General features: G+C 41.5%; 4 protein-coding genes across 12 annotated transcripts in view; 2 read left to right on the top strand and 2 right to left on the bottom strand.

The window, feature by feature from the left end:
* Positions 1 to 12,202, bottom strand: part of LOC147633382 (F-box/LRR-repeat protein 15-like) — a 12,596-nt gene extending 394 nt beyond the window's left edge. Inside the window, exons 1-19 of one of the 3 annotated variants that reach the window (XM_086806451.1) lie at positions 11,806 to 12,114; positions 10,549 to 10,707; positions 10,332 to 10,440; positions 9,896 to 10,130; positions 9,591 to 9,720; positions 9,356 to 9,455; positions 8,791 to 8,994; positions 8,431 to 8,701; positions 8,246 to 8,344; positions 8,025 to 8,113; positions 7,750 to 7,849; positions 7,425 to 7,595; positions 2,464 to 2,616; positions 2,037 to 2,197; positions 1,682 to 1,880; positions 1,008 to 1,573; positions 843 to 906; positions 143 to 229; positions 1 to 44 (exon numbers count right to left, since the gene is read on the bottom strand). The exon at positions 1 to 44 is cut by the window's left edge and continues 394 nt beyond it. In XM_086806451.1, coding sequence (XP_086662577.1) covers positions 1 to 44; positions 143 to 229; positions 843 to 906; positions 1,008 to 1,573; positions 1,682 to 1,880; positions 2,037 to 2,197; positions 2,464 to 2,616; positions 7,425 to 7,595; positions 7,750 to 7,849; positions 8,025 to 8,113; positions 8,246 to 8,344; positions 8,431 to 8,701; positions 8,791 to 8,994; positions 9,356 to 9,455; positions 9,591 to 9,720; positions 9,896 to 10,130; positions 10,332 to 10,440; positions 10,549 to 10,707; positions 11,806 to 11,953 — 3,089 coding nt within the window. In that variant the 5' untranslated portion in view covers positions 11,954 to 12,114. Of the gene's footprint in view, positions 45 to 142; positions 230 to 842; positions 907 to 1,007; positions 1,574 to 1,681; positions 1,881 to 2,036; positions 2,198 to 2,463; positions 2,617 to 7,424; positions 7,596 to 7,749; positions 7,850 to 8,024; positions 8,114 to 8,245; positions 8,345 to 8,430; positions 8,702 to 8,790; positions 8,995 to 9,355; positions 9,456 to 9,590; positions 9,721 to 9,895; positions 10,131 to 10,331; positions 10,708 to 11,805 lie in introns of all 3 variants that reach the window. The other 2 variants (XM_086806449.1, XM_086806450.1) reach the window with 2 other exon arrangements.
* LOC147633384 (uncharacterized) lies at positions 3,544 to 4,870 on the top strand. Its single transcript, XM_086806455.1, has one exon. The coding sequence runs from the start codon at positions 3,805 to 3,807 to the stop codon at positions 4,723 to 4,725; it is 921 nt and encodes a 306-aa protein (XP_086662581.1). The 5' UTR covers positions 3,544 to 3,804; the 3' UTR covers positions 4,726 to 4,870.
* On the top strand, positions 4,734 to 6,056 carry LOC147633383 (uncharacterized). The gene has a single exon (XM_086806452.1). The coding sequence runs from the start codon at positions 4,883 to 4,885 to the stop codon at positions 5,921 to 5,923; it is 1,041 nt and encodes a 346-aa protein (XP_086662578.1). The 5' UTR covers positions 4,734 to 4,882; the 3' UTR covers positions 5,924 to 6,056.
* A 70,742-nt stretch (positions 12,203 to 82,944) lies between the features above and the next one.
* On the bottom strand, positions 82,945 to 133,430 carry LOC147633381 (uncharacterized). 7 transcript variants are annotated; one of them, XR_015267103.1, is made up of 24 exons: positions 133,197 to 133,430; positions 131,931 to 133,007; positions 131,358 to 131,760; positions 130,866 to 130,977; positions 116,759 to 116,952; positions 113,264 to 113,364; positions 112,920 to 113,153; positions 112,640 to 112,803; positions 112,348 to 112,539; positions 95,020 to 95,079; positions 94,742 to 94,878; positions 94,540 to 94,622; positions 94,136 to 94,395; positions 93,875 to 94,014; positions 93,633 to 93,762; positions 93,370 to 93,534; positions 92,760 to 93,173; positions 92,534 to 92,655; positions 85,027 to 85,110; positions 84,683 to 84,917; positions 84,458 to 84,554; positions 83,863 to 83,960; positions 83,614 to 83,712; positions 82,945 to 83,426 (listed from the first exon to the last, which is right to left on the bottom strand). XR_015267103.1 is itself a non-coding variant. In XM_086806443.1 (23 exons), exons 2-23 carry the CDS (start codon positions 132,457 to 132,459, stop codon positions 83,331 to 83,333), a joined length of 3,996 nt encoding a protein of 1,331 aa, XP_086662569.1. In that variant the 5' UTR covers positions 132,460 to 133,007; positions 133,197 to 133,430; the 3' UTR covers positions 82,945 to 83,330. The 7 variants fall into 7 exon arrangements, 4 of the variants coding, with proteins under 4 accessions (XP_086662569.1, XP_086662570.1, XP_086662573.1 ...); XR_015267102.1 differs by having other exon boundaries at positions 85,058 to 85,110; XR_015267101.1 differs by lacking the exon at positions 92,534 to 92,655.
* Positions 133,431 to 144,179: the final 10,749 nt, after the last annotated feature.

Here is a 144,179-nt window from a genome sequence, read left to right as displayed (position 1 = left end):
CTCGGACACGCTGCCCGCACACACACCAGATCTTCTGCCAAAATCTGCAAAGAGTGTGAGGTTTAGTAACAAATCTGGGATTTGTACACAACAGTTCTCCAAACCTACACTTAGACCACATGTTGATCTTTTGTAGACATACCTTTGCACAATTTCGAATATCCAATGTTTCCAGACCACTGCATCCTTGCACAACAGCCTCCAAAGCACTTGCTTCAATGTTAGAGGCCTGCAAGCTGCTACATTTAGTACTATGACCGGGCATCCCTTATCCAATGGACAAACAGCTTAAACCATTCTCACATTGCAAATGCTAGGGTAGTTGTATAGAATCTCTCTCTCTCTCTCTCTCTCTCTCTCTCTCTCTCTCTTACATATGGATTTGTACCTACACATGGACATGCAATCTCCCGTGTACTTACATATGGCTATGTACTCACATAATGATTAGGGGGTAGACATATAGCTAGTCTATTCCTTATAATGAGTTCTTTTTCTCTTACATATGGATTTGTACTCATATGTACCTACACATGAACATGCACTCTCCCGTGTACTTACATATATGGCTATGTACTCACATGATGATTAGGGGGTAGACATAGCTGGTCTATTCCTTGTAATGAGTTCTTTTTCTATGGCTCAGTACCACATGAACATTGGTACCACTTTGTCTCAGACACATTGGGTCTTTTGAAGACGTGTAATAAAACTCTCTCTCTCTCTCTCTCTCTCTCTCTCTCTCTCTCACACACACACACATGAATAGCAATGCACACACAAACAGAGTAAGACATGCCATTGGCACCCCCTTCCTCAAAGCATTGCTTCAAGCATCCAACCTGAAGTGAGAGACTGACAAGTCGGGGACACTTCATTCTTAGCTCCTCCAAGGCAGTGCAGTGGCTGCAGCAAAAACGAAGCTCTCTTAAAGTCCAAACATAAAGCTATAAAAACAGGACTTCGGCCTTCTATAGCGCAGTAAAGCTGAGTGTGTAAGAAGTAACCTGAGATTTAATGTTATCAAATAGGGGCACTCAAGCTGAGCCTCCTTAATATTACTTGACAGCGAAAAATTCAAGGAAGTGAGGTCATGGAAACCAGCAGCATCAAGAATCGCTACTCTCTTTATGTTGGGACAACCCACACAGTTCAACTGTTGAAGAGCACGGGGGGAGGTCATCTTCTGTTCTTCCACTCTAACTTCTATTTCTACAAAGCCTGCTTCCGTTAATTCAGAGGAATGTTCAGCACCATCAAGCTTAGAACCTGATGACATTCTCCTTGACACATCATCATGAGTTTGAGATTCTTGTTGCCAACGCTTTGTAGTTTGCAGTGAGCAAGCCCTTTCTGTGCTGAGGATTTCCCACTCGAGGTCACTAAGTTTGGCACATCCATTAAGACTGACATGTGTCAGGTGAGAGCATTGGCTTAGAAGTCTTCCTAGTGCAGTATGACCAAGGCCTCCATAAGACAAGTCCAACTCCCGGAGCTCAGGAAGCGTCTCCTTCCAATGCAATGCATCCAGTGCGGAGTCCTCAAGGTACTTGCATGCTAACAATCTCAAAACCTGGCAAGATCCACAATAATTGGCAATAACACATCATCACAAATCGGTTAACAACAAAGACTGCCTAAAAAATCATGCAGACCCATTTATTTCATGGTAAAGACAAACCTTCAACCTCACACAGCTTTTAAATATCGGTGTCAGATCTGTCAGAAAAGTGTAGGACAAGTCAAGAGTAGTCAAATTGCAAAGCTTTTTCAGAGTCAATAGGCCAGCTGGTCCGATCAAAGGACAGCAGGCCAGAATTAGGGACTGTATCAAAGGGCAAGCTGTTGTTGCCGCCTCGAGGCATCCATCATCCAGTTCACTGCCAGAGAGATGACCCCCACCCACCCCCACACCAGGAAAACAAAATGAGCCAACAAAATGAGCCAAAAAACTCAATTTATGTGTCAAGACACTGGTGTGTCAAAACTCCCAAAACATGATATGTAAATGTAGAAGCACACACACTTCATATTACCTGCAGTAGGAAGCATCAAGTGACAAGAGTTGCGGACAGTTGATACTGGCTTTGAATAAGGCTCCACATCCTTTCAAATCTACAGAAACCATGGAAAAAGCCTCGATTTTAAGCTCTGTCACATGAGGGCAGATTCCGAGGTTTAAGGACTGAAGCCCGACCTGCATGCACATTACTAAACCTTAGAATTGAAAGCAGTACCTAAACAAGCAAGCAACTGTGATTCATATTCACGCTTCCAGTTATCAAAATTTCTATAGAGTGAGGAATAAGACAGGATGCCAAAGGCATCATGGGCTTTGCCAGCCTGTCACCTTCCTATTGTGCACCATGACAGCTCAAGGTTCAACTCAAATTGTAATAAAAAACAAGGGTTTTGGAGGTACTATTATTCGAAAGAAAGGATGGAAGGGCACTCAATGCTTACTGGAGCCAAACTGACAATACTTAGTTGGTGACATCCGTCCAAAAACAGCTGCTGTAGATTTGCACATGCAAGGTCAATTTGAAGAAGATTGTGGCATCCAGTTAGTGATAATGCGCTCAAGGTTGTGCTTGAAAAATTCAACATGGTAAGGCTCTGCACAGAAATCCAAATGCTGTCAGCACATCTGTAATGTACTATGCTTACAGCCCTATTCAGTATTTTATATACCTAGATGAATCCAAGAACATGCCCAAATTCACCTTTTAGGAACAAGCATTTTATATACTCATGGTAGTCAACCCACAAGACTATACGACTATCAGCTCCATTATGCATAATATGGACTAGATACTACAACATCCCCACTAACGTCATCAGTACCCAATAGTGGGTGTAGAACTCTGTATCAAGATATGCTTTCACACACACACACACACACACACACATAAGAGCATATATTCACACAAAGGCCTTCGTACTGAGTTTCTGTCAAACCTCCGGAGATGCAGTTAACGGAAACTAGAATGGTACAATGGAAACAGCCGAAGCTGTCCAAATGGGGGATCGGGAACAAGGAACAAAAAAGGGAGATGGTTCACAACCATCCATATGGGAATAGATTTTTAGCTGATTTTGATGCTTTCTATGGCAATTTGTGTATTAATTTTTGTGCAGACTTAGGGATTTTTCTTTGGTAGATGATTTGGGCCCAGGGTTGTTTCTCGTACGCGTACGACTCGATTCGTACGTACGATTCGTACGGTACGATACCGTACGATATCGTGCGGTACGATATGCCAGATTTGCCCGTTTCTGTCCGTTGCGCCGCCGCCGACTGCGCATTTTCGTGGCCGTTTCTGTCCGTTGCGCCGCCGCCGACTGCGCGTTTTCGTGGCTGTTTTGTAGCCGTTTGCTGGCCGTTTTGGGCATGGCACATGCTTTGTGGCCCATGTGCCCATTGGCCATGGCCCATGCTACATGGCCTTGGCCCTTATAAAATGCCCACCCCCTAAGCCTCTCTCAAAGCTCTAGCCTCTCAATGCTCATTACTCAAGCCATCAAGCCCCCCCCTCTCTTGAGTCTTGCTCAAGTGACCATCAAGCCCCCCCCTCTCTCTCTCTCTCTCTCTCAACTCTCAACTTTCAAGCCACTCTCTCCCCCATAGGCCCTCTCTCAAGCCTCTCTCTCTCTCTCAAGCCTTTAGGCTTTCTCTCTCTCAAGAGTCAAGACTCAAGCCTCACTCTCATTTTCTCAAGCCTCTCTCTCTCTCTCTCTCTCTCTCTCTCTCTCTCTCAAGCCTATCCATCTCTTGAATCTTCTAACTTCTCTCTCTCTATTACAATGACAAGGGAGAAGAATGAAGCCTTCAATGTGCATGCTATCCATGTAGAGAAAGCCGATGGAAAGTCCAAGTCATATAGGTGGACTTGTAAGTATTGTGGCAAACAATACACAAGTGGAGTTACTAGGCTTCTCCAACATGTTGGAAAGGTGGGGGGGCAAGTTGCGCCATGCAAGGAAGTCCCCCTTGCTATATCCGATGAGATCTTCAACAAGATCAAGGGTGGATTGGGTGCTCACTATGATAGTGGTAGAAGCTCAAGGGCGGATGATGAGGTCATTTCCCCGCCTTGTGATACATCCTCCCCCGCCGCCTCCATCGGTGCCACCTCCATCGGTGCCACCTCCGCCTCCGCCTCCTCAAAGAGACAAAGGCTTGAGTCTCCCATGAGGCAAGCCACTCTAGCCCAAGCCACCGGGGGGTTCTCTTCTTCTCTATCACATCTCCGAGAACGGCAACGGCTAGCGGATATAGAGATTGCACGCACCATTATTGAGTGCAATCTCTCATTCCATGTGCTCAAGGTAGATCAATGGAAGTCAATGGTGAAAGCCATTGCAAATGTGGGCCCATGTGAAGGATGGACCGGCGTCTCCTATCATGACATGCGCACGAAGAGGCTTGTGGACGAGAGGGAAAGAATCGATAGATCTCTCAATCCGGTGCGGGCGGCATGGTCCAAGTATGGGTGTAGCATCCTCTCCGACGGATGGAGTGACCGGAAGAAGAGAGGCATCATCAATATACTTGTCTCTTGCCCTCTTGGCACATACTTTGTGCGGGGCGTGGATTCCGGAAAGGCGGGGAGGAAAACATCGGGTGCATTCATATATCGCCATATCAAGCAAGCCATCATGGAGGTAAGTTCCAACTTTCAAATTGCACTAAAGTCTTTAAAGTTTAGGCTTTGGTATATGTGATATGAATCATATGATCATATGTGGCTATATCATGAGTCATGACTCAAGTCTCATACGGCATACGCTCATTGCATCCATTCATGTGCATTGTGACATGTAGGTTGGATCGAAGAACGTGGTGCAAGTCATCACCGACAACGCTTCAAATTGCCGTCGGATGGGGAAGTTGCTCGAGAAGGACTATCCCTCCATAGTATGGACGCCTTGTGCCTCCCATTGCATTGACTTGCTCATGGAGGATATGGGCAAGTTAGTGTGGATGAAGGAAGTAATGACCGAAGCTATCTCTATTGTTACCTTCTTCACCACAAAGGTGAAGGTGCTTGCCATGTTCCGCGAACATAGCAAGTTGGAATTGAAGAAGCCTTCATCTACACGCTTCGCCTACATGTGGCTCGTCTTGGAGCGCCTCCACGATGTGAAATCCTCCCTTCGCCAAACAGTGGTCTCCACAATGTGGAATGAGTGGGATGAGCGAGAATCGGCGGAGGCCAAAGCCATGCAACGGCTTTGCCTAAAGGAGGAGTTTTGGCAGTCGGTCCGCACTATTGTCATTGCGGTCACGCCCTTCTATAGGGTATTGCGGATGACCGACATGGAGGGAGCCACCATGGGCCTTCTTGTTCACTTCATGGGAGAGGCCATAGCAGAGTTACGCGTTTCTCCTTCCATCGACGAGGAGAAGCGCGATGGTATGTTGGCCATTGTGGAGAAGAGATGGAAGTGGATGCGAAGACCTATCCATGGTCTTGCCGCTTTATTGCATCCGGCTTACAAATCACCCGCCCTCTTCACCAACGTGGAGCTACTTGAAGCCCGAGATGCTTACTTGCCCAAAGCATTGCCGGAGGATCGCCATGGGAAGTTCCTTGAGGAGCTCATAAGCTACAATGACCAAAGGGGAGGAGCCGCGTTTGCATCTACTACCTGTTGGAAGAGGGAATCCCTTGTGAAGCCCCTCTTTTGGTGGGAGACATTTGGGTATGCGCTCTCAAGCCTCCAAAAGGTGGCTTTGAGAATCCTAGCTCAGGATTGCTCTTCGGGTGCATGTGAGAGGAACTGGAGTTCCTACTCACTTGTACACACGAAGTTACGTAATCGCTTGAGCACGCAACAGTTAGAGCGGCTAGTGTATTGCCGCGCTAACTTGCGCATGCTGCGCGCAATGCAAAAGATGGAATCAGCGAGACAGGTATAAGTTACAACTTATAAGTTATAAGTTATAAGCATTCAAATTTCAAACTTCAATGTTTATTGAAATTTGGAACCAAATTCTAATACATTGCTTGTCACTTGATCATTGTACAATGTAGGTGAATGTGGATGCATTCAAGCTCACAGGGGACACTCTTCAGAGTGTAAACAAAGTGCAGGATGAGGAGGAGGAGAGGATCTATGCAGAGATCTATCGAGAGCTCGAGTCATTTGATCGACGACCTACTCGCACTCGTCGTGGGCGTGGAGGTAGTGGCAGAGGAGTGCAAGTAGGAAGCCGTGGATGCACGGTTCGTGGTGCTCCCAGGGACATAGTGCATACCTATGTGCGGCGTGGATCGGGTAGCTCCACACTCGCTCTTGCAGATGAGGATGCTCCCTTTGGCTTCTCACATGAGCTTAGAGAGCCCGAGTTCGATGATGAGGGCAACCTTCTTAGCGATGGCGAATTCGGCGAGGCCACTGATGTGTCCTCTTCTCATGAGGATGATTTCAGCGAGAGCTCTGATAGTGATGCCTTTGTCTAGTGACTAGTCTCTCCTTGGGCCTTGGCTCTAGCCTCTCTTTTTGTACTCGCGCCTAGCGCGCATGATCGCATCGCACCTCTATACTTATGTACTTTTGTTTGTCACTTCAAACTTGTTTAGTTGTTTTTAATGATATTTTGGTTTGAAACAACTTCTCTAGACTCTACCCTTCCAAATTGAAAATGTCTACGTTTGTAGGTGTTCTTTAATTTAAAAAACCGTATTTTATCGTACCGTATCCCAAAATTTCATATCGTACCGAATATTCCCGTACGGTATCGTACCGTACGGTATCGTATTTTCGTACCGTGACAACTATGTTTGGGCCTCCTTTAGCAGCTTTTGGGCATGCCCAATTTCTCCATAGGTGATTCAAATTTTTATTACACTGCTTTGGGGAAACCACTCTGCAACATCCTTCTCACTGGTTCCCATCTTGGACGAATGCATGAGTCTCCCAATAGGCTCCATGAGTCCATAGCTAACTTTGGTTGTCTAAGGCCTACTTGCATTTGCGGAACGTTAAGAAAAGGAGAACCAAGCATGCGATCCTTGAGCAGGCATTGAAAATTTTGACATTGACATAAGGCAGATGAATATTCAGCGAGCCTTGGTAGCCTAACCCTATGACATTAAGCTCCATGAATGCTCAGTCAGAGCTCAAACAAAAGCTAATCGCCATGGAGAACCTTTACAGCATATCATACCATCAACCGACGACTCACAATGCCACAACCAGTGTCCATAGAGATCATCATGTAAAAGAGACCAAAACTGCTCATGAATTAAGTACATGATCAGAAGATATGCATGTCCACCAACCACAGATAGCCCAAGTCTCAAAATTTCCCACCTCTACACAACTCACACAAACACATTGGGCCACTATGAAAACATCCAAACATGAGACAAACAAATATTAAGCTAATTAGAACCTCTTTGGATTCAAACCCTTACCTCACAGCTTTCTAGAGTCAACGAGTTCAGCCTCGGGCAACCACCTCCATTACTGAAAACTTCACAAATCGAATTAGCCAAGGAATCGCACTCCACAAGATTCACGACATGCAGATGAGGACATTCCAAGGTCACTGTGGTAAGACTCGGTTGCTTCTGAAGGAAAAATTTCTGTAAATATCGACGTCAATAAAAGAGTGTCAATAAGAGAGCTTCAAAACACAACGGTGGGCTCTGGCCCCAATAACTGGCTCACTTCACACCCTGTCCAAGAGGACATGAGCTCAAACCCCTACACTACTGGAAGTTAAAAACCAACAAATACCTTAAGTGCAAGTGAAGAAATCTCAATACGATTCAGCATGAAGCATGACGTAACATTAATGTTGACCAGGGCAGGGCAACGCAAAGTCAGATCCACAAGCCTGCAAGAAAGGAATGAGCGTTCCATAAGTGTTGGGACAACAAATAATTGACATGTGTAATTTTCTTGTAATAAATAAAAATAAAAACTACACAATAAGTACATAAAGTTGTGGAAAAAAAATGTATGATGGGGTTTTAAGAATTTTGGGAAAAAATGTGTTTTATTCCTCGTACTTGCAGCAGTGAGCCAGGCTTATTCTGTGCAGCCGTTGCAAGTTCAACGTAACAGCCGTCAACAGGACACATGAATCCAATGTGATTGTCTGCATCAGAGAATCATGTAAAGGTTGAGTTTCATGGCCCATCTCTGCCCTACTACACTTGGTAAGATGAGAGAATGAATTGTTTCAAAATTGGATAAATGCATGTGCGCGTCATCACACTAGCACATTTACCTCTAGTATAAAGCACTGTGAAAGTGCCGCTATCGACGAAGAATTGATGCCTTCACAATTATTCAATTTCAACTCCCTCATCATCGGCATGCGAACACCCTTCAGAAAGCCAACTAAAAATTGTGACATACAACAACAGTTTGTGCACATAATCACTGTATGAGTCGTGTCCATGATCTACTCACCTGTAAGGATATGTTTGGACAACAAGAAGCATCCAACACCTGAAGGTTGAAACACGCAATGCAGATTTCACGAAGGGTTTCATCACTAACATACGAGCACTGCGAGATATTCAGTTCTTCAAGCGAACGGCAAGAAGTAGCAGCTGCACGGACACCTGCATCTGAAAGCTTAAGGCATGACGACACATCAAGGCTGAGGAGTCGGGGGCAGTTCAATATGGCAGAAGACATGTTTGTTTGCCTCAGACACAACTTCTCCAAACGTGGGCACCTGTACAGTGTAAACAAACCATCACCATTGCCTCCGTGTTAAGGATTCTGCTTATTGCAGTATCAAACCTACAAATGAGAATAACAAACCTGATCGCTATGCGCATCACCCGACATTCAGTGACCTTGAGTAGAGACAGAGTTTTGTGACGAACTTGGACTTCGTGAGAGCCAGAGCTCCCCAAAACAGCATCAACAATAACAAGGTGCTGAAGGGCCGGGCAGCCACTCGCCAGTGAATTGAAGAAAGTATCACTCAAAATCCCTTTGGTCACGCTCAGTTTCTCTAAAAACCTGTTCATCAGCCATGGGTCATGTTAAAAAAAAGGGTTCGTTTCTTTTAAACTAGCCTATGTCGAGCTAGCCTTACACCAAGATCACAGGCTCTAGCCTTCTGGAACACTACAGTTCTGCTGAGAGCTCGGCATCGGTGTTGACCTAACCTGGGCCATGAGTCATACTTGGCATGGCCGTTGACCTAATCTTAGGCTTGAGGGTGACCAGAAGGAGCAGCTGAGCTAGCCAGCTCAATCCTACTGGTCTTCACTGCTGATCTTGCTTTATGTGCATGATTAATGGAACAGAGATTGCCCATGTATGCATGTGTGGACCAGAATGACAGAAGTTGGTGTGAGGAGACTGCTGGATTACTCACCGAAGAGAATGCATAGCTTCCCTTGCAATCTCATCGACCAAATTAACATATGTGAAACTCAAGTCCACTGCTTTTGGGAACCTGCGACACAGACTCCCAACTGCAGAACCCAAGCCCGAACCATCCATGGGTGTAAGGAAACACAATTCAGAAATACATATTTTTCAGGAAAAAAAAAAGTTTTATGTCTATACTATAAAAACGACAGAAAGCTTTGCCAGATGAAAATGCATGCCTTGCTCTTGTGTAATTTTGCTCCCAAAATGCAAAGACTTCCAGAAATCCTCATGTTCACTTGCCATGCGCCACTGCCGGCAGACCATGGCTGCTTCACACAAACTCCTCTGATCAAGGAAAGAAAGCACCTACAGCATTTGGTCAAGCAAAACTTGCATTAGAATATAAGGGTGACACCAGACTATGCGCTTCTCCAGGAGAGAGGAGGTGCCTTGAGGCTGCCCACATTGATGGTGAGCCTGGATGGACTCACCCTTTCTAAATCCACCCTTCATCATATCAAAGCCCTTTTCTTCTTCTTACCATGTGAAGGAGGTCGTCTGTTAGGTACATTGATGGTGCATCATTCTCCATTCCACCTCCTGAGTTATTGTCCTCCCCCCCACTCCCATTTGGAAAACTCCCTTCCTCCGTATCACCACTGTCTCGATCCATGGGTGGAAGGGATGGTGAAAAGTCCCTCTGCTGACCCCTGCCCTGAAACTGTCCCGAGTTTGAAGACAACTGAGATGTCCCGGGACATGATTTCTGGCCATGCCTGAAATTATAAACCACCAAGAATTTAAAAAGTAGAAAATCTCAAAGGCACCAGTACAGTGTACTGATTTTTACTCAACTGAGCAGAAACTTAGGCCCATTACACATAAAGCTCGACCTTCCATGCCCTGTCATCAGATTTTTTGACAGAAGAGACGGTAGAGCTGTACGTGTAAGCAGTCTTTCAAGTTAAGAGATTTACGTGGAAAAACCCAAGACTTTGTGTCGCTTGTAGTTTGATGATGTGTCAGATCCTTGCCCAGAAGATGGCTGGCCTTCTGCAATTGTATCCAAGCTTGCTCTGCCTCCACCTGCAAGAGGAGACGGTTGGATTGCTCTGAGTAGATCTTCAACTGAAGAGTCTAACCAAGATGGCATCTCACTCCAGTGGGGATCCTGGGCAGCATCAAATTCTACACTTCGAGAAGAACTTGGAATGTCGAACAGCAGATCAACAGGATCTCCTCCCACATTGACCTGTGCAATTGGGTTCATTGCCATTTCGTCTACTGCTGCAGAATCTTCTAATTGCACACGTGATTGTTGTTGCAGCACATTTAACTCCTCAATGTTGACACCTGCAGTAGAAAACAAACCCTGTTACATGTGTGAGCTTCATCTTTAACTCCTATCTGTTGGTGCTTGCCACATGCATCCTTTCCCCCAAAAAAAAAAGAATGTTATGTGCGTATCGTGATTACCATCAACCATAGATTTTTTAACAAACCTGTATCTCACCTTTATGGGATTCTACGCATGTATGTAAAACCTCTATCTCACCTTTCCAGAATAAATGCTATGGCACTTGCCAGCAGAACCCTAGATCTGGCTTCCTGTACTGCAACTATCAAAACGCTGATTTTGAGAAACCCTAAATCGTATCTATCAAACCATAATTTTGAGGAACCCTAGTAACTGGAAACCCTACATTTTAAGCTTCGCTGAACTGGCTTGTCTCTCGGTGGTGAACCCCGTAAACCCTGATTTAAGCAAACTAAAATTTCGACTTATATAAAATGTTCAGCTTCTTATTGGAACACTAAATTTCCTGATTTTCTGTGAGACCATACATGCTTCGCTTCTCTGCAGTAACATAAATTTCCCAACACTTAACGTCAAGCACCTCTGTGAGCCTTCCGGTTTCTACTTCATTGTGAAACCTTACATTTCTATTTTTTCTGAGAAACCCTGCATCCCCATAATCTTCTGTGAAACCCTCAAATTCCCAACAATCTGTAAAGCCCTGGAATGTTTAGCTTCTCTGTGAAACTCTAAATAGAACAAGTCCTCAAACGTCAAAACCCTAAATTTCTGACTTCTTGGTCCCTTGGTTTCCAGACTAATCCTAAATTTCTGACTTTTTGGTAAAACGGTGAATATTGGATACCCTCGGAAATCAGTGAAGTCCTCAATGGTGACCTTCTCTGTGGAACCCTATATTTCTGACTTATCTAAGCCCTGAAAGTTCAGATGATCTGTGAATCCGAAAACCGGCTGTTCTCTATGTTTCTTGACGGGACGCTAAACGTTCAGATTCTTTGTGAAACCCCAGATTTATGACAGTACTCTGGAAACCCCTACATTAGCAAGGTTCTACCCTAGAATTTTGCAGCAAAAATAGGCAAATACTTAGCTCAATGAAGACAAGGGTAGAAGAAGAGAAGAAGAGTGTTTACGACGAAGCTCACCGACAGCTCTGCGTTGGACTGAAGGGTAAAGGCCCAAACGATCATCTTCTCTCAGAAGCTCCCTTGCGGTCCCAGCGCCTGCTGCTGCTTCAGAAGAAGAAGAAGCTGATGATGATGCGGATGCAACGTCTTCCATCCCGCCTGCATTGATGGCACAGATTTATCTGCACACACATCGCGAAGAAGTATGGATAATCAAACGCCCCTGAAGAACGCCCCTAATAGAAACGTCCCCCATTTTTTATCAGTGTAGATCTCTGAAAACCCTTGCAGTTGAAGATTAGGTGACATCGCCCCTTTGTAAAGCTTGAACGTGTGGGTGAAGCTTTAATGTGTGCGCGTGTGTGTGTGAGAGGGAAAGAGAGAGAAAGAGAGAGAGAGAGAGAGAGAGAGATGGTGCGTTTGGAAAGCTTAAATGTGTGTGAAGCTTTAATTTATACGTGTGTGTGAGAAAGTTGAGTTGTGCTAAAGCATGAGTACATGTGTGAATGTGAATGTGAATGTGTATGTGTATGTGTTGTCCTTGAAGAACAAGTAAAATTGGCTTATTTTATAAATTCATATCGCTCTTGTTCTCACAACAATTTGAAGTGTGTGTGTGTGTGTGTGTGTGTGTGTTGCGTTAGGGGTGTGTGTTCTATCTTACAATATATATTGAAGTGTGTGTGTGTGTGTGTGTGTGTGTGTGTGTGTGTTGCGTTAGGGGTGTGTGTTCTATCCTACAATATATTATGATCTCCCGCTTAATCCGTAGGACAACACATGACTAGCCTCATTATCAAATCAACCAATAAATCACTCATATCTTATTAGAATAAGTCAATATAACATACAAACCATGACCATTGTGGGAAATTGTCGAGTAAAGAACATTCCTCAATCTCAACACTTCGTATTCAATCAGTAAGAAAAACTATCAATTATCAGCCACATGGTAATTTCCATGAACCTTACATGGGCAAGATTACCACCAACCACCATGCACTCCATAAAGCCGAGAGGGAAAAGCTCTTACATGCCACCATCCCACAAACAATACAAGTTAAAACATTGAAGTTATTTGAGGGGAAGGCACATAGGTGTCAACACCCCACCCCCCTTGTTATTAGTGCCATGTCTTCATAGACTATCTCACAGTGATGGTTAGCATAACATTAACTAAGGCATCATAACCATCATAGGGTAAAAATAGCACCTGGGCCATGTAGAGATTCAAGCTCGATGTCAGCTTGTGCCAGCTTTGCTATGTGCTGGCATGTTAGGTAGCAGCATGTGTGAGACATAAATGACCACGTCCAACTAGTCATAGTGTGTGGACATTAGCTAGGGTTAGCTGAGTGTGGACACAACACATAGTGTGTGTTGTGTATTATGGATTATGGCTTTATGCATTGTGTGAGAAGGGAGATGGCTTCCCTCTATGGTTAGGGTTTGAAATATACATTAGGGTTTGCTCCTGTGTGTGTGTCTCTCCTCTCCCTCTACCTGTTTTTCATCATGGTATCAGAGCCTGGTGCTCTCTATTAGGGTTTACGAGTGAGTGAGAGAAGAGGGAGAAGAAGTTGTGAAGAAAAGCTGTGAAGCTTGCCATTGATGCTGTGAAGCTTGGAGCACACCGATTTCTATCAGATCTGAGAGCTTGGCCTACCGGGTAAGGTCTACTAAACACCCTTGAGCGGATTGCAGGTGATTCAAGCATAAACAAGGCAAATTAGGGTTGCCCAAAGCAAAAGAAAATTCTGGTTTTTTGCAAGCTTTCCATTGGAGCTTGGAAGCGGTGATGTATGGTGAAAATAGATGCAATCTGGCAAAGAAACATGTATGTGACAAGGATGAATGTATTGGCAACTCCTGTGCAAGCCCTACACTGAATTTGGAGCAAATATGATGCATTTGAGTGATTGAAAATTACTGTTTTTGAAGCTCTCACAAAACAGAGAAAAAGAGTCACTTGGTGGATGAAATTAAACCTAGTTTTTTGCAAAAATCAAACAATTGATGGGTTACACACATGCCTTGGAGTGTTAGGCAACTACACATGCTATCAATTATCAATACAATCAGCACAAATCCCCTCAGGAGCAGGCGGCACATCTCATACAGAGAAAACAAAGTATTTTACTCATATTTTTGATAAGTGGAGGCCAAATTCCACTTGTGTGGTTGATTAATTCCAAATTTTGCTTAGCAATTGGGTAATACACAAACCCAAGGAGGTTGCTACATGATTGGTTTGAGCAATTATGATCTATGGAGCTGGAAATGAGCTGATTAAACAAGCTATCTACTGTGATTAGTGAAACAGAGTGTGATTAATCGACTAATTACTCTCTCATCTTAAACAATTGGTCTAATTCCTTTTACATGGAGTTAGTGGACATCATTGCTAAGCTAATGAATGCCTGGTCTCTCAATTTGGACAAGCATTGAAGAAATTAGAGCAATTCTACTACTGGTTTTTCTCAAAACAGAGAAGAGGGTTTGACAAAATTGGTATGTACGCACCTTGGTTGGTGTTGATATGCAACATTGAGCTTGTTTAGGTGTCAATACAAGTTATCCACACTTGATTGAACCACTACATTGTAATTTGGAGCCTTGGAAAGCGCGCCAAAACAGGGTACCTTGGACTGCGCATGTCAGCTCAACTTGGATGCAATCAGTTTGATTTTCTACATCAAAAGTGAAGTTCATTGTGTACTTTGGAGTATCTGGAACACTTATAAGAGTGTGGTTGAGCTGAGAAAGGCTCGTTTACATATTTGGACGTGTGTGGAAGGTGCATTTGCATTGAGCAAATATGTCAGACAACCCAGTACAAATTGTGGGTGAAAAGTTGGATAGGAAGAACTTCCAGGCATGGAAGTACAGGATTAAAAGTTTTCTGAAGGGAAAAGGTTTTTGGAATCTTATTACAGGTGCGGAGCCAGAGCCGGAACTACCCCGACAACCTACACAGCAACAAGTTATAGCTCATAATAAGCAATGGTCAGAAAGAGCATACAAAGTTTTGCATTACCTATCTATATGTATCTCGGATGCTATACTCATACATATACATGATGCTGAGAATCCCAAAGATGCATGGGATACATTGGTAAAGCTGTTTGATACAGACACTAGTGCTTTGCAAGTCTTAGTTGCGACAACAGATTCATAATGTGAAACGGAAAGGAAGGAGCATCCATGATTATGTACAAGAGATAAAGAAGTATGTAGATGCATTGGCAACAATCAATGCCCCCATGCCTGATGATGATTTGGTTCCTTGCATGGTCTTGGCAAGGAGTATAAGTCTTTTGATACATCCATCTCGGTTCGGAGTACAGGTTTACCAGACTTTGATGAGTTGGTTTCACTCTTGCTTGTTAAGGAAATCAAACTCAGTGACTCCTTTCATGATGCATCTACTAGCCATGATGATAATGGCAAAAATCAGGCTTTCTATTCACAAAGAGGATTTAGAGGCAGGGGGAGATTTGCATCACATGGCCGTGGTAATGGTCGTGGATGGAAGGACAAGTCACCACAACAGAATTTTCAGCCTACATATGGTGCTAGAGGTGGTCGTGGATATACACCTCAAAGAGGCAGAGGTACTCCTCGTGGTAGAGGACGTTTGCAAGGCCAACAAACATCTATGCAAAATATGGAATGCCATTACTGTGGGAAATTTGGTCATATGGCACCTGATTGTTTCCGCAAACAAAATGATTTGAGAGGGGATAGAGCACAACATGGTGGACATTATGCACAACATGGTGGAAATTATGCATCAAGCAGTAATGATGGCAGTGCAAATCACTTGTTTGCCATGAAACATGTTGTGGGATCTATGATGACAAATGCTGAAAGTGATGACACTTGGTATATGGACTCTGGAGCATCGAACCATATGACTTGTCATGGTGAATGGTTTGAGCATATGAAGCCTATGGATGTGAAAGGCTATGTGGAGACAGGAGATGATACCCAACATGCTATCACACATGTTGGAAGTGTACCATTGGTTATGCACAATGGTGAAACAAAGTCTATGGGCAGATGTCTTGTATGTGCCTTCTATTACAAAAAGTTTGTTGGCCTCAGTTGGTCAAATGGTGGAGCAGGGATTACAGGTTCATTTCAACGAGCATGGTTGCTTCGTTGAGGATTTCAAAAATGGATGTAGAGTCATTGCCAAAGGCAAGAAAGAAGGCAGGTTATTTAAGCTGGATGTTGGGATTCCTGAGTTTAAATCAGCCATGTTCTCTAAAAGCTGAAATGTGGTACAAGACATTGACATGTGGCATAAAAGGATTGGACATGTGAACATACAAAGGTTAAAGAACATGCAGGCAAGAGGAATTGTTAGTGGGCTGCCTAGATTCAAGTATGATGGGAATATGCATGTTTGTGATGCCTGTCAGTTTGGAAAGCAGGCGAGGTTGCCGTTTCCTAGAGAAGGCAACATGAGTAGCAGGCCACTTGAGATAGTTCATAGCGATGTATGGGGTCCTGCACAAAACCCATTCATTGATGATTTCAGCAGAATGACTTGGATTTACTTTCTCAGAGAGAAAAGTGAAGTGTGTTGGGAAAGTTTATGGACTTCAAAGCTTTTGCAGAGAAGCAATATGGCTCTTGGATAAAATGTTTGAGGACAGATGGAGGTGGTGAATACACCTCACATGCCTTTGAGCATTTCTTGAGAAAGCATGGCATAAGAAGACAGTTAACTTGCAGGTATAAGAAGGTAGTTAACTTGCAGGTATACATCTCAGCAAAATGGTGTTGCTGAGAGAAAGAATAGAGTCATTTGTGAAGTGGCCAGGGCGATGCTCAATGAAAAGAGCATGCCAGACTATTATTGGGCAGAAGCGTGTGCCACTGTAGTGTATATACTTAATAAGACACCCACAGCAGCCATACATCGAAGTACGCCAGAGATGCGGCTTACAGGTTTTAGACCAGACATTGGACACCTCAAAGTGTTTGGTTGCATAGCTTATGTACATGTGCCTGACGAGAGAAGGAGGAAGTTGGATCCTAAGGCACAAAAGTGTGTGTTTGTTGGATATGCACAGGATCGCAAGGCATATAAATGCTACAATCTACAAACTAGGCAAGTGGTTATCTCACGAGATGTGGTGTTTGATGAACTTGCTAGTTGGTACAAAGCAAAGGATGAGGGTGTCATTGATTCCCTTGATGCTGATGTGCATGTGAACTTGCCACTAGTAAGTTCTATTTCTATGTCTGGGCCAGCAGAGTCTGAGAGTAGCACTATACGCCCATGGTCAGGACGCTTGAGGCATGAGAGTGTGAGCACTGGGAGTAGTGCTGTGGATAAAGGGAAAAAGAAGGTTGAAGGAAATGGCATTACAGGTTATGAGTCGTCAAGTTCAGAGAGTTTGGATGAGGAACTTGGCATACCAGTTTTACGCACACCTGGTGCAAGGCAGGATAGATATGTACCTCCACATGCTAGAGTGATAGGTGTTCAGAGTGATCCGCATGCATTGCGAAGATCCCAAAGGGTCAGATATCCAGTTGACAGGTTGACATATCTGATTTTGCTATGCATTACGCATATATGACCTCTTTGGTGAAGCATGTGGAACCTACATGCTATACAGAAGCTATTGGGAAGCATGTCTTGGAGAAGGCAATGGATGTTGAGATGGACGCATTGGTTCATAATGAAACATAGGATTTGGTTGCCTTACCACAAGATAAAAATATTAGTAGTTGCAAATGGGTTTACAAGGTGAAATGTAAGTAGATGGTTCCATTGAACACCATAAAGCAAGATTGGTAGCTAAGGGTTATGCACAAACCCAAGGCTTGGACTATGATGAAACATTTAGTCCAGTTGCAAAGATGGGAACAGTGAGAGCAGTCATTGCTATAGCTACAGCAAATGGTTGGGAAATGCATCAAATGGATGTAAAAAATGCATTTCTAAATGGTGATCTACAAGAAGAAGTTTATATGGCACAACCAGAAGGATATGTACACCCGAGGTATCCCACTCATGTGTATGCAGATTAAAGAAAGCATTATATGGTCTGAAGCAAGCACCTTGTGCTTGGAGTGATAAGATGAGCCGATATCTTATCTTCCTTGGATTTCAGGTTTCTACAGCAGATTCTTCACTCTATGTGAAGAAAACAGATCATGGGATTGTCTTACTTGTCATCTATGTGGATGACTTGATTGTCACAGGAGATCATGCTACAGATGTTATGCATGTCAAGAAGGCATTGAGTGGGCAGTTTGACATGAAAGACTTGGGTGAATTAAGATATTTTCTTGGAATTGAAGTGATCAAAGACCATGCACGTACATTGTTAAAACCCTAAGATCTCTCTAGATAACTGCTATGCATAAACATGCATAAATCAGGCATAAACTCAACCACCCAACCACCCCCGAGCCCAAGGGATGCACACATGAATCATATATGAAATAAATCATACCTCTACCTTGATGTCCCATACCATCAAGAGGTATAACACAATCCAATAGCATGTAGCTATAGTGTGAAATGGTAGGTGAGTAGATATGGACCTCTACACAAGAGACCATAGCATAAGCCTCCAAGCCCCCTTGAGTGTGCCCCATGCCCCTATTATATAAGAGGGCCCTCAAGTGACTCTTGACTTTCCATTCCCCATGTGTGACCCTTGGATGCCTGACCCTAACCTTAATCCTTAAGATTAGTCCTAACCCATGCTCCACTAGAGCTTGTTCCCATGCTCCCATGCTCACAAGCCTAATGTGGGTTAGCCTCCTAGTATGTGCACACATATTGTGTATATAACATAGCACACATAATGTACATATAACATACTTCCCCTCTCTCAAAACATTGCACTCTTGCAATGAAAAGAAGGAGAACTGCGCTAAACAATCTCAACCCGACTCCCAAGTCGAATCCTCAATTTCCCTATCTTTCCATCTAATTTTAACCTCAGGGATTAGTCAACTAGAAAGTTTCCTTTCCCTGAATTCAAGAACCTTATCAAGTTCATGTGGAACATAGGATAAATCTTCGACTTCAACGAGTTCTTGAGGAGTAACTGTGTTATCCTCACCTCCTAGTTTTCCTTTCAATCTATCGATATGAAAGACTGGATGAACTCTAACGATTGGAGGTAGTTTTAGTTCATACGCAAAGCAAGACCAACTTGAAGTATCCCAAACATCCATAGCGTTCTGAACATTATCTCTTTGAGCCTTAAGGAACATGAAAGAATCATCTGCCAATGCTTGGCTGACCATCTGCTCTCAGCTTGGAAGTGTAAGCCCTACAACTTCAACATCCTCCACTAGTTTATTTAGTCGAGATAAGATTGGATGTGTAAAAATTATAAACAAGAGAGGCTAAGTGGGCATCCATTCCTAATCGATTTGGTCAAATGAGTGGGGTCAGTAAAATTGACCACATCAGCCGCACACTTCATGGGCCAGCCATCGGGTTTTAGCTCTTCGTGCGTCAGGGTTCTCTTGATAATAGCACCTGCACCATCATGCTCTCCTTTTCCATGCCCTGAAGCAAAGAAGTTATGCATCATAAGCAATCCTGTCAACTGATAATACCTGGCTACGAAATAGTGTGGTCTTCGTGCCTTGAACTGTGAAGTGGCACCATCTGACCATACCCAATGATAACGCAAACGGTGTTCTTGCTATTTCATCCAGTTGTCATGCAGCATAAAACAATGCTGAACAAAGAGCGTGTCATGGAGCTTATCATCTGATATGTAAAAATGACGTGGACACCGATGCTGCCCCAGACCAGATAAGGTACATGCCTACCACTCCTTTTCTTGATAATACCGACACCGTACCTTTTCCCTAGACCTGTGCAGGCCACTGATCCATAGCCTTTGATGGTACACTGTCCTTTCGTCCTTGCTTTACGCAACGCCGTACCCATACCCCACAGCTATATAAACCCCCGGTGTGCTCCACAGGCAACACACATTTTTGTGCAGTAGCGTATGCCCTGTTGTGCCGCCGTCCATCCTTGTGCACTGTACTTGCTGTAGTACAGGCGCCCCTTGCAGCCACCCCTCTCACACCCCCTCATTTGCCTTTTCCTCCATCCCCCTCTTGCTAGGAGGCAGTGTCCTTAACTCTTCTCCCCCCCCATTTGCGTAGACTTTAATAAGAGGTTTTTGCCTTAAGAAAGGGTTTATGTGCTATAATCTTTTGCTCATACGGTGAGCAAACGATCTCAGAACTGAGATCCGACTACTAAAGCGTTTCGATCGCGGCAGCGAGCCCTACAAGTCAACGTCCAAGATGGCCCCATCCCGAAAACGTCAGAATATTGCCTCGAGAGGAGCACGCAACAATGAGATTAGGGAAGATGCTCCCGATGCGGCTCTCCAACAAGGAAATGGTGGCTAGGCTAGCTTGGTTATATTTTAAGAAGAGTTTTTTTTTATCAGTGCTAATAAATGTGTATCTTTTCCTTTTAAAAATAATGACATAAAATTGTATGAAGTTACGAATTGTGTGATGCTGTATTCAATAAATTGCATTGAAATTGTTATCTTTAAAGAGTGCAAGTTTTTCCTGGCTTCAACGCTAACTCCATTCCGTGCTTGTGTAGCCGGGCGGCGTCGTTAGCAAAGCCCGGGAATGGCCCAAGGTATCCCTCATACCTTTGGGAGAATAAGGTTCACCGATTGAGGCGAGAGGTTATGATGCTGCCTAGTTCTGAGGGCCCAGGCTAGTGCGGTAAATAAGCCCACCCTAGTGTGCAGACATCCCTCTGAGGGGCGGGAGGATCGAGCGATGGAGCCTGAGAGGGTGACCGGCTTAAGTCCTTGCCAGCGGTCGACGATGAGGTGTATGGTCCCGTAGGGTTTTGCCCAGCATGTAGAGACTGGAAGGCCGAATTCTAGATCATTGGCAGAATAAAGGAAGACAAAGGAATAAAGGAAGCCAAAGGATCAAAGCTGAAAGGGTCAACATGCCTGGAAAACTTCAACCCTTGGATATTCCCCAAATGAAGTGGGAGTGCATTAGTATGGATTTTGTCACAAGTCTCCCCACTGTTCAAGGAGGATATGACTCCATTCTGGTAGTAGTGGACTTACTTACCAAAGTAGCTCACCTTGTACCAGCGAAGTAGACCTTTAAAGCTGCTGATGTTGCTCGAATATTCATCAAGGAAGTCCTCAAACCTCATGGTCTCCCAAAAAGGATAGTAAGTGATCAAGATTCTGACTTCACTTCAAAGTTTTGGCAGTCCTTATTTCAAGCCCTGGGAACTCAACTTTGCTTTAGCACAGCTTATCATCTAGAGACCGATGGCCAGACTGAGAGAGTCAATCAAGTAATTGAAGACATTCTCAGAGCATATTGTGGACGGGAACCAAGAAGGTGGATTCAATACCTTTCTCTGGTAGAATTTGCCTACAATGCATCTCATCAGAGCATAGGAATGTCACCATTCAAAGCACTCTATGGGCAAGAATGCTTGTCTCCTCTAAATTTCTCTGATCCAACCATAAGAGTTGAGGCATCCAGGAAAATGCTCAAAGAGATGGAGGAACAAACCAAGGCAATCCAAAAGGATATTAAAGCTGCCCAAGATCAACAAACCAAAAGGATATTAAAGCTGCCCAAGATCGACAAAAGCATTATGCTGACACCAAGGAGACAGAGTTCTTCTACGAGTGCGACCCAAACGAAGTTCTCTATCACTTGGGAAATTTAAGAAACTCAGCCCTAGGTATTGTGGTCCCTATACAGTTATCAAGTGTCTAGGTAAAAGTGCCTATAAACTCCAACTCCCAGCCCATATCAAAGTCCACAATGTATTTCATGTAAGTTTGTTAAAACCATATATACCCAGTCTCGATCATATTCTTGATGATGAACAAGTTGTAATCCCTACTCAAGGAGTCCTTGAATTACAGCCCAGTAGCATCATAGATTCTAGGGAAAGGCAACTCCGAAATAGAACTGTTGTAGAACATCTAGTACAGTGGAAAGATTACCCTAAAGAGGATGCAACTTGGAAAGATAAAGCTACACTCTTAAAGGATTATCCCCAATTCATGAACGAGATGAGGACATCTCGATTTCTTTAAGGGGGGAAGGATGTAACATACCCATCTTCACTAATAATAAAGAAATGTTCATATAATAGATAAATTTATGAGTTTTGATGGTATAAAAATCAATGATTTTATTATTTGAGTCATTTCTACTTAAAATCTTTAAATTTTGAGCCCAAATTTGGAATCTGCGTGCAATTTTACCCTAATATAGGGTTTTATAGCATCCAAAACGGACACCGGATCAAGCTTATACGCAAATTTCAGTCATTTTAGTTAAAAAGCGACGACCTTTAAACCTTAATAAATGCACGACCGGGCGTCCGATTGACGAACTGTCTAAACCTCAATGACCAAGAGAACCTCCCGGACAAAAAAAAAAAATCACCCCCCGAGGTGGTCCGGCACACACAAATCGAGGCGGGTGCCCCAAATTTGGGAACCTCACCCCAAAATTTAGACTGTACACACTTACCAGGGTGCCCGTACGATGGCTGCACAAGAACCAAAGGACGGCCGCCCACTATGTGGTCCACACGTACAGCTAGTGGACACCGATGCTGCCCCAGACCAGATAAGGTACATGCGTACCACTCCTTTCCCTGATAACCGACACCGTACCTTTCCCCTAGACCCATGCAGGCCACTGATCCATAGCCTTTGATGGTACACCGTCCTTTCGTCCTTGCTTTGCGGAGTGCCCGTACCCATACCCCACAGTTATATAAACCCCCGAGGTGCTCCACAGGCAACACGCATTTCTGTGCAGCGTATGCCCTGTTGTTGAGATCCGATTGAAGCGTTTTGACCGCGGCAGCGAGTCCTACAAGTCGACATCCAAGATGGCCCCATCTCGAAAACGTCAGAATATTGCCTCGAGAGGAGCGCGCAACAACGAGATTAGGGAAGATGCTCCCGATGCGGCTCCACCAACCCTCCCTTTTCAAGCTTCTCAAGGAAATGGTGGCTAGGTTAGCTTGTTTATATTTTTAAGAAAAGTTTTTTTTATTAGTGCTAATAAATGTGTATCTTTTCCTTTTAAAAATAATGACATAAAATTGTATGAAGTTACGAATTGTGTGATGCTGTATTTAATAAATTGCATTGAAATTGTTATCTTTAAAGAGTATAAGTTTTTCCTGGCTTCAACGCTAACTCCGTTCTGTGCTTGTGTAGCCAGGCGGCGTCGTTAGCAAAGCCCGGGAATGGCCCAAGGTATCCCTCATACCTTTGGGAGAATAAGGTTCGCCGATTGAGGCGAGAGGTTATGATGCTGCCTAGTTCTGAGGGCCCAGCTAGTGCAGTAAATAAGCCCACCCTAGTGTGCATACATCCCTCTGAGGGGCGGGAGGATTGAGCGATGGAGCCTGAGAGGGCGACAGGCTGCCGGCTTGAGTCCTCGCCAGCGGCCGACGATGAGGTGTATGGTCCCGTAGGGTTTTGCCCAGCATGTAGAGGCTGGAAGGCCGAATTCTAGATCATCGACAGAATAAAGGAAAAGAATAAGAGAGCCAGTTTGGCTTGTATGGAATTGATTCATGTATAAACTTTATATATATATATATCTTGACTTTGGCATGATTGTATTGTGTAAAAAGGCTGTTTTAACAAACCTTGTGAAAAGGGCCTTAATTAAGGAACATGTTTATTTATGTCAAAACAGTGTGGTAAGAGTAATTAGAAAACAAATTGACGCGTGAGTAGGGTGAAAAGTGGGAGGATGGAATGCCTCGATGGCACCATCCTACGGGTGGACCCGATTAGTCGGGTAGCTTTCCAATAGATTAAGTGAAAGCCCTACGATAGATAATTAGGTTCTTGGGCAACTCTATTCTAGAAGACTAGGTCAGCGGCTGTGCCTTGCATGGATGAGGAAAAAAGCGTTGCCTCTAGAAATCAAGTCTAGTAGTTGCCCAATTTATGATAAATTACCCTATGGGTGATTTGACTTTTAGAAGATCACGCTTCCCCTGCGGGATAGGACTAGGTCTCACCTATGAATCGTATCCTTGAATCTCTACATGGTCAAGGTGTCGATAAATAGGAAATTTTCCCCAAGCTAAGATTAGTGGACTATCTTAAGTGTTTCTCATATTTTAGAAGGGGAGAACCTTACATGTTTCATGAGATCTAGGGCATTCATTGTCTTCATTAAGCCTTCCTCTATCCTCCTGTATCATTTTTGCATCAAAATCAATCGATGATTAGGGTTTATTAAAGAATTAGGGTTTTACAGAAAGGGCCCTAGAATTAGGGTTTGCTTGGGTTTTTCTTCAATATGCATGCATGGACACATGCATGCCCATAGAGCTCATTGATCATGTGATGCATTGATTTCATCAAGGGAATTGCATATACCCACAAAGGGATCATTGAATTCAAATTACCATTCTCTTTTGGGATTTCTTTGTGCAATTGGCATTGTTTTGTTTCCACATGAAGCTATGAGGGATTGAAGACATCAAGAAGCTCAAGTGTATTCCCAAATAACCTCTTCTAATGACATTAGCTTCGTATGTTGGATAATCATGGCATAGAACTATAAGTGCTGATTGTAAGTGGATTCACATATACCTTCAAGTTCATGTTTCACAACTCACACACACTTGTACTGACATCTTAATTCTTAGTAATCAAGTGATGTGTGAGGGTGCCTCTACATTTGGAGGAGAAGTTGGGGGGAGCATGTCTTGAATCCACCTTGCCGTGAGTGCCTTGGAAAAGTGGTAAGGTGGAGGATTAGGTACCGGTGGTGAGGAAATGGCCCCAACTTGTGCCTAGTTTCGACCTAGGTATGAGGGTGGAAAGAGCTTGGCCAGGAGATCGGCAAGCTTTAACGCTCTTCATCGACTTTCAAGTGCCTATTGTGGATGCATCTTATTGGGCAAGGATTTGGCAAGCATGGAATTTAGTATTGCAAGTGATTTTGTTTGATTTGATATTGAGATTTTATTGCTAATACATAGGAGGTGCTGCCAAAGTTTTTGCATTAACACTTGTGCAAGGCACTTGAGATTACATGTGGATGCCAAGTTGCAAATTGATGGGATTCATGCCATCAAATAAGCTCTAAGACATTGCCAATGCAAAAGGGAAGTAAGGATTGATTTGGAGAGAAGTTTGACAGTTTTCTGTTGTGGCACTAAACCCTAATTCAGTCCGAGGGGGGTAGGGCTACTTCCAAGGTGTTTGCATATCCTCATTTTACTCTCCAAGGGCTACGTTTGCCCTCAAGTGTTCGATTCGGACTCCGTTTACTTCTCCAATTGGTTTACCCGTAGGACAAGAAGGTTGCCCAATAAAAAACAACACATCATTTTGGCAAAGTGATCATAGGGCTGGGTTCCCCATACCCTAAGCTTCCTATCTAGCCTTAGATCTTACCATTCGGACACTGGAGCCATCCCTATATCCATTTTTCCATTGGATACCTTGTTTCTACAGAAATTAGGGTTTGTGGACTGAACCTATTTTGGCACCATAGCTGGATAGTACACTCTTCCCTCCTTCCAACAAGCTAAAAACTTCAAGATTTGGACCCCGTTTGATTGGTCAAAGTGGTAATCTACTCACCGGTTGACTTTTTAGAGAAGTCAAAATAGAGAGTACTTATGCATTGACTGTGAGTGATCATGCACGGGTGTTCTACACATCATTGCCTCTCCATAGAGCTAAAGAGCTTGTAAATCGGAGTTAGGGAACGTATCCAACTTGAAATTGGTCATTTTCCAATGGCATCCAAGTCAAAGGTCAAGGCTACTTTCAAGGATGTAGTGGAGCATGAGGGTGGTGTTCCGAAAACAAAGCAAGATGTTCAAGAGCATGTGCAAGGCAATGTTGATTTTTGCATCAAGGGTCAAACTTACCTCAAGGGTCCATGGAGAATCTAGGGATTATGCAATTGATGGAGAAGATGTATCTTGACCAACACAACACTATGAGTCAAATGCTAAAGCTTATGGAGAGTCTTGGTCAGAAATCTCAAGTTGTTGCAAGTGAGGAGAAATTCTTTAACCGATTGGATCAAAGATTTGAAGCCATGGATCAAAATTTCAGAAAGGTTAGTGATACCTTCCATGATGGATTTGTTGAGATGAAAGAAGGATTCAATAGCTTAAGGCAGGAATTGGGCAAGGGAAAGGAAGTTCTGAATGAGCCAATGGGATCTCGAGCATTGGGACCCCAACCTCTTGGATCTACCATGGAAAATTCGAATGCAAATGCTTCACAACTACCTCAAGCTAATCTTCATCAACTTGAATCGAGCCACGGGCTTCCTCAGATGTACCAAGGTGGAGCAAGCACATTTGGAATGCCAATGCAATAAGGTGGTTATGGGATGCAACAAAGTGGTTATGGGATGCCTATGTAATCAAGTGGAAATAATGCTCCAAATATGCCTATGCATTAAGGTAATGCTAATATGGCAAGTACATCGGGGCATGGGTTATCTCCAATGCAAGGGAGAAGTTTGGAAAGAGGAAAGGGTATTCCATTAGGTGAACCACCTCCATTTAGCAATTGGAATGCTTCTCTAAGTTTGTAAGATCATCATTCCAATGACTTGGGTGGCCGTTTCATCAATGATTTGGGGGCAAGCCATCATTTCAATGGTTCAGGACCCCATCACATTAGGCCACTTCAATTCAATGACATGGGTGCTTTTCATCCAAGAGCACGTGATCGTTCATAGAGATGATGATGAGGAGTTTAAAGGTGTTAAAGATAAGATTAATTTCACTAAGTTCAAAGGAGAGGGTTCATCGAATGATGAATTTGAAGAATGGATTCACAAGATGGAGCTTTACTTTGAACTTAGCCCTCGTGTGATAGGGCCAAGGTTTTGTTTGCTACTTTGCATCTAGAAGGTTATGCCTATGCATGGTGGCAGCACTTGAATGCTCATGGTTATTTGATCACTACTGTAAGATCCCTGATCCCATTGCGCAAAAAATTTGGGTTGCTAGTAGCGGAAGTAGCACTTCTTGCGCGGGGCAGGGTCCCACACTCGGGGCCTCGCCCACGAATATCCGAACAAGAGACTAATCCATCGGTTTTTCCAAAACCGAACCTGAAAAAAACTTCCTTTGCCCGGAAAGCACGGGCGATTCTACCAGGATAACTTTTCCCTAACGTAGTCAAAAGCCTTAACTAACTGAGCTGATCTGACCGAACTTGTAAGTTCCATAGTCAGATCAAGGGACAGATTGCACTTGGATCATAGAGACCAATGCTTTTTTCCTCATCGAGAGGCACAACCGTTGATTCTTTTTCCATAGAACAATTTTTGTCCGAGATTTACTTCATTTATCGAATTAAACAGAAATTGAGTCTCGATTTACGGATCCATCAGTCCAACCTAACCCCATCCAGTCCCATGGGTTAGCCAACCGCCCAACCATTGTAGTGATGGGATCCAATTAGGAATTTGGTTAGGTTTTGTCCCGGGTACCAGGGAAAAGGGTTCCCAGGCCCCCGAGCCGGATTTTTAAGCAAATTTAACTCTAGTTACATTACTTACACACCCAATATGAAATTACCTTTTTCCTAGATTCAAATGTATTTAATTCAGTCATTTAATGAAAACATAGTGTTACTGATCATAAACTTCCAAGTATCCGGTTGAATCTTAATTTCCAATCATTCCTTCATCGGAGTATCTATGACATCATTGGAACACTCACCACTTGTTTCACTTAGGGGCCTTTTCGATAGTTCCTAGCTCATAGTACCCGGCAGATAATCACTTATAAAAATCAAGATGGAATCCTCATTGAAGATCAGCAAGATCAACCAACAGATCCATATAAGAGAGCTATGGACTCATCAGTTGAGGACCAGCAAGGGGGTCAATCAACCAGATCCATACTTGGTTTCAGAAAACAACTCTTACTCCTTATTCCAATATCTTCCATGATGCACGTGTGGGTATCTTCGGCAACCTAGAGCCCAAGCACCGTATGGTCAGCACCCTCTAGGATCCTTCGCAACAGACAGCAGGTCACCTAGCGCTTCACTCATAGGTCGCTTTCTTGGTCCCTCATCTACCGTACCGGAAGCTCACCATTTAAATCGATGGTCAAGACCTCGGCCCGACCATGCTACGCGAGACGTCCTCCGTTGACTCTCCATCAGCTGTTGCAACTTTATCAGTTAGGTCTCCACCACAACCTTAATCACAAGACGGTCAAAATGCTTCCCCAGCATTCTTGACATAAAACAGTTATTTACAAATAGGTCACAAATACAATTTCTATAATGAACTCTAGTCTTTCCACATTATCCCTCATTAGTCCACATTACTTATTCCACATTCCATTCATATGTGTACTCATTCTCATCCAATCACATCATTTTTCCATCTCATCACTTCAGATTCATTCACATCACATATCACATCACATATCATTTGTTCACATCAGATTCATTCACATCACATATCATTTATTCACATCCCAATTCACATGTCATCACATCTCATCCATTCACTCATATCGACGTCACATCATTTCACATACACATTCGCATTCATTATTCTACATATACATCCACATTCGTACATCCACATCCATACATCCACTTCCACATCCGCATTCATACATCCACATCCATACATCCACATCCACATTCGTGCATCCACATCCATATCTACATCCATACATTCACATCCACATTCATACATCCATATCCACATCCACATCCATACATCCATTTCCACATCCACATTCATACATCCACATCTATATCTAAATTCATACATCCATTTCCACATCCACATTCATACATCCACATCCATATCTACATCCATACATCCATTTCCACATCCACATTCATACATCCACATCCACATCCATACATCTATTTTCACATCCACATTCATGCATCCACATCTATATCTACATCCATACATCCATTTCCACATCCACATCCATACATCCATTTCCACATCCACATTCATACATCCATATCCACATCCACATTCATACATCCACATCCACATCCACATCCACATCCACATTCATACATCCACACCCACATCATCCATTCATCCATCTACATTAACCCACATCATTCACACATCAAACCACATCATCCATTCACATCCGATTCACATGCCGTCATTCATTCACATCTCTTATCATTCATTCATATCACGATTCACATTCCTTCACCTATACCATTCATTCACATCCTAATTCACAGGACATCATATCCATTCATCCATTTTCAGTTATCTGATTCATATCACTTCCATCCATTTACATTTATCTGATTCATATCACTTCCATCCATCCATTTACATTTATCTGATTCCTATCACATCTAATCACATCTATTTATAGAATGTAAGAGAATTCTAATTTTTTGATATAAAGATTCTTTACGCATCTAATTAGGCATAAAGACAACTTTAGTAGGAATAACACTTTTATAAAAATCCTTTTATGCATCAAATTAGGCATAAATTCAATTTTAAGGAAAATAACACTTTCGAATTAAAAATAAACCTTTTATGCATTTTACTATACATAAATTCCATTTTAATGAGAATAACACTTTCAATATAAAAATAAATATTTTATGCATCTATCTATGCATAAATTAAATTTCAATGAAAATAATACTTTCAAAATAAAAATAAATCTTTTATGCATCTTTCTATGCATAAAATCAAAATTGATGAAAATAACTCTTTTGAATTAAAAATAAAATTCTTTATGCATCTATTTATGCATAAAGTCAAAATTGATGAAAATAACTCTTTTGAATTAAAAATAAAATTCTTTATGCATCTATTTATGCATAAAATCAAAATTGATGAAAATAACTCTTTTGAATTAAAAATAAAATTCTTTATGCATATATTTATGCATAAAATTGAAATTGATGAGAATAACACTTTTGGATTAAAATAAATTCTTTATGCATCTTTCCATGCATAAATCCAATTTAGTAGGAATTACACTTTTAGAATAAAAGAATTTCTCTTATGCATCTAATTTATGCATAAAATCCATTTATGATGAAAATCACACTTTTAATATAAAAAAATATCCTTTATGCATATGTTTATGCATACAAATTATTTATGATGAAAATCACTCTTTCAATATAAAAGAATTTCTTTTATGTATCTATTTATGCATAAAAATCATTTATGATGAAAATCACACTTTTAATATAAAAATTATCTTTTATGCATATGTTTTATGCATACAAATCATTTATGATAAAAATTACTCTTTTAATATAAAAATTATCTTTTATGCATATCTTTTATGCATACAAATCATTTATGATGAAAATCACTCTTTTAATATAAAAGAATTTCTTTTATGCATCCATTTATGCATAAAAATCATTTATGATGAAAATCACACTTTTAATATAAAATTATCTTTTATGCATATGTTTATGTATACAAATCATTTATGATGAAAATCACTCTTTTAATATAAAAGAATTTCTTTTATGCATCCATTTATGCATAAAAATCATTTATGATGAAAATCACACTTTTAATATAAAATTATCTTTTATGCATATGTTTATGCATACAAATCATTTATGATGAAAATCACTCTTTTAATATAAAAGAATTTCTTTTATGCATCCATTTATGCATACAAATCATTTATGATGAAAATCACACTTTTAATATAAAAATTATCTTTTATGCATACAAATCATTTATGATGAAAATCACTCTTTTAATATAAAAGAATTTCTTTTATGCATCCATTTATGCATAAAAATCATTTATGATGAAAATAACACTTTTATAATCAAAATAACAATTTCAATATGCTTCCTTCTATGCATAGAATTTAATTCTAAAGAAAGTAACACTTTTTTAATAAAATATTTTTAGTATGCATTTTTCTATACCTAGGAGGAAAAATGACACTTTAAGAATACATATACGATGGGAATTACTCTTTTTGAATTAAAAAAAGTAAAACTTATTTTACACAATTTTAGAAAATTTTGCCATAACCTCCTTTGTATGGCTGACCATTTTTCAATTTTTAACTCTCTAAAATTAATTAGAATTTCACCAAGAGTATTTAAATCATTCTAATGTAAACATTTTCTACTTATCAAAGAGAAACATTATGAAAAACTTGATTTTATCCATTAATCATTCATCTAGGATAAAGAATGGTTGGATTTACTAAAGAAGAGAGGGGAATGCCTTTTTTCAATGAGGCATAACATCATATTCAATTTAGAGAAGACAAAAATCATAAAAAACCATAAAATGAATAGAAAAGAGAAGAATCTCCAACTTACGAAGGAATTTGAGAGCTTTCCTTTGGCTTGATGGTTTGAGGGTTCTACTCTTGTTTGAAACAAGAGTGGCCGCCAATCTTTAGAAGAGGGAAAGGTCAAAAACTAATGAATTATGAGTAAATTCACAGTTTTTGGCTCTTGGGAGAAGCAGGGTAATAGTGCAAAAACACTATTAAGCTTCAACAAAGCGGAAGGCTTCTATTTATAGGGAAAAGTGAGCCTCTAACCAAGCAAACTGATTCTAGAATTTTCCAGATCAGTTTGGTCAATTTTTGACCATTTTTAGGTCAGTTTAGCTCACTTTTTGGATCTAGTTGAAACAGGAGAGAGGAGAGATAAAAATATCTCATTATTTGGGAGTTTAAAACTCTCCCACACATGTGAAATAGGCACCTCCTTCATGAGGGAAATTCCCCCATACTGAGGTGTCAAAAATATATCATTTCATCTAAATATCTCTCTTTTTTAACTATTAACCTTGTCCTTCGTCAACTCTTCATCTTATGTGAGTATTTACTCATTTTTGGGAGATTTTCCTTTTATTCTTATATTTATCTCCTCCCTACATTTGGATGTTGAAATAGGAGAGAGGAGAGATAAAAATATCTCATTATTTGGGAGTTTAAAACTCTCCCACACATGTGAAATAGGCACCTCCTTCATGAGGGGAATTCCCCCATACTGAGGTGTCAAAAATACATCATTTCATCTAAATATCTCTCTTTTTTAACTATTCACCTTGTCCTTAGTCAACTCTTCATCTTATGTGAGTATTTACTCATTTTTGGGGGATTTTCCTTTTATTCTTATATTTATCTCCTCCCTACATTTGGATGAATCTTATTGGTCCATAGGAACCTTAATTTAAAATTTCAAAAAAATCTTGACCCTCAGGATAAGGCCTCTTAAACAGATTATACTTGATTTCTAATGCATCTTCTGAAAATCTTTTTGAACTTCTGTTTTGGGGGACCTTATTTTAATAAGAAGAGATATTTTTCCATCCAAAAATATTTAAAAACTGAATTACCATTCTCTAGAAGATTTTCTCTCTCTAGGCGAAAACTGGTAGAAACAAGATCTTTTATATTTCTGAAGAGGGATTTGACTACAGGGGAAGATACTGGATATCTTGAGAGGCTGGGGAGGAATCGTACAACTACTTGGCATGATTTCAAGCTTAAAATGAGGAGAACCTTTGTTTCAACCCTCAATAGATCAAGGATGATGGAGAAATGGGATGATCTCACTCAAACAGGCAATGTCAAGGACTATGTACACAAGTTTATAAAGTTTTCACTTCATGTGGAAGGTTTGAGTGAGGAGTACAAATTGAGGAAGTTTATCAAAGGGCTGCAAAATAACATCAAGGTTAATGTGGATACTCAAAGGCCCGACACCATCAAGGAAGCCATGTTTCTTGCAGAGATCTATGAGGTAAAATATACACATGTTAGTGGATCAAGACATGGATTTAGGACTGATATATTGGCACTTCAACTTTTGGCAAATCTTCAAGTGGAGTTGCTTTTCACACGGGAGTTAGGGCTCATATTGGCACTTCAACTTTGGGCAAATCTTCAAGCGGATTTGTTCATCACACGGGTCCTCCTAGATTTTCAATCGTCTATGGAAGTGGTGGAAGAGGAAATTTCAAATTTGGTAACACTCTTCCTCGACCTCCACATGGTGATGGGAAGCAAGTTGATACAAAGACATCTAACAAGAGAGCAAGGTTTTGGGGGAGAAGATCATATTAATGATCTTTATGAAAAGGGTTTATGCTACAAATGTGGTGACAAGTGGAACAAGGATCATTGGAAGGTTTGTAAGGCCAAGAAGATGGCCCTAAGCATGGTCTCACTGAACCTTGCCCATGAGGACCTTAAGGAGGATGTGGATGAGTATGAGGAGTACTATGAAGATGCCACAATGAAGTTGAGGATGTAGAGAAGAATGGTGAATTTCCCTTTGATCCATTAAAGAAGAGAAATGTTGACTATGATGATGGGTTACCAATGCCTATGTGTACGTATCATGACAAAGACAATGAAGTTGAGGATGTAGAGAAGGATGGTGAATTTCCCTTTGATCCATTAAAGAAGAGAAATATTGACTATGATGATGGGTTACCAATGCCTATGTGTATGTATCATGACAAAGACAATATGGCTACTCTATGCAATATCTTAAGTGATGCCTATGCTAAGGAGCCAATACATTAAGGTTGAAGGCATGCATTAATGGAAGGGTAGCACATGTTTTGATTGATAGTGGAAGTACACATAGTTTTATCAACAAATCCTTGTGCAGTCTCAAATTACAACTCGTAGCTTTATCTTTGTGGCATGAGGTTCAAGTGGCTAATGGGGCAAAGATGGATTGCACAATGGTATGCAAGAATGGGAGGTTGATTCTCACCAATAATTATACTTGTAAGGCTGATTTACTTGTATTAAATATGGGTCCCATTGACATTGTTTTGGGATGTGATTGGTTTTTGGCAACTCGGGTTGTTTCAAATGAACTTACAGCAAGGGTATATGAGTTTAATGCATGCAAACCATGAGGTTACATTGACCGGGACTCATGTGCCTAGTATCGAGATGATCAATGCCACATAACTCAAGAGGAAGCTAAAGAAGATGGGATGCATATATGTTTTATAGCTTTGCAAAGGGGAAGGAAATGAACAAAAAGGTGAAGTTATGCATAAAGGTATGAAGGAATTGTTGAAGGAGTATGAGGATTTGTTCCAAATGCCAAAATGTTTGCCATCAAAAGGGAGGTGGATCATGGGATAGAGCTTGAACCGCATCCCAAACCTGTCAAGGGATCATGGGATAGAGCTTGAACCGCGTCCCAAACCTGTCAACAAGCCACCTTATAGATTGTCAAAATTGGAGAAGGATGAAGTGGCAAAGCAAGTGCAAGAGCTTATGGATATAGGATGGGTTACTCCTAGCCAATCACTTTTTACATCACCTATACTTTTGGTCAAGAAGAAGGATGGCACTTTTCGCATGTGCGTGGATTATAGGGATTTGAACAAATCTACAATCAAGAATAGATTTCCCATTCCACGAATTGATGACTTGCTTGATGAGTTCAAAGGTGCATGTTTCTTCTCCAAGATTGATTTGAGATCGGGCTATCACCAATTGAGAATCAAGGAAGGTGATGAGTTCAAAGGTGCATGTTTCTTCTCCAAGATTGATTTGAGATCGGGCTATCACCAATTGAGAATCAAGGAAGGTGATGAGTACAAAACGGCATTTCGGACCGAGAGGGGTCTCTACCATTATTTCAGACCGAGAGGGGTCTCTACCATTATTTGGTTATGCCGTTTGGGTTGTGCAATGCACCAACAATATTTCAAGCTCTAATGAACAAGGTGCTTGGACCTTTCCTCTGCAAATGGGTACTTGTATTATTTGATGATATTTTGATATATAGTAAAGGGGAAAAGGAGCACTTAATGCATGTTAAGGGCTATTTTTTGGATGCTTTAAGAGCTAACAATTTATATGCAAAGGAGAGTAAATGTACATTTATGGCATAAAGGTTTGAGTATCTTGGTCACATAGTGAGCAAGAAAGAAGGCATTATGGTGGGCCCTAAGAAGGTTGAGTGTGTTAAGAATTGGCCCACACCAACAAATACCACTTAGTTAAGGGGATTCTCGGGCTTGTCATCATTCTATAGGAGGTTCATTAAGAGGTATGCTCATATTTCCGCACCTCTCACCGACAAGCTTAAGAAAGAGGCTTTCTTTTGGGATGCTATAGCCGATAAGAGCTTTCAAGAGCTCAAGGAGATGATCACATTAGCCCCTATACTTGTATGTCTGGACTTCTCGAAGTTATTTGTGGTTCAAGCTGATGTATGTGGAAGAGGCATTGGGGCTATTTTGTTCCAAGAACATGGAGTGATTGCTTTTGAGAGTCGAAAGCTTGATGAGAAGGAAATGGTTATGCATGTCTATGATCAAGAGATGCTGGCAATACTTCATGCAATAAAGAAGTGGCATCATTACTTGTATGGGAGTCATCTCATTTTAAAGAGTGATCATAGAGTGCGTCAATACTTTTTGTCTCAACCTACACTCTCTCCCAAGCAAAGAATGTGGGTGGCTACATTGCAAATTATGACTTTGAGATCTTTTACATGAAGGGAAAAGAGAATGTTGTGGCGGATGCATTGTCACGCATATGGGCATGTAGATGTATGGCAATTTCAGAGGTACATAAAGATTGGATTTTGGGTATCCAAGATGAGTACCTATTGGATGAGGAAGTGGCACCATTGTGGCAGAAATTACAACAAGGATCCCATGATAATTTGCTACATTTTGAACTTCGTAATGGACCCATCTACTACAAAGGCAAAGTCCACCTTGTGCCGACTTCAAGCTACAAGAAGAGGGTGTTAGAAGAAATGGATTCTTCTCCATTGTCGTGGCACATGGGGTTGTTTAAGACCTTTGAAAAGGTGTGGAAGAGTTTTTATTGGAAGGGAATGTGGAAAGATGTGTATACTTTTGTGACAAGTTGCTTGCCTTGTTAACAAAACAAAGATCCCACACATAAGCCCGGAGGTTTGCTTCAACCTTTGCCTATTCCCGATGGCAAATGGACACACATTTCCATGGATTTCATCACGAGGCGTCCTCATACAAGGAGGGGATGGGATAGCATATGTGTGGTGGTAGACTGCTTGACAAAAGTGGCGTATCTTATTCCTTGTGGTAGACTGCTTGACAAAAGTGGCGTATCTTATTCCTTGTGGTAGACCGCTTGACAAAAATGGCGCATTTTATTCCTTCCAAGGTCAAATTTTCAGCATCTATGGTTGCAAAATAGTTTGTGGATCATGTGTTTAAGTTGTATGGAGTGCTACAACAAATTGTTAGTGATCGAGATGTGAAGTTTATGAGTTCATTTTGGAAGACATTGTTTGAGATCATGGGGACTGTTTTGACACCTAGCACCGCCTATCATCCCGAAACCGACGGGAAATTGAGAGGGTGAACAAGTGGGTGGAAACATACTTAAGGCACTATTGTCATGATACACAAGGTGTTTCGGATGAGTGGTTGTCGCTTGCCGAGTTTGCTCATAATAGCACGCATCATGAGAGCATTGGCATGTCACCTTTTGAGGCAATTTATGGGTACAAAGTGAATATGCCAATGATGATTCAAAAGCAAGAAGGGGTGAATCCTAATGCAAAAGAAGAGATGGAAAAGTTGGATGCACTCTTGCAATAGTGCAAAGCTAATATGAAGCAAGCTCAAGAAAGGATGAGGCATTATGCTAATGCTCATCGGAGGCCATTGGAATTCATGGAGGGTGATTGGGTATTCTTAAGGATTCCCAAGATAAGATATGGTTCTCTAAAGGGCACGACAAATACTAAGCTAGCTCATCGCTACTATGGGCCATACAAGGTGGTGAGGCATGTTGTGGGGTTGAAGTTGCTTATCAGTTGGCACTTCCATCAACCTCAAAGATTCATGATCACACCTCAAATCTTACCTTGGGCTGGAGGTATTTGTGCAAGATGAATTGCCTCTAGTGGATGAGGAGGGAATGATTGAGTATGTGTCGGAGCAATTTTGGGTACAAGAGAAAGAGTCCTTCGCAATCGTACATTAGTGGAGTACTTGATCAATTTGTGAGGGCTACCTAAGGAAGAAGATTCTTGGCAACCCGCCTCTACATTGGAACGATTTGAAGGGTGGTTGGATGCATTTTAGAAGTCCAACAAGGGTCATGAACAATGAATTAACTTACTAGAAAATACTGTAAATTCATGTGGACAGCCCTGTATCTTTGGGAATTGGATGCATGATGATTGGAAGCTACCATTATGGGGAAGAAGTTATGGCTTATTTTGAAGGCTTATTGAGTAGTTTATTGATATCCCATACATGGTGAAAGCATAAGCCTCAAGATTTACGTGAGTCCATTGACATATACCCCATCCATGGGAATTGTAATTGTAAATATCAATGGTTTCGAGGACGAAACCCTTTGGGTGGGGATGGTTTGTAACAAAGTGGAATGGTCTCATATGAATAATGGGCCCAAGGCCAATTGACCATGCCCATGGACAACACTTATGATAGTGTGAAATGGGGTCATGTATATAGGTCTCATACACCATACTTTTGATACCTTTTTGATAATCAAGTTACACAAGCCTTTTATTTCTCTTCATGTTCTAATCTTAGATTAATCTCATGTTTATCTTAATCTTAGGCTAATGAGGATCAATCTAGATTGCCACTTTCTTTCACACTCAAGGTTAGGCTTTGGGCCAAATGGTAGCTCTGTGCTAGGTCTTTACACTGGTGTTGTACTTTCCTTGGCTAGCCATGATACTATTGGGTACCCATTCCTTCTTGGTGACCTCTTAGAAAGGTTGCTAAGGTTAAGGTTCGGGGGTGGCCTTTGTCTCTATCAATGAGGTTTTGGTTCCCCCATAGGGTGACCAACACGGCGAGGCAAGAGTGAAGTGTAGCATTAGGGGCTACCTATAAGTGGAGGATGAGGCTTGAGAGGTTGTTATGTTTGAGGGTGACCTCGTTCACGAAGGGTATGATAAAGGGGAGCTCAAGCATTAATGACCTTCTTTGCCGAGGGTATGATAAAGGGGAGCTCCATGGGCGACAATCCATCCCCTCTCTTGATGATGATGCTATCACTCATGGCTCCTATGTGGGTCACATAAAACTTGCATGATGCAGGTTTAGATCCAACAAGAAACTCTACTTCAAAACAACTGACAGTCATGGATTGGGAATTGTTTACCATGGTAATGGTCACTTTGCATGGAAGGTGTGAGGGGGTGTCGCCTAAACGAGGTCCATGTCTCCCAAGACAAAACATTGTGGCTAGAATTGGTGGTGGGAAGCATTGTAGTTAGCATGGAAAGTGATAGGTGATGTAAAGGTTCTTCATACCATGCCTCTGTTGGAGTTATGGAAGTGGTGTGGACCCTTCAATATGAGGTGGTTGGTAGAAGTGGCCCATAGCCTGGGATTGGCGGAATGAGCACTAGGAGCCCATGGGATGATTGCAGTCCTAAACGTCCTAGTGTGCGATAGGGTATTATGCTTAGATCTCATAGCATAATGCTTAGATATTGGGCTTCTTCATGGCAAATACGTCAGCTAGGGAGAGGTTTTGTTGGCCTTAAATTGGAGTCGAAATAAAGGTTGTATACATTGAAGTATGTTGGAGGTACCTGCAAGGTCGAGCTCCAAGTGATGGGTCCTACCATGGGCTAGGCTTACACTCACCATGGTCCCCCTATCTAGAGATGTACTTGAAGGGTTGGCGTTGACGAGATTCATTGCATGCGCATGTATTTGTGGCTTGCACCCACCATGGTCCCCCTATCTAGAGATGTACCTAGAGGGTTGACATTGACGTGGCTAGTTGCATGTGCATGTGTTTGTTGAGATAAGGTTCGTTGCATGCGCATGTGTTTGTGGATGTTGTGATCTGTGAGAGAAATGAAAAAAAAACTAGGATGAACTCCTTGGTTGTTGGCCCTCTGAAGACTTACTTGAACACAAGAAATCTTATGCTTCCACCTGATCCAATGGGGGTAGCACTTCTCCAACGCAAAAACTTCTCTAACTCAACTGCTTTCTTCGAGTCTCTTTGCTACTTTCTTAGGGAGTCAAGATTATTAGATTGTTGGAGGCATGGCAATGGCTATGCCCACATTTACATCGACCATGACAGCATAGGAAAGGGAGATAACCCATTACCCTAACCTTTCATGTAAGCATTATTATTCTCCTCTCCTTCTTCTTCTAGCATTGCCCCACTCGAGCCAATGATAACACCTCTACTAGCTCTCAGATTGACACAAGTCTTATGCCTTCTTTCACTCAAGCTTGCTCTCCACTCTTCTTTTCAAAATTCTCTTACTCACACACACACACACACTTTTGTCTCTTTCTCTTAAGACCTCTCTCAAACACATATGTGCAAACCTCTGTCCTTGACGAGATGAGAAGTAATAGCTCGCTCTATTAAGTTTCTACTAAGCCTCTATTGTCCTTGCTCATCATGACTCTTGTCCTTCAAGTGATTTTAAAGCCTCTTCTCTTGAGCTAATGGTAGCCCCTCTACTAGCCCTTAGATTAATGTAGACCTCCTGCACCTTCTTGCCCTCAAGCTTGCTCTCTAGTCTTCTTTTCAAGCTTCTCTCACAGTCACACACACTTAACCTCTCCACTTGTACTGTCAACTTAGTAATGCCTCTCTCATACACAAATGCATTCAACCCTTTTTCCTTGACGATGTGAGAAGAAATAGCTCACTCTATTAAGTTTCTATTGAGCCTATGTTGTCCTTGCTCATCAATACTCTCATCCTTTAAGTCAGTTAAAGCCTCATAATGACTCTCATCCTTCAACCTCTTCATGACTCTCATCCTTCAACCTCTTCATGACTCTCATCCTTCATGTCAGTTAAAGCCTCATCATGACTCTCATCCTTCAAGTTAGTTAAAGCCTCTTCTTCTTTGTAGTACTTGGGATGGTTGCTTCTAAGAAATCCCCAAAGTTGAGATATGTCCAGTACATCCAGCCAGGCTGAGATCCTCAGGCTGAGATCCTACCTCCAAGTGTTTTGAAATGTCTGCATTTATATCCTATTTGTGGAGGTCGGAGTAGGGTATGGACACAACATTGGCCGTGATGGGGTGAGGGTTAGAAGCTATGGGGTTAATGTAATGAGGCACAACGAGCTCCCATGGTGATGATGATGCTATTGATATATTGAGACAATCACCTGACTTATTGAATAAGGGATATCACAAGCACACAAGGTCATCCTTGGCTTGGAAGAAAGCAATAATCATCATGATATTAAGAAAGTAATGGGTCTTCAAAGGTTGATCCAAGCTCCCCCCCTGTGGATCATTCTCAAGGAGATCTAGCTTTTCAAGTTGCTTGAGCACATGATGAGCTATAGAGCCATTGGTTTTCTGAAATGGGAAGGCCGGCGAGAACAAGTCCTTAGAGCAAGAGGCTGAAAAAGAGAATCTATAAATGAGAGAGAAGCTGTGAAAAGGTGAGAAGTATCTCCCGTTACTCTTTTGGCCACCATAGAGCTTCCACAATAGATATCTGAATACCCTTTCCTCTAAGGAGAGTTACCCATGGCTTGCTTCCTTGGCCAATTGTGAAAACCTTACTTAAACGGGTAGCAAATTCTTGTCCAATTTCAAAGCTATGCTTTATCCCATGGGGTTACCAAACAATCTCTTGGGTCTCGTGTTGTGGACCGAGGTGGTAGCCTGACCGACGTGGCAAGAGCAACGAGGGCAGAGGCGTAGGTGGCAAAGGCATAGGTGGCAAAGGGCGGTGGACGCCAGCAACGAGGGCAGAGGCGTAGGTGGCAAAGGGCGGTGTTAAGCAGGGGCGTAGGCGGGAGAAGAGGACGACGACGACGGCCATGAACGGGTGCAAGGCGGGGGCGAGATTCGATTGTTGCAACACTAGGGCAGCGGGTGGACGCAGGCGGAGGAGCGAGGAACAGGGTGCGTGTTCATACAAGGTGTTTCTTTTCTTAAAAAAGGCACCATAAATAAAGAAATGTTTTCTAGAGAAAAATTCCCTGCTGTATAAGTGATTGTTTATGGACCTTGTGTTTGTTTTTTTTAATGATATTCTGATTTACTCAAAGAATGCAGCTGACCATGAAGCTCACGTCGGAAAAGTTCTTGAGATTCTAAGGAAGCACCAACTCTTTGCAAAAAAAAGCAAATGCACTTTCTCTGCCGACCATGTTGAATACTTGGGCTTCCTAGTATCCAAAGACGGGATTTCTCCAGATTTCGCTAAAGTCCAAGCAGTCATAGATTGGCCTAAACCAAAGACAGTGAAAGAAGTCAAAGGATTCTTGGGACTAACTGGTTGGTATAGAATTTTTATACCTAAGTATTCTCTCATAGCTTCCCCCCTGACTTATCTAAGGAAGCTCACGTCGGAAAAGTTCTTGAGATTCTAAGGAAGCACCAACTCTTTGCAAAAAAAAGCAAATGCACTTTCTCTGCCGACCATGTTGAATACTTGGGCTTCCTAGTATCCAAAGACGGGATTTCTCCAGATTCCGCTAAAGTCCAAGCAGTCATAGATTGGCCTAAACCAAAGACAGTGAAAGAAGTCAGAGGATTCTTGGGACTAACTGGTTGGTATAGAATTTTTATACCTAAGTATTCTCTCATAGCTTCCCCCCTGACTAATCTTCTTATATATATATATATATATATATATATATATATATATATATATATAATATAATATAAAAAAATGGGGGGAGATTTTTTATTAATATAAAAATCAAAAAGCAAAATGCAGGGGTTCTTTTTTAATTAATTAATTTTTTAAATTAATTTTTTTTAGTAAAAAGATAAAGATAAAAAAGGGGCCCTTTTTAAAAATTTGACAAAAGAAAGGGTTGGGGTCTTTTTTTAATTAAATAAATTGAAAAAAAAAGCAAAAAGGTGAGGGGGCACTCTGTACGCATGGATGCAAGTGTGCGAAAGTGTGTGTGCATGCTCGTACACAAAATATGCAAGTGTGTGAGCATATGCAGGTGCAAGATGTGTGCATACACGTGTAAGGGTGGTTGCGCACACAACGTGCAAGTGGAGGGCATGTGCACAAAGACGTGTGCAGGTGAGCATATAATATTTGCACATGTACGTGTATGCGTGGTGCAAGAAGTGCAAATGTGAGTGTAGTGCACATGGTGTGTATGTGAATGTGCACACTCAAGAAACTGTGCAAATGCGGGTGAATGCATGTGAATATGGAAATGGGAATAGGGCATGTGTGCGAGTGTGTGCATATGCAAATGTGTGCGTATGTGCGAATGTGTGTATGCAAGTGGGAATGTGGTGTACGTGGTGTGAATGGGAATGTGGTGTATGTATGTGGTACAAATGGGAATGTGTGGGGTGCACAAGCATATGCACAAGCACAAGCACATGACTGCACACGTGCATGTGCAGACATGCAAGCACAAAGGTGTGAAGGTGGGTGCAAGTGCGATTGGGGTGTGCACAAGTGGTTTGCAATAATGCTAAATCACTCGAGCCATAGAGGCTACCCACTAACTATATTATAGTTAGTGGGTAAAGTCCACTACCATGCCTTAATAATCTAATAATCTTGACTCCCCAAGAAAAGGGATATCAACTAAATGTCAAAGAAGGCAACAAAGAGAGTTGAAGAAAGTAGAAAATCTTCTTGGAGGAGTATACACATAGGGGCACACCTTGTGCCCATTGCATGTGCACACTTGTGCCATTACCCATGCACATCATGTACACAGGCCCAAAGTCGACATAAAACCCTTGTCTCAGGGTGCCACACAAGCTCCATGAATAGAGACTTGAAGAAAGAGAATTAAGATTCAAAGAAAGCAGTATATTGGAGTTCTCATTGAAAGGAGCTTCTACATGGGCACAACTTTAGCCCTATACCCATGCATGGATGAAACCTACAATATACAAATGGGCTCTGCATTCAATAAACACATAGGCATTGCCCTTTCAATAAACACATAGGCACTGCCCTGTCAAGAACTTGTGTTAAGCTTCATTATTGATAGCCATCTAGGTACATTCCTGGATGGGGGGACATGGCAGGAACACCTGGCCATGGTAGGACCCATCATCTAGATCCTCCTTAAATCATAAGAATCTCCCATGGCCTTGCCTTCAACCACACCTACTCGTGTACGGCCTTGCCTCTATTCCTAGTTCTTGCACATGCCAAACCCTTTGAGCCATAGAGGCCACACAGCTTCATTACAACTATGGGTAAAGCCCACTGCCATGTATCAACAATCTAACGATCTTGAGTCTCCTTTAAAAGGGATGTCGAGTAAATGTCAAAGAAAGCAATAAATAGAACTAAAGAAAGCAGTTAAGGTGGTGAAACCTTCGAGTTGGAGTCATCCACAGACAAGCACACATCTTTTGGCCATTGCTCATGCACATCATCTCCATATTTCACTATGGGCATCATATTTTTTTTTTCACATCTCGCATCCACGGCACACACAAACACATACACCTACAACTAACCTCATCTCACAATGCCAACCCTCCAAGTACATCTCTGGGATGGGGGGAGCATGGAGCACAAGCCTAGCCTATGGTACAACCCATCGCCTAGAAACCCTTGACTTTATAAGCCCCTCCAAAGAGCTTCCATGCATACAACCCTCTTCATGCCACCTCAACAACCTGCTTACCATGCCCTTCATCCGGCTATGGATCTATCCCAAACCATACCACTTAACCTCAACCTCCAACTGCATGGTGTCTCATGGTCTATCCACACCTTTTCACCTCGACAGTAGCTTTACCAAAATTGACTTGGGTACACTCAGTTGGGTGATGCAAGGATGTAGTTACCATTAGGAAGAGGGGTATGTTAGCTACTTACTCCATAGGTTTAACATGGTTTCAAAACTGCCCAACCTACCATGAGATGCTTTTCCATCTTACTCACTTATCCTTTGTAAGACAATGTTGGAACATATAAAGTGCCTTACCTTGAGGTTAATGTTAAAGAGGGAAAGTCTAAGGACTTCATGTACATACATGTTTAAGACTAGTAATAGAGGCCATACCATTTTTAAGTTTGGTTAGCCTAGAAAACTAGGAATTTGTATATAAGTCATTTTTGAGACTAAGCATGACACAATCACGCTAGATAGGTTTGGTTGTAGGTTTTCTTATTACGTTAATAACTTCTTCTCCCCCCCACCTTTTATGGAAGAGAACCACCACAAAGAAGTAAGGACAATGGGGTGTAAGGGGAAATATACATAGAGTGACCCTCATTGAGTTCAAACCTTAGCCTAGAGGTGTTCTTATTAGATTACATGATTTTGACGAATGAAATGATAGCCTTGCAATACTATAAGTTGCATCAACATGAAACCTTTGACTAAAGTAACAAAACTTTATATTTACATTAGATTTACATAACCATCTTGCACATAAAGATATTCACTCTAGATTTCTTACCACTTAATAGTTGTAAACTTTTAAAATCTATTGAAAGAAAAATAATAATCGAAATGTTTTTATTTCTCTAGTGAGCATAATTTTCCCCCCACGAAAATGACTTCTATCAAGTATTATAAAAGAAATACAAGAGTAAAGGCTCAAGGAATTAATACACCATGCATATAGAATGAATAAACCACATAGGTGGCCAAAAACACCAAGATAAGTGAGAGGAGGACTCATAAAAGAAGTGAGAGGAAGACTCATAAAAGAAAGGACAATATTTCCATTCATTAAAGATGCTCTTTCGTTTGGCAATCACAGGTGTAGAGTAACCTTGTATCCTTGAACAATTGTTCATAAGTGTATACACATATCAATCTAGACGGAAGAAATGTGTAATCCATTATCTCTATTTTCACAGCAATTTAGCTAGCCACCCATATATTAAAAAAAGGCTATACCATTAGGAACTCAATGGAGTCTTTTTGGGCCCTTTAATTTGCCATGAGGTTATGGAAACGTTTAACTTTTTGACAAATAGGAGCCCGCCATGTAAGCAAAAACCAATGGTTTGTAAGAGAGGTGTAAGAGTGGTCAAAGGGTGCACTTTTTCCCCCAAAAAGGGGAGGGGGCAATTTTACAATTTTCGGACCTCCATAACTTCTACATACAAGCTCCGATTTGAGCGGAGATTATAGATCCGTGATCTACGCATCAAGAACTTTCCATAGATATGTTACATGATATGGTTTTATCCGCTAGATTTTAAATTCCATTTTCCCCCCAAAATTCAAATTCGAATAAAGTAGCCGTTTTGAAGCTTCTAATTAGAAAACGTTTCTTCTTAAGAGAAAAGGTTTGACTCCCTTAAACTGCCGAATAAAAGGGCCCAAGAAGACTCCATTGAGTTCCTAATGAAAACTTTATCTAATAAATACAAACAACTTAATCACATTATCATGCCTTGCAATATCTTGTAGAGATCTTATCATGCTCTTACTAGCCCCTATTAGTTCAATGGTGGTTTGTAGGAATCTTTTATTGCTTGTACATTATCATGGCTTGCAATGGTCATATTTGTAGGAATCTTATATATATTGCTCTTACTAGCCTTGATAGTTTGACCTAGATCACCCAATCTTTAGCTACTGGTGGTTAAGAAGAGAGATTGAATATAATTATCTATCACATTTTTACTAGGGTGAAAATTATATTTTTAGAGAGAGAAAATTGGTCAAAATGCTTTAATTTGATGTAAACCTAAGTCTAGTTTAACCCTTAGAGTAAATTTTTAAGTGGAGGGATGTAATTAGAAGGTTTATTTAATAAAAACATAATTAATGTAAACCTAAGTCTAGTTTAACCCGTAGAGTAACTTTTTAACCCGTAGAGTAATTTTTTAAGTGGAGGTGAAAATAGTATTAAGGAGAAGAAAAATACCCTACCTTAATTGGAAATTGTTACAATTGATAAATAGAAATCTTTTGAGAGTTGGTACAAGTTCAACCAAAGAATACTAGAGAGAGAAATATTCTACAAGGAGAATCTTAGAGAGAAAAATAAATGGCCTTCTAAGCAAGTGAGATTAAAGATAAGATTAGGTTAAAAACTCTGGAATTAACTCAAGAAAATCAAGTTGATCCAATTATACTTAGATTAAGCCAATCTCTCTCAAGGAAAGCATATTTTTGAGGGAGAAATCCTCGATTTTAACCTTTAAATCAAAAGATTGAAAATACCTCAGTTAAGTGTAGGGTTATATCTCAAAAGAAAAGTCTAAGGTGCCTTGAAAAGGCTAGATCAAATGAATTTGGATGAAGAATAAGGACCATGACTAAATATAAGAACAAGAAAAGTAGGGATTGATATGCTTAATTCAAAAAGACCCAATCCTTGAGAAATGTGAAGATGATTAAACTTGAGATAAGTTTAAGGGACCTCCAAGAAAAGTAGGGATTGATATGCTTGATTCAAAAAGGCCCAATCCTTGAGAAATGTGAAGATAATTAAACTTGAGAAAAGTAGGGATTGATATGCTTAATTCAAAAAGGCCCAATCCTTAAAAAATGTGAAGATGATTAAACTTGAGATAAGTTTAAGGGACCTTCAAGAAGAGATGTCCTTAATATCCTTATTTTTTTTATAAAAAGGACTTTAGAATGGCTATCTTACACAAAAATGTGAAGATGATTAAACTTGAGATAAGTTTAAGGGACCTTCAAGAAGAGATGTCCTTAATATCCTTATTTTTTATAAAAAGGACTTTAGAATGGCTATCGTACACAAAAAGGTACCTTAGGTAAAGTTGATTAGATTAGCTTATGGAATCGAGACTTGGAAATGATCCAAGAAGGGAAGATCTTGAGAAGATATCTCTAAGATATGGAGGAATCCAACTTGCTCTTGGAGTTTTGGTTGTGGAGGTCTCACCGAGCTTGTGTTGGTTCTAAACTACTTTAAATGTGAATATGGTGCATTTTGACTGAAATACTACTCATTTATTTAGGATATTGTATTCATATATTGCATTTGTTTGTTTGTGGAAACCCTGTGAAGGTATCCTTGGAAATGATTGCCTTTGTGTGATGCACCCTCGTGGGATAACACCCACGAGGAACACAACAGTCCATATACCTTAACCCCTTTTAGCTAAACATGAGTGGCACGATTGGTGTCAGAACATGAAGTGACTCTAGAGTGAAACAAGTAGGGTAGTGCCGCTAAGTATGCATGTTAGTACTAGACATATGACGCTAGTACCTGAAGTGTTTGTGCTTTTGGGATAGATGGTGACCAATAGAAGTGACTTCTAGGATTATTTGGTACTTGTGTTGAGGTAAATGTGAGACATTCTAGAACATTATAGGGATCCTCCAGTCATCATGATGGTCTAGGAGCTCATTAGTGTAGATCATCCTAGTCTAAGGATCATGATATATGATATATGCATGATTCAAAAAACACAATGTGGTATATGTTTAAAATGAATGTTTTTATAAAGGAGTGTGTGTTAACTATTGTTTTTAAGTGGTGTGTGTGAGTAAAATAGCAAATTTTAATTATGGGTGCGTGAGTTCACAGCGTGAGTTCACACCGGCTCCATAGATTCAGTGGTGGACGACGGAAGGCTAGACCCATGGGATTGTATGGGGCTAGGTTGAGCCTATGGATCTGGTTGAAGTAGAAACATGATTAAATATTGGAAAGTGGGTGGTTGGGTGGACCCGAGAAGCAATTACTTTCCAAAATGAAACAAAATTATGTTCTTAAAATGAGAAAATCATAGGAAAAATAGCTTAGTCGGCAAATCATGAATAAGGATAGAAGCATTGCCTTCATAATCGAGGAGTCAAGACATCTTGTTGAGCTTGGAGGAGCTACTTGATGTGACCTACTTGTGAGAGAGAAAGCGTGTAGCGCTAACCTGGGGGTCGGAGGCCCATATTCTGAACCAAAGATTCTCCAGAAAACCTTTCCTACATAAGGATTGTTTTAGTTAGACTGAGAGGAGTTGACAAAATAGTCAAGTGGTAGGATATTATAATATGAGGCCCAAAGTGAGTTTCTCTACCCTTGGTGTGATTCTGCTGCCATAAATATAGGGGTGAGGGTCTCACACACATTACCAAATAGGCTACATGCTTGAATGGGTTATCATCTACATAACAATCCACACATTGGTTTGGTAGACTTTTCGCATGCACATTGTGATGATGGAATCTATATGGGAACTTAGATGATCATGGATGTATTGGAAGGTGTAGCAACTTCACTTGAATTTTGTGACTATCATTATTGGTTGGTGGATATGGAATTGTCAAATTGACAAAATCTTTACCTACCACATAGTACAATTTATACTAATGGGTTTTACATGTAATTTACATAATCACACTCTAGACCATCCACTCAAATGCTATCTATATCACTGTCTATTATACCCTAAATTCTATTAGCATATAGTCTCCCTTCTCAACAATGACCATTTGAGTGTGGGGGCTTAGAATTAGGGGGAGGTTGAGATATGCTAGGGCCTTTTTGAGAGTGAACTTGATTAAAAAGAGGGTTGGTAAGGGAAAATGAGGGAAGCCACATGGATTAAAATGTTGGGTTCCTTGATCCTTCTTAAGATTTGTACATCTAAGTTATCAACTTTAAAATGTCTAGTACTCGTTTTTTTTTTTCATAACACCTGATTTTCCCTCTCGAGTGTCAAGTTTCCAACCTCCCTCAACAACCTCCCTCAACCCTAACTGCTATATCACCTTCCTTTCCTTTAGGTAATCCTCTCCTATATGCAATAGCTTTGTGTGTGTGTGTATGTGTGTGTATCACCTTTATAAGCTCTTCTTTAACTTTTGAGAGGCCTTATTAGCTCTATAGAAATTTATTTGAGCTCTACAACACCCCTCAACCTAAGCTTTGTAGTTCCCTGTAGCCTACCAACAGCAGTGAGCATCCCTGACATATGGTCTGAGCACCCCTCAACCATATGTGAATTTAGCCCCCAGCCCACCTCATTGCGACTATTTAACATGATGTTAGAGTCATGGGATCAATGGTTGAGGTGGCATGGACACAACATCAAGTACTTCGCACCATTTATTTTCTTGAGTATCAAAAAAGTAAACTTGGACCAGAGGTAAACTCTGATCGAAGATTCTAGGCATTGGCAAACCACTTCAACCTTCACATAGTTAGTCCGGTTAGGCACAGAGTAAACTTAACCCAACACTAAACTTGGCCCAACATAAAAGTGATGAGATTTGGCGGTGCGACGTGTAAATCTTCACAACTTGTCCTCCCAACACTAAACTTGACCCACCATAAAAGTGATGAGATTTGGTGGGGGAGAATCTTCTTTGAAATATACAGTACATCAAGACTTTTAAGATTTTTGTAGGGGCATGGATTGACGTTAGATAATGTGAAATGGTTGGTGAGAACGGATAAATGCAACAAAGTAAACTCAAAGCAAAAGTAAACTCAGGACACCATCACTCTTGGGACATTGCTATTACCATTTTATGATCTCTCTCTCTCTCTCTCTCTTTCTCTCTCTCTCTCTCTCATGTAAGGCACTTATGTTATGAAGAGGACGGTGCACTATTGACAAATTTGATTGTGATCGTTTTAAGTTTGAGGCCCCTAATCTCTCTCTCATGCATGATTTGTATAAACGGATGTATCAATTTGTTCTATAGATTACTTTACAAGGGATGTGTGTGTGTGTGTGCGTTTTTGTAGAATAAATTTGTATAACAACATACCTTTGTCTATATATTCATATCAATATTAATTAACATATACTTTTGGATTTGAAATATGTGTACATCATCATGTGATCTTTACACTAGAAACATGGATTGAGGAAGGCAAAGCACTTTTGAGTTCAAATAGAACTCCAATAATGATACAAGCTATAGCACCATGAGTGATGACCAAGATATGGAAGAACTCTTACATGATACCAATCAAAGCACAATTATGCTCAATTGCCTTGTGTGTGTGTGCGGTGTGTGTGTGCGTGCATGCACGAATGCATGTGTGTGTGTGTGTGTGTATTTTTGTCGAGAATTAATTTGCATAATGTACCTTTGTCTATATACTCATATCAATAGATAACACAATATAAATTAACATATACTTAGGTGATTTGAAATATGTGTACATCAACTAGTTCTTATTCATGTGATCTTTATACTAGAAGCATGGATTTGCCTTGAGGAAGGCCCAAGTACTTTTGAATTCAAAGAGGACTCCAATAATGATATAAGCTATAGCACCATGAATGATTACCAAGATGTGGAAAAACTCTTTCATGTGATACCAATCAAAGGTTAATCACGTGATACCAATCAAAGGTTAATCATGTGATACCAATCAAAGGTTAATCATGTTCAAACAATTAGAGTGACGATAACACATTTAATCCACTTTTTGATTTATTTACTACATATTTCTCATTTGATTTGGGAAAGCTATAACTTGATAAAGAGAGCAATACAAGGGGATGCATTGGTGACATTGGAGAGCCTAAAAGGTTATGATAGAAGAGGGATGCTTAATTTGAAGAATTGTCAAAGAACGAAAGATCAACTTTGTTAGTCCTTCATGTGATACCAATCAAAGGGTAGTCATGTGATACCAATCACATTGTAATCATGTTCAAACAATTAGAGTGACGATAGCACACTTAATACCAATCAAAGGGCAATCATGTGATACCAATCACATTGTAATCATGTTCAAACAATTAGAGTGACGATAGCACACTTAATACCAATCAAAGGGCAATCATGTGATACCAATCACATTGTAATCATGTTCAAACAATTAGAGTGACAATAGCACACTTAATACACTTTTTGATTTATCTACTACATATTTCTCATTTGATGAGGAAGGCTATAACTTGATGAAGAGAGAAATACAAGGGGATGTATTAGTGACATTGGAAAGCTTGAAAGGTTTTAATAGTAGAGAGATGATCGATTTGAAGAACTGGCAAAGAATGAAAGATTAGCTTTACTTGGGACAGAACAAGGATGATATCATTTATCTTTGTCTAAAGGAGGCACCAAAGTTAAGAATTATATGTAGCATAGACGAGTGGAAAAGCATTATCAAGGGTCGTCAGGATTTTGGAGGATGAGGGATATCACTAAGGATTATTGAAGCACTTGAAACAATCAAGTCTAAATGGTCTATTGATATTAGAAAGCATGGAATGCCCACTTATTATATTAAATATTTCATTAATGCATGTGGTTGCAAGAGAGTAGTAAAGATAGATAAACAAAGGATGGCTACAAAGGTGATAAGAATGAATAAGGCTGATGTGGAGTCACATTTGATGGAGATAATGATTGAACACAAGGTGATACCAGTTAAGATCCGTTCAACCAAAAATAACAGCTTGTCCAAGTTTGTGGACACTATATGTGCCAAAAAGGTGGGAGAGCAAGACGAATCAGTTCAATTAGGAGTTTGAGGATATCAAAGAAATGTTGCTGCCCATTCAAGGTGCAAGTGGAGTAGGTGGTAGGCAGTGATAATGTCTTCATTTTTCTACACTCTACCCATGAAAGATATGCCCCAGGGAGTTAATGATTTTTACCGATGTCCCTATCCAAAAGGTGATTTCATATGGAGTGACCTTTGCTCCTTGATCGCACTATCCATAGGTTCTTCATGATTGTCATACCAAGTATACAATCTAGGTATCACCTTAAAGCTCAATTATAAATGAACATAAAGTGGAGAAATCAAACAACATATTTGTATGCCTTGTATATGCAAGGAAATATTTGAATGATGTCAATCTACTTGGAGTCTTTAATATTTCAAAAACAAAATAAGATATCATCTCTTATATATTAAGTGAGAGAATGGTGAGCTTTTCCTTAGCTAACATGACATGTTCCATGTAGGTGTTGTATTACCAACTATATAACCCTAATGCAATGAAGTCAAATTGCATGCCATTTCTTAGTATGTTGGTTTCATACTAAGAAGGCACGGGTGGAGAACCTTCTACCATAGGTACCTTCTTAGTATCCTCCTTAGTATGTTGATTTCATACTAAGAAGGCATGGGTGGAGAACTTTCTACCACAGGTACCTTCTTAGTATTCTTCTTAGTATGTTGATTTCATACTAAGAAGGCATGGGTGGAGAACCTTTTGCCCATAAGTACGGGCTTGCACCCTTATTTAACCTTCACACTTTTATATTATTAATGCATTGTTAGTGAGGTGAGGAAAGTAATTCTCCACTTGGTGTTTTAATTAGGTTCCTTACACATGATTGTTAAATCTCATGCATAAGTATCAACAATTTCTTTAAAAATATTCAATGCACAAGAATGTGGTCTGTTATGTCACAAATGGATGATGCAAGCATAAATTGTATAAGGAGGAGATGAAGGCCCAAATTTGGCTGCCTATTTAACTATGGAAATGTCAATATAACTAACTTAGAAGTATATCAAACACACTCTCTTGGATGCATGCACTAATAGGTTTATGGTAGATCTATTGTTATAGGCACTCATCAGAAGGGGGAGAAAATTCTATAGTGGTACCAAAGTGATCCATCATGTCTTCTGATTATGAATGAGATAATAATGTTCTTTAGGATCCGGAGTATCACTAATCCAAGCCAGTTGTATCGTGTGAGCATGTAAACACTGTATGTACTCAAGAAATACTCAATATCTTGTTAACTTCTTATAATTCAACTATATTCAAGTATTGTCATTTCCATAAGTGTACTCAATCCATATTTTAAAATCTTTAGGTCATATTTTTTTATCTATGACCTTAAGATTTAATATGGATTGAGTACACTTATGGAACCAATAAAAGTTTGATGTAGTTGGATTAGAAGAAGTTAACAAGAGATGAAGTATTACTTGAGTAAATAGAGACACTTGCACTCACTACTCTAATTTGGATAGTCACAATCGTTAGATTGCATGCTCACATGGTACCACTGGCTTGGATTAGTGCTACTCCAGATCTTAGAGAATAATCTCATCTTGTTCACAATTACAAGACATGGTGGATCACTTTGATACCACTGTAGACTTTTCTCCCCCTCATGCAATCTGTAAGTGTGTCTCTTTGAATGATCCATGGATGTTGAAGCGTTTGAAAGCACTACCAAATTGAAGATTAGTGAGAATTGGGAAATACATAACAAACAGGAGATACAAGGTATGCATAAGTCACCTATTTCTTGCTTTACTTGAAGAACTCAAGCAAGGCTCCACCCATATGAGTGCCAATTTTGGAATCACCATTAAGTGCATGAAATAAATCTACCATAGACTTGTTAATGAGTGCATACAAGGGAGTGTATTTGATATACTACCACAACCTTTCTACTAAGTTAGTTGTATCGACATTTCCATATGTAAATAGCTAGCCAAATTCAGGCCATCATCTCCTCCATATAGAATTATGTGTTGAATATTTTTGCAAAAACTATTGATACTTATGCCAAAGTCTCCTTCCGTGATCATATGCATGAGATCCAACAATGATGTATAAACCTCATCTCATATTTCCTTTTGAACTTGATTAAAACAACCAAGTAGAGTATTACTTTACTCACCTCACTATAAGGCAGTAACAATATAAAAGTGTGGAGGTTGAATAAGGGTGCAAGCCTGTACCTGTTATATGGAATTTTCTCCACCCATGGCTTCTTTAGTATAAAACCAATATACTAAGACATGACATGCAATTTTCCATCTCTACACGTCAGGGTTATATGTCATGTTAGAGCTAAGGGAAAGCTTACCATTTTCTCACTCAATATATAAAAGACGATATGTTATTTTATTTTTGCAATATTAAAGACTCTAGGTACATTGATGTCTAATCATTGTTTGAAATTTTCCTTGTATAATCAAAGCATGTGAATCTGTTGTTTGATTTCTTCACTTTATGTTCATTTATAATTGAGCTTAAATGTGATACCTTGATTGTGTGTACTTGGTATGACATCATAGATATTTCCTTTAGAATCATGAGAACCTATAAATGGTGCAGTTAAGGAGGGAATATTGCTCCATATGAAATCTCTCTTTGGATAGGGACATCTTTGCAATATGTCAAGAGGTACACCCACATCGAACAATCTTCCATGCAACAATGGGCAAGTTGTACAAATCACTATGACTTTTTGGTGCATGTTTTTCATGGGTAGAGTGTAGAAAAATGAAGACATTATCGGTGCCAACATACTCCACTTATACCTTGAATGGGCAACAACCAAATTTCTTTGATGTCCTTAATCTCCTAATTGAACCAAATCATCTTGCTCTTCCACCTTTCTGGCACATATAGTCAACCACAAACTTGGACGAGCCATTATTTGATTAAGAGGATCTCAACTAGACAGAGAGAGAGAGCTCATAAAATGGCAATAGCAATGGTCAAGAGTGATGGAGAGAATAGATCTTGGAGAAAGTAGAAAAATGCTACCCTTCACCTTACATGTGTCTCGAGTTTACTTTGTTGCATTATCGTCTCTCACCAGCCCATTCACATGATCTAACATTAGTCCATTTTGTGTGCTTTGACTAAACTGACTGTGCAAATATTGCCGTGGTTTTTTAATGCTCAAAATCTTTGGTCGGAGTCTAACTTTACTTTTGTGACACCCAAGACAATTGAACGATGCAAAGAACTTAATGTTGTGGCCACACCACCTTGCCTGTTAATCCCATGACTCCAACACCATGTTAGATAGTCCCAAGGCCAGCCTTTTAAGTTCACCTCTTACCACCTATTAGCCCACCTCTGAGCTCTATAACCTAGCTTAGCCTACCTTCAATATCTATAGCATCTCTCTACGCTTTTGCAACATACCTTTTAGCTCTATAACACCCCTTAAGATTTCCAACACTTCTCTAAGCTTTTGCAACACTCAGAGGTGTGCACCACCCCTTTGAGATGTAATACCTCTCTAAGCTTTACAACACCCCCTAAGATCTACACCCTATGTATATCACCTCTTTCTCCTCTTCTCTGTACAAAAGTTTGCACAATGCCCCTGCCTACTAGTAGAGGGCCTAAATCCATCATTGATTCCATGATTTCAAGTAATATTTTATAAGATAGGGATGGGCAGTGTGTGCTTATGGAATTTAGCAAGCTAATTTTCATCTATCAATAAAGGGAGAACATGCTATAGAATAATTCACATAAGAGTTTATGATTGTGCATGCCATAAAAGAGTTCATATGAGAGTTTATGATGGTGCACATGAAAGAGTTCATATGAGAGTTTATGATGGTGCACATGAAATCTGCTCAAAGAGTTCATATGAGAGTTTATGATGGTGCACATGAAATCTGCTCAAAGGTTTAATGGACAAGCCAAATATAAAGATGGTATATTTCATCCCCTAGCCACCATTAGAAGGATTGAATCCTTGATTTTGAGACAAGCAAGTAAGAGAAATCACTCTTTAAAGGTTAACAAATCTATACATCATCATTGATGACCTCAAATTGGCTTGATAGGAACTTTTAAACGCTTACATGCTTGATAAGAACTTTTAAACTCTTTCATGTGGATATTGGGGAGTGGAGTTGTGTGCAACAAGTGAGAAAACATTTATGCTTGCTAGTCAAAGGGTCAATGGCCCATCCCTGATAACTTCATAATTGAGAGCTTCCAAGATAGGTTACATCGTTGGAGTTAGCTCATTCATCTTCAGAGAGTACTCTTTGTGAAAGGTTAGATTTCAATGTCGTAGCATCTCTCGATCATTTATTGAGAGAGGGAATCTTTGTGAGTGTCGGTATCTTGTTTGAGTAGTGAGAAATTAGGTTTTGCAAGCTTTGTGATGGTGTTAAATCATCTTTTCTAATATGTGTTTTGAGTGGCACCTCATGGGGGTTAGTGAGCTTTGTGTATGTTGAGAAATATGATTTTTCTCATGTTTGTGTGAGCTTTGTGAGTTATGGGTGTGAGAAAATTCAATGTGCAAAATTTGTGTGGAGTTGTTAAGAGAGTCTTCATCATCTATGTGAGTTAAGAGAGCAAGAGAGGGTCATTGAGATAGGGTGATCCCAAGCAAAATCAATCTACTTATTTCCTCCTTGTTGGGAGAAACAACTTCTTAAATCTTTGTGATTACTACCTCTTAATCACTTTTATTAGTGGGCAAATCATTAGATAGAGGAAGAAATATGTTGGGAAGCATGAGTGTGGGTGTTGTTCATCATTCTTTGTGGGTAACCTCATAAGAGAGAGAGAGAGAGAGAGAGAGAGAGAGAGAGAGAGAGAGAGAGAGAGAGAGAGAGAGAGAGAGAGAGAGAGAGAGAGAGAGAGAGAGAGATTGTATTTCTTTTCTATATGGTAGAGGGAGAGATAAACTCAACAATTTCTAAGTGAGGAAAATAAATTTCTGTGTGAGAATATTTGAGTGAGAAACCCCAAGCGAAAGAGGGACAACCTTGAGAGAAAGAGAGAGTGAGAAACTCCAAGTGAAAGAGGGAGAAAAACCTTGAGAGAAAGAGAGAGATGCATCTGCAAATTTGAGTGAGGACTATGTGGCTAAATCTGATGTGAAGACCTAGCTGTGAAATCAACTCAATTTGACATGATTAGCTCCTACATGTAAGCTCAACCACTTAGCTTCATGGTGGGCATTTCTATCAAACAAGAAAGTGGTTGATCTTTGGGTGTGACAACAAACTAGGCAGACTCTTCTTTGATACAGGAAGCCAATTGGGTGATCTCGATTCTCTAGGTGCTATCACTAGGTGATCTCGATTCTCTAGTCAGAATCTTCTTTGATGTGGGTAGCCCAATTTTTGGCACAAATTCCCAGGCCTCTTACCCCAAATTTCTTCTAGCGCAAATTCCTAACCCTCTTCCCCCCGATTTCTCCTTGAATAAAGGAGACCTTTGATCTTTGACCAGGCCTCTTTCCCCAATTTCTCCTTGAATAAAGGAGACCTTTGATCTTTGACCTTTGTGATACTTTGGGCATTTACACCTTTGTGAAGTGTTTTAAGATTTGTTTTTTTGAAGAATATCCCTTGTAATGCCCTCCTTGATATAAAAGGCTTCCAAACCTTGTAAGAGTACTTTGTGATGTTTATACCTTTGTGAGTTTATCAATGGTGACATTCTACATTATCAACACCTCTTTGTGAATACATGTTACTTTGTACATCAATCTTTCATGTGAGTGTGCACTTTATTGCCTTGGCGTGAGCTCTACTTGGTGGTTTTCTACATCAAGCTTTGCATAATGCTTTGTGGGACCTCAATGCATATGTGGTGGTGATCCTCATGAATCCAATGGGAGCACATTGCCAGTGGGGCATGCGAGTCACGACTTATTTCCGTCTTTATTGGTGACTTTACTTAGTGGAATGGCATTCATCCTTGGTGGATGAACCTCTTGGATGCCTCTTCTTTGACTCTGTGGCTTCTTCATTTTGAGATGTTATGGGTGGCAATATGCTCAATCTATCCTCGACATGACATGAGAGGGTTCTTCATTTTGAGATGGCATAGGTGGCAACATGCTCATTCTTAAGCTCTGTATGATATTAGCCTTGACATGACATGAGTGGCGGCATGTCATTATGGATCTATAGGTTGGCAAACCAAGTAGCATATTAGAGCTATTCACAACTTGGGTGATCTCAATTCTCTGGGTGCTACAACAATAAACTAGGTAGAATCTTCTGTGATGTGGACAACCCAATTTTTGGCACAAATTTCTTCTAGCACCTCTTCGTCGCCACCACTGGATTTCTCCTTGAATAAAGGAGACCTTGGATATTTGACCTTTGTGATAATTTGGGCATTTACACCGTTGTGAAGTGTTTCAAGCTTTGTGAAAATTTGATTTCTTGAAGAATTCCTTGATAAAAGGCTTCCAAACCTTTAATGAGTACTTTGTGATGTTTATACCTTTGTGAGAGTTCATCAACAATGACCTTCTACATTCAAAGTGTGAGATGGAGGTTCTCTTTATCATAATCAACACTTCTTTGTGAAGACATGTTACTTTGTACATCAATCTTTCATGTGAGTGTGCACTTCATTGCTCTAGCATGAGCTGTAAATGGTGTTTTTCTACATCATCTTTGCATAATGCTTTGTGGGACCTCAATGCATGTGGTGGTCATCCCCTTAACTCCAATGGGAGCATATTGCTAGTGGGGCATGTGAGTCATGACACATTTCTATCTTTATTGGTGACTTTACTTAGTGGATTGGCATTCATTCTTGGTGGTACTCATGAATCTATAAAAATGTTTAAAAGAGAAATAAAAAAAAGTGTAATGCCAAATTTGTCAAGTTTTTCTTCAAATTCACCAAAGTTTGTGTTCAAATGTATTATTCTAGATAATAATTTGAGCATTTTTTAAATTAAAAATTAAATATTTATACATGAAAAGAGACAAATTTCCCCAACATAATCTTATGTGCCCCAAAATAAAGCTATTTGCTTTTTTTTTTCTAATATGTTTTGCTCTCTTTTCTTCCCTTTTTCAAAAGAAGACCTAAGCCCTTGGAGTGATAGTTTAATCACCTTGTCAATAATGTGTGTATTTTAATGCCTTATTTTTCAAAGAAAAAGCTGTTTATATTAAGAAGTTAGAAAGAGTTACATCAGATAAAGAGCTTTCACCATCATAATATCATTGGTGATTACTATCTCTCTCATCTCTGCATACACAAGCATATGTTCAGATATTTGAACCAACATGAAAAATTAAAACAAATAAAACAAAAAGCCACTTGAACTTCAACCATCAAAACTGCTAGATATACAAACATTATTATGTATTTACACAAACTACTAAGTAGGCTTGCACTTTAACTACTCACACAAATTGCTAAACTACTAGTATTACTACTATTGCACATACAATTGGGCTATTATTACTATAATTAGTACTACTATTATTACATACAATTAAGGTAACATTACTAAGCTGCTTTCAGTGCACATACAAATGAGTTGCTATCACTACTTTTAGTACCACTAGCACTTATCACACAAACTGCTAGTATTACTACTAGTAATACAACTAGGCTGCTATTATAGCTATTAGTACTACTATTAGCACATATTGTTATTAGTATTACTGTTAAAACCCTAAAGATCACTCTAGCTAATAACCATGTATAAACATGCATGAAGCATGCATATACTCATCCACCCAACCACCCCTGAGCCCAAGGGTGCACACATAAACATTGAAGTATCACATATCTTACCTTAGTGTCCCATACCACCAAGAGATATGACTTCACTCCAGCAACACTTGGCTCTAGCTTGAAATGGTAAGAGAGTAGACACAATGATCTACACAAGAGAACATCCCTTGAGAGTGCCCCATGCCCCTATTATATAGGAGAGCTCTCAAGTGACTCTTGACTCTCCATTTCCAAAGTAACTCTTGACCTTCCATTTCCAGAGTGACTCTTGATCTTCCATTTCCAGAGTGACTCTTGGCCTTCCATTTCTAGAGTGACTCTTGACCTTCCATTTCCATGTGTGGTTGCCTGACCCTAACCTCAACCCAAGGTTAGGTCTAACCCACTAGAGCATGTTCCCATGCTCACATGCCTAGGGTGGGTTAGCCTCCTAGTATATACACTTGATGTGCACATGACATACTTCCCCTCTCTTAAAACATTACACTCTTGTAATGAAAAGTAGGAAACCTGCGCGCTGAACGTTCTCAACAACTGACTCCCAAGTTGAATCCTCGATTTCCCTATCTTTCCACTTAATTTTAACCTTAGGGATTAAGCGATTACGAAGTTTCCTTTCCCTGAATTCAAGTACCTTTTCAAGTTCATGTGGAACATAGGATGAATCCTCGACTTAAACGAGTTCTTGAGGAGTAATTATGTTCTCCTCACCTCCTAGCTTCTCTTTCAGTCCTGCTGACATGAAAGCCTAGATGAAATCTAACATGTGGAGGTAGTTTTAGCTCATACACAATCGTGCCAATCCGACGTATAACTTGGAATGGACCACAATATCTAGGAGATAATTTTGAGCACTTTCCTAGACAAAGTCTGAGAATCTTTAGGAACTTTCAAATAAACTAACGCTCGTGACTCAAAAGAGAGGTGAGCATCCCTTATCAGCATAAAATCGTGCTCTATCTTGAGCACTCCTGATAGAATCATGATCTTGGGTCCACATTTCCTGCATATCTCATACGAAATTCCTCGATGCATCTTGTTGGGTGGAAGCCAACACAGAACCCAAGTGTGATTCTTTTGAATGATATGATGTGATAGGGATCGATGAAGAAAAAAAAATTGTGGGAAGATGAGAAAAGATGGGGACTAATGTGAAAGGATGTGGAGTGATGAGAAAAAATGGAAATATTGTTGGAACTGTATTTGTATGTGAAATCTGTTTTTAAATGACTATTTTATGTCAAGAATGTTGGGAAAGAATTTTGACCGTCTTGTGAATGAGGTCATGGAGACCTATCTGTTAAAGTTGCAATTGCTGCGAAGAGTCAACGGAGGACGTCTCGTGTAGCAAGGTCGGCCGACAGCCTTGGTTTGATTTAAATGGTGAGCTTTTGGTACAGTGGATGAGGGACCAAGGAAGTGGCCTATGAGTGAAGCGCTAGGTGACCTGCGAAGGATCCTAGAGGGTGCTGACCATACGGTGCTCCGGCTCTGGGTCGCCGAAGATACCCACATGTACGTCGGGGAAGATATTGGAACAAGGAGTAAGAGTTGTTTTCTGAATTCGGGCATGGATCTGGTTGGTTGACCTTGCTGGTCCTCAACGGATGAGTCCATGGCTCTTTTATATGGATCCGTTGGTTGATCTTGCTGATCTCTTCAATGGAGATTCCATTTTGTTATGTGAATATATTGCCGGTTACTATGAGCTAGGAACTATCAAAAAGGCCCCTGAGTGAATAGGCGGTGAGCGTTCTGGTTGCCAATGATGCCATAGGTACATCGATGAAAGAATGATTGGAAATAAGGATTCAACCGGAGATTTTGAGGATTGTGATCAGTGACACAATGGTTTCATTAAATGATTGTTTAAAAGATTAGCTGATGCTGAGAAAAAGGTAATTTCATATTGGGTGTGTAAGTGGTGTGACTAGTTTTAAGTTTGCATGAATATCCGGCTAGGGGGCCTGGGAACTCTTTTTCCTAGTACTCGAGACAAAACCTAACTAAATTCTTAATTGGATCCCATCACTACAGTGGTTGGGCGGTTGGCTAACCCACGGGACTGGAAACTCTTTTTCCTAGTACTCGAGACAAAACCTAACTAAATTCTTAATTGGATCCCATCACTACAGTGCTAACCCACGGGACTGGATGGGGTTAGGACTGATGGATCCTTAAATTAAGACTCAATTCTGTTATGGTATACGATAGATGAAGTAGATCCCAGACAAAAATTGTTCTATGGAAAAGAATCAACAGCTGTGCCTCTCAATGAGGAAAAAAGCATTGGTCTCTATGATCCAAGTGCAATCTTTTCCCTGATCTGACTTGGGACTTACGAGTTTGGTCAGATCAGTTCAGTTAGTTAAGGCTTTTGACTATGTTAGAGAAAAGTTATCCTGGAGGAATCGCTCGTGCTTTCCGGGCAAGGGAAGTTTTTTCGGGATCGGTTTTGGAAGAACCGATCGATTAGTCTCTTGTCCGGATATCTATGGGCGAGGCCCCGAGTGTGAGGCCTTACCCTGCGCAAGAAGTGCTACTTCTGCTGCTAGAACCTCTGAATTTGTTGCACTGTTTTTCATCTTAGAGTATTTTCATGCTAGTGTAATTTTCATTTTAGTGTATTTTCTCCTTCCGTCTTCCTTGCCTCTCCATTGTGAAGCTTTGGTGCGTCACTAAACCTCTTCTTCTCTTGAAGATTACCCTCTTCTCTTAGTGGAGCCAAGCCTCTTCCTTGAGGGCTACACATCTTTTTGCAAGGTAAAGAATCAAGCACACCAAGGGTAAGCCTAAACAATGATGTTTACTCTCTTTTTTCTTCTTCCAAACCTCTCTACATGCTTGGGAAGCATTTTATTTCATGGTTTCCTCTTAGAACCATGCCCTTCTTGATTTATGTTGTTGTTTAGATAAAGTAATGTTAATCTACTATGCTTAAGTGTATTGTTTATGATTTACATTCACTCTTTATGAAGGAATACTCACTTATTATGGTTAAATCCTTCTTGGAAGGTTAAACCTTAATTTTAATCTCATTTTTTACCCTAAACTCTAAGCTTATCAAGCTAGAGATGAAGGTTTATGCATAAATTAAATTTTATGCTAAAAGTAGAATTTTTAGCATTCTCATTTCATAGAAAATGCGGGGAATGGCAAAAATTTTATCATTAGAAAATGAATTTATGCATAATAAATTTTATGCTAAAAGTGGAATTTTGAGCATTCTCATTTCATAGAAAATGTGGGGAAGCTATGGCAAAATTTTTTATCATTAGAAAATGAATTTATGCATAATAAATTTTATGTTAAAAGTGGAATTTTGAGCATTCTCATTTCATAGAAAATGTGGGAAAGCTATGGCAAAATTTTTATCATTAGAAAATGAATTTATGCATAATAAATTTTATGCTAAAAGTGGAGTTTTGAGCATTATTGATTTACCATAAAAATAAAGAAGGTCATGCACAAATTTTTCTAGATTCATTCAATTTATGAGAATTATGGAAAGGATTTTGAATATAATTCATTTAGATAAAAAAATGAATTAGTATGTGTGTATAAATATTTTATGCTGAAAGAGGAATTATGGGTATAATTGATTTTGTAAATCCCATAAGGATGTATGCATAAATCTTTTATTCAAAAAGAGGAATATTGAGCATATTTTATTTTGGAAAATTTGAGAAAAGAATGTGAAAATATTCATAGGAATACATTGAGAAAACATAGATAAATTTTTAATTAGAAAGAGGAATCACGAACATATTTAACTTTTGGAATTATGAAGTATACGTCTAGATTCTCAAAAAATAGAATCTTAAGTACACTCTGAACGAAAAAAGGATTTCCCAAAAAAAGACCAAAAACATTCTTAGTTGGATGAAATGTAAATACTTGTGAACTGACTTATTCCTAAATTCCTTGGAAAAGGATTCTAGAATTTTTTAAAGGATCGAGGATCCAAAAGTGAATGAAAATTTAGACTTAATTAAATTGAGTCGAGAAAAATTTACCTTTAACTAAGCCAAGTAATTAGCCGAGACTTAGAAAGTTCTGTTAATATAAAAAGTAGAGTAACTATCCTCTTAACCTGGTTGATTGTGGAACAAAAATTCTGATAACTAGATCAAGGAAAGTTGTTAATCAAACCTGATTCGCTCAAAGCAAAAAGAGACCATCTTGTTGTGAAAATCCGAATGATGTGGTTAATGTGGATTGATGTGTGGGTTGATGAGGATTGATGTGGAGTGATGTGGATTGATGTGGAGTGATGTCGATTGATTTGGATTGATGTGGATGATGTGTGGATTGATGTGGAGTGATGTGTGGATTGATGTGGATTGATGTGGATGTTGTGTGGATTGATGTGTGGAATGATGTGAATTAATGAGCAATGATGTGAAAATGATGTGGAATATGGGATGACTCACCCTGGCGGATCGTTTAAGAGAGCATCCAAAGAGAAATAATGAGTAATGATGTGGAATATGGGATGACTCACCTTGGCGGATCTTTAAGAGAGCATCCAAAGAGAAATGATGAGGAATGATATGGAAAGATGGTAATTTTGCTTGGAAACTGTATCAGCATGTGAAACCTATTTTTTAAAGATAGTTTTACGCCAAGAATGTTGGGGAAGCATTTTAACTATCTTATGGAATGAGGTCGTGGGGACCTCAGTGGAAAATGTTACAACAGATGACGGCGGAGAGTCAAAGAAGGACGTCTCGTGTGGCAAGGTCGGTTGAGGCCTTGACCAGCCTCAGTTCAGTTAAAATGGTGAGCTTCCGGTACAATGGATGAGGGGCCAAGGAAGCGGCCTATGAGTGAAGCGCTAGGTCACATGTGCGCGAAGGAGCCTAGAGGGTGCTAACCATATGGTGCTCGGGGTCGCCCAGGATACCCACGTGTGCATCAAGGAAGATAAATGGAACACTGAGTTGGAGTTATTTTTTGAACACGGGCATGGATCTAGTTGGTTGACCTTGCTGGTCTTCAACGGATGAGTCCATGGCTCTTTTGATAACTGGATCTTGTTGGTTAATCTTGCTGGTCTTCAATGGATGAGTCCATGGATCTTTTGATAACTGGATCTTATTGGTTGACCTTGCTGGTCTTCAATGGATAAGTCCATGGCTCTTTTGATAACTAGATCTTGTTGGTTGATCTAGCTGATCGGCAATGGAGAGTCCATATGGATTTTATAGAAAAAGGAGATTATACTCCTAGGTACTATGAGTTAGGAACTATTAAAAAGGCCCCTCAGTGAAGTACTAGGTGAGCCTAGAGGGGTTGACCAGGTTGTGAGCGTTCTGGTTGCTGATGATGCCATAGGTACGCTAAGGAAGGAATTAATGGAATTGGATTTCATAGTTGGAAATTGGAAAAGTTGGAACTTGGACCTTGGAAATGGAATACTGAGGATTATGATGGAAACACTGTGGTTTTATTGCAATTCTATTTTGGAAATAGTTTAATCTGAGAAAAAGGCAATTTCATATTGGGTGCGTAAGTGGTGTGTGCATAATATTTTTGTATGAGTGCCGGCTAGGGGGCCTGGGAACTCTTTTCCCTGGTACCCGGGACAAAACATAACCAAATTTTTATAAAAGATCCCATCAATACAATGGTTGGGTGGTTGGCTAACCCATGGGATTAGATGGGGTTAGGCTGGATCGATGGATTCCTATAATAAAGTTCAATTTTGTTCAAAGTTATGATAGTTGAAGTAAGTCACAAGATAATCCTTGTTCTATGGAAAAGAATCAATGGCTGTGCCTCTTTTGATGGGGGAAAAAGCATTGGTCTCTATGAACTAAGTGTAAAGATTGTTCCTTCTTTAAGTCAGTCATCCGAGTGAAGGATAGCCCGAGACTCTTGACCCCGTTAGAAAAAATTTCGTTAGAAGATTTTCTAGGAGGAATCGCCTATGCTTTCTGGGCGAGGGAAGTTTTTTTCGGGTTCGGTTTTGGAAGAACCAAGGGATTAGTCTCTTGTCCGAACATTCGTGGGTGAGGCCCCGAGTGGGAAGCTCTACCCTATGCGTGAGGTCGCTACTTCCGCTGCTAGCACTCCAGAGTTCGATGTGCAGAGAGGGCAGGGGTCTCACATGGGGCAGCCCAACCTACAAATAACATAGCCGCTTGTAACTGCCCTCCATCTTTTGGTGATGGGGAGTTAGATGGAACAAATTACACTCTATTTAGATTCATTTTTTATTTATATGAGTTGTGGAAAATGTTGAAATATACAAGTGAATGGGTGTGTGCGGGAATAAGTCCTTATAGCAAGAGGCTGTAAAAGAGAGTTTGTAAATGAGTGAGTAGTAGTGAAAAGGAGAGAGGTATCTACTGGGAGAGAATAAAGGGTAGCATGAGAAGTTCTAGGATGTGTGGAGATATTCTGGGAAAAGTGAAGAGGTGGAGAGAATCAAGAAAAAGAGGTGGTTTGAATCAAGGATGAGGTGTCCCTCCAGATGTAGGGGAGGTGGCACAAATCAAGGAGCAAATCAGTGGAGCAGATCATGGATAAACTTGTATAAATTAAGGCATTGGCCTAATGAGTGATTTGCTGGTTTTTGAGTATCCATGCCTACATTAAGCTATCAATTAATTGCTCACTAATCTCATCTTAATCATCATCTAATCACTTGCTCTAATGATGTTGATTCTTGCATTTGATCCACCATAGCTCATCACTTTGCTTGCATTTTAACATGGTATCAGAGCCAAGCTTAGGATTCATCCAAGTTTTGAGCCTAATTATCTTACTAATCACCATGCTAATCATAATTAGGAATTAAACCATTTTTTAAATCTATTTTCAACTAGCCTATACACCCCTAGCTAGTGGAGAAGCTCCCTCTCCCTCTAGGCTTAACATTAGCTCAAAAGACTCGAGCCATAGCTAGCCACAATCCCTATGCTCCAACCCATCACCTCAACACGTCAAACCGCTGGGTGGAGCTATCGATTTTTGCAAAAATGCTAGTGCTAATTTTTTCTGAGGAAAACTTCAATCATGGTCTTACTACTTGGAATTGGGAGCTATGGTCCAAAGGGTTTTGGATGCTCTGAGCATGCTGGTGTGGCCTCAGAATCTAGAAATTCTTCAAGGAAAAGCGGAATCAAGCTCTGCATCAACAAATCTACAAGGGACTTTGGTAAAACAGAGATTAAGCATTCAATGTTTGGTCAAATATTTTGTTTCTTAGCTTGATCCTCTACTAGACTAACTGCTATTGATGCCTTTGGAAGGAGTTGAGCTCATTTGAACTCTAAGGTCCCAAATATGGCCTCCTAGCACACTATTTTTTGCACACAAAACAGGGGATTATTTTACTAATCAATGATTAATCAACACTAATCACTGTATTTTGGTGCAATTGAGGGTTTAAATTTACCATTGGGTATCTGATACATATCCCTATAACTTCATATTATAATTCAAAGATGGTTTGATACTCCAACCATTCAGTACAGATTTGTTACCCTTGGCTTTATGTAATTTTTGATTTATGCTGATAAATCTTTTGTAATCATCATTTAACACTAGATTTGAGTTGTAAAAGAGTAGACACTACCCTTGAATCTTGAATTGGTTTAAGAGGTAAGACCCCCTTCACATCATCATGAGCATGGCACAAGAAATAGCTAAATTTAATGGGGAGCAGTTTTATACATGGCAAACAAAGACCATGTATTTGCTCATGACGAGGAAAAATCTATGGGGGCTAGTTGAGGGAAGAGATGAATGCCCACAGGTGATTGGAGAGAATGAGTGGAAGAGCAAGAATGAGAAAGCATTAGGACTTATTGCACTCAGTTTAAATGATGAAATCATTCACCACATTACAAGGATACAATGGGCAAAAGATGCATGGGATGAACTCAATAAATTATTTGGCACTCAAGCAAAAAATTCAAAGATAAATCTGCTAATGCAATTCTACAAACTTGATATGAAGGAAAATGAACCTTTAATCACACACTTGAACAAATACAAAAGCATTAAGCAACAACTGGCAGCCAATGGTAAGAAGGTAGAGGATGATGAGGCACTAGCAGTGCTTCTGATGAAGACTGTGGACAAAGGAGAATATGAAAACATTGTGGCAACCTTAAAGAATGTACTTAAATTGAAACTGCATGAGATAGAAGGAGCTCTATTAGAGCAAGAGACCAAGGTCAAAGAGAAGAAAGGGGTGGACCCAACAACTGGAGAGGAAAAAGCATTCTTCACCTGAGGAGGATTCTCACGAGGACGAGGACAAGGGAGAGGTAGGGGAGGGGGAAGGACCTTCACTTACCACAATTGTGGGAAGCTAGGACACATGGCAAGAGACTGCTATAGCAAACCCAGAGAAGAAGAAACGACATTGGCAAACTTCATGGAGACTCCTAAGGAAGTGGAGTCAGATCATCTTTTCTGAGAGAGAAACCCCACAACCTAACCTGCCCCAACAGAGTAAAACCACCTCGGAGCCACCGATGATGTAGGCCATGTGTGGTAGATGTATGTGTGAGCACTTTAGTCAAGGAGGTCACGTGCACTTGTAGTAGCCTTGGACACATAGAGAGAGAGTGTCAAGGACTATGAGTTAAGGACTTGAGGCACTAGTCGCGGGCTACCAAGTAAGAGGGAAACTTGGTATAGGGTCCAGGTGTGCTAGGATTATTCACTTGAGGAAAGATGTTGAAATATACAAGTGAATGGGTTGTGCTGGAACAAGCCCTTAGCAAGAGGCTGTAAATGAGTGAGTAGTAGCAGTGAAAAGGTGAGAGGTATCTACTGGGAGATAATAAGGGTTAGCATGAGAAGTTCTAGGATGTGTGGAGATATTCTGGGAAAAGTGAAGAGGTGGAGAGAATCAAGAAAAAGAGGTGGTTTGAATCAAGGATGAGGTGTCCCCCCAGATGTAGGGGAGGTGGCACAAATCAACAAACAAATCAATGGAGCAGATCATGGACAAACTTGTATAAATTGAGGCATTGGCCTAATGAGTAATTTGCTAGATTTTGAGTATCCATACCTACATTAAGCTATCAATTAATTGCTCACTAATCTCATCTTAATCATCATCTAATCACTTTCTACTAAATGATGTTGATTCTTGCATTTGATCCACCATAGCTCATCACTTTGCTTGCATTTTAACATGAAAAACCGTAATAGGGGTTGATGCAAAGCTAGATTCTACTCCGGATCTAGCAGATCCACTGCAAACCAAACCACAAGATGTTATTCTTGTTTTGGCATGGAGGCAAAGGAATGGAGATACACTATGTGCCATTATCACCAGCATCATTGATTTAGCATACTACCGTAGCTTCTAAAGTAGGGAAAGTTCTAGTATAAGATGAGGAATCAGATAAGGATTCAAAACCTTGAGAATCAGCTTGCAACATAAAGGCACTCTAATGTAGAAGGAGCAGGAGTTAATATCAGATAAAGAATTTGCAAGATCATATGGTGGCGGTGGGGATCACTAAGACTAGTGAAGACCTAGCATGAGAGTGTTGCTCTCCTAAAGTAGGAGAGTTTTGTGACCTCATTGAACATGTGGGTGCATAATTTGTCTCTTATTTATGAGGAGTTCGGCGTAATGTTGGTGGAGGAGGAAACACATTTCAAAGCAGAGATGGTAGTGACTAGGCATTCTTTGAAAATGCAAAGAAAGGAAAGGGAAAGGGCTTTGATAACCCCAATGAAAAGAAGAAAAAATCCAAGGCAAAGTGTTTCTACCATGATAAGCATGGTTATGTGGTCAAAGCATGTATGTTGAAGGAGGTAGATAAGAAGAATGACACTTTAAAACCTTGGAAGAAGGAGTCCGAGAATAGTAGAGAAGACTTAGAGTTATTTGTGGAGTTTGTGTCAAAAAATTCCTCAGCATATGTGGTTCATGGATCATCAACAATGCAGTTCTCGACATATGACCAATCTAAAGGACTAGTATACCTCCCTCAAGCTTGTGGGGGAGTCCATCCTGGTAGCGGTCCGAAACAACGCCCATCCATGGATTTAGGTACCATTTCTTTTATTTCTAACAATGGTGATACTAAGAAGTTGTCTTATGTCCTTTATATGCCACACATAAAGAGCAATCTACTGTCTATTGGTGCGGCCATAGCTGAGACCGTGACTTGAAGGTTCTCTTCAATAAGGCTAGTGCAGTCATTATAGATACTAGTGGAAATATTATTAGGAAAGGAATCTGATGCAATAACTTGTATGAGCTGTAGCTTTCTTATCCCAAGCTGATGTTGAGACAAGCAGGCTATGGCATGAGAGATTTGGGCACATGATCTTTGTAGTCTTGGAAGAGATTCAAAGGTCTGGGATTATGGCACATCTACTAGCATTTTGAGAGATGTCAGATGTGTGTGAAGCTTGTATGATGGGGGTAAGTAACATTGGTAGGCATTTCCATAGGAAAGCAAGAATCATGTAAAGGCTCCTCTAGAGCTTATACTGTAAAATGCTCACCACTACATTAGGTGGTTCTTACTACTTCTTGTTATTGATTGATGACTTTAGTAGGAAGATGTGGGATAAGGCTGAAGCTTTTGGAAAGTTTAAAATATGGCATACTTGGAGAGAATGAGACAAGAAAGAGGTTGAAGAAGTTTCAGATAGATTAAGGAGGAAAATTTACATCAAGTGAGGTCAATCTCTACTACAAGGAGCACAAGATCAAGAGAGATTTGATAATTACTCATTATCCATAGCAAAATGGGGTTGCAGAGTGCCAGAATTACTCTACAGATCATAAGAATTGCAGAGTGGTGGAGATGGCATGGAGTATGCTTAAAGGAAAAGGATTATAAAATTGGGCTGAAGCAAGTTAACCTTTAGTGCATATCCTTGTGCATATCCTTAATAGGATTTGTAGAAAGGTGGTGAAGGGCATGACACCTCAAGAAGTTTATTCAGGTAAAAAATCCTCAGTTGCATATTTCAAGACATTTAGTTGTGCATGTTCCAGACTCATCTAGAACTGATTGGAATTCCAAGAGCAAAAAGTGTATCTTCTACAATATGACCCAGAGGCAAAGAAGATATTTGTTAGCAGTGATGTGGTGTTTGAGGAAAAGCTTCATCAGGTGGAGCAAAGGGCTCCATCCACACTATCCTCCTTCAACAAAGAAGTAGCCTAGTAGACACAACCTCTAGTGTGACAGTACCAACTTCATTTAAGAGGTGGATTCTTCATCAAATGATGAAGAAGATAAGCTTGTAACACCTTATAAGGGGCCATATCCTAAATGGGTGAAGAAGCTCTTAGAAGGAAAAGCTTCATCATAGGAACTAATAGCTATGTTTGAAGCTCCCATGTGCATAAGGCCTCATAAGAGGGCCCCTCCCACTCACATTCTATGTGGCTGATTACCCTCATGGCCTTTTTCCATCACGCGGTACGCACAATATTGAAAGACAAGGCACATTGTATGATGAGCTTTGTCAGCTCTCGGGTGGCCTCTTGCTTTGCCTACATTTGTAGACTGGCTTTGATACTCCGTTTTTGCAAGGCCTTGCCAATGGGGATGAGAGTCCTTTGTGCCCATGGTGCAAAGTTACCTTTTGTAACCTTCTGTTTCTTGGATACACTTGTACTACATGTAACTGAGACATCCACATCTTCCTCCTCATCATCTTCATTACTCTCCTTTTCTATCAGTAACTTCATTTGGCCTAATAATTTGGCTCTCTTCCACTCTTGTAATGATGCCTTGATAGCATCCGGCATAACTGGACAAGGGCCAACCCCCTTGTCCACTAAACCTGTGAAATGGGCCTTCACTTGGTCTATGCTGCAATTGGACTAAAACCCACAGTATTTGCACTTCCATTTGGAAGCACCTCCACCCTTATAGGAGGCCGATTCGATCACATGGGTCCACATATCATCTCTTGTGTGAGGCATTTTGTTGAAGGACTGCATGCATAGAAACCCTCAATTTTCAAACCTTTGCATTTACTTCAATTGACAAAAATCAGACATGTAATGGATTACATACTTACTTAAGACCTTTGGGTAGAGTCTAAGCATATGTTGGAGGCTTAATGGGGTCTCTGTGAAGAAAATCCCCAATTTTTTGCATCTCCATCATCTTGCCCCAAATTAGCAATCTTCAAGTCTCCGATTCTGAGAAAATTTGACAAAAAAACACACCTTGCTCTGCTATTGGATAGGTGTCACCTCCAGATGGTGTCACGCTAGTGGCACACTCTTAAGCCTCTAGGAATTTTTGGGATTTATAGCATTCATTTCCATTTTTTCCTATTTACACACATTTTTGGGTGGAGGAAAGGGTGGAGGAACTTTCCTATATATATGAGGCATTGTAGTTCATTTCTAATCAAGTTGGCTAGTGGTTCATTGATACATTGTCTCTTCTCTCATCTCTTCTTTCTCACATGGTATCAGAGCAAGGTGGTGGTGCACATAGAGCCTCCTTATCCTTCTTCCTCTCTACCTCTAGTCCTCTTCAACAATCCCGCTTTCAATTGCGTTTTTCATTCTTTGATTTTCTGCTAAACGAATGCGTTTTTGAGGATTATGCCCGCGGACCTATTGGAATCATCGTGGTCTACAACTTTGCAAAAGAAAGTTTTCGCAAATTCCTCACCGTTTTTGAGTTATTCTTCGCAGACTACCTGCATGCAAAATTTCTGCTTGCGTTTTTTGCAGAAGCCCTTACTCATCATCCTTGCACTCATTCAATGATGCAAGAGGCTTCAAACCAGCCCCTTACCATCCTCTATAAGTGTGTTTTTTAAGCACTTCAATCCAAGTCCTACAACTCTACTTACGGCGGTGAAAACATTGCCAAGTAGTTTTCCTTACATGCGGTAGCGTTTTTTTGGAGGCTTCTTGTGGAGAGATTTCTTGGTTGCGTTTTCATCATCAACTTCAGCCCTCTTCATGGTGTTTTGAGGTACATATTCATCCTCTTTTCTACACCTTTCTACCGGCTGAAAATTCCACTTTGCTACACACTTTGTGTTTGCGTTTTTGTGGACAATCAACTCCTCCATACTCCTTCTATCTAAGGCTACATTCTCAGCCCTCTTTTGGTGGTTTCTACGGAGTCTATTGGTTCATATATCGGCTGCGTTTTGTGGCTGCGTTTTTTTGCACTATCTTTGTGTATATTTTGGAGATACTTCCTTGGTGGACAGCCCATCTATTGGTTGCGTTTTTGGAGGTACGACACTTCTTCCCTTGTGTTTTCTCACCCTCCACTCCCTATGGGATCTCAGAAGTCCTCTACTCCAAAAGACAAAGGCAAACTTGAAGATACTATGGATCCTACATCTCCTACGACGGTTGGGCCGGCAACTACTACAACGGAAGTTGGTGCAATTCCTTCTTCGGTAGATGCTTCTACTTTCTCTTTTCCGTCGTATCCATTACCTTCTACGAATCCTTTCACTCTTTCTTCTTTGTCCTTTATGCCTTCCTATCCACATACTTCTATGCCCTCTATGGTATATCCCCCTACATCATCTATGCCTTTTATGGTAACTTCATCTACTATGATTCCTTCTTCTACTACTTCCACTACTACTCCTCTCCCCACTCAATCATATCAGCCCTTTAACCCATTCACTCAATCTTTGAGCCTTCCAAGTCTTTCCGATTCACAAAAGCTTATCCCAAACAACTACCACACTTGGTCTTTGTTTATGCAACTTCTTTCGGAAAGCGCCGGGGTGTGGTCTATAATCACTTCTCCTTATATGGTGCCTTCTCAATATAAAACTTATATGGATGCACGGGCCAAAGCTTTACTTGTGCATGGCATGTCTACATCGGTTGTGTCTCAATTTCTTTCTACAAGGAGTACAGCTCAACAATTATGGCATGCTATACAAATGCAATATGGAAGACTTTCAACGGTTAAGATGGCTAAGTTGGAAGAAGATTTGGATAAGCTTTCTATCTCTGAATCCGACAACATAGTGGAGAATCTTGGAGAATTCAATCGAATCAAGCGGCAACTTGAAGAGTTTGGTACATTGGTAAGCAATAGCTACTTGGTAAATTGCCTTCTTCTTTTGAATCGTTCAAAGATAACATCTTTCTTCGAGTTCCTTTCCCTTCCTTTGAAGAGACTATGGGTCTTCTTCATGATAAGTGCCTTACTCGTCTCGCAAGCAAAACAAAAAGGACTTGGCTTTTGTAAAGGCAAGGGCAAAGGCAAAGGCAAGGGGAATGATCAACGCAAAGGCTCTAATTCCAATGCTAAAGATTCTTCAACCAAAGGCGACAAGGACAAATCAAAGGATTCTTCCAAGGAGTGCACTTTCTGTGGTCGTAGTGGCCATACGGAGGATCGTTGTTTTACTAAGAAGACGACATCCAAGAAGGTAAAAGCTGAACTTGAATCCAAATCTAAGGGTTCTTCTACATCAACATCTTCTCACGACAAAAACAAAGACAAGAAGGAAGACGGTAACGCCAAGATTGCATATGTTGCTATGTCTTCTACTTCTCCATGTGACACATCACTTGTGGTAATCAAAGATGCATACTGCAGAGGATGAGTGGATTGCCGATAGTGGTGCTACCTCTCACATGACGAATAGTTCTTCCTTATTGGAAAACTATAAGTCTATCTCTTCATCAGTACACATTGGTGATGCTTCGTCTCTCCCTGTGATTGGTATTGGTGATGTTTCTTTTGGAGATGCTATCTTACATGATGTTTTGCATGTGCCTAAGATGTCTGCCAACTTATTTTCTATCTCTAAGGCTACTTCTAAAGGTCTCAGATTCACAGAGTGCTATTGCTTTAGCCAAAAATCCAGTTATTTGAGGACGATCCAAACACATTGATGTTCATTTTCAGTTTGTTCGTGATTGGATTTCTGAAGGTCGCATTCAGCTTGAGTATTGTCCTACCAAAGATAATGTTCCTGATTTGTTTACTAAGCCTCTTCCTCGACCTACCTTGGATTATCTTCTTCAGCGCATTGGCGTTGGTCCTCCCATCTGGACCTGAAGAGGAGGTGTTGGATAGGTGTCATCTCCAGATGGTGTCACGCTAGTGGCACACTCTTTAGCCTCTAGGCATTTTTGGTATAGCATTCATTTCCATTTTTTCCTATTTACACACATTTTTGGGTGGAGGAACTTTCCTAACCAAACAGGCAAGGTTACTTCAGCCTTTGCCTATTCCTAAGGAACCCTTTTACGACATTAGTATGGACTTTGCAGCCCTCTTCTCGCCTTAGCTAGATCTAAAAACACACAATGTATGATAATTGTTGACAGATTAGTAAGTTTTGCATGCTCATTCCATGCAAGCAAACAGTCACAACCAAGGACATAGCTCGCTTGTTCATTTGATTTTGGTATCTCATTGGTGGTTTGCCATCGGATTATCACATTAGATAGAGATCCAAAATTTATGTCCCATTTTTAGAGAGAATTATTTGACAATTTTCAGAGTAAGTTGGAATTGTCCAGCGCATTCCATCCTTAAACAGATGGCCAAACAGGAATATACAATCAATTAGCCTTTGACGTTCTCAAATCATACTGCCATGACTAGCAAATTTCTTCATCCCTTGACAATGAGGGATAGGAAAGCCTTTGAGATCCTCACAATTCCCCCAACATTGAAAAGGAAATCAAAGGCAGAGAAAATAAAAGTAGAAAAAGTCACTACCCCTAGTCCTCCTCCCAAAAAGAAAACAAAGTTAGTGAGGAAATTGAAGCTAGTCGACAAGATTTCTAAGGGAGGAGGAGAAGGAAAAGGAGAATATCCCATATGTGCATGATAGCTTAGAGACCCTAGTGCAATCGGAGAAAGCCAATTCTGAGAGGCTTACCCAAGTACCAGGGCAATTTATTTGCAATGTTGGCACAATGGAGGAAGAAGAGTACCTCTATACTGCACTTGGGGACATTTACATGCTTGTAGAGAAGGATAGGAAGATCAATGACAGTGTTGTTCTCATGTGTTTAAGGTATGAATACAGTATTGTTCTCATGGGTTTAATGTATGAATATTTCCTATTTTGTTTATTTTTTCTTTTGTTTATTTTTTCTTTTGTTTATAAACTCTTGTTGGGCACTTATTAAGGAATTGCCTCCAAATCAAGCTAACGAGATATTCATTTGTGATCCCTTAGTTTTGCAAGCACTAATAGATATGAAGAAGAAGACCTTCGAGCTTGCATCCTATTTCAAGCTAATGAAAAATAGGAAGAACTGTTTTGTTGTTTTGTTGTATGTAGAGGGTTTGTCTTTAACTAATGCTTCTTATGTGTTTACTACATGACATATGTGTTTCTTTTAAGGATATTCGCTTTCTTAAAGATTTCTTTTACTTTTTTTTAGTGGACAACAGTGGAGTGCTTGTGTTATCAATAATCTGAGAAGTGTTATTTTTATGAACAGCCTGACTGGCATGCATGGGCAGATTAAATTGTAAGTAGTTATCTTAATAATTTGAATATTGTTCTTCTTTTTGAAATCTATAATGATGGATACCAATACCTCCAGTTGGTTGCAAGAAGGCCAAAGCTCGGATAGGTTTTTGGACACATTAACTCTTTAACAAAAGAACTACTCCCTATACATGGCGTGACACATTTCTAGAATTTGGAGATTATTTATGATGGATATGCATGTACTTTCTTATGAACTTTCATGTGTACGTGGAAGTAAATCACTAGCAGATACTCTTATTTGGTACATATTGCAAGATACATCTTGATCTTCAAAATCTTCCCCCCAAAAAAACTTGAAATGGCATTCATATTACTGAAGATGAGCATAAACTCAAATACATTTCAAACCTTATATCTCTGAGATAGAAGAAAATTTCTATCATACATAAGAAGTACAAAGGTTTTCACGATATTAAACACTCTTGAATATAGCGTTCGAAAAATTTACTTAATACACACACATTGTTGGAAAAGCATTTGCTCAATGCTCCACCCTTGTGTTGTTTTTGTGGATGTGCTCTATTTTGTAAGGCTCCCTTTATGAGTAGCTGCTGTTGCGGTGAGCACTCGGGAACCCCGCCTACTAGGAACCCAACAGTTCCTAGTTTAGACACTGGATGATGGTGGCCAAGTGTGGCCAGGTGGTTAGAAGACGGCTTATGTAAACTTGGCACTCTACCGCCAAGTAAGATGCATGCTTGTGCGAGCTATGTGACCGTATTAGTGAGTGCTTGACAGCAAACCAAGGACACACTGTTCTCGGGTTACGGGGCCCGTTTGAGGGTCATACTTTCTTAGATGGCCGTGGGAGTTGTGTGAAGTCCTTACGACTCCATGTCATAGATGGCCATGGGAGTTGTGTGAAGTCCTTACGACTCCATGTCATAGATGGCCATGGGAGTTGCACGAAGTCCTTTTACGACTCCATGTCATAGTCTAATATGGACTCATTTGGATGATGTGGTTGGTTGGTCATTTTCAACCAAGTTGTAGGCTAGCTAGCCTACGTCCATGCCGACCCTGGGTATTACATATAGATTAGTTTGGTAGCCTTAATTTATCGAGTTCACTGTGTTCAAGCACTCTTGTAAGCAAGCCATCCTTCTTTCAAAGTCTTTCTAGATCACCATTAAATCTCCTTACCCGAAGCACACTGATGGGGGAAGATGCCATCACTTTATAATCAAGTTTTTGCAAGAAGTAAATATTGTTTACTCTCTTCTTTCAGCAATTTAGTGCTTTTTATTGTGTTGATCGAGCTTCCACTATTGTGTACTCTTACATGGTATCATAGTATAGGCTCTAGGAAAAGCTTGTTTTGGGAGTTTTCTATTTGAAGGCAGATTTGTAAAGATGGTCCAACCTGCAAATAACACAACCGCTCGTGCTCGCCCTCCACCTTTTGGTAATGGGAAGTTGGATGGGACACAATGCACTCTCTCGAAGTTCAAGATTAGGTTCATTCTTGATTCATATGAGTTGTGGGAAACTGCAACAAGGATTAACGCAAAGTCGAGTCTTACTCTAGATCCAATATATCGACTACAGACCATACTGCCATATCCAGCTCTTGCTTTGGTGTTGAGGTGAAGGAATGCAGATACGTTATATACTACTGTTACCAACGTCACTACTTCTAAAGCATGGCAAGCTCTAAAGAACCAGTATGAGACAAGGAATCAAACAAGGATTCAAAACCCTGAGAATCAACTTGCAGAGTAGAAAGACCTTTTGATGGAGAAGCAGCAGAGCAGTTCATATCGCGCGGATAAAGAATCTACAAGGTCAGATGGCGACGGTGAGAATCACTAAGACCAATGAAGAACTAGCATGCAGGTGCATCATAGTGTTGCCCCCGAAGTATGATAGTTCAGTGACCTCACTGAACATGTCACCTCTTACTTTAGAGGAGTTTAGTGTAATAGGAGAAGATTCGTTCTCAAAGCCAAAGATGGTAGTGATGCGATATTCTATGCAAATGCAAAGAAAAGTAATGGAAATGGCTTTGGTAATCCCAAAGCTTCTGAAAAGAAGAAGAAATCTAAAAGTTTTTGCTACAAGCTTGGTCACATGGTCAATGCGTGTAGACTAAAGGAAGCAAATGAGAAGAATGACACTTTGAAGCCTTGGAAGGAGTCAAGAACAGTGCTGGAAGTAAAATTTAAACTATTTGTAGCAATAGAAGAAATGTGTGCAAAAGCAGAACATTCCTTAGTATCCGATGGTTCATGGTGGATCATCGATAGTGGAGCATCTCGACATATGACTAGCCAAAAGGGCAGGTATACCTCTATCAAGCATGTGGGGGAGTCCGTTTTGGTAGTCGTTAAGAATGACACCAAATGCCTAGCCATGGGTTTCGGTACCATTTCTTTTGTTTCTAGCAATGGTGATACTAAGAAGTTATCCAATGTCCTTTACGTGCTAGACATCAAGAGAAATCTACTCTACTGCTGTCTGTGACTTGAAGGTTCGATAAGACTGGTGCAGTAATCATAGAGATGCCATCGGCAATGTTTTTAGAAAAGAAATCCACCATAACAATCCATACGAGCTGTCGGCTTTTACAACCCAAGTCGATGTTGGGACAAGCATGCTATGATATGGGAAATTTGGGCACCTGAGATTTGTAGTCTTGAAACAGATGCAAAGCTCTAGGATTATGGCACACCTACCAGCATTTCAGAGATGTCAGATGTGTGTGTGTTAAGGCTAAGAGCTAGCAAAGAGGAAACCACTCACCTCTACTCTCCTCAACATGTTGTGGTGGGGATCTTTCCAATGGTCGAACTCGTAACCCTTAAGGTCTCTAAGATCAACACCGCCATGGGTATCTTACCATTCGCCTTCTCCCGCGAGTGTTATCACACCGTCATCAGGCACTACTCCCTCCTCTCACATCAAGTCACTCACACACTCACTAGCATGCATTAGTGTTAAGAACACGGATCGAGCTCTCTTAATGACAAGACATCTACCTAATTAAAAACTAATATTACACTAATGACAACACTAACCTAAGGTGGATAAAAATAAAGAAAACTCATCGTGAGTGTGTACTAATTAAGATGCACTCAACTGTGTGCTAATTAAGATGTACTCAAGTACAATGAAGAAAACTCATAATAAGTGTGTGCTAAATTAAGATACACTTAAGTAAAATTATACAAGATTTTGACAAATGTGATGACGCCCAAACCACACATGTTGGTGATAAGACCCAAGATGATGTATATGTCATTTTTGAGCCCCACATATTTTTTTTGCATGTGAACCACCTCTTAAGAAAGGGTAAGGTTTATTAAACCTTATTAGAGATCCTTTTATTATTATTATTATTTATTTTAAAAAAAATCCACCTTATGTCATCCGCTCTTCTGGCATGTCGGCAGCGATGGCGTTTTGGATACTTTGGCTTTTTTTTCCCTTTCTATGTCCGTTGGTTCTGCTATGCGCCGCCTTCTTGCGATCTTTCTTCTCCACTTTGTTGTCCTGGTTATCATGACTAGCATCACAAGGCTACCTCTGTATGCGGAAGACCTCCGCCTATAGAGGTCTTCCGCCTGCAAAGCTTCCACGGCCAGCAAGCGTACCTAGCATCACAAGGCTGCCTCTATAGGCAGAAGACCTCCGCCTTATATGCATGGCCATAAGTGTTCACACACACTTAAACTATGGCTAGGGCACCCAAAGCTTCTAGATGGCCTATTCCTTATGAATTGCTTCATCTCATAATACATTGATGCATTACAATACTAAGGAGGGCATCCTAGCTTACTACCCTACGCTCTTGGAGCAGGAAATACCATTAACTATCTATTAAACCTTTACGGGTGTCCATCCAAGTTTGAGATTTGGACACCATTGGTTCATGGCTTGTTTGTGCATGAGTTTGGTATGTTCATCCTTAACATTTAATGTAGATTTCTCATGCTTTAGCATATAATTGGGTGTGGCAAACCTTGTTAACCCTAAAACAAGATTAACATTCTCCCCTTCCTGATGTCGATTGCATCCTCGTGATCGGATGAAAGACATTCTCAAGGGATAGATATATGCTTGGTGCTGATAAGTAGAGGTTGCATGTTTTTTATTCCCCAGAGGGATGAAGAAGCTAGTTAGTAAATGAATAAGTTAATAATAGATTGGATCTTATATGGGGTGGGGACCATTGCATTGATTGCTTTATGTTTGGATTTCTCTTTTTTTCTTCCCTCCCTCCCCTTTTTTTTGCAATCACATGCATGGTTACAATGTTTATGGAGATTAGCGGGGATTCTATGGTTGTTCGCAATGGAAGAAGAGAGACAGAGGTCTGAAGGAGCATTAACAAGCAAGCCCTTATGTGCACATCTCATTGGTTAATGTGTCCCTTGTAGGCTGTGAGAGGAGTTTGTGTTGACTTATTTCTTCCCATGTGCTTTTTATCCATTAAGAACAATTAGGTGCTATTTGACCATTGGTCAAGCTGATATATCATGGAGTTCAAAAAGTTCACTCTTTTATCTTAGTTAGAGTGGATCGCAAAGAATTTAGAGAGGATTGAAAGAATTTAGTCGTCTTGCGATGTTGTGGAGCTATTTGTTGTAAAGGGTTAGAGGGTATTTGGATGAGATCATTGATTGCTATTGGTGAGGCTAAGCTTAAGGAATTCCAAGCGATGGGTCGTAGACTACGAGTGAAAAGTTGGATGGGTGGGGAGGTACTTCTTGCTGTAGGGATGCACATCCACCACTCTCAATCTTCCACTTTACATTTACTGCTTAGAAACTTCTTACTTCTTCACATTAAGAGTCCCACCGTGATTACGAATTTTATATAATGTGGGTGACTTGGGTGTACAATGCATACATTGAACTGGACTCACTCCCCTCAGTCTCACTCTTGCACCTCACTCACAATCATATAGAGATAGTGGATTCTCTCATGAGAAGTATACTTTGCAAGAGGTGTAAAGCCAAGAACAAGACTCTGTATTATCACTACACTAACATGGGCTACACTGAGCTACTCTTCTCCCTTGTTGCCACTTGGTGTGTACAACACACTTACTTCCTCTGGCTCATAGTCTACTCAGCACAGTACATAGTACACGCTTAAGACTCACTCCCCTCCTTGTGTAACACAAGTCCAAGAATGTATATCCCCTTCTCTCCCTTGGGGTGCAACAACTAGTACAATAAGAAGAGGAGAGAGGAAAGATGGAGCACTTCCCTCCCCGTTAACTGAATCCTAACCAAGAAGTGGCTAGGAGGAGGTGTCTCATTATTGGGCTCACCACTTGGGGGCTCCATACTGTGAGACTTGTCTTTGCCACATGGACAGCCACTTACTTTGGTTTGGTCCATACTTGGGCCACATATCTTGCTTGGTGAGTTGGGTGGATTGGCACATACACCTTGGCCAGGTGAGCCCCACTTCGCCATGTTTGGTTTGCCTCCAAAGTTGGCCAGTGCTTCTGCTGACAATCCTTGAAGACCAAGCCAAGGCTTCTGCTATGGATCCATAGGAACACTTTGGTTTTTGATACCATACAATGTCTATGTATAGGTGTATGTAGACACGTGTACACACACACACACATTAGATATACATAATTCAATATACATTTACATTTACATGTACATATATATGTGTGCATAGATGTATAGTATATGTATATGTAAATATACATATATACGTGCATCTATATACATATATGTATATGTACTTGTATATGTAGATGTGTATATCTATATCATTTATGTATATGCATATATATGTGTGTGTGTATATATACGTGCATCTATATACATATATGTATATGCATATGTATATGTGCTTGTATATGTAGATGTGTATATCTATATCGTTTATGTATATGCATATATATGTGTGTGTATGTGTATGTATGCATATGTATATGTATGTACATGTACATGCATATTTATATACACACACACATATACAAATGTACCTGTGTGTGTGTGTGTGTGTATATACATATATAGATATGTGTATGTGAGTGTCTATGTGTGTCTCTAAGTGTATATAATACATACATACATAACACACTCTCCCACACACACACAGTTATGTATATAACTATATACATTTATTTATTTATGTATAAATATAATACTATATACAAATATATGTGTATACATATATATATATATATATGTGTGTGTGTGTTCGGCGCACGCTCATATATATATATATATATATATATATGATGTCACAAGTGATGACAAGACACAATGAACAAGGGGGGTCCCTTTCTTTCAGTAAGACAACTTTTATTACTGGTGGGTAGAAGAGGTATGCCGATCGGTTCCTAGCACGTTACTGAAAGTTCTACTCTTTGCTCTCTGCACCAGTGGACATGATAACACTGTAATATAACCACAGTAGTAAAAAACGCATGGCAATTTTCACATTATGTTCGAGCTCTATACAAGAGGAGAGAGAGAGAGAGAGAGAGGTGGGGCCGGGCGGGGGGTGTGAAAGAGTTCTATCAACGTATCCAAAAGACAAAATATTGTAATTTATCCAAGAAGTAACAAAAAGCGGCTTTTTAAAAAAACCAATATAAATCTACAAGACCAAATGAGGTTACAATGTACCACCACAATCAGAACAAATCCCTGGTCCAACCCTCGAAAACCGTCTTTAGTAAGACAATTTCTATTACTCTACTGCCCCATTTGGTCTTCTAGATCCTTGTAGATTTTAGTTTCTTTTGGTTGGGCCGCTTTTAGCCACTTCCTGGATACATTTTGTCTTTTGGATACGCTAATATAACACGCTCTCTCTCTCTCACTCTCTTTGCTCGTGTGTAGTTTAATTCACACTCTCTCTCTCTCTCTCTCACTCACTCACTCACTCACTCACTCACTCACTCTCCCTCTCTCTCTCTCTCTCACACACACACACACACACACACACACACACCCCCCCCCCCCCCCCCCCCCGAAAAAAGGGAAAAAACGAAACACCAACAGCCCACCCCCCTCTTCTACTAAGACAACTACTACTCGAAAAAAGGGAAAAAAAAAACATCAACAGCCCACCCCCCTCTTCTATTAAGACAACTACTACTCTAATGGCACTCCACGTGTACCCCGTTTGGTCTTTAGTTAGGCCGTTTTTAGATACTTCATGGATACATTGATATGTTAATATAACTCTCCCTTTGCTTATGTGTTGCAGCTTAGTTCTAACAAAATGTGAATTCGCCGTGCACATTTTACTACAGTGATTATATTACATTATATAATGTCACTAGTGTAGAGAGCAAGAGTAGAACTTGCAATAGCACGCTGGGAACTAACTCCCTTACCAACTCCAACGTCCAGGGCTTCACATTAACTTCATAAGTTAACCATTAACTTCGTAATAACTTGTAGTACAAATTTGGTTCACACCTGTTGTTTTTTGGCCCTGAAAATATATCATTCAATTTGTGCAAGTGGTATCTATACCAAAAAATTATACTTTTAATGTACCATAGAAACACTTTTTAACTTAAAATACAGGCTCCAAGGCTTGTGTTAATGAGAATTCAAACAAGACTATTTAAAGGAACTTCACGTATCTTCTTACATTTTTCATGTAATGACTACCAATGTACGCGGGTGAATAGTGGATATTTTTGTGACCTTTTTAGGTGCGCTTGATTACATACTTTCAATTATGACATTTTTGGAAACGTGGTTACATAAAAGTCAATCATACTAAATGTTGTATAGGCATATTGGTGATTAGCATTGGTCTCCATCTCGCTTCTGGCTAAGTGACTCCTCTCATCACCTCCAATATGCCATGGTTACGAGCAGTAATGTGCAGTCGACCATTATTTTCACACAACATTTTTCTTTCGTGGTGTTTACTCTCCAACACATCACCCTTAGATGTAGAAGTCCAAGCACAATACAGCTATCTTACTAATCTCCGCTGCTCCGACCACCTATGACAAGTTTTTCAATCTCATGTGCTATGTCCTTTGGAGGAAGGTTCATATCAAAGTCAACAAATTCAAGCTGCAAAGGCAAAAAAATTTACTTCATATAGAGAACTTTCATTGAAAATTGTTCACCTGTATGTGCCTTTTTTAAGGCTTTTTTCCTAAAAGAGACTTGTAAACCTGCCCCTTTTGGGGCTTTTTCACATATTCATGTATTCACTAAAACAAGAACTAGCAAACTAGAGAATCATAAGTGCACGTACTGAGTCCCCAGATTTCATTTCAATGATCACTCCACTTGCTCTAAGGCCTTTTCTCTCTGCATGAACTTTGGAGATAGCTCCATGTTCGAGGAAAGTTCTCTGAAATCCCATACACAGTTATCACATCATTGATTTTATGCGATCCATCCACATAACACTACACATTCCATCTATCAAAGCAACCGTGTGGGGAAGGTGATTGGCATGTAAGCCAAAGCTATAAATGGCCTCACATTGCACTAAACAAACCTTCTTCTTTTTCTCTGGCTCAAAAATAAGGCATGCAGCAGATATGATCAGTGACCCTTGATGCTTGGAGATCAGTCCTTGTCGAGAACATTTAAAACCTGGAAATTAAAAGTATCATTTTTAACTTTCCAAATCACCAACTTTAACAAAATTATGTTTTCCTTATGGTAGGCCCTCGCCAAATTGGCACACTCCACTGCCCAAAAAGGGTCATGAGTTCAAACCCCAACACATGTAAAACCAAGATTTTGTAATATAGATCCATACATGCATTATTATTACTTACATGACATCTTGTTCATGCTTCGCTAACATGGTCAAATATATTAAGCGGGAGTCTTTGGGCAATGGATGTATTTAGTGTATCTAGGGACAACACATGCTAACAAAGGATAACTCCACATAGCAAGAGTGCTCCTCATAGGGAATCCCTCTAGATTTTAGACTAGAACTGGATTATTCAAGAGTAACGATCACTTGGTATAAGCATCTATCCACTCAAAATTAAAAAGAGCACATGAGTGTACAAACACACACACACACACATGCCACAAAAAAAATCATGTTATCCAATGGAGTGGAGTAAAAAACTGACGCTTCAAAGACGTTGTATCAACTTTCACACTTTCTCCAACCGCTTGGCCCCAAACTGATGCCATGTACATCTCCAAAAAGATGCCAGTATTCCTCACCTAACATGTTACATACATCACCAAATCCACAGGTAAAACATACATCAACAAATCCACATGTAAATGCCTAACAAGACAAGATTCTTCAAAATGCATGCTCAGTGTTGATCCATCTCAAGTACTCTTACCTGATTGTATATAACTTGTAGAACTGCATCACGGTTTGTGAATCTGCTAAATCGTTCAGGATTACTATGAATTGTGACTAATGAGATTGAGTGAGAGCCAACTAAGTTAACTTGTCTAAGACGCTCAAAAGGAAGGATGAATGGTCTTCTGTTATCAGGTACTAGCATGCTTGTATCGGCAAAGCTCACATGTTTTGCAGTGATAAACAAAGTGCCAAGCTGTTTTCTTGAGTTTCTGCAGCTCGAAGGAACATTATTTAGTGTCTAGGGGAAAAAAATTTGTGATCAATATATATATATATATATATATATATATATATAGAGAGAGAGAGAGAGCAACAAACCAGTTTAACAGACCACGCAAGTATGGTATACCTGCATGTAAATGAGGCTACCATCTTCTCATCCTTTGGAAGGCCGAATACGAACTGAAAACAAAACACAACAAATATGATTCCTGTAATGGGAAGCACATATCTGGGGGCGATTAATTAACTAAATACATTATTAAGAGAAATTTAAATGATCACAAAGCCAACACCAACACCACCACACGGGGGTTAAAGATGCCCCGCCCCCAACCCCACCCTTTAGTATCTTCTATTACCAAGGAGGGACTTCCCTAACAGAATAGTCTGGTTCTCCAAAGCTTTGGAATGACAGATCCACTTAAACAGCCAGGAGACTTTCCACAGAGCCCAAAACCAAGTGCTGGTCCCACTTAAACAGCCCTAGCACTCCCCAAAAAAGCCAATGCCAAGCAGATTTTGCCTTCAAGTCTTCAAAGGGCTTTCATTAGCTCTTCATGATCTGCTGCTTGTCTTCCACAAGGTTATTGGCATTTCCCACCTCAATGACCAGCCGCAAATTTACAGAAAAACAGGGCCTTCTTCTCTTGGGCAGCACAATACACACATTTAACAGCTCATAGGTTGACCATGCCTCCATTGAAAAGAAGAATGAAGCTGTTGTATAGCCACCAACAGAGGAAAGGAGCACCATACAGCTCTCGGGCAACCTTTGAAAGATCATTCAGTCCATGGACAACAGCAGTAGCCTTGCTGCAATTAGAAACAGCCCATATAGAGTATGAAGCAGCTGGAACAGAGGGTACAACAAGTGGGTGCAGCTTCAAACTTCACCTTTTGGCACAGCAAGCACTTGCATACATGAGCCTCTATGTCCTTCCACATGCCCAAACAATAGTGGTATCTCTCAAGCTCCTGTATAGTGGCCAAAATGCATGTGTACTATATATGGTGGGGCATGGCACTCTTCCATCACTTTTGGCCTAAGATGCTTACATGATTTTGCATCATGAGGTATCCCTCTCTTTTCACATAAGAAGGGTCCACTGCCCAGCCTGTATGGCAGTCTATGCATGCGCAAAATCCTCATCCAAGTGATACAAACCTTGCATCTCTCAAGATACAAATCTTGCATCTCTTAAGGGTCCTGGCAATAGGGAATCTTATTGAATGTCTTGATACTTCTCCAGCAGGTCATCCTGAGGTACAACAAACCCATGATTTGGTAAAACGCATATTTATTGTTATGACATGGCCGTACAACTATAGGGTCATCTTCACTGCACTAGGAGCCCACACGTGCTGAATTCTATCACGGGAAGATTGCTACTGCAGCCACATGCATACTTTTCAACAAAGCATCTTCCACTGCATTCTTCTTCCTAAGGGTGTGTGAAATGAAACATAGAGGAAGTTAGCCCACCTCATATGTTTCTCGGATAGCTGTGTCTGCGTGAGAAAATATCTAAGTATTTGGTGATCTATCTGAACTGTGAATTCAGCCCCCAAAAGCTTGTGCATTTATAATTAAAGGCACGAATCACAACCAATAGCTCTTTCTCATAGACCCCCGAAGGGCGCTCTGAAGCTTGCAACCTTCTTCTCTCATAAGCAATGGCAGTGATCTATCTAAACTGTGAATTCAACCCCCAAAAGGCTGTGCTTCTATAATTTAAGACATGAATCACAACCAATAGCTCTTTCTCATGGACCCCCAAAGGGAGCTCTGAAGCTTGCAACCTTCTTCTCTCATAAGCACTGGCACGTCCCTCTTCATTCAAAACATTCCCTATGCAATCTTCACTTGCATCACATTCAATACCAAAAGGCTTTTGCAAGTCTCGGATTTTAAAGCACGGGTCCAACGACAATGGCATCTTGAGTCTTTGAAAGGCATTCCTCTCCACTACAGTCCACTTGAACATGGCCTTCTTCTTAGTGAGGTCATGCAATGGCGAAACAATGTGTGCAAGTGTACAATGATCCTCCGGTGTAATGGGGCAGCACATATTATGGAACCGAATTAACCATAAACCCGATTATGAGCACTAATTCAAGACATAAGCACAACCACAAACTAAAAGTATGCTTGGTACACCACACTAGGGGCTGAAGATGGGCTCCCCTCTTCACTTTTTCTTTTAGATTAGATTACTAAGAGGAATCTGCTTTCAAGTACAAGATTACTCTTGCCCGGGGATTTACCACCGGCCTTCACGTGACTTCTCCAAGTATAACTAAGAGTGAAAACAAAACAAACAAGTTCCTGTGACCTTCAATCACCATCTAACTCCTTCCAAGAGGTCGAGCATCAGGGCTGGTCAAAATCAGCAGCTGTCCAGAGCAAAACAATGTCCGAATCAAGATTGTCCAGATCGTGAAGGTGGCCGAGAAGATCATAAAAGAAAAAGTTTACATGGGGGGATGGCTAAGTATGGTAAAAGAACAAATGCAACTGCATTTGGGATGGTACATGAATGTGCCATCTTCCAGGGGGATGGCTATCCCATAAACATGCATAAACCAGGTATATACTCATCCACTCGACCAGTCCCGAGCCCAAGGGTGCATACATAAATACAATGAAGTACCACATACCTTACCTTGGTGTCCCATACCACCAAGAGATATGACTTCATTCCAGTAGCACATAGCTCTAGTATGAAATGACAAGAGAGTAAATACAATGCTCTACACAAGAGAACATCCCTTGAGAGTGCCCCATGCCCCTATTATATAGGAGGGCCCTCAAGTGACTCTTGACTCTCCATTTCCATGTGTGACCCTTGGTTGCCTAACCCTAACCTCAATCCAAGGTTAGACCTAACCCTTGAAAGAAATGTCTAGAGACTAGTGCAAACATGTTAGTTTGGGAGTTGCAACATACATGTGCTAGTCTAAAAGTAGCTTTACACATTTGTGTCGACCAGGGAAGTGAGCACAATACAGAATCAATCCGATCGACTGGGCTAAAAGGATAAATAGAAAGGCCATGTGCTTACTTAAAAGGGAAGCTGTCCGTAAAGATGTGCGTGGAAGATCCAAAAGAATAAAGGCGAAAAAAAAAAAAAAAAAAGAGAATATGGGGAGATCGAAGGCATCGTGTGACAATTTCTTTTGGAAAGGAAGGTAGGAAAGAGTCGCAGCTTGCTTTTTTCTATAAAAAGAGGCCTTTCAGCTGGGAGTGGGAGAAGAGGGAAGAGAGCATACACGGATTAAAGAAAAAGCACAGAAAGGAGTGAAGCCAGAGAGTAAGAGAGAAGCTGTAACCTCTATTTGTAAGATATTTAAACATGTACATTGAAGGAGTCTCTTGTTTTTTTCACTGTGTGGGTTTGTTTGAGATACAAGGTCATGTAATCAATACAAAAAGAAGAGCTTTTTGTTACGGTCTGTTGAATCTTGTTCTGTTTAAGTCTGCTTACCAGTGGATGAGTGTGGAGTGCTATTTAGCTTCTCTAAGAATCTAACTCATACTGAATATTGCTTCTGAATTATCAAGAATGTCAGGTTTATGTTAGTCGTGTTGTTTCTATAAGGCAAGAGTTATTGGGTCAGGATGGGCCCAGTTGTCTGTGTTTTTTTGTGAGTTGTTTTTATGAGAGGTGTTAGCTGAAGGATAAGAACAAAGCAATTCAGTGTGAGAAGAGGGTCTAGAGAGTGGGATTCTTGTAGGCACAGGTTTATCCATTAGAGCGAGCGTGAAAGACAAGATTCAATCTTGATGATTTCTACAAGTTTAGTATGATCTAGTCCTTTGAAGTGCTGGTCACTTGCTGTTCTATACTCTCTCAAAGCTAATCGGAATCAGGAAGGTGTCAGACCTGAAGCTGATCAGATCAGAAGTTGTCAGACCAGAGGCTGTGCTGATCAAAACTATTCAGATCAGAACCTATCTGATTAAGAATTCATCAGATGCTATTGGAGATAGGGTACCTGGGTCAGCAGCAGTCAGATTAGAAGCTGTCTGAAGTAATACTAATCAGATCAAGGGTTGTTTGGAAGAATACTTGACAGATTTGAAGTTGCACGAGTGAGAAATTGTCAGATGAGGAGTTGTCAATCAAGGAGCTAACATATTAGAGGCTGTTCCTGACATATCTGAGTCAATTTGGATCAATTACTTTCAGATCTGAGTCAGTTTGGATCAATTACTGTCAGATCTGAGTCTGTTTGAGTAGAATACAGTCAGACTAGGAGCTAGTCAAGACCAATAATCAGTGCTGACAAAATCAAAGCTGACTGAGAGGGAAAGTGATACGAAATAGTGCTGACTGAATCAGTACTGTCTGAATCAGTGCTGACAAAATCAAAGCTGACTGAGAGGGAAAGTGATACGAAATAGTGCTGACTGAATCAGTACTGTCTGAATTAGAGCAGACTGAAGGAAGAAATGTCAGGATAAGAGCTGACTGAATGTGAGCTGACAAAAACACAGCTGACTGAAGGAGGATGAGATAGGTTTAGAGCTGACTGACTCAGAACTGTTTAAAGTATGAAAACGTCCCAAGCAGGATCGGTCTAAATTGTTCCAGTGCCCTCAGAGGAGCAGCTTCGGTAGCCTTTGATCTAGAACCCCTGATCCGTTTACCCAGTGGCCACATGCTAGGGGATTGACCGCACCTATCCTGGCGCACCTTGAGCATGGGACCAGCCAGGTCTCTTGGAGATTGGGTTGCACACAAGCAATTACCTTAGGAGGAGCAGGAGAGAGGCCTGACAGGCCGAGGTAGAGACATGCTCAGCATCAACATTGACTCAGCTATTCCTCTGAAGCAGCTGACACCTATCCCAGACCCGACCCCCCCCCCCCAGTGTGACTAGGTGTGTTCACTAGACACGATATCTTCGTGGCGGTCCATGGAGCAAATGAGGATAGTGGTCTGCTCACTTTTTCTATCGGATTACATGGCACATTAGAGAGATCAGAGCACCCCTTGGAGGATTTCAAAGGCTGCACCTTGCAGAGGGCAAGGGTGATTGGTTTTCGGGCATGGGCATGGCACATAGATCCAGCACCGACCAAGGTGGCCAAAGACAGATTTTGGTGGTTATGGATCTTGGAGTGCCGACCTCTCACACAGTTGCAGTGGGACCCTGGAGAGTGGACATGGCATGATCCCCACAAATCGGGTGGAGACTCTAGATGCCCCTTTCTTTGCACATACAATGTGGCTCAGCTGCAAGATCAGGATGCCGGAGATAGATGGCACACCAGCAGCAACAGCACACTGGCAGTCTCAAGACCTATCACAGTGCTTCCTTTCAGATTTTTGGAAGAGGCTTTGGGACAGCTTTCGGCCGAGGAAGATCACTCTCTTCCTTTGGAAGATGGCACACAAGAGTCTGGGGGTTGGTACTTGGCTGGCAGTCGGAGGTCGGTCAGCAGCTCTTCACCCGAGGTGCGGCCACCCCCAGAAGTCTTAGCGGCACTGCCTTTGGGATTGCCTGAAGGCTCAGCAAATTTGGCAGCGGATTCTCCGCATCTTCGCTATGGATAGGGCATCGACCCGGATCATCACTTGGGGTATTGTCGCTTAGGCCACGGAGGCTAGAGTGGTCAGGACTTACGAGGAGGATGGGGGAGGACTTGCCCTTCAAGTCTCCCACCATCGTATTGCAGTAGTACCAGTCGCAGCCCCACCGGCAGGTGTTTGGCAACCAGGCTCATGCCAGCGATGGGAGATTTGCAGTAGCATAGCAGCCTGGCACATCTGGCGTGCTAGATGTAGCGAGGCCATCAAGGGTACCCACACTCCGTCGGTTAAGACCATCAGGAGCATATGGCTCGACATCATTCACACCCTCCACGGTCAGTGAGGGAAGCTACAGGGAGGTTCTGACAGCATGCGAAAGTGGCAGGAGACCAGGCCCTTTCCTCACAGATAGAGGCAATGACCCCATTTGGCATTACAGACCACCTATGTGGTGGTTTCCCCCGCCCCCCCCCCCCCTGTATGAGATAGCCTTCTCCTCATAAAGCGGCCAGCCAGAGGAGAAGCATCTCTTCCCCTTATGATCACTTGTTTCCCGCCCTTATATGAGACGAGTTTGTATTTAGCCCTTCATGGTTGTCTTTAGCCCTTTGTGGCTGTTTTTATTTTAACTAATTGAAGGATCTTTTTCCCGGGGGGGGGGGGGGGGGGGGGGGGGGGGAAGGGACCAGGATCAGTCTGAAATAGTTAAAGGGACCGAAAGGGTTTAGGAATAGTCTGAATCGGGAAGATGATCAGAGCAAGAGCTGTCGGAATCAAGAAGAGGTTTAGGAGCTGACTGAATCACAAAGGTGTCTGAGTCAGGAGTTGTCAGGAGGTGTCCACTGTCCAGAGCTGTATTTAAGCAAGTCCACTGAGCTAAAGAGAGGCAAGCCAAGACCTTCAGGTTGTGTGTTTGTTTTGTTTGGTGTTTGGGAGTGGTGCCTTGTATACCTGATCTCATCTTGCCTTCCCACAGTGCTAACTAGTTGTATGTAGCTAGTGTGGGAGTTGAAAAAGCTCTCAACGCAACGCCCCAACATGCCTCTCCATAGGTTTCTACCCACATGTGGGCGAGTCTTAACAAATTCACAGGTGTGCATGCAAACGTGGATAGTCAACAAAACAAAACTCTATGGGCATCTGCTGTAGTCATGGATCTCGGGCATTATGTCTAAGCTGGTGACAATTCCCAGTTTATACAGACCAATAACATAAACCAGAGATTTCATTTTAAAATAACAGGTATCATTAAAAGAAAAAGTGTTTTGAACTTTTGAATGTATTGTTTGCTTTCCTTCTTGTAGCTAGCTTCCTTTAGTTTAAAAATGAACACTCACATGCTATGCACACACGTGCATTCACAGATCTGTACATATGCAGACCAATCCACACATGCATCCATATGCACCACAAACAAATCTGTCCCTCTACATTCCCGCACACTGCAAAGGTATTAACAAGAGAACAGAGGATTTTGTTCTTGTAAGTGCGCACAAAACACACACACACACACACACACACACACACACACACACACACACACACGCATGCATGTGGGGTGCATCGATTGGGGAATGCATACACAAAGTCATTTACCCGTTCATGGCAGACTTTGCTGGGGTAAAGTCTAGGCTTCTAGTGCCCATACACCATGTAGACATGCACACTCACATGTACATGCACAATTGGTCGGAATAAATACATAAGCGAAATCGGCTAAGAGTTTGATATATGTAATGGATTGAAAGGCTGGGAACACCGCAAGAATTGGCAAAAATATCAGCACTTACATGGACTTGGGATGGTGCTCATGTTAATCTTACAATATATTCTGATAAAGCATGGCACCCAAACTTAAAAATTGTTAAGCTGTAAAATACTCGGAAGAAAATTACATACGAGTGGGATTGTAAGGCTGCCAAAAGTGATCAAGCACTTGCCTTAACATTAAGCAGGGTTTTCTGGAGTTTGAGCCAGATCACTTATGTGATTAAGATTAAAAGAGAAAAAATATAAGGAAGCGGAGAGCAAGTCTTTCAAAACGCAGCCAAGCTTCAAACTCTTACACATTGAGGGGGGGAAATGGCGTCTGAATTGCTTTCAAATACTGTGTGACACCTCGGAACATTTCCCTAGGCATTTCGAAATGACTTTTCGGTAGCGATTCTCTCTCTCTCCAATAGGGGGTCTGAAAACATGTGTGCCCTATATAGTGAGCATGTTCAAGCACACTCCACCTCAAAAACCACAATGCAAAAAATATCAATAACACAAGGTTCCATGATAGCAAACCTGCATCATTTTGTTCTTTGCAAGGAGCTTCTGATTTGAAACGATAATTCGTGCCTCGTCATCATCACGTTGCTGCAGCAGCAGTAAAAAATCCAACACATGGAGATGCATTTCTTCTTCACTAGGGCTTGTAGTGACCACTGCTTCCTCATTGAACCTGTCCCAAGCTTTCCAATATAGAGCACAAAGCTCTTGAGTATGCATATCCGAGCACTGCAGAATCTTACGTAGCCGCCCACTGATACAATCCATTTCAGATTTCGATACACCGACCCCATCTCCATAAAAATAATTGTAAAAAAGGTTTAATGTTTGTTCCAACCAATCCCGCTGCTGGGCTGTCATAGGATTTGGGTCCTCGTCCCTATTCAAAGCAAACTCCTCCATGCAAACTAGCAAGGCCCCTGCAATTTCCTGCAACATGTACACAAAAAACTCGTCTTAAGTTTGTAATTTTCAAACACAAACAAGCTATTTTTTTAGAGTTTTCTCAAAATTATATCCAAAAATGCTTTTTTCCTATTAGTAAAAGGCATCAGAGAAATATTTATTCAGCAGATTTTCAGCCTCTTTGTCAAAATCATATGCAAGTACATTTGTTTTTTCTCACCAGTAGAAGAAGTCTAAACACTTCCGGGTTCAACCACTCATTCAAAACTTTCAGGTGATCATCAAGGTATGTAGTCAATAACTCAAGGTCCTCCATGACAAGAAGTTTCTGCCCACCAGCCGAGCACATCTCCATAATCTTTTGCAACCTCTTTGTAAGCTCATTCTGAAAATATATACAGTAGGAAGGATTGATAAGATCAAATTAAAAGAATACTTAATTTTCCCTTGGCATGATGAGTTTTTCTTAAAATTTTAACTCACTTGCATACGCTCAACTATCGCTCCTGTGACATTACTTAATGAGCATTTCACCAAACCATGAAGCTTTTCAAAGAGCTGTCCAACTCTCTTTTCTCCAATGGGATCCTCAACATTTATTCTTTCAGAAACTCTGCGTTAGATTAAAAAGAAGAATGTGCCATTAAATCTTTGAGCTTTTAATAATAGAATGGTGCCTTCACTGGCAACATATCAAAAAGAAAGCAAAAGCTGTTTGAAACAACCTGCCATTAATATTAAGGGCATTCTGTAAATCGTCTGTTTCAGGGTGATTTGGAGATGGTTGCACATAATTCTCCCACTTTTTAATAAGATTTGCCTCCAAAGTTATTTGCTGTTGCAGCACTGCATGCAGATTGTTTAGCTGCAACAAGGCACCACAAGATATTAAATACATTTGAACAACTGTTTGAATTTGGATTTAAATGAATATTTATACTTATATATTGAACTGTACTTTAGGGTTAACCTTAGAAATGCCTTGCCTTTACACACAATGTCTTTGAGATGCACACTGATTTGGCACCGTGGGTTGACTTGAAATGCATCAAAAAATGATGGTGTTCTTCATCAAATCTATCTGCGGGCAGCTCTTGTAGGCACAACTTCTCTGTTATCTGAAGATAGGTCTCGACTGCTGAGCATATAGACTCCTCAAGGTTGAAATAATAAAATTTTCCAAATGGAAAATACGAGAGACGTGAGGTCAGATTTTCAACCACCCCATTGATCATGAAGTAAAGGTCTGTAAACCAGAGTTCACAAGTATTACAAAGAGCATGAAATTACATAGACAAGTGTGATAATTTGAATTAAATAAAGACACCTATGGTTGCAGCTCATAAGGTCCATATATGGAATTGAATTTATACAAGGTTCAAGTGTTCACCTACTACAGAAAATGAAAAGAAGGCGTCTGTTTGAGGGGAAATGGGTTCCCATTTCTCATCACTAAGGCTGGATATGATCCAACTGCATACAACCATCCAATTTAACAGCTTCAGAAGGATTGCATGCACAATAGTTTGAGAACTAACTATTTACGGAAGAGAAACCAATGTTTCCTTCAATTGTGAAGTGATTCTCCTTACTCAATCATGCGAGGCTTCACTGCTGCAATCAACTCAAATATATGATCACGTAAAAGACCATGCAAGTCTAAAAGATCCATCTTCACTTCGCTTCTCTCCAACTCCTGGTGGAGCAATGACAGCTCTCTTGTCAAATCCTGCCAGAGCAGATAGCATTCAAGTAGTTGAAAAGGCCAAGCTATTGCTTACATCACCATTTCATGTAAAAGCAGCAGTCCAAAGTTAAAATGTAATTTTAAAAAAAAAAGTAGCCCCTTTTTTTGGTGTTATTATCATACTTCAAAGTCCATAGATGAAATCTTCACGCTTCCAACAATTCCAGTAATATACTGGGAAACCTGTCAGAAAGAAGTGGTCAGTTACTTACAGGTGTAAATATACTTACACTTATCATCTCTAACCTTGCAAATCCATCATAAAGCTAAAAATGCAAGAGACTTCAATGTTTTGCAATTAGTTACATAATTCCTAGAATAGTTTGGTTTAGTGCTTCAACATAAGAATCAATAATACATGCAATGAAACCATTTACCTCACTGCACGGTTCACAATGGTTAAAAAAGAGATCAACTAAGTTAGTCGGCATCAGGATTAGTGGTGATTGAAGTTGAATTTAATGGAAGTTGTGGTCTCGAAGTGGTGCTTGGATTATGATTAGAGGGAGGGGAGGGAGGAGCATGCATCCTTTGTTGTGACTATTGGAAGTTGCGGTTTTGAACTAGTGACTAGATTATGATTAGAGGGGGAACATGCATTAGTCACACTGTGGTGACTAGATTATGATTAAAGAGGGAGCATGCATCTTTTGTAAGCACACATGTGCATGCGTGCATGTGTGTGTGTGTGTGTGTGTGTGTGGAAAATTATTCACAGCATGCAAGTCTGGATAAAGGAAAAGCAAAAGTTGCATCAACAGGCTCTCATGCAATGAATGTGAAAGATAAAGACAAATCTAATTCTAATGCATGGCAAACTCCCAAAAAAACAATAACTCCTAGATAAGGCCTTTTCTCTCTCGTCATGGACAGAGGGAGCTTCTACATCTGCTTCGCCTACCCCTATGCCTGATACTTTAGGCAATATTACAGAAGTAGGAAGGATGTGGGCGGCAGTAGTGAGAGCTGATTCTTTGTTTGCGCATGATGCAGAAAACTGGATGCACAAAAATATGGTTTGATGTTCAGACTACAGAACGTTCTTTGCATGGTGACTTGACCAATCACGCTGCCATGCAGGTTGAGGCATAGCTTCTACATTGTAAATATGTCTATACCAATCAGATGCTTTACTTACAATATACAAGGCCTCTCTAATGTGAATGAATGGAGGTTGTTTTGGTCATATGTAAATACTATGCATCCCCATGTGGTTTGTTTGCAAGAGCATACTCAGCATAGTTTTGCTGGAAGACAAGGAGTCTTCTCTAGATATCAAATCTTCTTTTTCTGGTACCCTCATAATGGTTAAGCATGATTTACAACCTGTATTAGCCCACAATGATCCGAATGGCCGTTGGCTTGTGGTACAATGTATGATCGAACTTCAGCACATAGAGTTGAGATGTGGTGCTCCTTACGCGCATATCTATGGATTTCAAATGCTTTCATCATGGGTGATTTTCAATAATTCACGTGACTTTGATGATAACACCTCTCACCGCTCTCATATGATGTCCTCTGAAAGGCAAGATTGGATGCAGACAATGACTTATTTCAATGCATGTGATTTGTGGACACAGCTCATGCCACATTCAAAGGGTTATACTTTTCATCATTACGCTGTGTTGCATTACTGGGCACGTTTGGATAGATGGTACCTTCTAAGTGCTGCTCAATATGATGCACACACATGTAAGATATGGACTGATCATACATTGCACCTTTTTGATCATTCACCGGTATGGCTTGGTCTATACTTTGGCATGGCTGACAATGACTGTCCCTTACCTTATAAAAGATTACTTATGATTAATAACACTTACTTGCCGCATGCTCTTTTTGCTGATTTGGTACGTTCAGCTGTGCATCCTCTTCTTATGCAGATGCAAGAGGATATAGATTTTGCTTGGTTCATCTTTGTACAGTGAATGCAAGCTGTGATACAGCACTATGGAAGGTGCTACATGGGAGGGAATAGAAGACACATTGAACAAGCAAAAATTGCAATACAACAGTACACTGAAATCAGCCATTCTAGAGAGTTGAATAATGATGAACAACAGCTATTAGCACAAGCTCAAAATTGTGTTCGCCATGATGATGAACGTAAGCTTAATAAATGGCAAACTAGGGCGAGGCAAAAGCCATTACTTCATGAAAGGCTGCTCGTCGAAATCTTTTTTCAAGGGCTTGCACGCTTCCAAGAAAAAACAATGCATTACAAGAGTCAAAAGAACAGATGGTACTTGGCAAAGCACAAAAACATAGCTTGTAGAGGTTTGCCATGATTGCTTTTCTCGCATTTTTGCTTCCCCTCTCCCACTTTCGAGGGAGGCTCTTGATACACGAGAACTTTTTTTGCAACAAGTTATGCCTATCATTACACATCAAGAGGCTAACAATATGGATGAGCCCTTCACAGATGTGGAATTGAACGATGCTATAAAAGACCTAGGTAAATGGAAGTCTGCAGGCTTGGATGGATTGACAGTGAAGTTCTTTCAGATGTTCTGGAATAATTTAAGATTGCCAATTTTGTTTATGGTGAATCATTGCGGGAATGCTGGACACTTGCCATGCTCATAGAAAGACGGTTTGCTGAAATTATTGCCCAAAAAACAGCCATGTGAAACCATATCGGATTGGTGTCCTATCTCTTTGATGTCGGTCATATATAAATTGGTTACCAAGATGCTTGTTAACAGAATAAAAGGTGCCCTACATGCAGGTCTGCATCCAGCATAGTATGGATTTGTCCCTTGAAGACAAATCACTGACAATATAGCAAATGCATATATTGGCATTGAATCTGCGAAGTATACGGACCAAGATGTTCTCATCATGCAAGTGACATAGCTAAGGCTTTTGATAGGGTACATTGGGACTTTATAGCCCACGTTATGGACAGAATGGGATTTGGACCAAGGATGAAAAATGTCATCTTTTGGCTTTATCAAGAAGGATCAACTAAATGCATTTTGGGTGGATAACTTTCAGCCTCGTGGTGGTATCTTGGGAAATCTGTTCGACAGGGTTATCTGCTTAGTGCACTTTTGTATGCCATTGCGACTCACCCAATGCTGCTTTACATGGACAAGTTGACACGAGATGGTCAGCTACATGGTCTCTCCATGGCCGATGGTACACAATTTGTGGCGCAGGCATTTGATGATGATTCTTTCTAGAATACAAAGGCTCATGTAAGCTCTCTCATAAAAGCAATGTCCCTCTATGGTTTGGTTGCATGATTACATGTGAATTTTCAAAAATCAAAGTTACTCCCTTTGAAAGATTATGATTGGCATTAGCTTCTGTGGCCAAGTCAGATCCTCCCACCCAATGAAATAGTCAGGCATCTTGGTTATCCCATTGGTTGGGAGCTCTCTTTGAAAGATGAAACTCAATGGGTGATGGCAAACTTGCACTCTAAAATCGAATATTGAAAATTATCTACATGGCCTCTACACATGCGATTGCATATAGTACAATCAATAATTATAGCATATGTCCAGTTCTACCTTCCGCTCCTACCTTGGTCGAGCAAACAAATTGAGGTAGAACCTTATCTGTTCGCCCAAAATGCATGGTGTGTCAATGTCCTTAACATTCAGTATCATATATTGGCAAGGAAAGCCGCTAGTCGAATATGGAGAGCCTAGAATATGACCATGGAAATGCCCAAAGATAATATCATCATAATTGGATCCAATGTCCATATGCATCCGTTTTCATATTAGTGCACAAAGCTCCCAACATGTGTGCCCATGGCTTAGCTTGCTTTATAAATGCGCGTAGAAGGCTCTCATTTGAGATTGGCAAGCTATACTGTGTCATTTACAATGGTCCAGTAGGCCCCTAAATCAAGGAAACTCATTGTTATTGCAGAAAATTCATTGGGGCAAAGTATTTGATCCACCACTTGCATTGTCTCAATCAAGAAAGGCATATAATCTCTCTACATTGGGAATTCGTTGCATAGTGATGTCATGGATGAAAATGGTTATTATTTCCGTGCAGTCAGAGAATGCAACTTGCGGATGCATCACAAGCCAGTCTAGAGAGTCATTTCAAAAATAATGCAACCCTTTCAACCAATCCTTGTCACCAACCTGTGGACATTTTCCAATATGAAAAGGGTCTAGTGGACTCCAGGACGTCTAAATATTTGGAAAGTACAAGCTTTGAGAATGGGGGATTATCCTGGAGTACAAAGGATCAAACTCCTAAAATTTAGGAGAGTTGCTATTTTTGGCCCGACTCCGATGGAAATTATGTTCGCGTCATTACGTCTGGAATTGAGCAAATACCAAGAGTTGCTAGAGTAGCTATGACAAATGGGCTACTAGTTAGGATATTTTTAGAGGTAAATTTTATGGAAAAACCCATCTCTTAGATTGGGACATGCGGCAAGAAAGTGGATCAAAGTGAGACAAGTGACCTCATACTCGTCAGAAAGTGGATCAAAGTGAGACATGTGGTCTCACACTTGTGACTTCGACTATTGTGTGGTGCTCCACTTGTCATCATAGCCTTCTCTTTCCATTTTCACTCATGGGAGTCCCAAATCTATAAATTGGAGCCCTTTCTCTTCATTTGGAGGAGGCTCTCTTGCTACACACTAGCCTCTACCACCGTTACAAGCTGCCCTAATGATGGCTACTCTCTTTCTCTCTCTCTTGAAGGCTGCCCATGAAGAATATCGGCTGATGGGGACTGTTTGGGAGGCTTCCATCGCGAAGAAATATTGAAGGCAAGGGTATTTAATCATTTTATTATGATTTCTAGCCACTGTACTTGTTGTACCAGCCCTTGTACTTGTTGTACCTGCTGTAACAACCATTGTACCGAAGTCACAAGGGATGGGGGATGGGGACGGCAACGGGAACGGGAACGGGAACGGGAACGGGAACGGGACGAGGGATGGCCGTATGTAGGGAACGGGGATGGGGGTAGAAACGGCACTTAAAAATTGCTTTGTCGGTGCCACCCACTCGCCTATACAGGAAAAGCTTGCATGCCCATGGCCGTGCACCACCTCCATGAGGGGATGGGGTGTGATTGACCTCATCCCACCATGTCCATCCCGTCGTCCTTCTATGGGAACTTGAAATGCTACCGCCACGTGAGGAGGATGCCATGGATGATGGATGCCTCCTTGTCACTTGATAGCTTGAGAGGCAGAGAGAGAGAGAGAGAGAGAGAGAGAGAGTGAGGCTTGCGCCTTGAAAGTTGAGGGAGAACTTGAGTGTGAGGGTGGGTGGGGGTGTGCGTGTGTGTGTGTGTGTGTGTGAAGCTTGAGAGAGTGTGTGAGTCTTGAGAAGCTAGAGCTTGCTTGCGTGAGAGCTTGAAACTTGAGACCTTGGCCCTTGAGGCTTGCCGCTTGAGGGAGAGAGAGAGTGTGTGTGTGTGTGTGAAGCTTAAGCTTGAAGTGTGAGAGGGAGTGTGTGTGTGTGTGTCTTCTTATAGGGAGGGAGGCAAGAGAGAGGCCAAGGCCCAAAGGCTCAAAGGCTCAAGGCCTATGGGCCAAGGCTAAAGTCCCACGAAAAGCCCCTCCCAAACGGCCAGAAAAAAATGGTCAAAAATGTGACCGTTGCCCAAAAGGTAACCTGGGGCGTTCCCATGCAGTCGTCCCCTCCTGGATGTGTCCCCAGAATGCCGTCCCTTCTGAGGGACGGCCACCTGGGGACGTCCGTCCGTCCCCGTCCCAAAGTGTTCCCGGGACGGCATCCCCCCGTTCCAAGGGTCCGTCCCCTCCGTCCCTTGTGACTATGCAATGTACCTAATATACCGGCCCTTGGTACTTCTTGTACCTTCTGTACCAGCCATTGTACCGGCTGTACCAGCCCTCGTACCTGTTGTACCAACCCTTGTACTCGTAGAAGCTATTGTACCTATTGTACCAGCCATTGTATTTGTATCGGCTGAATGGAGAGTTGTACTTGCTGTACCAGCTCTATTGCATGAAGACCCGTGGTTTTTGGGAAAGAATGAGTATCCACACAGAGGTATGTCAGAATATGCAGCGGAAATGATATCCAAACTTGGGTAGACAAGAGCAAGTAGACTGCAGAAAATAATCAGCACAAGAAACACTGAGAGATGTGTGTAAACTCTTCTCTATACACAAGATCCCGAAGAAAACTGAATGAGAAAGTGGAGGAGGATGGGGGGGAATATATACAAGCCCATGAGGGCAGTCGGCCAGCCCTGGAAGAGGCCCACGACTCATGAAATGTCCACGACTGCTGAAAAACAGCAGTCGGCCAGCATCTGGTCCCCACGTCTGCTCAGATCAGGTCGGCCAGCACACAAATAGCCCACGACTGCTCCAGATGCAGTCGGCCAGCCTCAGTGTGGTCCTGGCATCACCTGGCAGCCCTCCAGCCACTAGGAAAAAAATGGGAAAAATAGGGAAAAAATACGGGGAGTGTGGAAAAATGATATACGGGCGGGCACACCCACAACAGAGGCCCTGGTGTATACAAATAGACAGGAGATGACTTCTAACACCCCCTCTCAGCTCCTGGCTGTGTAACCAACCCCAGGGAGCTGGAGTGCCGCCTGAGCGTAGCCTGAGGTAGAGACTTCGTGAAGAGGTCCGCCGCATTGTCCTCCGTCGAACAATAAAGTAGCAAGATGTCACCAGCCAAGATCTTCTCACGAACAAAGTGATACTGTATCTCTATATGCTTGGTCCGGGCATGGAAAACCGGGTTCCGAGCAATAGCTATACAACTCTGGTTATCACACTGGATGACTGTGGGCTCCCTCTGTGGAAACCCCATCTCGCCAAGCAGCCTCCGCAGCCATACAACCTCACAAGCAGCACCACAAGCAGCCCGATACTCTGCCTCTGTCGAAGAAAGGGCAATAGTCGGCTGCTTCTTGCTGCTCCAAGAAACCGCTCCTGAGCCGAGGGTAAAAGTGTATCCTGAAGTAGATCTCCTCGTGTCTGGATCTCCTCCCCAATCTGAGTCACTCCAACCTTGGAGCTTGACTCCATTCCCTCCTGTGTAAAAGAGTCCCAGATCCTTCGTACTCTGCAGATACCGCAAGATCCGCAATCCTGCGTCCCAATGAGTCTTCAATGGCGTCTGCATAAAAGAGCTCAACAGCCCCACGGAGAAGCTCAAGTCCAATCTGGTGTTCAGCAACCAGATCAATGAACCAACCAACTTCCGGTACTGCGAGGCATCAACTGGCTCACAAGGATCTGTAACGGTTAACTTTGTGTTCGGGTCCATCGGCGAAGTAATAGGCTTGCAGTTCTCCATCCCAAAGGCCTCAAGCAACTCATGAACATACCGCTGCTGAGAGACGAAAAACCCCCTCTGGGTCTGCCAGATCTCCAATCCCAAGAAGAAGTGGAGTAAGCCTAAGTCGGTCATCTCAAACTCTTTTGACAAGGCAGCCTTCGTCACTCCAATGTGCTCCACATGACCGCCGGTGAGAATGAGATCATCCACATAAAGGATGATGAGTGTGACCATGCCGCGTTCCCGAAAGAGATACAGGTTCGGATCTGCAACCGATCTCTGGAATCCAGTCCGAATAAAGAAGGAATCAATCTTCTGATTCCAAGCCCGCGGAGCCTGCTTAAGACCATACAAGGCCTTACGTAGCCTGTAAACCATCCCTTCCGATCCTGGAACAATGAAGCCTGGAGGCTGCTCAACGTACACCTCCTCCTGCAGGTCACCATTAAGGAACGCCGATTTTACATCCATCTGGTACACGGGCCACCTCTGAGAAGAAGCAAGGGCAAGAACGGTCCGAATCGTGGTCATCCGCGCTGTCGGTGCAAAGGTATCCTCGTAGTCGATGCCTGGCCGCTGAGCATAACCCTTAGCCACGAGCCTGGCTTTGTGTTTGTCCACCGACCCATCAGCCGCGTACTTGGTCTTAAAGACCCATTTGACACCAATGACTGACCGCTTCGACGGCCTCGGTACCAACTCCCAAGTGTTGTTCTTCTCGATGGCGTCAAGTTCCACCTGCATGGCTTCCCTCCAAGTATCCTGTGAAAGGGCTTCCTTTACGGAAGTGGGCTCTTTATCCCGCATGATACGAGACATAAGAGCATAGTTCACCTGAAGAAGCTCCGCCGTGTTGCTTTTATCTCGAACTCGATGTGATCTTCGAGGGCCGTCCTCTGTGGTCCACTCGGAGGGTAGCTCCGTGACACCTGACTCCCGAAGGGTGTCCATCAACCACCTAGGTACTCGAACAGATCGTGGAGCCTCCTGTGGTCGCGGGGGCTCAATTCCAGCTGCGGGCTCAACCTCCTGTGATGACTGAGGTGGATCAACTGGAGTGATAGACTGGGAATCATCATCAGACTCTGGATCTCCAAGAAGTGGCGGCTCCTCGACAGTGGATGCTGGAACATGCTCGTCAAAGACCACATCCCGGCTGACAACAATCTCGTTCCTGTCTGGATCATACAACCTGTATCCCTTGGAAAGAGAGTTATACCCCACAAATACCAGCTTGCGGGACTTGGAGTCAAGCTTCCCCCTCTGCTTCTTCGGAATATGTACATACGCGTCACTCCCAAAGACACGGAAGTGCGAGACATCGGGTTTCCTGCCAAAATATGCCTCAAATGGAGTCATATGGGGTACAGAAGTCGTCGGAGAGCGGTTAATGGTATGGACAGCTGTCGCCACAGCCTCACCCCACAGTGGACGAGGAAGATCTCGATGCTCCAGCATGGTCCTCGCCATCTCCACCACAGTCCTGTTCTTACGTTCAACAACTCCATTCTCCGAAGGCGATCCGGTATTGGCCAATTCCCTCTTGATGCCATGATCTGCACAAAACCGAAAGAATACAGTCGAGGAGAATTCCCCTCCTTTGTCAGCCCTGAGAGTCTTGACCTGAAATCCAGACTCTTTCTCCACCATCACGTGCCAATCCTTGAACCGAGCAAAAGCCTGGTCCTTCTGTGAAAGAAAGTAAACCCACGTGAATCTGGTACAATCATCAACAAGCAGCATGAAGTAGAGAGATCCTCCCAAGGATGGTATCTGCTGTGGTCCACACAAGTCAGTGTGAATCAACTCCAAAGGTTTCGAAGCCCGCCTGGAAGCCTGCTTCGGAAAGGATTCCCTGTGCTGCTTACCACGTATGCAAGAACTGCAGCGTCCTTGCCTACTACCAACATCTGGCAAGCCAACCACCATCTGGTCCCGGAAGGCGCGCCGCAAAGCATCCACATTTAAGTGGCCAAAACGAAAGTGCCACAAGTCTCCGACCTGAGAGCCTGTCAGTGAGGAGAGTGCAGAGAGTTTGTAGATACCGTTCTCCACACCGCCTTCCCAAACAACTTTGCCTGTCTCACGGTCCCTTAGAGCAACTGAATGCTCCTCAAATTCCACCCGAAAGCCAGTCTTGCATACCTCATGCACTGACAAAAGATGAAAGCCCAGAGCAGGGACATAAAGAACACGGGAAGCATGCTTGCCCCCCTTGCCGTCGGGAATGATCTCCATCCGGCCCTCACTATGAATCGGAATAGTGGAGTTATCACCAATAAAGATACGACCTGACTGCCGCTTCAGATCCAGGAAGAAGTCACGGGATGGAGTCATGTGCCTGGAAGCACCACTGTCGAGAATCCATTCCCGAGTATCCTTTGCGGTGAAGCCAACTGCCTCCTCGCTCGAAGACGATGAATCATCGGAGTCCACCATCTCCAAGTGCACAAATGCCGGAGTCTTCGCAGCTGAGGCTGAGGACTCAGCACTCTTCCCTGTCCGCTTAGGGCACTTCCTCCAGTAGTGGCCTTTCTCGCCACAATCATTGCAAGACCTTTCGGCCTTCAGCTTCTCTCGTTCTGGATCAGGCTTCTTCTCGGAAGACTTATCTGATGAAGCCTTCCCTTTGCCCTTGTTGGTATTACGGCCTTTCGACCGTTGGCCAGTTAAGGCCTCCGAACCTCCGCCGTGAGGAGGGTTCGTAAAACGTTCCTCCTGGTCCAAGACCATTGGCACAAGCTCCTCCCAAGTAATGGTGCTGAGCCTGCCACTAGTGATCAACGAGGAATAGAAAGCGGAATACTGACCAGGCAAGTGAGAAAGTAACGTGATGGCCATATCTTCGGACGATATCTCTTTCCCAGCTTGAAGGACTTCCTGCTGAAGGGCCTGCAGCTTGTTAATGTGTTCCCGCATCGTCGAAGACTTTGCAGGGTTCATAACCCGCATCTGCACTTCCAAGGATATCCGCTTCATGGGTGATACCCTGTTGTACAAAGAAGCCAAGTGCTCCCATATGCCTCTCGCCAGCGTCATGTGCTTCACATGGTTGATCACCTGTGGTGTGCAATTGAGGAATATAAATGACCGGACCCTGGCGTTGACACGGTCCCACATTTGTGCCTGTGCCTCTCGGTCCTTCCTCGCGGATAAAACCTCCCCTTCCTCAGCTTCCGGCCTTGGCACCCCTTTGATAATAAAATCAGCAAGATCATATGACTCCAGTACTGACTCCATCATGACCTTCCAAATGCCATAATTTGACCCGTCCAACTGCCGATCCACTGGGAACGTGGGAAGAGTCGGAATCTTCACGTGCTTCTCTGCCATCTCGAGTAAATCCGCCATCTCGGAGAGTAACTTGAAAGGGTGGGTGGGTGGGAAAAATCTGAAAATCAGAAAATATGCAAGTGGCTGTCCAGCCCCTCTGCCCGCCTTCCTCTTGCACCTTCACTTCCCGTTCAGCCCAAAACAGTCCACCGATCAGCAACCTGTTGCTCCCCCTCTTGCTCAGAAAAACGCCCAAGATCTGCTAGAGCCTATGGCTCTGATACCATGTCAGAATATGCAACGGAAATGATATCCAAACTTGGGTAGACAAGAGCAAGTAGACTGCAGAAAATAATCAGCACAAGAAACACTGAGAGATGTGTGTAAACTCTTCTCTATACACAAGATCCCGAAGAAAACTGAATGAGAAAGTGGAGGAGGATGGGGGGGAATATATACAAGCCCATGAGGGCAGTCGGCCAGCCCTGGAAGAGGCCCACGACTCATGAAATGTCCACGACTGCTGAAAAACAGCAGTCGGCCAGCATCTGGTCCCCACGTCTGCTCAGATCAGGTCGGCCAACACACAAATAGCCCACGACTGCTCCAGATGCAGTCGGCCAGCCTCAGTGTGGTCCTGGCATCACCTGGCAGCCCTCCAGCCACTAGGAAAAAAATGGGAAAAATAGGGAAAAAATACGGGGAGTGTGGAAAAATGATATACGGGCGGGCACACCCACAACAGAGGCCCTGGTGTATACAAATAGACAGGAGATGACTTCTAACAAGGTATATGGATTATATTGTTGGCTCGGCATTTCTACAGCCTGTGTTCCACGGTTACCTCGTGTTGGGCTGTGTTATGGCATTTGTATATGGATAATCTGGCATCTCCCATGGGGAGAGTAAGGCCCTCAAAGCTTGTACATGATATTATTCTCGGCCCATTCCGGCCTCTATGTGGTGTTAGCTCTGCACATCTCTCTTTTACAATTCTATGGATTAAGTGGCATATGTGTTGAGACTATGGCCATGGTGTAAGTGTTTAATTGCATTCATGGTCAAGTGTTTTGCCAAACCCCAAAAGTTACATTGGCATCAGAGCACAGGCTTTCTTGGAAGCGGAGGCCTGGATGCACGAAGGAACTATTGATCATGACAACTCTACCGGCAAAATAAAATTAGATAAGTGCATAGTATACATAGCACTATCAAAGTCATGCTATCGTCCTCTCCTAGTTCACACCAAGTAGCCTGCAATCACTAGGATCTCCACAAAAGACGTGGGTTCCCACTTTTGCACCACATGCAACAAAGTACATCCACATCCAAGAGTTCATCTAAACAAACTCAAGGATATCTTGGCAAGACCAATTAAAGAAGGCTCTCTGGTCTCCCAAGTCAATGGTCTCTACAATAAATTCTTCTCTACAGGTCAAGGATTTTTACCCAGAAGGAAAACACCCATCTACAACTCGACCTACTCAAATTTCCAAAACAATACACTGTCAGATATCACGTAACAGATGGGACAACCAAGGTATATGTTTCCAAGGTGTGTATCTTGATCTGAACCTTCCAAGAGATCAACCAGTCTTGGGTCCCCTCCCTCCGATCACCCCTGCAATGGTCCAAATCTACTCCTTCAAATCGGTCTTCTACAAGTCCGGGTACTGAAGGAAATTTCTGGTCCAAGTTGTTCAGCTAAGGCATTACAAGTGCATATAAATCAAGAAGCTATCAAGAAATCTGTTCTCGCGACATACTCAAACAACTCTCCTTCGCTGTCCGCCTTGGGTGTGAAGGCCATGGTATCCTCTAACAGCAAAGTTAGAGGGAGCCCTAGATTAGGAGGAAACAGGCTAATACGGGCGGCTAAGGTTATTATTGATAAATCCATGTGTACTCGCTATTTATAACATTTATCGCAGCAGTGAGCACTATATAAGTGAAACATGGGTTATCGTTGTCATAACCTCACTATTGGTCAGAATTCGACCAAGACTCCGGCTGCATGTGTGGCAAAACATAGATCGGCATGCCAAAGGACTGGCATGGATCTGTGCAAGTCAGACCTTGGCCCCTCACTCGGGATTGGTTCAAAGCATAGAACCTACGGTTGGGAGGTGAGCTAGCTTGCACCCCTCTTAGGGGTTTGCCCTAATCACTTGTGGTTTGCGTTTAGGAGATCCGTGGGTTTTTAACAAAATATTATTTGTAACTTGTCAAACATCAAGGTGAAGGTAAAAAGGTAGATAAAGTGTATGGATGATTCTCATGGTGCAACAACCGTGGTGTTAGGACTACATACCAAGAAAACCTAATAAGGTTATGAAAACCCATATCGAATCGGAAACCGATGAACGCGATAGATTGTGGCTGGCGACATTCCTCCCAACCACGAGCTCCCTTTCGAGACCACCCCCGAGCTTGGGTTCAGATTGCCGTGAGTCAACCAAAATCAAACAGCACGCCCTAGTGTCCCATACCACTGAACCGTCTGTTTGCCCGTAGCTACTCTAGCCTTTGGGCCCTATACGTCTTGGTAGACCTCTCTATAGCATTTCTCCTTGGGAAAAGGTGATAAACCATATGATCTATGTGATGATTTGAGGAACATGAGGGTAAGTATCAAATTACCACAACTTTTGGGTTTGAGTTCTTCTCTTAGGAGAGAGATGTCCAGACGTTTGAGTGTTAGAAAAAAGAAAGAGGGGGTTAAAGAAGTGGAGGTAAAAGGGATTAGTAAGGAGAGGGAGGGAGGTAAAGTTAAGCCAACATTATCTAGCATGCCAATTGCTGAGTGCACGTAAATGGTGTATGGGTGTCAAGGGTGTTAATAGATGGAGGAGTAGAAATAAATACTAAAGAGACAATGGAAAGTGTGGGGTTAGAGTGTGATGTTAGATAGGTGCAGCAAATTTGGCAGTTGGATACTAAGAAGGTTCAAACTCTTGGAGGCATTAAGTTAGTGTGGCAGTGGAGATAGGTGGTGTTACTTCTAGCCTCCCTTTTCATGTAATTGCTTTAAAGTCACGACAGGTTAAGACCTACCCTCGTATAATTGGGAGACCATGGTTGATCCAATCCAATATCACCCAAAGATGGGATCGAGGGGACTTCTTCATTGGTGATAAAGAAGATTAAGTATAACAATCCTTTACAATGCCATGACACCTCATCCTCTTCTAGTGATGAAAGTTGTTCCCGGGGATCAATGGAAGCTCCTGCAATGAGTATGAATCTGAATCTGGCTCTGGTTCTAGTTTTGTGGAAGTTTATGTAATCTCCTTGTATGCTCGTAATGAAGAGTTAAAGACAGGATAGGAAGAAGATGTATGACAAGATGCTCACTGAAGATCTTTATCATCAAGAGAAAGAAGAGTATGTGTGAATGTGTTGGAATGCTTTCCTAGACTTTTTGCCACTGAATATGAGATTTTGAGGGGTATGGAAGGAGTGGAGCATCACATCAATCTCAAGGAAGGCTCCAAACCTGTGGTTCAAAAATTAAGGAGCTTAGGACCAGTTAGGGGAGAGGATTTGAGGACCAAAATCGAGAAGCTCTTGAATGCTGGGTTTATCTTCTCAGTGGAAGCTTTTGAGTGGGCCAGTGGCAGTGGTTTCACCCAAGAAAGTAGGGAAATGGAGAATTTCTATTTACTTCAAGCCACTTAATGCTTGTACAAAAAGAGACCATTTTCCTCTTCCATTCCAGGATGAGATCTTGGACAAAATTGCTGGCCATGAAAGGTATACAGTATGTGATGGATTTAGTGTATAATTTCAGATTCATATTGCTGAGGAAGACCAAAAAAAAACCACCTTTGTAACACCTTGGGGCACCTTTGCTTATAGGGTAATGCCTTTTGGTCTTACCAATGCCACTGCCACTTTCCAAAGGTGTGAATCGAGTTTCTACCTGAACACCTGCAACCCTTTGTGTAGCATTTCTAGGAAGTGTAGCTGGTTTAAGTGTTGGTGGGCATGTATCTTCACTAGACATGATATCCCACAACCCTTTGGCTACCAACACATCCCAAATCATAAGCACCCCAAATACACCATGTGCCTGAGCCATCGTTGCTCAACAATGCAAAACCACAATATTATATATGTATGATTTATAAATACATTGGTATGGGCTCATGGATTCTAGATAGACCGGCTCCCTCCATTTCAGCATGATCCAGATTCCCCATACATTAGGCTTACACATGAGAACAGGAACCGGGTGATCCAATATGATCTACTCGGGCTATACACATGTAACACATGGATGACACCGGTAGGCTCATTGCCTAATAAGATGCAGTACTACAGAGATCATTTCCTAAGATTCACAACAAATGGTTTCATACAGAGACCAAGTTATCGCGATGCCTTCATGGCCCATGCTATGAGGATAGCCATTGGCCAGCTTAGGGTATCATCCCATAGACTGAGGATAGAGACTAGCAAAGCTTAGCAAATACCCAGAGAGGATAAGACATGTAGACTCTGTCAAATGGGGGTTGAGTCGGATGAGCACTATGTTTGCCAATGCCCAGTCTACTACACCAGTTTTTTCCAGCCTAGAGGGGTGGACAGGGAGGCACCAGAGCCCATCACAGTGGATACGAGTGCCTATACCACAGTGCCCCCTCGCACCAGGCCCATAGGAGTCACATCAAATCGGGCACACACTCCACAGAGCTAGACGCCCTCGTCTCGTCACACCCCGGCCACCCCAGCTCATCACCCCGGCTTTAGGAGATCCTGGCCCACCATCGAGCAGCCTCATCCTCCCAGCAAACTATCGACATCTCTAGCCTTCTTGTATCACCCATGATGGATATCTTAGATGGGCCCATGCCTGGCATACAGGTTGATTGACTGTTTTTATTCAGCTCTCCGGATCTGATTTTTCATCTTGTATAATCTCAGAGTCTGAGATCTTAGCTTTCAGTTTTCAGTTTTAGTTTACTATTGCTTTTTCGTCTTTCATCCATGACGAAATTTCATGGACACTATGTACACATCATTTTGGTCTCATAGACCCTTGGGTCACATACTCACAAGAAGAAGATAATGCTCAGAAATACATAAGCACACCCATTCCTGCTAATGCCAGGCGAGGCCTTGCGCTCATCCGCACCCGGTCACACACTCTCGAGATTGAGAGAGGAGCATGGAGCAGTGTCTCGAGAGAGAAAAGATTATGCCGGCTATGTAGTCTGGGAGCAGTGGAGACAGAGGAGCATGTTCTTTTAACATGCCCACAATATCAGCACATAAGGAGAGATTTCAGCACCACTTTAGAAGGATACACCAACTTAGTGAATTTGCTCTCGCATGGCCAACTTGCTGCCCTTGGCATATACTTCATCAAAATTCTCAAGCACCGTGACTACCTTGTAACGCAATTGGCCACACACTAGTCTTTTTTTCCCTCCCATGAAAGGAGGAGGCTTTGTTTACAGCTTTTGTACTTACTTCGTGGGGGTCCCATGGGCCGTTTTTCGGCCTCCCGAGGACGATAATATATTCTTCTTCCTCTTCTTCTTCTCTCTCCTTCCAAACTAGAGCCTCAAGAGCAGATGCACCCACTCCCCTCCACCTCCGAGCTGATGCACGAGCCCGGCCGAGAGGAGTGACATTAGAAAGAGCCACCAAGCTATGCAGAGCCTGACGCCCCCGACATAGTGGCCGCTGCCCACACTCGTCACCTCAGGAGGATCAGAGCCATCATTTCCCACCACCGCAAGACTTTCTCCCGCCATCTCAACCTTACTACATTGGGTCTTACTACATTGGGTACCATGTTGCAGCACCGTATGTGAGATAATCCTGGCTGATGCGAGAGCTTGAGGCTCTTTGTTTGTTTTTTTTGTTTTTTTACCAGATATTTTCTTTTAGTTTTACTTTAAGTACCATAATGATGTATTCCATGGACATGATGTAACGTTTTGGTCTCATAAGTCGTTTTGGCCTTTTGAAGACGTTAATACAACTCTCTCTCCAAGAGGAGAAACGCAGGAAGGATAGGGCCCTCCCATGTGCGAGTGCGGGGGCTATAGGCAGGGGTTTCCCCCAAGGAGGAAGCCACGACGCTTTGCCAGATGCAAAGAGTGGACAGGATTGGCCCCCCCTTTGCAGATACATGGAGGGCAGGCAAGGATATGACACAAGAGCGGCCCCTCATCATTAGATTCCCTGATGCCACCAGCAGATAGGTGGGCTACCCTCAAGGGCACACAAGTGTACATGGGAGATGATCTCACTCCAGCACAGGCACTGGCGTGAGGCAATGGTGACAGTTCATGAGGCCCGCAGAGTAGGAAAGAGGGCTATCTACAGAGATGGTAGGGTCATTATCACTGAGCGCCGTCCCAAATAGGGATGCGGGGTCTATGAGACCAAACACCTCAGGTTGGCAGTATGGAACTGCAATGGCATGCTGTGGTCGAATCCAGGAGGCTTGAGCGAGATTCTCATAGGCAGGGATGTCATTGTTTATATAGAGACTCATCAGAGCCTTGAGAGGGGCTTACCATACATAGCCGGGTATAAGTGGGAGTCAGCTTTCCAAGGCGAGACCCGCACATCAAGAGGAGTACGTGGCTCTAGTACATCTCGCATGCCGATGATACCCTAGCGCCCCTACTAGCCTACATGTTCAATAGAGCCCTTTGTGAAGGATTTCCACCCTCTTGGTCCACCAACACCATCACCCCCATCCTCAAAGACGGAGATCCACTTGATCCTAACAATTACAGGACGATCATGATTGGCCACATTGGCCTAACTCTATGGATTAGTGCTAGAGGCGGAGCTCAGTTCATTTGTAGAGAGCCAGGGATGCAGAGCCTCAGGACTTTTATACTTTTATATACATATCTTTGTCAAAAAGGGAACAATGGATGCATTATAAACTTACCAGCCAATAGTATTCCAATGCACATGTTTGAAATAGGCCTAGTTCTTCTGGAAATTCATCTTTGAAGCACGTGTACAATGTCCTCAAATCCTTCTGCAAGAGAGAGATGGCTATACTGAACGTTCTTGAAGTGATCTCTCCTTCACTGCTGTTTTCCGTCAAGTGTTTGTTGAACCTTTGGACACAAGAAACCTGTTGTGAACAGAAGATTTAGGCATCAAATCTATGGAGAGAAAAAGCAGTGAAATATCCCGAATGAGGTCAATGAACAAGTTCAAGTAGCCACATGTACCTTAACCCATCTTTTGATGCAAGCATTGGCTTCCTTGGGGTTTGGATCCCAACAAAGCAGGAGAGAGAGAAGCTCAATCAATTTGGAAACTGCTCCTTTTGGTTGATTCAGAGGAAAAATAGACTGAAAGTCCTCTATGACATCTATTGATGGCTTGATCATCACTGTTAATAAAAGTTAGAAAGGATTCATCACTTAGAGACACACCGACTTCTTTCATAGTGAACTTTACTGGCTATTGCATGCACAGTAGCAGCACCATTAAGCCTAACAGACTTACACGCAATGGTCTCTGCAAGCAAGGAATACTCTGATTTGCTCAGTTTGCTATCCTTTGCGAATTTGCAAATGGGTTGGAATTCTCTTGCCATGATTCCCAGGTACTCAAGATCAGGTTGAAATAAAGTTGCCATATGCTTCAAAACTGCCAGACAGCATGTTTCCCTTCTCAGTCTGTAATAAGACTTGTAACAAGAGAGAATGTTCTGCCAGGTGGCTTCAAGCTCTAATTCACCTGTCAATGGGAGGTCAACACATGAAAAGATGAGCAGCGTAATAGTAAAAGATTGAAATAGCAACCGATATTGACCTGCACAAACACTCCTGCCAGCTGACAAACTTTACCTTCCAAATGCATTCCATAGGCCACTTGTACTAAAGCATTGTATCCTGCCTCCATGTCAGTTAGTGGGGGCATAAGTGACTTTTTATCAGGTGCTGGATCACTACAATATCAGTGACAAAGTAGTTAGACGCAATGGATACATGTTACTAAATGTGTTTATGCTACCAATCCCCTCTCCCCTAGAGTAGAGCAAGTATTTCTATTAATTATCTACAAACTGCACTAGGCAGGGACTGTGCACTAGCATCAAATCACACTATAAACAAATTAAACATGCAGAATCAAATAAAGAGGTGTGGTTGTAGTGCCAGGGACAGTGCACTTCTCTTGTGGAAAGCACAACTTGAATCTAGACCTTCAAGCACATGCATCCCAACCATGTTGGTAAAAAAGTAGTGTTTCTGACAAGTCCTGTGGGATTCCGTATCGCCTAGGGTATAGATACAACAGAACTGCCTAGCCCACAAATATGAGTGTTAGCAGGACCACCATGTACAAGCACTACAACACGGGCAAAATTATTAGGTTCACCGGAAGGCCCTCTAATTTCTTGTACCACGGTGGTCTTCTTGTCAATCCTGAAAAATCAGCAACAAGTGTCTAACCTATTTCTCCTTGCTGGAAGAGACCAGTCAGGATAGTTTATGGAGTTTCATGGAGGCCATTCAGGTATGGAAGAGGATCGCTTTGCTAGTAGACATGAGGTTCTATGAGAAAGAAAGAATTAACATGTACAAAAAACCCAAGGGTCTATAAGACCATGAGTGAAACGATATCATAGGTATACTGAACCATGGAAAAAGTAACTGAAAAAAATGAAAAACTATTACTAGTGTATATACATGTGATGTCAGTATATGATCCTATGTATGAGGTAAACTAGCCATGATCAACTAATGGTAACGCCCGTCTCAGCCAATACCGATCTGATGGCCAAGAGGCATGTCATGGCGTCAATTAGCCTCCTGGATCTGTATCTCTCGAGTGGAGGATCTTGATGCACTGGGTGAGGGGCATCTGGCCCACAAAATAGATTGAACTCTCACTGAGGACCCCTGTGGGTCGGGGAGCCGGACATTCATCGAAAGCTTCTACACTCAAGTTCAGCCAGGTTTCCGCCGCAACAAGACAGGTCGTGTGGCCAAACAGGTTCTTCTGCCACCATGAGATACATCACATTGCACAGTGCAAGTACAGTGGCACATCTGCAACTTCCTATGGACTGAAAGCGATGGTCGCACACACTGGGCCAAGGTAATCCAGAACACCATCAACCCCCCCCCCCCCCCCCCCAAAAAAAAAAAAACCCGCAAAAAAAAGTAATAGCTCTGCATTGTTGATCTGGCGATTCACGACAGGACACTTTTGCACAAACTCATTGTCCACAGCCTCCAAACTATCCTGCATAGTTGACTACACCTCCACCCACAGCAGCCCTTGGCCCCCAACATCACGTCTTTCGAGAACAAATTTGTGGCTAGCCTGTCTGAGCTTGGGCCGCACTTCAGCCGGGAGTCTTCCAGCCCCTCTCCCCACGAAACCTGGGGACCAAGAGCGCATGCGGCAACCTTTGGCTCTTTGCTGCACTTCTCTCAACCCCCCAACAAACAAATGTCCTCGCCGGTTTTTAAGTTTTGGGTGGAGGGGGCTGCATCATACAACCCCAATATGAACGCCCCCATCCCCAATATGGGTAGTAATCTTCCCTCACCCACGACATATCCCTCTTGATCCTCAACCTCATAGAGGACCTCCCCTCACTGGCTTTTGAGGTCAGCCAATCAAGCCGTCTACTCTGCAGGCACCCCATCCAAGGAGGATTGCAGATCCCTCCACATACCTAGTGGTTCCAAGTAGTAGGCTTCTACAAGCAGGTGTGGCACATCGATCCCTCTCCTCTTGAGGTCGTGGATGATCCATCTTGCCACCCGGGCTACCCTTGCTACTCCTACTCCACCCCACTGGGGGAAGGAGAATTCAGCTTCATGGGATTGAGGACACACCGGCCATGACTGGCATTGGAGAGCTCATGGCATTTCCTCTCACATCCTCTCCGATTTCTGGAAGAGATTGTGAAGTAGTTTCCGCACAACGAAGATCTCCCTCTTTCTTTGGCTAGTGGCCCTTAGGAGTCTGGCAGTGGGCACTTGGCTGGCAAGCGGGCCGCCTTGCCACCTGCAGTGTATGCAGCATCCCAAATATGTGATGCTACCAATATCTTTGTGTTTTTTTTTATACCCGCTAGTTAAGTTCACATCACTAGCAATTGGTGGTTATTGAGGGTCCAGCATCTAGCAAGCATGTCTCCATCAAGATCTTCTAAGTACATGCAGTCCCACAAGATTGGCAACCGATTAGGGTTTCCCATTAAGTCTGCCGGGAACAACATTTTGTAACATCCAATTGCCCTCTTCTGTATTAAAAACATGTGCAGCTGTAAAAATCAGCGACTAGCAACAATACAAAGCCCCAGCCGCTTGCACTGATAGCACCACTATGCAGCATGTGCCTACTGTCTCCATAGAGTGCCCATGCAGCCTTTAAGCCTAACGATCAGGTCCACCAAGCAGCTACACAGCAGCACACACATCCCACATCACCCAAGAGTAGACCATACGCACACAGGTTTGTACAGCTCCTTGGCTACTGGTCCCACTGCCCAGGGGCAGTCCTTATGACGGCTGAGGTGGCTTGTGTGAGGTGGAAGGTAGATGATGCACTTACTCTTCACCATTGACATCCCAAAAGTCAGCCATTGGTGTCCTGTTATAGATAGCTGACCTGCTGTACATCAGCGTTTATAATCAAGTGATAAATAATTAGGGCAAGTGTGCTTTCCTGTTTTTTGTGAAGTCTTTGCTATCTTTTATAATCAAATGATTAATAAATGTGCTTCCATTAGAATACTTGCTATCTTTGTTTGTGTTCTTTCAATTCACAAGAAAAGGCTTCACCCATGGCAAGCTTTTACAAATCTCTATAAACCAGAAGATAAATTGAATTTGGACAAAAATGACTCTCTCTATGTGATACAGCATAAAGGAATTCGGGTTCCTCCCCTCCTGCTGATGTAAAGGTGTTTGTGATCATTGGGCCTCTTCCCTGGTTGGAACCGCCCAACTCAACTCAAGTTTCACTTCAGGTCCATGCATGAATGTCAACAAGAGGAATCACGAAAATTGACCGTTGGCACTATTCGATAGGGGAATGCTGCCTCGCACCCCGCGACCTTGTCGTCATGTAAAAAGCCTGGTCAAAAATTCCAGCTGGAATTTACTCACCATTGTCATGGCTCCCCGAATTCTCAGCTGGAATTTCCTGCCCAAGTTCTTTTATAGTTTTCAATCAGTGAACTACAAATATTTTTAGAAACATTAAACACCACCACTCTGTTAAAGTGCCATCAAATTCCATGAACAGATACTCGACAAATTTTCAAGTGATTGTGAAGCTTTTTTCTAGGAGATGAAGAAGTTTCAAGGGAGGTTACACACTTCAAAAGAAGCTCACAGTAGAAAGCGATCTGAAGTTCAAGAGTGGTCATTAGTTTCTCATCTCGAGCATTGCTCAAACTGTAAGACTTTGATGGAAAACTGCCTCGAATGCTTCCAGAGGAAAGAGCTCGAGTTTCAATCTGATTCATCGGCAATATAATTTGGCCCAAAAATGTGTCCCCATTCCATGTTATCTGTTTTCAGCATTTTCAAAAATTGTTAGGAAAACTGTAAGCATTTAAATATGCACAGATGTGTGTGGATGTCAGTGACTGCATCCATGTATTCTTGGGTGTGCATACATGTGTGTGGTGGCCATTGTTTGGGGGCTGGGGCAGGGGGGCATGCACTCCCATATGTGTCTCTGCATGGATGTATGCGCACATGGATTGAGAACAAAAAGTGCACACTAATGTGTGTCTGAGTGGATGTATGTGCACATGGATTTGAGAACAAAAAGTGCACACCGATATGTGTGTCTGTGTGGATGTACATGCAAATGTTTGAAGAACAACTAGTAGAAACACGTTATTACTAATCACAACTAAATTTTGATTAAATATTAATTCGAGTTTAAGCCATGTGATGATGAGGTGGATGAACAAGAGATTAGAAGAAAACGCTTTTAATACTGCCTAGTGTTTAAAAAAACTTAATTGTCAAGTGAACAAACTTACAAGACATTACAAGTATGTCAGTAAAAAGAAGTGGCTAGTGCTTTTCTAGACACCAGTAATCAGAACATGCTAAAAGTAAGCAAGCATGAATGCATGCATTCTGTGTGTGGGCCAGCATTTATGAATTCATTTACTCATATAGAGCCTAGAACATTTATGGAGTCATACATACAACAATAATGCATCTAAAAACTTGCAGACATCCCAACAAAGCGGCTGTAAGACAGCAGTACTGAAGGTCTTAGTAAGCGCACCCTCATAGTATCCTGAGATATCCCACAGAAAGTCTTCTGTATGGAGAAGGATCTTGCAATGTTCTCTCTCTGCTATCTTTTGTGGCGAGGATGCGATGAGTCCTTGTGAATGTGCAGTAGCCCCCCTGATTCTAATAGTCCATCTCTACGCTATCGCATCTCAAAAAGAAAGATGCCCAAAGATCCATGATTAGGGCATTTTACGGAGACACACACACACACACACTTCTCTTTGCTGTATCATTTTCAAAAGAAAGTTTCTCAAAGATCTATGATCAGGGTAGTCTACAGAGACACGCAGGCGTGTGCCCAGGCGTGCACACACACACACACACACACATTTAGTCAGAACTAGATAGAAATGTATTTGATAAACTGGGAATAGTTCTGCTATAGCCAATTCTGTCCACAGCAATTTCCAGCCCTGAATCAACAGTTTGCAGCAGTTTCCAGCCCTGAATCCACAGTTTGCATCAGCATCCAGCCTTCTGTGCATCATCCATACATGCAGCAGTCATCTGGTGAAGGTAACACAGCATTCATAAGTGTTTTCAGCATTGTAACATAGTGTAGAACAGTCCACCTTCTTCTTCTCTCAGCCTCAGGTGTGCAGCCCTTCCTCATGCCCTTGGGAAGAGTGCATAGGCTCGAGATCAGGTCATCGAGGTGTTTCTACAGCAGTGTACGGATCAGCCACTCTCCGATCCTCCGAGATCTTGCATTTGGCTTATCTACAGTCCACAGTCATTCTCTCTAAAGAAATAAAGCAAATACTATCTTGTTATCGGGATAGGGGGCCCTTCAGTGGGTAATTCGGGACCCAATCTGGTGTACAGTTCTCATCTCTCTCTCTCTCATCTCTTTAAAGTTTGAAGTATTGAAATGGATTGCTAAACTCACGAAACTCAGGATACAGAAGACGGTGTGAGCATTTGTGTGACAGGATCTCCCAATACAAAGACTTCCGCTGCATATCACATTGGTATCAGATTCAGATTGTCCACACACCGTATCCTAGCGTGGGGGCATCCTTGGATGGTTAGATTGCGTTCCGGCACGACCACCGACTTCAGCATCATGTCTACAAGAGAGAGTACTAGGAAGACGTCTCCCCCGAAGGAGACCTCGTTCTTCCACCTACAGCAGACACCATAGCTCTTCTTAGAGCTCAGAACCAGCTACTCATGGAGTGTCTCCAACTCTTGGAGGCAGCAGCAGCACGTCCTTCTACACCTCCAGCAGCACCCGACTACATCTCCCTCTTCTTTCAAATGGAACAACAAAGGAGAGAGGACGAGGCCCGAAGGAAAAGAGAAAAAGAAGAAAGACGGGACTATGAGCAAGCCCAACCCAGGATCGATGAAGACCGGCGTCAAGCTGAACTCGCCGCTCGGGAACACCAACGTGAGCTTGATCGAGAACGTATGTTACTCGAACACCAACGGGAAAAGGAGGCCATACACTTGAGGTATCAGCAGCTCTCCTCAGTCTCCCCAGTCATAGGTGTCACCAGCCAGCAACCCGCAGTAGCATCGACCACCATCATTCGCAGTCAACCAAATTTCAATAAGTATGATGGTAAGTGTGATCATTCATCAGTTAATCAATTTGTTCATCAGTTTAATGCTCATTTTCCATTAGCTAGGATCACAGACCCACAAGACAAAGTCCACTTAGCGGCTCCCCATCTCACTGGTGAGGCAGTCACTTGGTGGCAGCATTGGTCTAGTATTCATACAGACCAGGCCACAGGTGTCACAGCCTTTGACTGGGACATCTTTGTCCATGACCTGAAGACCAGATTTCTCCCGCCCCAGTACATGACCGGTCTGAAAGACGAGTTCTAGGGACTCAGATAGAACGGATCCCCAGTGCTTCAGTTTTCCGGTAAGGCTTTAGCACAACAGTTAGGGTTATCTTAGCAGGCCAAGATAGAGCAATTCATTCGTGGATTGGACAACATTCGGTTCACAGTTCGTAACTTTGAACCAAGTACATATGACCGGGCTCTGACTCTCGCTCAGAATGAAGAAATGAAGCTTAACGGGGTCAAGCCCAAGCAAGCATCTCAGTCCACTACCAAACCCCAGCAGCAGCAATCAACTGCACAGACAGGGAAAGGTAACGCATCTTCTAAAGATGCTAAGAAGGACAGCAGTAATAGCTCCAGTTCAGGGGGTAAGAAGGATAAAGAACCTAAGAAAACCCCTGATGAAAAGGCTAAAGCAGGCATTACTGGAGGTTATCTTCCTCCAGAGGAGCAAAGGAAGTACCAGTCAGAAAATAGATGTTTTTTCTGTCATATTATAGGGCATGGTAAGAAGGATTGCCACAAATGGCAAGCGGCACAAGCCGCCAAAGCTCCTTCTGCCACAGTTGCCACAACCTCCCCAGCTCCTCCAGCCCCGCCTACTACCTCAAATGCAGTTCAACTTTTACCTTCCATGCATCCTATGCCATCCGTGGTATTTGATGCTAAGCACGAGGGTGAGAGCGATGCTGCTCAGAAGAGCCTCATCCGAGCTTATGGCTCTGCCCACGACCGATAGTTTGTAGTCCTTTTCGATATGGGTAGTTCTGAAGACGCCATCTCTCCCCAGTTGGCTAATAAATTGAACTCCTTATTAGTCCCATATCATTTGGATGTGGACGGGTTTACACCTGGTCTTCGCATCCACATTTCCCAGAAGGCACAGCAATTTGCCTTTGAAGTTCAGAAGGCCTCATTTCAACGAGATTTCATCGTCTCACCTTTGTTGGGGTGTGACATGATCTTAGGAATTCAGTGGTTCCATCAGTATGAGCCTATTCCCAATTGGGGACAGGACACTTTTACTATTTGTAAAGGTTTTCCTGAGCCTGTCATGATTCGGGGGGATAGAAGCATTCTTGGCATCCCATTGATTTCACATCTCCAGGCCAGACGAGCTATCCGTAAGGGAGCAGAAGGAGCACTCCTTTATGTTCGTGCTCAAACAGCCCCTCCCTCATTAGTAGCATCCCTTACATCTTCAGTCCCTCAGTTAGCAGACCTCCTATCCAGACACCAGGACATTATGCTTAGGGACGATCTCCCGCCCAGTCTCCCTCCCTCTCGCCTTGAGGACCATCACATTGATTTGGTCCCTGGATCAGATCCTCCTAGCAGGTTTCCCTATCGTCTTTCCAAGACTTTAGAGGGCGAGTTAGAAAAGCAGTTATCTGAGCTTCTCCGAGCCGGATTCATTCGGCCTTCTTCCTCCCCATTTGCTACACCTATCCTATTTGTCCAAAAGAAAGACAAGTCTGCACGCCTTTGTGTAGACTACAGGACATTAAACAAACTCACTATCAAGAATAAGTTTCCTATGCCCAGGATAGAGTACATTTTGGAGCGTTTAGACGGTGCTAAGTTTTTCACTAAGATCGACCTCAAGAGTGGTTACCATCAGGTCCACATTTTTGAAGCTGACATTCCAAAAACAGCTTTCCGGACAGAGCGTGGTCACTACGAGTTCATAGTCATGCCTTTTGGACTTACAAATGCACCCGCAACGTTCAATAAGATGATGTCTAGGATTTTCGCAGTCCACATTGGGAAGTGTGTTTTCATATTCCTTGATGACATACTAGTCTTCTCAGCCACTGCGGAGCAGCATGAGAAAGATGTGGAGAAAGTCTTGCAACTTTTGCGAGATAATCAGCTCTACATAAACGCCAAAAAGTCTGTCTTTGGTGTTAAGGAAGTTCAGTATTTGGGCTACATCATCGGTTCCGATGGGATTAGACTAGACCCATCAAAGGTTCAGGAGATCTTAGATTGGGACATTCCTAAGACCGCCCAAGAAATCCGTTCATTCATAGGTCTTTGTCAGGCCTATAGCACACATGTCCAACTCAATTTTCCAACCTTGCAGCACCTCTTACCAACTTGCTCAAGGGGGTGAAGACTCGCAAGCAGAAGATCTCAGTTACAGGTAAGGCACTTGATGCATTCCGTGCACTCCAGAAAGCTGCCTCAGAAGCACCTGTATTAAAGTTAGCATCATGGGACGAACCTTTCGAGGTCATCACCGATGCCAGCAATGTAGCCATAGGTGCAGTCCTCCAGCAGGACAATAGACCCGTGGCATATTATAGCAGAAAGTTGGATGTCGCCGAAAAGAATTATTCGGTATATGACAAAGAGCTTTTGGGTGTGATCACAGCGCTCAAACATTGGAAGCCTTTTCTTTATGAACAGGCTTTCATAGTGAAAACAGACCACCAAGCACTTAAGTGGCTTCAGACAATGCCAAGTGCCCAGTGGAGTGATCGACAGGCCAGGTGGAGTCAAATCTTCCAAAAGTTTGGAGGTATGATTGAATACATCCCTGGTAAGCATAACCCAGTAGCAGATGCTCTTAGTCGAAAGTCCAACATCCAGGTAGTCCAAGAAGCTACCATTCTCGAAATCACGGGAAAGGACTTGGATAGTATGAAAGACCAATATGTCGACTCCCCTGAGTTTGGTACTCAGTATAGTTTGGCCCTCTCTTCTGAGCCTGGCCACTATTCAGTACAGAACGGTTGGTTGTTCTACAAGAACCGTCTCTGTGTTACTCGGGAAAAGCGTTCCGCTCTTCTCCACGATGCCCATGACGCCTTAGTTGGAGGACATAGGGGTATCAACAGTACCCTCGAGAAATTAGAACGGTCCTTTTATTGGCCAAAGATGAGGCGTGATGTCTATGCACATGTACAAGCCTGTAAGATTTGTCAAAAAGTCAAGGTTCCCCATACAAAGAAGACAGGTTTACTTCAACCTTTGCCTATCCCCGACGGACCTTTCATCGACATATCTATGGACTTTGTAGGGCCTCTACCAGCATCCACTGGATCCCGTAACACTCAGTGTTTTACCATTGTGGATCGCTTTAGTAAATTCTGCATGCTCATCCCATGCAAGCATACGGCCACAGCCGAGGACGTAGCCTGTCTGTTTCTCAAGCATTGGTATCCAATTTGTGGTTTGTCTAGCACCATAACATCAGACAGAGATTCCAAGTTTACCTCGCATTTCTGGAGGGCATTATTTGAAAACTTCGGAACTAAGTTGCAGTTGTCTAGTGCATTCCATCCCCAAACAGATGGCCAGACAGAAATTTATAACCAGTGGGCCTTTGATGTCCTCAAGTCATACTGTCATGACAGCAGTCCAAATGGGAGCACTATCTTCCATTGGTCCAAGCTATCTTAAACGACACTCATTCATCCAGTGTCGGACGGACTCCATATGAAGCAGCCTTTGGTCGCCGTTTTTCTTCTCTTTTGACGAGAATGGTGTCTCCATCTTTAGAGGCTAATAAAACCATGGAAGCATTTTCCGAGATCACTGAGTCAGTCAAGGACCGCTTGACCAAAGCTCAGGAAGCATATAGCAGACAGGCAAATAAGTCTAGACGAGATCTCCACTTCAAGGAAGGGGATTGGGTCTATTTGCGTATCATGAAGCAGAGATTGAAACAAGTGGGCAAACGTTGTCCCAAGCTTTCATTCCGTAGTTTTGGCCCTTTTCCAATAGTTAAGAAGATAAGTGATGTCTCAATGAAGTTAAAGTTGCCTGCCAGTTGGACAATGCATGATGTTTTCCATGTTTCTTGGCTAAAACCATATGTTGGTCCAGAAGTGTTTGATGTTTCAGATGAACAGCAGCCAGACGTGGTAGACGTGGCAGAAGTGATTGAGCCTGAGCAGGTCCTTCTTCATCGATGGAAGCATGGTTCCGGTCGACGGATTCGTCAGTTCTATACGAAATTCCGAGATCGAGGCACCCACGAAGCCGTATGGCTCGACGAGGAGTTCTTCCACGAGTACCCCCAGTTATTGGCGGACTACTTGGAAGCCATGAACCTGCCGCCAAGCTAATCAGGAGGGAATGTCACATGCATTCTGCACTCAATGCATGGTGACAAGATGGCTCATCATCAGAAGTGCAACAATTGTACAGTTTTAGAACCCAATAGGATGATAATTGTCGTACGCCGTGACCCCATTGTACATCCTCAGTCCAGGATAAGTCAGGCACGAGCTATGTAGGTCATTCCTCAGCCTTAGTGGGTCAGTCAGTCAGTCAAGTCCCTTAACCCACTTGGAGAGAATCATTCATGCATGTAGAGTCAGTAGAAGCCTTAGGGTTTGCATCAGAAAGCACTCTGCATCCTGCATAATATACATTCATAAGCTTGTGCATCATTTAGAACATCCCAGAAGTCTTAGGGAATTTACTAGGATTTATCTGGTATTTTTTCCATATTTAATAGTATTTATTTAGCATTATTTGCATTATTGGGCATTTATAAATATAAACTTTATTAAATGACCAACCTCCAGTTAGTATAAATAGGCTTGCATAGAGCTTAGTTTCTCATTCAGTCTTCATTGTGCTAAGAGCTCTCCTCCTCAGCCCTAGGAGTATCATTGCCTTCAGCCCTAGACTAATCCAGCCCTTGGAGCTCATAAGCTTGCTTCTCCAGCCCTTGAGAACCCCTTGCTTCAGTCAGCCCTAGGCGCCTGTCTTCAGCATCAAAGCAGCCCTATCAGCCTTGATTCAGCATACTGTCAAGCCTCAGTTCAACGCCAGCAATCAGCCCAGCAGACCTGCGTTTTTATCCAGCCGTACAGCAACACTCCTGCGTTTCTGTCCAACAGCATCAGTACCCTGCAGTTTCTGTCCAGCAGCCCCAAAACCTCTGCGTTTCAGTCCAGCAGCTTCTCCACAGACCTGCGTTTCTGTCCACAGCAATTTCCAGCCCTGAATCAACAGTTTGCAGCAGTTACCAGCCCTGAATCCACAGTTTGCATCAGCATCCAGCCTTCTGTGCATCATCCATACATGCAGCAGTCATCTGGTGAAGGTAACACAGCATTCATAAGTGTTTTCAGCATTCTAACATAGTGTAGAACAGTCCACCTTCTTCTTCTCTCAGCCTCAGGTGTGCAGCCCTTCCTCATGCCCTTGGGAAGAGTGCATAGGCTCGAGATCGGGTCATCGAGGTGTTTCTACAGCAGTGTACAGATCAGCCACTCTCCGATCCTCCGAGATCTTGCGTTTGGCTTATCTACAGTCCACAATCATTCTCTCTAAAGAAATAAAGCAAATACTATCTCGTTATCGGGATAGGGGGCCCTTCAGTGGGTAATTCGGGACCCAATCTGGTGTACAGTTCTCATATCTCTCTCTCTCATCTCTTTAAAGTTTGAAGTATTGAAATGGATTGCTAAACTCACGAAACTCAGGATACAGAAGACGGTGTGAGCATTTGTGTGACAGGATCGCCCAATACAAAGACTTCCGCTGCATATCACAGTAAGGTCTCCTCAAAGCATGCCCAACAATTATCTGACCTAGAACCGAAACCCTAATTAGGTTTCATAGACCCGACATCACACGCGGCTAGCAACTCACCACCCAGCCGTAGGTTCAGATTGCCCGCAAGCCAGCTTGGTATCGATGGCCCCGACCTAGTGTCCCATACCACTAGGCCGAACCACCCACCTGCACGCCCCCCTTGTCTACCGCATGGATACGTCAATTCACTCATAAGTGTCCCCAAGGTCACTTTTATAGCAATAGCTTGGCTATTATCGGCCCTTTCTTTTTTTATAAGGTTTTTTGCTTTATTTATAAGCTTTTAGCCATTATTAGACCTAGGCTATTAATTATAACCTCTTAGCCAATCTAGACCTCATCCTGTTAGCGCCCTTAGCCCACGTGTAAACCTTCCAGGTCCCCACGCCCCAGCTAAGCCCTTAACCATAATCTTGGATTAACCCTAACCCTAATCTTGGGTTAGCACACGCCCCTAGCCCTAATCCTAGGTCCGTCGGGACGTAACATATTTCCCTCAATTCACCTCCGCGTGAATGCATAAGGAGACAAGCCTAGGTCAGCGAATCCTCGGATCCATACACCCGTCCATAGCATCTACTCAAGTCTACTGCCTCTTACCTAGGCCAATGTAAGACTCCTTTTGTAGACCATGCTACAAAGATCCAATTGCTCTCGTTCAGAGCTGAATCTCAATAGGACATCAAGTCTTATAAGTGTAACAACCAATAGGACATCAACCATAACACAATTTAATTGTCATACCAAATGGAATCCTACATTAGTTGTTGGCAAACACTAATTCACTTAATGCACAACCAAGTCCTAGTGCCATGTACTTGGTTGTGCCATGCACAACCAAGTCATGCCACAACCAAGTCCAAGTGCCATATACTTCCAATACAATATTCCAGCCACAAGATCTCCCTTGTCCAATCCTCGTTTAAGGCTCAACGGAGATTGTGTTTTCACACATAGCTAGTAGATCCTCATGTCTAGTTAGATTGTGTTTTCACACATAACCAGTAGATACTCATGTCTACTTTTAGGGCAAGCATAAAACTCCCCATCAATTTTTCATATGTTCCATGTCCTCGAACAGCTTGAAGACAACATTCGGCTTCCAGCTACTTTTCACCCCACGAAATTGGAATGAACTTAAGGTTACCAAAATTCCACGCCACCCCATTAATAGAGATCCTGAAGGACAATGGTTATAGCATATTCCACCTCTAACAAGTCCATGGGTTACACCCCATCGAACAAGTGAAAAATCCACAAGACTCCAAAGTCATGGAATCAAAATAACCCCGTGGAACTATGTCCATGCTGGAGTATCAAACGGTCCAACCATCCACTAGTCAAGACATGCAATCTAAGACGGAGAGGTTCCAAACTTCTCTCTCTCATGTACAATTTCAAGGCTGCCTCATGCATCAATATCATTTGGCCAATGTGTGATGAATCATAAAACTTGTCACCCTGCGAGTGACATTTCAATGCTCAGACAACTACGAAAGTCCCGTATCTTGTTGTCACTCACGCTCTAACATTGCTCCTCCCAGTTACCAAAGGTTAACTATGCCAAAGCATCGAGTGTTCCAAACAAGAAACCTACAAGGCCTCATGAGATCCAACATGAGAATACACTCAATGTGCCATACCACCAAAGCACACCCCACATAAAACCTCCATTAAGCATGATCATAGGTGGAATGTCCGACTTTGCCCACTACAACCCAGCCTTGAAGCAACCAAATTCCCCTTTGAACACCAAGGTCAATGTCACATGCGCGGAAGCTCTATGTGCCTTCTTTCACTCCTAAGCAACTAACTAGGAACCCTGATGCAAATCATGAGAGAATGGTTGAAGGCAGCAAGCAAAAGCAAAGGAGAGACTTGGAGCAGCCAACAATGATCCAACACTTGAGCAAAACGATGAATGAATTAAATAGTAAAAAGCCTATTCTTATATACAACACAAATAGCCAGGTCGACCAGTAGAAGAAACCCACGAGTAGTGAAAAATACCTACGACTAGGGAAAAGTGCCTAAAAATGTGGAAAAAATTACTCACGACTGAGTAAAATACATCACATAAATATACTGCATAAACGGTGCAATAAATGGGATAAATACTAGAAATGAACACAATCCAACACCTCCTCTCAGCTCCAGCACAGTGGACTGACTCCAATATGGGTCAGGAGCTAATCAATAGAATCTCGAGGAAGATGTTTAGTGAAGAGGTCAGCGCTCTTGGCCAATCTAGACCTGCCAGCGCCCTTAGCCCACGTGTGAACCTTCTAAGTCCCCACGCCCTGGCTAAGCCCTTAACCCTAATCTTGAGTTAATCCTAACCCTAACCTTGGGTTAGCACACGACCCTAGCCCTTAACCCTAATGGGGATGTAACATGGGCTGCCCCCCGACACTCAGCATTGGTAGGTGTGCATGACCATCTCCCGGAATCTAGGCGCATCCATTCAGCTGAGCTACACTCTTTATACAGTATATGAGCACTACAGACAGGTATGACCACATGCCAAAAACCCTAAATTCAGTTTTTGAGCATTTTTGTGACACGTGGAAACCTGTAAAACAGCTTGAAGACGGTGTCCTTGCCGGAGTTTCTCTCATTGAAGAGTGCCTGAAAGCCGTGAAGAACAAAGAGAAGTTGCCCATGAAGCCTAGAAGAACCTTGAAGACCAAGGAGCGGTGCATCCAAGCCTTGTGAGACTAGGCCTTGCCTAAAATTCCATGTAGGAATCTTTGTGAGACTGGGCCACGCTTGAGAGATCCACAAGGATTGGTGTGAAGCTGGAGACCGTTCCGGCCATAGTGTGGTGTCTTGTCCATTTTGTGTTGTGTGAATTAAGTGTTGTCTAATAATTATTCTCTTTAATGGTTATTTAATCACGATTAGGGCTCTCTAATCTGTTGCATCACACTTTTCCACAATGGACTAAAGCTTACATAGAGAATTCCAAGGACATTTCCACTTAGTAAAGCTTACATCATACACAAAATGTGATGATTAGCAATAGGATGCCTTTGTGTGCTTTTTTCTGACTTCTAGATGGCATGCAAACTATCCCAGCCAGGAATCACCAGAGCAATGCTACTAGCGTTTATGCATATGGATGTCTCATTGTAACATGCACTATGCGAAAACGCAAAGAGGAACAAAGAGAAGAGAAAGGATATATTGTTGAAATAATGTTTTCAAAAGGAAGTGATCTTGCCTATTTACAGGCTCCTAATTACCCCTATGCTACACTCGGACAGGTGGACTACTGTCGGCTAGATCCTCAATAAATCCCAAACTATCCATAAAATGCCAAATTACCAGTAAATGTCCTCCAACTTCGTCTGACTACCTTGGGTAAAATCCCGAACATTAAACCACACTATTTACTGCCCCAAAAAGGTGCCTAAACACAGCCTGAAACTCGGTATTAACATGTCCACATGTTGTGCATGTGACATCCCCTCCTACTAAGCTTGATGATGGGATCCAACTGATCTTGGATGACTGACATCATCTCTTACTGCCTGTGGACTCGGCATCCTACTTCCAAAACTTGAGGCACTCTTGACCACTTGGATCTTATCTTGAAAACCTTTTGCTACAACCTTGGATTGCTCCAATATCTCATGCTATGTTCTATGTTGAGAAATCTGATTGAAAAAAAAATGATGATTCTTGAATTTTTGGTTGAAAAGCGATAAACTGAGCAAATCCACAATGAGGATGAATGGGATGAGTTCCTGTGTTGATGTTCGTAACTAGAATGACGATAATGACTTCAGCTAATCACTATGAGATTAGTGGATTGTGCTGACAGATTACTACTGTTAACTCTTGACCCTGTGGATCAAGTTAAGGGATGGCAAATTAAAAATCTATAAAATTGAAATCCCCCATGGAGTACTGTTCAAATGGAAATTTCGGTCTGCCCACGTTCTTCTTGTCTCCTCCTTGGGCTGAAAACTTTTACCTTTCTTGCGCTGAGAGCTAGATCCCTTCTTGGAAACCTCCAACCCCTTGTTCCTCCCCTCACCCTTGTACCCTGGCCACCTGGGGCCTCTATACCCCATGGCTGCCCTCATTGTGGCACCACCACCAGAATACTTGATGATAAAGAACCACTTGGTTGCATTTTCCTGTCTGGACCAAAAACCACCACCTTTGTACTATGAGTTTCCAAATCTGCACCAATTCAGCACCTCTAGGATTTCCACCATGCTCTGCTATGAATGTAATGATATCAATGTAACATGCGCAAGAACTGCCTGTATTAAGAACTATGCAAAAACGCAAAGATAAATAGAGAGAAGAGAGAGATATGTTGCGGTAACAGTGTTTTCTGTATATATGTATCAAGATGTACATAGATCCTAGCCAACATGGCCTCCAAAAGGTAACATCTATGCCTATGACCTGTCCCATCTACAAGGGATCAGATGATTACAAAAGAGAGTGATATTGCCTATTTATATGCTCCCTATGCTGCAGTCGGCCAGGTGGACTGTTGTCACCCAGGTCCTCGGACGAATAAATCCCAAAATACCCATAAAATGCCAAATTGCAGTGAATGTCCTCCAACTTCTTCTAACTACCTAATCATGGCTGTTTAATGCCCCAAAAAGGTGCCTAAACACAGCCTAAAACTGGGGATTAACATGTCCACATGTTGTGCATGTGACATCCCATCATCATCCCTGTATTGCCTATGGACTCCATCCTTAGCGTCCTGCTTCCAAAACTTGAGGCACTCTTGACCACTTGGATCTTGTCTTGAAAACCTTATGTTGCAACCTTGGATTGCTCCAATCTCTAATGCTTTGTTCTGTCTTGAGAAATGTGCACATGTTCTCTTCTTGTCCCCTCCTTGGGCTAAGAGCTAGATCCCTTCTAGGAAACCTCCAACCCCCTCACCCTTCTACCCTGGCTGCCGGGCTGAGCATCTGGGCGAATCCACAATAACCCACCTAAGGGATCTATACCCCATGGCTGCCCTCATTCTGGCACCACCAGAATACCCAGTGATGAAGAACCACTCGGCTGCGTTTTCCTGTCTGGACCAAAACAACCACCTTTGTACTGTGTGTATCCAAATCTGCACCAATTCAACACCTCTAGGACTTCCAATAGGCTCTGATACCAATGTAACATGAGGAAGAATTCCCTATATTGACAACTATGCAAAAACGCAAGGATGAACAGAGAGAAGAAAGAAATATGTTGCTATAACAGTGTTTATATATGTATCAAGATGTACATAGATCCTAGCCAACATGGCCTCCAAAAGGTAACATTTATGCCTCTGACCTGTCCCACCTATGAGGGATCAGATGATTACATAAGGAAGTGATCATGCCTATTTATAGGTTCCTAATTACCCCTATGCTGCAGTCGGCCAAGTGGACTGCTGTCGGCCAGTTCCTGGGACATATAAATCCCAAAATACCCATAAAATGCTGAATTGCCAGTAAATGTCCTCCACCGTCTTCTGACTACCTTGGGTAAAATCCCTAACATTAATCCTGGCTATTTACTGCCCCAGAAAGGTGTCTAAACACAGCCTAAAATTGGGGATTAGCGTGTCAGCATGTTGGGCAAGTGACACTCGTTGCCAAATTTACCAGTAAGATCAAAGTTTTTACCATGAGAGTTATATAATTTCACTAAATTAAGAACCACTACCAAAAAAAAGTATAGGGGAGGTTAAGATTGTTGAAATCATACTTCTGACTTCCCTAAAACATGAATTTTACTTGGTTAATTGATTGGGCAAATTTCACTAGATTACTTCAATAGATTACCTTTTTCTTTCTTTGGCTCATGTTTCTCAGAAGCGACAGTTCTAGCTCTTTGGATTCTTTTGATAGCCTTGCTTTCTTTCTCCACATTTTTATACACAATCTATCATGAACACTGGAAAAACATGCAAGATCTCAATATAAATCAGCAAAGTGTCTTTGAAATCAAAAAAGCATCCACAGCAAGAATTTAAAAACATAGTAGCAAAAAGGGATGGCATAATTTTGACAATGTGATTTAAATGTGTCTAATTCAATCTCAACCAAATCACTTCATCAAAGGTTTACCACTAAAATCAAGAATAATTCCTTCTCTCGAGCAGATCTCAAGATTAACCCTTCATAAACATGAATTGATTTCATCAAACCACAAATGTATCAAAACCACCTGGCATATAAATTCCTGAAGGATTAACCCTTCAAAACATGAGTCATTTCATCATCCACAAATGCAACAAAACCACCTGCCATATAAATTCCTAAAGTGAGAAGTACCTGGACACAAGAATCCATGGAGATTTATCATTCCACTCTACATGTCCTCCTACGCATCCTACTTCCTTAGTTATATGATCTGGACTTTTATCATCCACATCATTCAAGCTTTGACCAGCAGGTATAACCTTCACAGTACAGTACACTTGGGATTCTTCTGACCACCCGTAACAAGACCTCCTTTTAATGCAATGACTATCGCTGCTCGAGTCCTCAGCAGATAAAATGGAGACTTGAACCTGTGCAGAGAAAGAAGGCAGTGTTTGCAAGGATGCCTCGACACTAGAAAGCTCCTTGATCTCATGCAACTTGCTTTGGTCATAAAGAGAAGAGCTCTCAAACTGCTGTGGGTTTAACGACCAGCCCTTGTCCTGCTGCAAGTCTTCGAGATGAGCTTTAACTTCTGGAAAAAAAAGAGTTTGCTACTCAATTGTCTTGAAATTTGCAACTTGAATAACTAGGCATTCAAGGTCCCCCGAATGAGAGCCCCAAAATTCAAAGCCTACTGAAAATCAAGCCTGTGAAGGTCCTAGAGTCTCCTAGGTGTACTTGTAAAAAACCTTTGTCACTTACCAGCTCGTCTGTAGCGAGTAGCCTTGACAGCACGATTTTTGGCCTCACGAAAAGCAGATTCTGATAGCACAAATGCCCGTTTCACGTTGTCTGCAAGGTCCTGCCTCTCCTGCATGCTGAATTCTGAGTTCCCTTGAGCAAACACACATCGCAAAGCGGCCTCGCAGAGAAGAGGATCAGAATCATGAGCACTTGCTGCTTCATCTGCTGACTTCTCTGGAGAAGAAGAAACTGCTTGGGCTTGCCTTTTGCAGGGCTCAAGAATGTTGAGAATGTTCGAATCAAAATCCTCTTCTGCTGAAAACACCAGCTCCTTGACTTTATGAGAAGGTGTGTCGTAAAGCAGAATTCTGAAGCTGCCTTCAAAGTCAGTCCCATCTTGCGTGCTAGACAATTGCAGTGCATTGCTTGCATCCTGAGAATGAGAATCCAGAATGGAACTCAATGAAACCTTATGGCGATGGGGCTCATAATCTCTTAAGGACGGCTGGCGACTGATGGTTGTAAGCCTGTTGAGGTTGGGAGGCATTTCTAAGGCTTTGGTGCTTTTCAGGAGATTGTTTAAGGAAGGTTAGGGTTTGCCAACAAGTGATCAGGCTTATTTCAGCAGGGTTAGGGTTTGCAAACAGATGATAGACTTGGTGTAAGGAAAGTTAGGGTTTTCAAACAGGTCATGGGTTAAAAGAAACAAAGCTGGATTGAGTTCAATCTTTGGAGTTATGAGAATGCTTAGGATTTCAAAGCTGACATTAGTAAGGGTAGGTTAACTTTAAGCAGAATTAGGTTCTGCAAGAATTGTTATCAAAGTAAGGGATTGCAAGTGATAACAAAAATCATGAAAATGTTTGATCGATGTTAGGGTTTTCAAACTGGCAGAAGCAAGGTAAGTTATGATCAAAAAGCTAAGGTTTTGTAACTATGAGGATTGCAAGCGTATGTGATTAAGCTTAATCTTCTTCCAAAGATATTACGATGAGATTGTTTCAGCAGGATGAGGACCTAAAAACCAATTGGAGCAGGGTTTGCCTGCAACGAGCCTTCAATGCTGAATAAAAATGTTGCTGTTCGGTTTATTTCCTGATAATTGAAAAAGAGAGAAGGAGACTAATCACCGTTTTGTTCTTCAAAGATTAAAGAAACCCTAATTAGATGTTAGTCTTTACTACATGCTAATCGAAGGTTTAGTCTACAAAAACCCTAATCATTGATTTTGCATGTTAAGAACAACATAAACAAAGGTGATTATGATGATCAGAAGAAGCTTGCCTGGATTAAGTAGCCAGAAAAAAGCTTGAAGTGCTTGGTGCATTCAAAACTGCTGGACTTTGATGATGTCTGAAGCTTGCAAAAAGCTTGCGTTTCTTGCTGTATGCAAAACTGCTTGATTTTAGGCTCTCTTGGCGACACTGCAAACAGCACATATAACTATAAATCTCGACTTTTCAACGCAATAAACTTTTGCGTTCCATCATCAGCCGGCGCGCGCGCGCACTTACTCATAGATATCTACGCTAGGAAGGCATGTTTTGGCTCATTGCCACATGGCTCAAGCTTGTCTTTGCTTGTTTACATAAATATAAATATAAATATAAATACAAGCCGAGCGTTGATGCCGCATAAAGTTTTTTCTTGTATGCATATGTGTATATATGTGTATGCATCTATGTATATGGATAATGTACAAGTACATGTGAGTGAGTGTATGCGCGTGTATAAGTGTGTATGTATGTGTACATGTGTGTATGTGTTTATGTGAAACTCTCTCATATATACGCATATATGTGTGTCTTTCTCTCACATATGTATTATCTTTCTGTCTCTATCACGTACATAGACACAACCCTCTCTCACACGCACACACTTACACATGCACTCTCTCTCTCGTTTCTCACACCCGTCTCGCATACACACTCTTTCACACACATAGAAACTACGTTCTATTATAATATATATATACATATGAATGTATGTATGTATGTATACATACATACATATATACATGTATGTATGTATGTATGTATGTATGTATTTTTTTATACATATATGTACATACGTACATATATATATATATATATATGTATGTGTATGTGTATACATATACATATACTTATGTTTGAATGTATGTATATGTATGTGTATAGATATATATATACGTATACATACATACATATATATATATATATATATATACACCCTTTTATTAAAATCTACTTTTATTCTCTCTCTCTCTCTCTCTCTCTCTCTCTCTCTCTCTCTCCAAGGCCTTCCCCCATCTCACTCTCTCTCAAACACACACGCATACACATGTACGCACACATGCATACACCATACTCTCTCTCCCCCCCCCCTCTCTCTCTCTCTCTCACACACACACATGTACATACCCACACATGCACTAATGCAAACACACACTCTCTCACACATAGAAATTCTATGTCTCTCTCTCTTTCTCACTCACTCACACACGCTCTCTCTCTCTCTCTCTCTCTCTCTCTCTCTTTCTCACTCACTCACACACGCTCTCTCTCTCTCTCTCTCTCTCTCTCTCTCTCACACACACACACACACATACGCATATGCATACATACACACACACATGCACGCACAAGCATGTACTCTCTCTCTCTCTCTCTCTCTCTCTCTCTCTCTCTCTCTCTCTCCATTGGGTGTGTGGGTAAATATAAAAAATGGGCTAGTTGTTATTCAACACATCCCGTGTTCAAATCTCACTCCCATCGGATAGATCATATTTGATCTCCTCGAATTGTTCCAACGACGTTAAAAAAAGCTTCTTCATTGGGTGTGTGGGTAAATAAACAAAACGGGCTATCCCTTTTATCACCCAAGTGTGGTAGATTGGTTATCTCATGGAGTTGTTATTCAACACATCCCATGTTTGAATCTCACTCCTGCCGGATAAATCATATTTAGTCTCTTGGGATTGTTCCTACGACGTTAAAAAAAGCTTCTTCATTGGGTGTGTGGGTTAATAAATAAAATGGAATAACCTTTTATCACCCGTGTGATAGGTTAGTTAGCTCATGGAGCTGTTATTCAACATGTCCCATCGGATAGATCATATTTAGTCTCTTGGGATTGTTCCTACGACGTTAAAAAAGCTTCTTCTTCTTCTTCTCTCTCTCTCTCTCTCTCTCTCACACACACACACACGTACATGCACCCTCCCTCTCTCTCTCATACACACACGCACTCTCTCTCAAATGTTGAAACTCTCTCTCTCTCTCTCTCTCTCTCTCTCTCACACACACACACACACACACACCTGCACATGCACTAATACACACACGCTTCTCCCCCCCGCACACACGTTGACTTCTAAGTCTCTCTCTCTCTCTCTCTCTCTCTCTCTCTCTCACACACACACACACACACACCTGCACATGCACTAATACACACACGCTTCTCTCCCCGCACACACGTTGACTTCTAACTCTCTCTCTCTCTCTCTCTCTCTCTCTCTCTCTCTCTCTCTCACACACACACACACGCACGTGCACACACATACACACACTCACTCTCTCTCTCTCTTGCACGCACATGTAAATATATATTATCTATAATATTATGTTTTTTGATATTTAGAGACATATGTCTATATATATGTATTTATATATATATAAAAATAGACACACATACACACATAAATTTAATTAATATTACATTTTAATAGGTGGGATGCATGTTGAGGTGTACCTTTTGTCTTTTCTTTACAATGAGAGAGAGATAAATACCTACACATTGAAGTTTTCTTCATGAAGCTCATCTTTTAAGAAGGAGGCCCTTATTTTTTCTCTCAAGAAAATCATAAGATAAGAAGGGATAGCTCTCCTTTCAAAAATTGAAATGACATGAGATGAGAAAATTCAAATTTGAGAAGGGGTAGCATGAATCTCTCTCCTTTCTCCCTTGGCTCTATCCCTCTTCTCCTTTGGCCACATGGAAAGGAAATTGGTTAGAGAAAGTGACACGTGGTAGGGGGAGAAACTTGTGCTTGATAGAATAGATATAATATAATGTAATATGTGTGTGTGTGTGTGTGTGTGTGTGTGTGGATATATAAATACGCACACACACACACACACACATATATATACATATATATGTATATATATATATACATATACATATATATATACATATATATGTATAAACACATGTATATATATATGTATATGTGTTTATACATATATATGTATATACATATGTATATATATATATATATGTATATATATATATGTGTATATGTATATGTATATACATATGTATATATATATGTGTATATACATATATATGTATATATATACATATGTATATATATATATATATATATATATATATATATATACACATGTGTGTGTGTGTGTGTGTGTGTGTGTATACGTGTGTGTGTGCGTGTATATATATATGTGCGTATATATATACATATATATAATCTTGTCTTTACACTATATAGCTACCCTCAAAATCAATTAAAAACAAAGAGATTCTCTTACAAAAATCTTTTAAAAAAATGGAGTCCATCCTTAATGCTTTCGTACCTTGAGAACTAACTCTAATCCTAAACCAATATCCAATACTCTCTAATCCTAAAGTAATATACTGATTGCTAAATTATGACAAGCGTTGTCAGCCTAAATTTAATCCCAAGCTAGTTATTTGAAGGATCCACCTCCTAACACCCTCATGCTCTTGGATCTAGCACTAGAATTAAGCTTCACAAAGGCCTTTCAACTTACAATAGCTAGACCTCCATTATTTAGTATGAAAAGTGCAGTAATCAAACCAAATTAAATGACTATTTCATCAATATTACCTCTAAACATTACTTTGTTCAAATTTAAAAATAGCATAATAATATCTCGTAAACATTTCAAAAGCAGGTGCCAAATATACAAGTATATGCTTTAGATTGAAAGTCTTTAGCTATCTTAAGATGGAATCATCTAAAAGAATCAAACCCCTTAAAAATATACACCTCAAATCAAACCCCTTAAAAATATACTCTACATATTCAACTTGTAAGAGAATATGGCCCAACTAGAAACCTTGCAATTTGAAAGAGGTGGATAAAATGATATATCTCCTTGGTGTGAGGGTTCGCTTAAGGATGATGAGTTGGGGTTCCTTGGGTCTTACAAACAACTAAAATAGGAAGCTATCCTTGAAAAAAATGAGAATATTGTACTAAGGAAATCTTCACAATCTTCGATACGAAAATGTCATGAAGCTCTAACTATGAAATCATCATTACAAAAGGATTCTATTAAAAAATATTTAGGAAGCTATCCTTGAAAAAATTGAGAATTTTGTATTAAGGAATTCTTCACAATCTTTGATACAAAAATATCACGAAATCTTTAATACAAAATATCATAAAACTTTAACTATGAGTCCATCATTACAAAAGATGTAAAAATGGTCCACATTACATAACTATCATTGGGACAAAAATAAAAGCAATTCCTCAAAAAAGATAAATTTAAGGCCTTAGGAAATGATTTCAAGGTTGATATACCCTCTCAAGAGTTCATCATTGACAAAAGAATGGCCACATTACAAAACTATCATTGTGACAAAAACAAAAGAAATTGCTTAAAAGAACAATTTAAGGCCTTGGAAAACAATTTCAAGGTTGATATAACTCTTCGAAATTCATCATAAACAAAAGAAATTTTGACTAGTAGATTAGCTATCAATACAAGGAAGAATAAGAAAAAATAGAATCCCTGCAATCAAGTACGTGACTAGTATGGTTTTCATATACTTTGAATTTATTTTTTATGTCTTTTGTTCTTTTTCATATGTATAACAACTATATTAATTAACTATTACGTGTACTGTAGCACACGAATATTATCTATTTTTGACCACATTGACAATTTTTTGCATGTGAGGATAAGGGTTTAATATGCTCGTACAAAAGGCTCCTTAATCTACTTGGAGCCTCCATTTATATTTTTTGAATATATTTTCACCAAACTAAGCTCTTGTTAGATGAGTAGAGCAAGGGTACCCCCCATGTCCTCTTGAGTCCATAATTTTCTCGAGCCCATATAGCATCTTAAGTATGTTAAACTTCCATTGGACTTCCTTGAAGCTCATGTGAGCCTCTTAGGGCTTTATTAGGAGTTCTTTGTGCCTCTTTGAGGTTCCCCAAAAGCTTATGAGCTCCATTGAGTCTAATTTAGCATCTTAGAGATCAAAAGGAGGTTGGGCATGGTCTTTACTAGCCAACATAGTTCATGTCCCATGGGCTACCAATAGATGCTTTCTATGATTAGGTGGAGCTCATCAAGACTCTTCACCATTCTTTTGAAACTTATACTAAGAATGCAAGTGAGAATGATTGAAAGAGTATATCTCGATGACATGTGATAGTATTGGTACAATTATCCATGTAAGAAGAGGGTGATAATGGTGTAAGTATGGAGACTTGGTGGCTTCACAAAGAAGAACTATTGGGCCTCACATGCAAAGCAAGAAGAACTCATTCTTAGACTCATTACGATTCCACTTTAGACCCCACCCTTAACCCTTATGCCGACCTCAAGTGCAACCCAAGGTGTTTGCAAGCATACACAGATCACCAATGGGGGGGGGGCTAGAGGTTCTAGATTCTTTTGGTGACATCATTATACATGTGTTTGTAGGTAGAAGGACCGAATTGAAAGATCCAAGATTTTTAACATCTCTCTTCATGAAGACTCAAAATCCTTAAGGAGAGTTTCTGGATGCCCATCGCACCCAAACCAATGGTGCCACAAGAAAATTCAAATTGGTACACAATTGGGCAACAAGACATTAGACAAGGGGAGAATGGCTCAATGTGTTGGTGGATTATAAGGAAATAGTAGGTAATAAGAGTACATAGTGATCCAGGGTTTTCACACCTGCCTTTTGGGCACTTAATTCTGGCAAGAACCTTGGCATGTGTTTGTACATAGTAGTTCTTGTCTTCATTTTCTCTTTTTTATTACCGCACTTGGATTCCCTACTCCCGTTTCTAATCCTCATGGGAATGGGCTGCTTGGTTTTCAATTCACTATCCAGCTCATTGCCTTATTGGGAGTGGATGGGTATGTATTTTTCATTTGGAGATTGTGTAGAGTGTGATAGCGACTCAAAGTGAGTGTGTGAGAGTTAAAAGTACAAGAATGATTGGCATGAGTACTTCTTTGACTAAGTTGAAATGAAGTACGAGGGCCCCTTTTATAGGCTTGGCTAAATTAAAGACCTAAATCATAGGAGACAATCTCCCAGACCCCATCTTGCATGAGAAGAAATCTTACCTTTGTCTGCCAAGTAGGGAAATTTGTTTCAGAGATTTTTTGAAGAGAAAGAAGCTTTTCCAAAGCTTTGGAAAGAATCCATTAGTGCTTAATGGATAGGATGAACTATACTCCTCTTGCTTACAAGCTGATTCCTATAGCTGACTCTGATTTTGATGATCAACTCTGATAGTTGAGTCTGACATCTAATTCAGACAGTTGACTCCGACATCTGATTTAGACGGTTAATTCAGACTGCTAACTCTGATAGCTGACTCAGCAAATCGGAAGCTGACGTGGCATCTGCAGAGGTTAAAAGCTAATGTGGTATCTGCAGGTTAGAAGCTGCAACCCAAATGTTGAACTCTGAAGGCCCTAAGAAGAACGTCCATGTTGAAAATACAAGTGAATAGGGTGTGTGCAGGAACAAGCCCTTGGTTAGAGGCTGTAAAAGAGGATGTGTAAATGTGAAAGAACCTGTGAAAAGGTGAGAAGAATCTACTGGGAGAGAATAAAGGGTAGCATGAGAAGATTTAGGAAGTGTGGAGATATTCTGGGAAGTGTGGAGATATTCTGGGAAAAGTGAAGAGGTGGAGAGAATCAGGGAAAAGAGGTGGAGTGAATCATGGAGAAATCAGTGGGATTAGATGCTTGATGTAAACTCTATAAATTGAGGCATAGCCCTAATGAGAATTTGCTGGTTTTTGAGTATCCATGCCTACATTAATCTATTTGTTAATTACCCACTAATTACGTCTTAATTATTTGCTAATCACTTTGTTAATGATGTTGATTCTAGTGTTTGATCTACCATAGCTCATCACAATGCCCTAATTTCAACATGGGATCAGAGCCATGCTAATTTGTGAGCCCATTATCTTGCTAATTATTTTGTTAATTAGGATTAGTAGAAAATTATAATTTTCTCTCTTTTTTCAACTCACCTCTGTACCCCCAGCCAGTGGAAGAGCTCCCTCTCCTTGCACACATAAAATTAGGCCAAACCCTTCCAGCACATGATAGGTATCTCATAGCTCTTCAAGCTCATCCAAACAACGTGGCAAACCGTCGCCGGATGAAGGAGAAATCGCTGTTTTAGCAGGCTCTGTTTTTCAGCAGAAGATCTCAAATCTACACACACTCAGGGTGAATCACTCTAATTCCTCTTAGCCCAAGGTGTTTTCAAGCATGCTCTACAAGCTGGTGAAGACAGAATTCAGTTTCATCAAGTCTACAATGAGATCCAAGCTCTTCATCAAATTTGCAGGTGACTTTGGTAAAACAGAGATTAAGCTTTCAATATTTGATCAAATCTTGTGTTTATTGGCTTAATCCTCTACTAGACTCATTGCTATTGATGGCTTTGAAAGCATTTGAGCTCATTTGAAGTCTAAGGCACCAGATCTGGACTCCCCGCATACTCTGTTTTCTGCACACAAAATAGTGGATTAATTTGCTAATCAGTGATTAATCAGTGCTAATCACTGTATTTTGGTACAATTGAGGGTTCAAATTAACCATTAGGTATCTGATACAGATCCCTATAACTTCAGATTGCAAATCGGAGTTGGTTTGATACTCCAACCATCCCGCCAATTTAATGTAATTTCCAAGAAAATTGTACTGATAAAATTGTGATAATCATCATTTTGCATTTAACCCTTGGTTAATGCCTGTAAATCTCACTCAAATTCAAGATTATTCACAGCCAAAGTTGCATTTTGGAATGTGCATGAGAATGGATGCTATACGCATTATGTATTTGGCACATTGCATCAGTGTAAATATGGGATCATACACTGCCCTTGTCCAGAATAAGGCAAGAGGTAAGACCTCCCACAGAAATTTGGGTTTGCATTGCATAATGACACAAGATGAACATCAAAAGCCCAAAGGAACTGTCAGCAAAACATTGAAACATGTTGCTCACATGGAGCAAGAAGACCTGACAGACAAGCTCATGGCCCCAGCCATGAAAGAAGAAGAATATCGCTTTCCAAGAGGAAGATCCACACCAAGAAGATCTAAAGGAAGACATGGACATGAGAAGAGAAGCTACCACAAGAAGAGAAGCTGCCACAAGAAGACTGAAAGAAGGATGGACACGTGGAGAGATGCTGCCACGACAAGAAGACTGAAGACAAGAGAAGATGTGAGACTCCAAAGAGTGAGGAGCCATGTGAAAATCTCAGAGAGAGAGAGAGAGAGAGAGAGAGAGAGAGAGAGAGAGAGAGAGAGAGAGAGAGACCCCACAACCCAAGATCTTGAGTTTACTCAAATTTGTGTTTCCTTGTAATCCGTGGTGTTGAATCCGCTTGAAGATCTTGAGTCTTGGATAATACTTTGAAGATCTTGAGCCTTGGATAATACTTTGAAGATCTTGAGTTTACTCGAATTTGTGTTTCCTTGTAATCCGTGTGGTGTTGAATTCACTTGAAGCCTATGCTTGAGTGTTATGGCCCTCTTTTTTTCTAAATAAATAAATAAATAAAATTAAAACAAAAATGTTAAAGCCTAAGCTTTATAAAAAAGAAGAAGCTTTATAATATATGTTTTAGAGCTTATATTATAAAGCTTTAAAACATAAGGCTTTGATATATATATATATATATATATATATATATATATGTTAAGCTTGTAATAATATAAGCTTTTAGAGCTTAAGAAATATTTTAAAGCTTAATAGTTTAACCTTTTTAAAATAAATTCATGATGGCTATATTCTCCATGGCGGCCCACTATGAAAGTAAACCATGTGAAGTGGAAAATGAAGAAGAGAGAGTGAAAAATAAAACTCGCCACCAACACGCTATGCAACAAAAAAAAAGAGCTTATATATTTTATATTTTATAAAGGCTATATCTTAATGAGCTTGTCTTCTTTTACAAACAGCGTGCTGTGCTTTTTTTTTTTTGCTTTGCCATTGCCGAATGGAAGGGAAAAGAAGGCCTCCTGAGATTGCCGTGTTGCCACCCGTGGGTGGAGGAGAAGAGGATTAAAGTTAGAAAAAATAATAATTATGAAAAGAAAATAAATTTTCCTTGTTTCATTAAAAAGATAAATCCACCAATGCACAGATTTGTGGAGAAAGGAAATAAGAAAAAGTTAGAGCCCTCCATTATAGAAATTGAGTAGCAGATAGGTTTAGAAATTTTGAAATCAAAGATTTGACCTCCTCAATTTATTGATTCGATCCATATGGACGGATTATGAAGAGGTTAGAGTTGAGGAAGGTTGTTTTGTAGTTTTTACAAACCCACTAATGGTTTTCCACCTTGCTTTACCCTTTGGATAATAGATTGATGGGAATTTGTTATCCAATGGTTAAAAACAAGCCTTCTTTTAACCATACATAACCTTAAACCCATATTATTTTTCAAATTAAATTGAAAATTTACAAAATTACCTTTGCCTTTGTCTCTTTCACCTCTTTGTCCACAAGTCTTTGACCGGCTTCAAGAAGCTTGAATTAATCCAAAGCTCTGATACCACTATCCAAGACCCTTTGTACTTCTTGAAGAAATAATTAAAAACTCACAAAATACATCAAAAATTAAAACAAAGACTTGAATTAAATTGATATTAAAGAGCATAGCATAGCATAAGACAAGAGAAATAGAATAACATCACCATTAAGACAAGATTGGGTGCAATCTCCCCCCCTCCCCCCCATGCGTGTAGCTCCACTTCCACGACATGAGTATTTAGAGAATTGTATTCATAAAAATAGCCCAAGGAGCTAATAATAGATGTGCGTACAATTTGGGCTTGCTTTCCCTACTTTTATTAGGTATTTCTTTACATATTATTAACCATATGAAAGTTCCTAAGGTTTATACATATCAAAACCTTTGTCCAAATATAAATGCTAATGGGCTTTTACACATGAAATAACTTTGTGCACACTTGCACATACAATAACCTTGTACACATTTGCATATTCCATTCAGTCGATTCATGCACGCATGAAATCAAGTATATTTTTCTACGATTATTAATTCATCAAAAATATAATAAAATATATACCTGTAATATGGCTTATTGCATTTGAGTCCATTGGTTTGGACCAGGGCCTAAAACTTCATGGCTTATTGCATTTAGCCCCATTGGATGAGACGTACCTTGGTGGAGTCTTTCCATGGGTGTGCCAAAGGAATTATTGGGTAATACCCCAATAATTGTGGATTAGCTAGGCCTAGAACTTCATAGCTAATTGCTTGTGGGTCCATTGGTTATATCAAAGGTTGTGACGGTTCCAAATCTAGCCATATCTTATTTGGTTATATCAAAGGTTGTGACGGTTCCAAACCTAGCCATATCTTAATTGTATAACTTAATCTAAGAAAACATTAGAACTCACTTAATCGTGCTATTTCTACATAGCAATACAATTAAATCAATCCTCTCAAATAGAAAAATAAGCACACGTCATATCTAAGATTCTTATCACATAAGCAAAGAATCGTAGAATCTCAAACAAACATTCACATAATATAAATCTCTATTAAATAAAGCATATGTATCTATCTCAAAGATTATGTCATTATCACCATGCTCGACAACATGGTTAGTCATAATGATCAAAATCTAGCCAAAAATCTAGGTCTTTCTCCGATGCCCATCCACCCAACCTCCACATTGGACATCGCGGTCATCCCGGGTTCGTCTCCATCTCATCTCACCCTCTCTGGGTTCTACCACATGGTTCCTAGAGGGCATCAATCTCGTTCACAATTCGGCGTTCCCTGTCTAAGGACGGCCGGCCTTAATCTCATTCTCATGTTGAGTCTAACCATACACATGCATATCAATCATTCATTCCAAAACAAAGCAATTATAAGTCATATATATCATCTTACACTTATCTCTAGTCCATAATCTCTCAAGGCAGCATGCATATTCAAATTAATCAAAATCAACGTCAAGTATAAAAATAAGCTTTTAATTCAAATAGTCCATA

The sequence above is a fragment of the Cibotium barometz genome, chromosome 12 (assembly GCF_041138505.1).
Source record: "Cibotium barometz isolate CiBa-2024 chromosome 12, ASM4113850v1, whole genome shotgun sequence".
Taxonomy (NCBI): domain Eukaryota; kingdom Viridiplantae; phylum Streptophyta; class Polypodiopsida; order Cyatheales; family Cibotiaceae; genus Cibotium; species Cibotium barometz.
The sequence above is the reverse complement of the archived record's forward strand: the minus strand, read 5'-3'. Positions and strand labels throughout refer to the sequence as shown.

Bases quoted from the DNA above. Each gene is read 5' to 3' on its own strand.
- LOC147633384 (XM_086806455.1), top strand. From the start codon at position 3,805: ATGACAAGGGAGAAGAATGAAGCCTTCAATGTGCATGCTATCCATGTA.
- LOC147633383 (XM_086806452.1), top strand. From the start codon at position 4,883: ATGGGGAAGTTGCTCGAGAAGGACTATCCCTCCATAGTATGGACGCCT.
- LOC147633381 (XM_086806443.1), bottom strand. From the start codon at position 132,459: ATGCCTCCCAACCTCAACAGGCTTACAACCATCAGTCGCCAGCCGTCC. The intron at 112,804-112,919 runs GTAAGTCTGTTA...TTTTATTAACAG, and splicing joins GCTTGCAGAGACCATTGCGT to TGATGATCAAGCCATCAATA. The intron at 95,080-112,347 runs GTAAGTTTATAA...TCTTTCTGACAG, and splicing joins CATTGGAATACTATTGGCTG to GTTTCCCAGTATATTACTGG.